The sequence below is a fragment of the Gadus chalcogrammus genome, chromosome 1 (genome assembly GCF_026213295.1).
Source record: "Gadus chalcogrammus isolate NIFS_2021 chromosome 1, NIFS_Gcha_1.0, whole genome shotgun sequence".
NCBI classification, from domain to species: Eukaryota; Metazoa; Chordata; class Actinopteri; order Gadiformes; family Gadidae; genus Gadus; species Gadus chalcogrammus.
Genome location: NC_079412.1, coordinates 12,434,463 through 12,578,641, shown reverse-complemented (window position 1 = coordinate 12,578,641; position 144,179 = coordinate 12,434,463). Strand labels below are relative to the sequence as shown.

The 144,179-nt window shown below is 43.4% G+C and overlaps 4 protein-coding genes across 5 annotated transcripts in view; 1 reads left to right on the top strand and 3 right to left on the bottom strand.

Moving 5' to 3' along the window:
• Positions 1–2,355: 2,355 nt before the first annotated feature.
• On the bottom strand, positions 2,356–36,589 carry opn7b (opsin 7, group member b). Its single transcript, XM_056590084.1, has 6 exons — positions 36,426–36,589; positions 18,578–18,665; positions 18,243–18,405; positions 16,719–16,846; positions 8,522–8,856; positions 2,356–8,209 (listed from the first exon to the last, which is right to left on the bottom strand). The coding sequence occupies exons 2-6, from the start codon at positions 18,663–18,665 to the stop codon at positions 7,727–7,729; spliced, it is 1,197 nt and encodes a 398-aa protein (XP_056446059.1). The 5' UTR covers positions 36,426–36,589; the 3' UTR covers positions 2,356–7,726.
• A 29,343-nt stretch (positions 36,590–65,932) lies between these two features.
• Positions 65,933–86,708, bottom strand: slc9a8 (solute carrier family 9 member 8). Of its 2 annotated transcripts, XR_008895561.1 has the most exons (17): positions 86,283–86,708; positions 85,861–86,045; positions 85,106–85,186; positions 83,197–83,255; positions 77,948–78,031; positions 76,795–76,896; positions 76,378–76,412; positions 75,657–75,800; positions 72,746–72,887; positions 72,173–72,278; positions 71,953–72,069; positions 71,507–71,589; positions 71,293–71,404; positions 70,636–70,856; positions 69,791–69,937; positions 68,362–69,139; positions 65,933–68,281 (listed from the first exon to the last, which is right to left on the bottom strand). XR_008895561.1 is itself a non-coding variant. In XM_056590067.1 (16 exons), the coding sequence occupies exons 1-16, from the start codon at positions 86,465–86,467 to the stop codon at positions 69,026–69,028; spliced, it is 1,917 nt and encodes a 638-aa protein (XP_056446042.1). In that variant the 5' UTR covers positions 86,468–86,708; the 3' UTR covers positions 65,934–69,025. The 2 variants fall into 2 exon arrangements, 1 of the variants encoding a protein (XP_056446042.1); XM_056590067.1 differs by having other exon boundaries at positions 65,934–69,139.
• Positions 86,709–87,606: 898 nt separating this feature from the next.
• On the top strand, positions 87,607–121,506 carry b4galt5 (UDP-Gal:betaGlcNAc beta 1,4- galactosyltransferase, polypeptide 5). Its single transcript, XM_056590055.1, has 9 exons — positions 87,607–88,130; positions 110,314–110,433; positions 111,179–111,292; positions 112,084–112,211; positions 114,065–114,181; positions 114,582–114,769; positions 115,192–115,314; positions 115,900–116,001; positions 117,155–121,506. Exons 1-9 carry the CDS (start codon positions 88,022–88,024, stop codon positions 117,300–117,302), a joined length of 1,149 nt encoding a protein of 382 aa, XP_056446030.1. The 5' UTR covers positions 87,607–88,021; the 3' UTR covers positions 117,303–121,506.
• Positions 121,507–131,700: 10,194 nt separating this feature from the next.
• LOC130382351 (EMILIN-3-like) overlaps positions 131,701–144,179 on the bottom strand; it is a 15,369-nt gene continuing 2,890 nt past the window's right edge. Inside the window, 7 exon segments of the mRNA XM_056590044.1 lie at positions 131,701–133,022; positions 133,025–133,991; positions 134,284–134,634; positions 135,146–135,258; positions 135,261–135,473; positions 136,141–136,427; positions 137,248–137,370. Coding sequence (XP_056446019.1) covers positions 132,847–133,022; positions 133,025–133,991; positions 134,284–134,634; positions 135,146–135,258; positions 135,261–135,473; positions 136,141–136,427; positions 137,248–137,370 — 2,230 coding nt within the window. The 3' untranslated portion in view covers positions 131,701–132,846.

The window sequence follows — 144,179 nt, the reverse complement described above, 5'->3', positions numbered from 1 at the left end:
AGAGAACCAGCCCTTTCATTGGTAAATTGGAGGATTTTCCCACAATTCATAAACCTTGGTTGAGGATAAGCAATACCTGTGTGTGTTATATACTATTTAAATGCAACACATTCTTTGTGTTAATTAGGTCAATTCATCCACTTTTAGAAATATCGTTCTTTAGACATTATGAAACAATTTCTCTCTTCATTCAAATCATCAGACACACACACGCACACATACACGTACACACCCACACACAGACAAACAAACAAACATACACCGTCACTTACAAACACAAACACACATACAGACACACACACACACACACACACACACACACACACACACACACACACACACACACACACACACACACACACACACACACACACACACACACACACACACACACACACACACACAGCCAGACACACACAGACAAACAAACATATACGCACACATACAAACACACAAGCACATTCTTGTCTTCATTAGATGAGACACATCAATCAGATTCTCTCCAACCAACTCATAAAAGTAGAGTCCCAAAGGATGGGACTGGAGTCAATCTGATCAGAAAAAAACTGACAAAAGCAAGAATGTGTATGGATGCAGGTAGGTCTCAGTAATGAAGCAATGTATGGGTGAGTGAGGCAAAAGGTGTATTTTGGTAGAAAAGTAACCAGTAAGTCAACTGGTAGATTCCCAAACCGAAAAGAACGAAAGAGAGCCCAAATTAAGGGTCAGAGAGCCAAAAAATGCAAATACTCAAATTAACCTCAGCACAGGTCATCTGACGATCCCGCCCCTCTCAGGCCATTGGCCAACCGATGAGGACAGGCAGAGAGGACGCAGAGAAGGAAAGATCTTCACGCGGCATGTGTATTAATTGGCATGTGTTTGCTCATGTCTGTACGATAATATGAGCGAGCAAGGAGGTTTTTATGTTCACCGTCACCTCTGATGGTTTTTAATTGTTGTTTCTATAGGCATTGTGTAATGGAGAATGGTATGATATAATCACTGAACTAATTGGTTCAGATATGCCTAATGTACGAGCAGTGGAGCGAAAGGTATAACACGTGTGTGTGTCTGTGTGTGTGTGTATGTGTGTGTGCGTGCGTGCGTGTGTGTGTGTGTTTGTGCATGCATACTGCTGACAATCTTTCAAACCAGTCCAGGTTGCTTGCCGCACTAGTTGGATATGTGACATCTTTTATAGAGAAAGGTTTACAACCGCATGAGTGAACAGGTACGCTCACACCGCATTTAATGGTAGCAAGTGGAAAACAGAGGCATGGGGCAGAAAGTGCTGTCACTTTCAGCCCCAGATACAAACCAAAAGCTACACACTTTAGCTTGCATTACAAGGCTGCCATCTCCATGTTCTTTGTACACTGGGCACGCATACATCTTCCCTATCACAGACCTCCGCCAAACCGTGGCAAGAGCTTGTGGATATGAGCACAAGACTTTTACCATGGACTTAATCCTCACCACACATAGGGAACGAAACACCTGCTGTCTGTACAAAGAGATCCATCATCCACTCACCCATCCATCCTCCACAAATCAATCTTCCATATCACATAATAACCATCGCTGCCGTCGCCTCTGGGACAATCCCCAAGGTGTCACCAAATCAGATTGGGTTATTGACTGTATCATGGGGTTTCCATGAAGCCTCCTCCATATTCCACTTGATGAAACATTTCAAAGTCTGCTGATTTTACATCGGATTGTACATAAATGTATTGCTCCCCCTTTATCTGTTTTTTTCACGTGATCATGTTTCTCCCATATCTCCTGTCAACTTTATCCGATCTCTTCCATATTTACAGCCAGCCTTGGCTAGCTGGTAAGGCATGGTGAATATATACAGAAGTATGGAGGAAAGGATATTGTTGGCTAAAAGTTAAAAACAAAACCCATGTTTCAGTATCCTTTTTTCTCTCACCATTATGTTCATATGTTTCCAATCAGCAGGAATCCCATCGAGGTATCCAGACTGCCTGAGCAGCCTGCTCCAGCGACACAGAGGTCTTTTATAACAAAAAGGGGCCCGATAATAACTGTGTTCTTTATTTGATCTAATCTGAGACCAGTATTTGATGGATAGTTATTACATGGTTGACCATGCTTGCGTTTGTTATTGAATTCATGTGTTTATGCTCCTTGCGATATTTAACCTTTGATGGCCAGATGGTTTCCTTTTTTATTCGACTTCCGAAGTAACTGACGGTGTTGTGTGATACATGCGCTGTGCGTTTTTGTGATTAATTCTTAAATGTTTGTTTTAAGGGTTTAGTGTAAAGAACCAAAATAATAGAAAAGGAGAGGAATCAAGTAAAATTCTCATATTCTGTTTGAGAAGGTTGTTTTTATTTATTTGCATTTAACTTATACCAGACTTATCTTTCAGATTTGTAAGATTAGTCTTCTTCCAGATAGGACCAGTCCCCCCTTGTGTCTTTCTTCTTTTTCAAGAAAATACATGACAGTATACATTTAGTTTATACTCTTTACTATGTCATCATGTGTTCACAGTGCATAAGAATCTTCACTGACAAAAAGGCTTAATAGAATTTAAATAATAATTAGAATTTGACAAGAATATTATAAAACCAATATGTATAGATATATTATTTCATAGAGAAACACGTATGTACAATACAACATCACATTCAACTTTATTTTGGAACATTACATACTAAAGACCACCAAAACATCCTTCTAATATTAGTGCACTTGTGTATGTATGAACGCACCTCTTGCAGTCTTATAATTCACTGCAGGGTATACATTTTGCCGTTTCAGAGAACAAACAATAATCAATGTATATTGATTTTGCCATACCGCAGCTTACCATAGTTTATTTAATCCTCTACTCTGCATTGCTGAGATTCCAGCGCGAAACTCATTCATAATGCATGCAGAGGATTAGCCTGGGTGTGTAGTACAGTCCATTTAGGATTTATTATACTGTACCAGAGAAAGCATAATGTTTACCAGACTATGTGCATCATAAGCCCATTTAACTAAATGCAATCTTAGGGGACCTTTTCAGGTGGTATTTAGGAAGGGTATTTTCTAGGCTTCTTCCAGATAGAACAGAATCCCAATGTCAGGATAATGTAGGCAAGTTTTAAATGAAGAAGGTTATTTGACGTTTCACTTGTAAACTGCTAACAAATAGGATTTTTTAACAAGAAAAGTAGCTTATAAACAGGTTGGGAATTGGTTGGTTCCCATATATACTCTTTAACAAACTATTTTTAGTTTACAGGGTCACGGTGATCTCGAATCTTATGCTAGGCCATGTTATGGTCAACCAGGCCTTAAATAAAATGAGTGACCATTAGTATGGCATTCAAGAGAGGACACACTTTTAGAAGGATGTTTTGCATTGGAAATGCATACTAAGTTACAGAAAAATAGATACAAAATTAAAGCATTTTCCGATTCCCAGCCCCCACCCTCCCTCAGCACGTCTTTGAGGCTCATCAGCATGGTGGACAATATATATTTGACATCTGTACGTAGACATATATACATACATACATGCTTTATATACATGCAAGTAAAATCCCTGACATTGGATAAAGTGGAGTCAGTTGAATCTGACCATGGTGAGAGAATGTCAAATTTAAGAACCGTGCAGACAGAGTTCCTTGAGTAAACAGAATAGAAAAAATCACAGTTTGAGCTTGTGGTTTGTACTTCCTTGCTCGCCCAAGAGTCACTTGCAGAAACCACATTGTCCAAAATTAGATTGGAAGGCAAGCCTTTGATATGTCAAGCTTTCACATTCTAGATTGTGTGTTGGCTAAAAAATATACAGATAACAAATGCTGGTTTTCAAGAAAACAAAAGTTCTGGTTTTGAACTATGACTTGAAGGGCTCCGTAGCCTTTGGTACAAACCATCTCGAAAATGATAATCTAGTCAGAAAGGCATTTTAAACCATAACCCCAATGGTCAACCTGAAAATATTCAGAAGTTAAAGTATTCCAATAACAGTAGGTACGTATCAAAGCCTGACAACTTATGTGTTAAATCATCTTGGCAGTTTGGATAAGAACACGCTAAAGTGAGTGCAGCTTAAACGGCTGAACCCTTGGAGACACAAAATCCGAAAAGTAGTGGTTGTGTGTGTGTGTGGATCCATTTAAATGTTCTGACTCAAACCAACATCCAGAAAGAGGAACAAGTGTCACATCCCCCTGATTACAACCAATGGGAGTTGAGGCCCCGTTGAGAAAGGTCCGTGATGAGGTCCATGCGATTTGATCACTCCAGTACAATGCATAATATAATTCACAGCTTCAGGTATCAAACAGAGTCACAAGAGATAAACCAACATTACAACTTTTTTTTTTTATGGCTCACATTTAATGGCATGGCGTTGCTCTGAGGTTAGGTTAGGATGAGAATAGGATGCTGAACCACAAGACAGAGTCAATGCTTCTATATGGTATGACAAAGGAAGGGTAATACAAAGTGTTCATTTTGACTAAGTCATGCAACGCATGATGTGTGATGCAAGTGTGAAGATGATTAGATGTGAGGCAGTCTATTATCATAGCCTATTCCATCATGTAGATGGTTAGATTTTATATACTTTTAAGCTATTTGGTTTTGTGTGTGTGTGTGTTTGTGTGTGTGCGTATGTGTGCATGTGCAAGTGTGTGAAGGGGATAGGAGTGCATATCCCTGCTGTTTGACGAAACACTACATAGAATGTTTGGTAGGTATTTTTAAATCACAAGGTTATACAGAGCTAAGGCAAATCGTTGGTGTTTCTGGTGGAACAAATCCACTTTACTAAGATCATGCCCTGATTTGATACGCAGAAGGTATGGAGAAGCTCTCCTGCATCCACAAACACAAACTCAATGTAATCCACGTTCGATGGCTTGAGGCACATTTTATATTCCTCATATTATTCGGGATACAAGACTACAATATAATTTCCGCACAGTTTAGCATGCACATAGATACCTTTGTAACCACATAGAATCGACAACTATACCATATATAAGCAATTTAAATAATATTGCTCATTATTATAACTATACACTATAGTATAATATTTGTAATAATTTACTAAGAAGAAAATATTTCCTTGATTGATTGAAAGTATTTTTTTCAATCAAGGCAATACCGTTTTTGTTAAGAGTTCAGCACCCTATTCTGTTTTTTGCAAGCACAAAGTATGATATTGGAGCCTGTAGTTCTGTACCATGTGATCACTCCAGGAGTTATACAATTACCATACCTTTCCACCCTTCTCCCTTCCTACTGCAACTCCTGAGTGTTATGACAATTCCAAAGTAATAAGTTCCTACAAAACATATATATTTGCTGGATTACTTGATTTCTCTACTTCAAGAAAAGTATTGATAGCTGTGCATTCTTCTCTGGTCTCCCTCAGGCTTATCTTCATTCCATGAACACACGACTCTGGCTGGATCTATTTGACAATACTCATCAGTGATACAAATAAGATGGGAAGGGAAGGCACCATAATGCACTCATTTCAATGTTTCATGCAGAAATGCATTATTTAGCAACCATTAAAGGGAAACCATGGTTTTTGTAAGGGTGGAATGACCATGCACGCCAATTTAGAAATCTCTCCATTCAGATAAATCAGTCACCACTTATTATCTATATGGCTTGCAGTGAAATGAGCCGGCAAGGTCTGAAGACGGCTATACTAAAGCCATACACTCATCATCCACATCGTCACTATCATTACTTATCATTATCCTCCATCTGGATCATTCTGTGGGTCTTCAGGGAGCTGAACAAGCTCACTATAGAGATAGGCCTACATACCTGCACTACCGGCCGGCGTGGGCAGAAAGGGGATCCGCAGTCACGAGCTGTAAAGGACCAGATGTTTGGACATCCAGATTGCATTGGAGGTATTATCTTGAAGAACCAATGACGAGATACACTCTTGACAGTCACGTAAACACACTTTGTATCTCCAATTAGTCCAAAATTACCCTGTGTAAGGTATGCTCCTTCAAATCCATGACCACTTCCACAGAAGTACGGCAAAAACCGGGCAAATGTTAAGTTAGTCCTGTGTCGTTTTTCATCAAATGTTATGATGATTATCAATTTCTGTTGCAATGAACCAGTACTAAGATTGTTTTGAATAATGTTTTGAGAACCAATGAATCAAGCCCAATATTTATCAATGAGTGAAACTGTAAACAGGTACAGAAATACTGACTCACTATGACTTGCGGCCTTGTAAGAGGAACTTAATTGGAACCCCAGTCTGGGTTATCAAATTGTGTAACTTTCTCTGCTATCTTTACTAAATCCCTGCGACCAATATCATTTATCAAAATGACTTTGATATTTCAGATTCAGCTTGAATGTGTCCACCACAGATGTAAACAACAGCAATACAGCACCCTGGTCTTTGTGATGAGACATTTACATTTGTTATTAGACAAGTTGCAGGAAAAACATTCATTATAAAGACGAAAGTGCAGTACTGCAGGCACGCTATTGTTAAAAACGCTCTTTTGCAGAATCACTACAATAAATTAATTTGGACTAATTATATTGGTAATGGGAGTTGTTGTGAAGTCAAGCCAGGAGAGAGAGTTACAGTGGTTTTATCATCCAGAACGGATGATCCTGAACACGTTTCTGTAATAATGAGGTAAATTTTCTGCCCACTAATCCACTGGATAAGACCTCTCTCTCACTCTCACTCTCTCTCTCCAGTGACGCATGACGAATGGTCTCCCTCTTGAGGAGGCGTACAGGTTTTGGCTTTGGCTTTTTGCCATCGCTCATCTCCCCTGATAGAATATTTATGTTCACAAATCCGATTGCACAATTTTTGAGCTTTACACTTATTTGGTTTCAAGTCATCTCTTTTTAGACTTTAACATATACTTGAGGCATTAAACATCCATTTGATCTCCGAAAAGATCAAACAGCTCTTCTTTCAACATCTCACGAATCAGAGTTTAGAGTAACCTCTGATGACTGATGGCAGACAAGCTTAAAGCTGAGTGAACGGGGCTTTTCATTTTCTTCGCTCCGAATATATTTTCCTCAATCATGTCGCTGAAGGCTGGGAATCTGCAGACGCACGTTACATGGAATGGCTCTCTTCGGGAAACCCCCTGCCCGGGGGTACCCAAACAAACATGATATGGCCGGCCATTCATCTCGGATCCTGTCAGTATACCTTCTTGGCCAACAGCAAACCCAAACTTGGGTTTAGCAGTGCTAATCCTGTTTAGCACTGCTAAACAGGATTATTCCAGGAATCGATGTGAAGACAAGTTGATGCGTCCTGTCCGGACACCAACCTCCATAGACAAAAAAGGTTTGTAAAGGTTTGAAATCAAACCGGTGTAGCAGCCTGACCACTGTATCAATACATTTGTTCATATCCTCTTCTGAACACCCCTTCTTGCCATGAGTGAATGAGTTGATCGACTGAGTTTGATCTGTTTATATATCCTGAACAAAACAAGGAACACTGCGTTACTCCATCCCTTGCACTTCTTGCTTTCAGGCCCCGGCACTGTGCAGTCTCCTACCATTATCTCTGCAACAGCACAGCCAAAACCGAGACAACCTCCAAACATTGACCTTTCTCTGTTTTGACTTCCAATTAGAGTTTTTGTTCCATTGCTTAACACCTTGTTTGTGAACTCAACACGTCGTGTGGTGACGTGTTGGCGTTTTACCCCTTTTGTTTTTAGAGGAAGTCGCTCTGCGCCTCGTTGGAGAGCTGACTTACGGTCAGCTCGCTGTTCAGCGACCCCGCCAGCATTCTCTTGGTCTTCTGGGGAGTGTCACTGCAGTGTTCCCCAGAGCCGCTCTCGGGACATTGTCTGCTGGACTGGCTGTCATGCAGCCCATTGGGCGGCCTCGCGGAGTCATGCTCTACATTGAGCTGCAATTGTTCACAGGCACCCTTCTGGATGGGGTCCGCTTGGAACAGACAGGCGCACAGCGTGCCCCTGAAGAGGGCCACGTCCCTGCACAGGGACTTGCGGAAGTTGGGCTTGAACACCAAATAGATGACGGGATTGTAAAGGGTGGAGGACTTGGCGAACATGGCTGCCAGGGCAAACGCCATCGGCGGCACATTCTGTGGGTCTCCGAACGCTGCCCACATGGAGACGATGGCATAGGGACTCCACGCAATGAGGAAACCAAGGCACACTGCCACAGAGAGCTGGAGGAGAAACAAAAGAGACAGAATAAGAGACTTAATATGTTGATTACAAATATATATATATATATTAACACAGTGGATGTCAAACTCTGGACCTGGCAGGTCGCAGGATGGCTTTTAAACATAAAATGAACGGATGCCTTGACTGAAACGGGGATATTGTATGGATGGGCAATACACTTTCTTATTACTTGCTATTTACTAACCCTAACCCTAACCTCCACCGGGGGGTCACAGCATGCACATGTAGCTTGGGCCACCAAGGCGTGATATCCCTATAGCGAACGTTGGGAGAGTTCTAGAGGCTGTCACCTTAACAATGAGGGTCTGTGTGTTGGCGACCTTGTTCTGCGGGGACATGTGCTGCTGGACGGCCTGGCGGGACCCTCGGACGGTCATCAGGATGAAGGCGTAGGAGAGGGCAATGACGGTGCAGGGGACAATGTAGCAGAAGAAGAAGAGGCAGATGATGTAGCTCATGGCCGCCCGGCTGTGGCTGGGGGCGTTCCAGTCGATGCAGCACGCCGTGCCATAGGGCTCGGCGCCGTACTGGCCCCAGCCGCTCAGGGGGCCCAGGGCAAACACCATGGCATAGCACCACACCGCCGCCACCAGCAGGCAGGCATGCCAGTAGGAGAACTTGTTACCTGGAGTGACAGAGGGACAGAAGGACGCAGAGAGACAGGGAGACACAGAGAGAGACAGAGAGACAGAGAGAGGCAGAGAGACAGGTCAAGGTCAAGGTCAAGGTTGCTTTATTCATACCCGTTGGTAAATTTGGTTTGCCGGTCAAGAAAAGGGCGTTCACGGAAGACAAGACGGACACACAGACAAAAATCACAGATGCGCTCAGTACATAAGAAAGTGCAACAAAGTTATGCTCCACTAGTGGCGCTGCAACAATTTATTAGTACAGATAATGGCTGCAGGAACAAAACTGTTCCTGTAGCGGTTGGTTCTGCTTTGGGGAACTTTGAGCCTCTGTCTGGAGGGAAGCAGCTGAAATGCACTGTTTAAAGGGTGGGTGTTATCACTTTGAATGGATTGTGATAACCTCTGTAACTGTTTGGTGTACAGGGCTTCCATGCTCACCAATCAACTTACCGGACCATTTGACAATCTTAGGAAAATGTTAAAATTGACTCGATAAAAGCACCATAAAACAAAGACATCATGGTTTTGTCTATGTTAAAAGAGGAAAACTTCCTCAAACAGTGCAGGCGCTGGTGACCCTTCTTGCACACAGCTTCACAACAGAAGGACAGAGAGAGACAGGGGGACAAAGGGACAGAGAGAGACAGAGGGATAGAGAGAGACAGAGACAGATAGAGGTAGACAGGAGACACAGAGAGATAGAAAGAGACGGGGAGACAGAGAGACAAGGAACAATAAAAGCAGACTCATTACCGACAAATGCAGAGTGATATATGGAGATAAGGGACCAGACACGATGTACTTTCATGCTGTATGCGTAGTTAAAATTTATTGAGCACAACACTTCTAATTGCATACCCCTCTTTGTAAGAATAAAGACGCATGATCATTTTATTGTAAATGAAATTTAGAATTATTCTATTCATGCTACTAGATTTGCCGGACATCTTACAAACAAAAACAGAGTCATTCAAATAACCTGGGGCAGTTCCATGCCATAGAAACCGGGTGCATGCTCTGATGTTAAACTAGAATGGCGTCGACTCCCTGTGAGCCTCCGGCTGGGTGAATGAAACGATAGCCGTGTTCCCTAATATATAGCCCCATGTTCAGATAAAAAAGAATTAGGGCGTTTACGTGAAGATCAGTTGCAATGAGTTGCATAATCTATTCAGAGAAAGATCTCCTCGCTAAACTGAATTTCCTCCAATAAAATCCGTTAAGCTGCTGCATATGGGCACATAGCACGTATCACTCTCAGGGGTTACCAAGGTGACAGTTCAACTTTGGCTACCGTTGGTTACGCTGAAGAAAAAGTAGCTCTGCTAGAGGCCTGAAACCAGAAGGCCTGAAAACAGCTGTACTTAATGAGCAGGGCCACATGAGGCCCTGAGCAGTCCGTTCCACCAGCATCGATGGGCCGGACTCCCTCTGTCTCTCTGTACATGTGCTTTGTTTTTTATACAGGGGAATTTAGAGTATTAATGGCTTCTGGCTTCCTAATTGATTTACAGCAGAGAGTTGTGCGTGTGTGTCTGTCTGGAGATATATAGAATAGATACTAAGGGACATCAAGGGGAAATTGAGAGATGAGGGGGGCGCAAGAGTGTCTGAGAATGAAAGACATCTCATGGTATGAATCGTGATTTTCATCGATTTAATACAAAGCATGTGAGGAGGTAGTCTGGCTCCGCCCGCCTTAGTACTTCCGCCCAATTTCAATTTCCCTTCAGTACTAGGTCTGGGTCTGCGGTATGTTAGTGGGTTTTCTCTGTCTAAAATTTCTGCGTCCAATCAGTCCAATCAGAACAGAGGGAGTGGCTGAGATCAATGACGTTAAAGTCAGCTCTCGTTGACAGACATCTTCACGCACAGTGTTTGGTTTGTTTACAGCCTGAAAGCAACGTGATTCCCGTCCAAACGTTAGCAATTGGTTATGGCAGATCCAGAGTGGCACTGGGCAGATCCAATAGTTTTAATCTTCAGCAGACACCCGCCTTCAAGTGAGTTAACCTTTGTCAATTGAGCAGGTCCAGACTCTGTGCAAATTAAATGAAGTACGAGAGTCTGGTAGGACCAGGCTAGTGAGGAGGGTGTTTCTGAATAGAACGCTTGTTTATGATATGGAGGCTGCTGTCTTGCTAATCCAGGTTGCTTTCATCCTTTACTGAAGCCAGCTCTACCGGTAGCCTAGAAGTGGAAGACAGAGCACTCCATAAACAAGCCAGTGATTAAAAGCTTTGTCGTGATTTCACACTAAAGAATATCCATGCTTTTCTCTAAGGTATATTGTCCTTTTCCGTGGTCCTTTAAATAATCCATTTGCAAGTCGGAAGTTATTCAGAATTCTGACAATTCAATTATATTCTGAAACATATATAATTAAATTGTCTTAGCCCACACTGCATTGAGGGCAAGCCTTTCTTTAGAATATCCACACGTACTTCTGACTCTTTTTGAAATATAGCTTTTTGATATCTCAGACCCTTTCACTTCATGTGTCCTTCATGCCGCATTGATGCAACCTTGTTGTACGTTGACAAATAATTGGAAAATTTAAGGTAGTGTCGACAAAATGCATAAAAAGTACCCAGTTTTACTTCGCACAAGCTTTTATTTTTTATTATTCTATTGCCTTGACTTTACTTTGCCTAATAGTGGCAGTCGTCCTCTTTGGAAAATACCATCAGGGAGCCAGTAGACAGACATACCCCTAAAGTCTTCTGCCATTGAAGCCATATATCATTCTTTGGTGCTTAGTTGTATTAGTTCTGCGCTTTCAATTGAGTTAATAAATAATCCCAAATGGAAATTATAGCTAGCAAACAAAGCCAGCTTTGAAGGGAGAAAAGAGTTCAATCAATCATCAATTAATCAGAATATAATGATATAGACAGTATATGTGTGTGCGTGTGTGTGTGTGTGTGTGTGTGTGTGTGTGTGTGTGTGTGTGTGTGTGTGTGTGTGTGTGTGTGTGTGTGTCTGTATGTGTGTTTGTGTTTGTAAGTGACGGTGTATGTTTGTTTGTCTGTGTGTGGGTGTGTACGTGTATGTGTGCGTGTGTGTGTCTGATGATTTGAATGAAGAGAGAAATTGTTTCCATTTGTCTCATGCATTCAATGCAGGATTACGTTGTCATCGAAAAACCTGACCTGACTTTTATTTCATAATGTCTAAAGAACGATATTTCTAAAAGTGGATGAATTGACCTAATTAACACAAAGAATGTGTTGTATTTAAATAATATATGTGTGTGTGTGTGTGTGTGTATACTCTGAATAAAATGTGTCAGAGCCGTTAACGCATAACAAAGAAAAGGGAGATCGGTATACTGAATAAGCATGCATGCACACACAACCTCCCCCCCTCCTCCCCCACAAACAATGTACAGCTATAGACACTTCTGCCTGTTCCTGCCAATCTCTGGGTTTAAGATGTGGAACACTCTCACTGATCCCTATACAAGGCAACAGTAAACAGACATTCACAGAGTAGCGTTCAAAGAGTAGCATGAAGCCCTTTTCCAGCCACCCACAGCACTGTTCAAGGTATTATATGCATTGATATATTTAACATAATCATGGTGATGTCAAAAATGCAAGGCATCCGTTCGGTAAGCTGTAAAACATGTGGTGTGCACTCAGCGGGTTCAAGGTCCACAAGTTAATTTCCCTAAGGACTCAACTCAAGAATGGAAGTCACACCGGGTGTCAACCTGCCATCGGCGTATTACATTCTTCCCTCTCTCTCTCGTGCGCTTCTCTTTCATTCTTTCTCTCTCTTTGTTTTCTCTCCCTCTCTCTCTCTCTCTGGCTTGTCTAGTCTAAGTGTGTGTGTATATGTGTGTGTGCGTGTGCATGTTTTTCATTGTGTGTGTGTATGTGCTCACTGTGTGCCATATCAGTGCCATTTCACTTATCAATTACCAAGCTAAAAACTAAAGCCAATCAATTTCACACAATTTGCTAGATTTGCTAAAGCTCCATTGTCAAATAGATATATTCAATTTGTTTGCATGAGGACACCAATTAATCCCATTTGCCAACACAGCACATCCGGCTATCTGTTCTTTATTGGAAATATGCTCTTGTGTCCTTGACTCCTTGTTCCCCAGTGGTCTCCTACTGCTTTAAAGCAGTACTATAAAACAACCTAAAAAAGGTAATCCAACAAACTCCTTTAGATGTTTTAAATGTCACTCCTGGATAGGCAGGTCTGCTTCTTTGACAGTAATGTGTCTCTCCTTAAGGGACAAATTACATGATAAATATTGTCTAGAAGTAAAAAATAAAATGACCTCAGGGCTGCGGCCGGATAATCTGCTCTGTTTAGGAAGGTTGCTTACTGACTGAAATGACCCAGAATAATCTTAGAGGCCGCCATGATAAGAGCTGTTTGAATTCTCTCAATGCTATGAAAAGTTGCTTCAATGCTTCCTTTCTTATCTCCTTTAGCACAGGGTACACTGGACCATACTTTACTAAAGGAAAGAAGATAATAGAGGAGTGTGGGAGTGAGAAACAATTATCAATGTGATGACAATTTGTTTTCCCTTTTGTAACTGCTTGCCTACATTCCATTCCTGTCAATTCCAACCGTAGTAATCAGGTATAATTTTTCAGCCTATTGTCCAAGAATCTGAAATGCGCTTTTAGTGGTCCATCTTCGAAACTTTGTTGTTTCCCAACGGCAACCAAGCGTTTATAACATCCGCGGTTGTAGCCTAGTGTGAGTGCGGTCGGCTACACTTAGCACTCCGGTTGTCTTTTCCTAAGTCCTTATGAATACTGCTTGACATCGTTCCTTGACCTCATGAAGATTTCAAGGATAAAAGATTAAGAAAGGATAAAGGTAATATTATTATTTTTACTATGGGAACGCAGCCCTGATATTCTCTCATTTGTGGTTTGAAAAGCATGCTTGAGAGCCCTGCACGCTTTTCAACCCTGGCTTTGGGGGGGGGGGAAGCCTATTCTAAAGCAAATCGTTAGTTTAGCAAACATATTGACCCTCAAAGGCATACAGTTATGATCCCAGCAAAGCCTCCAGAAACGTGCTTCCAGGGACTTATGCAAGCACACAAATTGATTTGATGTTCCGTTCTCAGCACATCCCCAGAAAAAAATTATAAACATCCCACAGAGCTCTGAAACCGTCCCTTCATTTACTTATTGATGGGAGGATCACAGGTGAAAGACTGGCAATGCTGCATTGGAAATGACACCATAAAGGCCAGTTTCCACCGGAAGCGGCACGGAAGCGGCACGGCAGTGAAACGGTCGCCGAAAATAATATAAACTATTATAGTCAATGTAGGCTATTCCATTGGATACGGTAGTGGCACGGCACAGAGCCGCCCCCAAACCGGCACTTCGCTTAAGATTCGTGCCTCTTCTATTTTTGAAAGTTGCCGGTTCGCAGCAGTGTCTCAGAACACTTCTAGGGCCAATCAGTTTGCATTTGCTCATGAATATTCATGAGCTCACATTGACTCCCTATGCAATTCATAGGGTATTGTAATATTATACAGTCTATCTATGGTATCAATAGCTAATCAGTGTCATAGAATAAATGTACATTTGATCTATGATTCGACATTCACGGTTCTGGGGTCTCATTTATAACCATTGCGTACGCACAAAATGGGGCTGAAAGTGGTCAAAATTCTCTATATTTAATCCCGTCACTACATACTGTCCACTGACGGCGTGACTGCATGGAATAAAGCATCTGTCCAACATGTGTCAATAGCATCATATTTTTATGTGACACTATGTGGAAGTGTGGAAAACCAAGCCACATACACAATATCACAATCGTTATATTATTGTGCGTTCCTCTTGATGCTTTTCATGACAAATCAGGCATTAAAAAGGGGTTATGTTCAAGAACATTTTACGTGGGTGATTACAAACTGATTATCCAAGGTGTTATCGGTCAGTCTTATTACCGTAACCCTATCAATACAGCGGTGAGCCCTGTGCGTAATGCTGCACCATGGCGCTGCTGGCACTGCTGGAGGACCATGCAAATGGCAGGATTCTGAGGGAGAGGGTATTCAGGGACCATAACGATTTATTGGTACATAAAAATATGTACCTTTATGTCAGACCACTTCTTTTTTAATTCTGGGACGGTGCGCTCCGTGCCACTGTCACTGCTGCAGCAACATTTGCCACCCACTCTGCTTTTTGTTGTTAGTGATCCAAATCCAGTGACTGTCGAACAAAACTACTTTTCGGGCCTCCACCTCACCCACAAGTGTCTCCACTTTTTTTTGCTTGCAAATTTTGCTTTTTTGCTTTTCTCAGTCCTTCTGCCATTGTTTCCGACAAGACATAATACTTGCATCTGAGTCTGTTTTATATGCAGATCGCATTCATGAGGTTGTTTGCATTGACCATTTATGGTTAAAAAGGGGCGTGTACAGGGCGGAACGTGAAGCTGGTTCAGCTGCGCACACTTGTAGGCATTCTGTGATTTATAAAGCAAAGATTGCTTAGAGGTGTGCGTACGCAGGGTTTTATAAGTCTGAATATTTTTTGGCGCACGCAAAACTTGGCTTTTGGGCGTACGTACACTTTTAGTAAAGATCCCACGCAGTTTTATAAATGAGACCCCTGGCTGGTTACATATCTCGTGAGCGTGCGTAATTCACGATAACGTAGGCCTGGCTTGAACTAACCTGAGGAAGGCGCGGCTGAACTGGGTTGATGGAACGGCCTTAGCCTCAAGTGGAAGTTAGTTTAACCGGGCTTAATCAACTAAGCGCCGCTTTCGTTAGCGACTTTGATGGAATACCCCCAAGGTCCTCTCTCTAGACTAAAACACAGAGCACGCTGTCATCACCACTCACTGTTGTCAAACGATGGATGATGTTGATACGAAGATACTGGCCTTGTCAGCTCTCGTGCTTTCTCTTTTGGAAGAAGAAAGTCGTAAGCGAAAAATAAGGAGAAAAGTTAGACGCACTAAGTGGGTGAAGAACTGCGAGCATGCATAATTGCCTCATGTAGCATCATCACTGCTAAGTCACCACACTAGCGTCATAGCTGTTGGAAACATGCAGCATAGTTTTTGGTCAGGGAATAATGGAATGTGAAAAGTTCAAATGTCAAGGTAATGTAATCATAAATCGGCATTTATCAGTAGTGACATTTCTTACATGGGAATGGAGGACGAAGGAAGTGTTCACTTCATGTGTAGGATGTCCATAGACAACACTGACTGGCCCACATTCAGACGCAATAGGAGCAGTCCATGGCCTATTATATAAGACAATAGTATGCAGGGAGATTTGCTTTTTCAAAGATGTGTTTTATTGTAAGAAGTAATCAAGTATAAGATGTAATAAAGTAGTAGGCCTAGTAAGTTTAAAATGTATAAAATAGTTTTTTTTCGCTTACACTTTTTATCTGGTATGTTTACCATCCTCTCTTCCGGGCTTCACTGATTCGCTAGTCAAGCTGCTAGCCCTCCACAAATCAGAATGGTAACGACTCTAATGGCCGATTACACATGTTGAACTGGCTGAAAAGAACGCCGACGCGGCCGATTTCACCGTACACACCAAGAGACTCTCAAGTCTCACAACGCTGATTTTCGGCCCGGTGTGTCTCCGCCTTAAGTAGGATGAATGGGTCTGCTAAATCAAATGAAACTGTATTTCCATTATGCCTCTTGGTTAGGCTCCATAAACAGAACCATTGTCATGTGTTCGACAAAATGCTATTTGTAAATTTCACGTCTGCATTTTTCCGTACCATAACCGTCTACCGTGTATGTGTTATAATGATAATGGGGCAACATGGTCTTTCAAGCTGAATGCAGATATTTTGTAGGTTTTTCTTCTTACCATAGTTGGGGCAGCAGACTTTGAGCCAGCAGACGGAGGAGAGCACAGTGAGGTTGGTCAGACTGGACAGGCCGAACAGCACCCCGCAGAAAGCATAGACAGTGCACAGCGACGGGTTAAACAGCCACCTGGGAGAGAGAGAGAGAGAGAGAGAGAGAGAGAGAGAGAGAGAGAGAGAGAGAGAGAGAGAGAGAGGGAGAGGAGAGAGAGAGGGGAGAGGAGAGAGAGAGAGAGAGAGAGGAGAGAGAGTGAGAGAGAGAGAGAGAGAGAGAGAGAGAGAGAGAGAGAGAGGGAGAGGGAGAGGGAGAGGGAGAGGGAGAGAGTGAGAGAGACTTAAAAAAATTAGCTGTAAAAACATGTACGCCTCCTCAAGAGTGAGACCATTCGTCATGCGTCACTGGCTGACATTTTAATACCAGGCCACTGATCTTGTGATCCACAGCAATACAAAAACAAAGCCTGATAAATGGCATGATTCAGTGCCTGCCTGCTGAAGAACCAGGATGGGGGTGCTTCCTGACCTTCCCATCATGCTCTGGTGCCCCCCCGATGGGAGCACCTCCAGCTGACATCTAGCCTAACAGGCATCACGGGAGGTGTGACAGTCGCATATCAATCTCACTTAAAGTGCTGCTGGGGCAATGAGGGAAGTGGTGAGGGATGCCATTCAGAGAGGAGGTAAGTGAGGGAGATAGTGGGAGTGCGAGGAAAGCGGGAAACAGAGATCCCCAGGCATTAACACTTTAATAGATATTCCCTAACGCAGAGAGTGAATTCCTGTTAATATTGGATTATTGATTAAAAGAAATTCTCCGAGCCCCAGAGGAAGAAATGTACTTTCTCTTGAAACTCCATCCAACTATGTTTTCAGTGTGGCCCTGTCCCATCTCATCCTACTCCACACTCTCTTCGGTGAATTCCACGGCGTATAACCTTAGACAATAATGGCCCATAACAGGCCGAACCCCACAGCTGTGCCGTCCTCCTCCATCAGCATACCGTACGCTGTTTCGTTCGGCTAGGCAAGGCCGGACGGTCTGATGTCTCCACCCAAACCGCATAATCAATCAATTCTCGATGGTGAAACGTGTGACCACGCCGCAATCATTCATTAACGATGACATCCTTCTTGGTACAGTGTTCTCAGCACACAACGTAACACTTTTTGACACTCCCGTAGGGAGCACATGTAACGGCAAGTTAATGTGACGGCCGACGGGGACGTCAGGCAGTATAGCCCAGGGGTGAGTGAGGATGAGAGCCAGACGGTGTAAAAATGTCCATAAAGGCTGAGGCAGATAGCTCCTCTGGCTCACTCAGTGTACATGCTACAGTCTATAGGTCTGTCCAATGTAAACTCCAACAATCAAACAATAACAACATTTAGTGACAGATCAAAAGATAAAAGAAAAGGGAGGGGAAAGAAGAGAGCAGTGGGGGAGACATGAGGTGAGGGAAGGGCGAAAAGGGGGAGCAGAAGAGGGCATGGGGTTGGGCGAAGGGCAGGGCCAATGGACCGCTCACCTGTGAGCGAGCGCTGACGGGATGGCCAGGGGGAAGAGGCTGATGGTCATGCTGAGGTCGCTGATGGCCAGGTTGACCACGAAGAACTCTGCAGGTTTCAGCGACGACTTCTTCCTGTAGGCCACGAAGAGCAGGATGCCATTCCCCATCAGAGACAGCACACCTGGTGGAGGAAGACGAGGAGGAGGAAGAGGAGCAGGAGAAGAGGAGGAGGAGGGGAATTAGAAGATCAGGTGCTATTAATGGGTTGAATTTTCTGTTAAATCGTTCCGTTCACTTTGTTATGTTCAAGAGCCAAGAGGTTTCTGGAGAAAAATATTCAAATAAAGACTTACCAAAAATAGTGTAAATGGTGGCCATGAGAAAGTCGTTCTCTTTGGATATGCTTGACACAAGCAAATTCATTTCGGAGGCATTTCCCATCTAAGACAATTGAAAATATAGACAGAGAAAGGGACAAAGACAGACTTGTTAAAGTCCTGTTTTTAGTCACTACTTCTAACGACTACAAGCAGTATAATGCAATTTGAGCAAAGTTAATTTGCTGAGGCTATTTTCCATTTTATTACATTTTCCTATATATGGTTTATGGAAGACTTTTGGCCAATTAAAACTACGATGTATCATAAAGACCCTCAGGATCATACAAGGCCCAACAGAACAAAATCAATTAGAGACATTTACATACATTCGCATTACATTTACATCACATTTACATTACATTTAATTTACATTTAGGGCATTTAGCAGACAATACCATGACATTTTCAGAAGAAAAAGAAACAACAATATAACACTGTCGTTACAGTAACGATGTTCATAGAACAAGTGCTAGGCACTTACAATTGCTATGTTAACGCATTCCCGGTATACACCAAAGATAGCAAGGATAAGATGCTATGGGATGCAAAGTACTATTTTTAAATGCCAGGATGTACAACATACAATAAGTGTGTACAGTAAGTGCCAGGAAGTACAAACATGGAGGTGAAGGGGCGGTGGGGGTTAAGAGGGGAGGTTAGAGTCCTGGCGAACTCCAAACAAGTGAGTCTTGAGTCTCCTGAACATTAAACTATGCATATCCACATATAAATGATACGGAACAAACCACAAGCCACATTCAAAAAGTTGACTCAATGAATACCCCTACTACTAAACTTATGTTTGTCCTTATAACACCTCAGGGGAACCTTTCAGTTACCTCCCAACAAGCTCTACGGTGCTGTTTCCAAAAGAGTGTTGATTGTTTAAGGCTTCTCCCACCAGGATCCACACAATCACAGGTTTGATACTACATTCTGAGATGACGAAGCAGAGTTAAATGATCTGCGATAAGTTCCTCAAGGGTTGCTGGCAATTACACAACATCTGAACTGGGAAGAGATGGCCAAGCACGAGTTGGCCGGACCCCAGGCTGGCTCTCGGACCTACACACAACTGTGTCAGGAAAGGTCAGGACCATATTCCTTTGACTGGGCCCTTAATGTAACCACACATGCAGGAAAGATCTGCTACTGGTGCTAGAACATGACGATTGTGTTTACAGATTTCTACCCCAATGCAGAAATGGGGATAAAAACAAGGTTTGTTTTTTTGGAAAATATATCCATGTTAACCAATAAGCTTTCCTAATTCAGTTTGCGCCAATCCATATTAACCAATAAGCTTATTCTTATTAGGTTTGCACGTGTCCGTATTAACCCATACGGTTCTTCTAATTCAATATGCATGTAACCATATTAACCAATAGGCTTTTTCTACGTCAGTATGCACATATCTATGTTAACCAATGAGATTCCTCTACTTCAGTCTGCACATTGTATTTGATCAATTTACAGTCAAAGAGATCTCTCTCCAGAAAGAACCAGGGCCTATATCCTGTTTTAAACTTCATTTCCCCCTTTACAGTGCAGTGCCCAGCTGCATACGCTGTCTATTCTCATTTGCATTTGATTACTAGTTTAATATTCTCAGAACGTATATGTTGTACAGGATTTTGCATGAACAAAGAGACTTGCTGGTAATCGTGTCAGCACTTGCTGGGACTGTGTGTGGTCTGGAAAAGTGATAAGAAAGCCCATTATACCCGAGCATTGAGCTTCCCCTGTCCGGATGCGGAACAGTGCAATAGCAAACATAAATGTCCATATGAGAGGAAACTAAACGCTCTCACTGATGCACCACCATTCCCTTCTTCTGTGACTTATTTTGAAAATATATACAGCACAAATCTTTCATTGTGACTATATATCATATTTCAGAATGCTTCATAAGAGGGACTTCATGTTAGCTTAATGTAACGAGGATATTATCGTAAACCCAAAGGAAACATTTCCATATCCACATGGTGTCGTGGCCGACACACATACACACTGTTTCCTATGATCGGCCTCGTCTCCTCCATTCAATCTCAGTAAGGCGACACAAAGCTTTATGACATTAAGATATATTGTACAAGTAGAGCAGAAGAGCAGATAAAGGAAACAATCTGAGACACACACAAAAGTGTCAAAATGAAAATGCCTTTCCTGCCTTCTTTTATTGCTTCCTGGTTACCTGTCAGCTCTCCTGCATCTCTGCCTGCTTGTCTACCTGCCTTGCTTTCTGCCCGTCTTCTGTAGCAAAGCATCCTCCCCGCATGCCCGTAGAGTGTTAACACGTTGCTGCCTCCGTCCCGCCCCCCTAGCAGCGGGCCTAGCCCTACCAGAGTCCCAGAGCCGTGGAGGGAGAAGAATGAGCGGGGAGGGTCTAAAAACATGTAGAAGAAGAAGTGCTGAGGAGGAGAACTCCAAATAAGGCGGCTGTTTTGCTTATTTTTATTGTAAATATTGTTGCCTTTTTTAATTGTAAATATTGTTGCCTATTTTTATTTTATATGCTGTTGCCTATTTTTATTGTAAATATTGTTGCCTATTTTCATTGCACATATTGTTACTGTTTTTGCAGAATCCTGTAGGCATTGTCACTATCATTTCCCTGTACATGTATAGAATAGAATCTTTATTTGTCATTGGGTTAAATACAAAGTATTTACACAACGAAATTAAGGTGCAGATCTTGTTCAGTGCTTTTTTTTTTTTTTAAATAAATAAATAGAATACAGTAAGAAATATTAATAAATATATAACAACAATAACAACAATAACCCCAATAACCCCTCCTGTATGTGACTAGAGCGAATCAAAGATAGAAGAATCAAAGAGATTTTCAGCAACAGACATTACCCAACCGACAGCCTGCTAATACCGCCATGCAAATAAACAGTCTGCACTCCCCCCCCCCCCCCCCCCCCCCCCCCCCCCCCCGCCATTTGTGCCTTTGTGAGAACTAAGAGAGAACAACACAGCACAAAGTGTCATCATGGAGATGCGTGTGACGGGGGGGTGGAGGGGGGTGATTGACCTTCCCCTCGAGCAAAGCCCTTGTTCCTCATGTCTCACTGTCACAAGCTCCATGAGAAAGGAGAGCACTTATCGAGAGGCCTGGGGACGTTGGGGGGAGATCCCCCTCACAGCATAATGATACCTTCAGAAGCCTACTTGTACTCCTCAAGAGCACATAGTGTGTATCTCATGGATATATGCACACACACACACACACACACACACAAACACACACACAGTTCACTCACACACACATACAAACACACACACACACACTCACACACCCACACACACTCTCTCACTCACACACACACACACACACACACACACACACACACACACACACACACACACACGCACGCACGCACGCACGCAGGAACATGAACATACACACACACCAATATACGCCACATACACCAAACACAACCACACACGGCAAGCGTGGGAATTATGCCGTTATGTTAGTCTAGTTTCATGCTCTGGGAACTAAACCCTGATTTGGCTTTGTATCATTTGCGCAATACAGTATTGAATAAACAATATTCTCCCAAACCACCAGCCCTTCGCTCTCTCTCTTGCTCTGTCTTATTTTGATTACATAAACAAGACACGGATGATTATGACAGAGGTAACTGATACTCATGAATATGCAAATGCCACAGTCGCAGTCTTTTATTTGCACCTTATTTCAATTGTGTCAGCTCTCCCTCTGGATCCTGTTGAATATGTAATTTGTATTTCCTCTCTGAGTCTTTGCACTCTTCCTCTGTTTGCCCCCTCTCACCACCGTCCAAAATGTTATTCCTCTAGTATATATATTCATGTCCCTATTCAGTGATTTACCACTGCTGACTATACTACTGTGTTTTTGTCATGCTTGGTCATTTGTTCTCAGAGCTACTTACATTACAACTTTTTTATTCTGCGTGATCACACCATTCAAAAAGAGTTCCAGCATTGACTGCATTACAGTTGATCTTCCATTTCGTTTGTCTGGTGTGACCATCAAAATGACTTCCAAGTGTCATTTCAGTTCAATCCCTATTCATCTCAGATCTAGCAGTCCCACTGCTAGATCTGAGATGAGTCCCACTCCTCCCAGAGCAGAGCCTCTGGGAGGAGAGGGCACAGTGACTGGGCCGGAAACACCAAACCGCATGCCTTCAAACTCAAATGTGCAATTTAAAAGAAATACAGACAAATCTAAACAATTACCACAAAAACAATTAAGGGTCATTTCTGTCATAAAACTTTATGGCAACACAAATGTTGGCTCAGGGTTTTGAATTATTTGATGATTGACGGGAGTCCTGGTCGTTAAACACTGAATGGTTTCTTTTGTTAATTGTTTGACATTGTGTCTGAGTCTATTTCTGCAGTAACTTACGGCTGTGTTTACTCATCATATGTTAACGTTAGTGATGCCGGAGACAGCATCACGTGTTCTTTGCTTAAAGATTTATTTTTTGCTTTTTTATGCTTATTATAGAGTGAGATAGAGAGGAAGGTATGGGAGATAGCGGGGAGGACATGCAGCAAATGACCACGGGCAGGATTTGAGCCTTGGTCGCTGCGGTCAGGACTGAGCCTACATGGTACGCGCTCTACCCAGTGAGCCACCGATGCGCCTCCTCCTCATCACTGTTTTGACCGCGGTGGCATCTGTCCCACATCTTTAACCATACCACGTAGTCCCTGATTGACCCGGCAACGTCCTCATCTCATTGGCCCTCATTACGTTTGTCATTTCTGGACATCAAAGTGGGCCGGTCGAGGTCCAGACTGATCCGCGTGGTGAAATTGAATGTGAGGGTCACGTGATCAGGGTGGTCTCCAGGCTAGGGTTATACCAATAACCAACAGAAAAATTGAGGCGGCCTCCTCTAAACATGGCGTGTTCACCATAGCGTTATAACACGGTCAGCCAACTCTTTGCGGCTGCTGCTGTCTTGATTTATAGTTATCGTGCTTTTATAGATTTTCCTATGTTAATTATGTGTGTCTTTTCCTCGCTTTGTGTGACTGTGAGGCCCTTTGCGATGCTTGCTTATGGAATTTGCAACATGGATAATGGTTTCGCATGACTTAACTTGAATGAATGCAAGAGCAATTGATATCAAAAGGGATACATGGGATAACACTGTTAAGTAAAGAACTTTCCATTCCGCCATCACAGTATGGTAGTCTTGCCCCATAAATCTTTGCTCAGTTGCACTTGGTTGCTCCCCGGGAAAGCTTTTCCAGATGGATAGATGATCTACTCATAGCACAACACACAAAAACAATTCCTGTGTTTACATTTATCCCCCCATCTGCTCATGTGACATGCATGCAGCTTCCCAGCCGGCAAACAGTTGAAATCTCCACGGCGGCTCTCAAGATTTCAGCGCTGTGTGAAACACAAGCTCCATTTAGCCCACTCATTAACATATCCTAAGAGGTGATTTATGTTGCTCACAGCCTGTTTTGATCCGGAGTGTGTTTCCTTATTAAGTGTTAGGGTTGATCCCAAAAAATAAGAATAAAAAAGAAACAAAGAAAGAAATAGGACTGAAAACAGTAATTTAGGTCTTTCACATACCGCCAACAAAATATGGAAATCTGTTTATTATGTCAAATAAGTTCTTTGTACCTCCTTTCAGAAACGTTCCTCCACCAGGGTAGCTGATTGTTTGACTTCGACCTTGGATTATATTACCTTGCTAAATTGATTACATTTTCATATTCATTCTATTTATTCCACAATATTAATATTAATATCGTGTTGGTATCCCACGATATCCAATTAAATATCCAAGCCAGGGGACACAAAATATGCGAACATCTCTGTGTGCTCCAACAGATGTTTGCATTTCATTCATGTTCAGTTGTTATGACTGAAGTGAAAAGCACCCAATCTCATCTAAATTAGCGTGCTATTTGTCAGGGTGGAAGGAAGAAATGCACATAGTGTCCATGGTGAATACACAATGATATTAACGCCAAGCCAAAGCATTGATTAAGTGGCGAACATTTAGTGCGAACCACTATTACTCACTACAGAGATTGCACCTATTATTTTAGAATATGTTGGTAGGTCATAGAGTAATGTGTTATTCATAGCATGCAGATGTGAGATAGTAGAAGAGGAACAATGCAAGAGGCAATGAATATAACATATCATCCAATCCGTTTTTTTTATTTTTTCTATCCATGAATAATAAATGTCAGGAAATGAAAGAAATAGCATGATGTACATTTTGATTGACAATTGTCCATCACGCCTCTACAATTTTGTTTTCCCCTGCTCAATTTGAATGCCTTGTATACACAGATACGTAAAATACAGAATTATATAAAATAAGGTTTTCCCTTTATTATAAAAGCTAAAGGAAAATACACACACACCGATGAGAAAAAAACACTCTTAATTTTTGAGAGAAATAACAGCTCGAGCCGCTTGTGTGTATCTGTGTGTGTGTGAGTGTGTGTGCCCTTTTGCAAACAATTGGCCGAAAAAACCCCAGCAGAAAACACAATCGAGATGCAGTCCGTAAGACATACATCTTTAGTCGTTCAACGCGTATGTAATCACGACAGCGCGTGCGTTCACGTCTGTTTGTGTATGTGTGGCTGTTTGTAGTGTGTCTGCCAAAGTCCTTAGTAGGTCCTCTCAAATACAAAAATATCATATAGAAGAATGGTGGGTGGCACCGAAAGGACACAAAAACAACTGCAGGGCATTTTTTCCTCCATTTGATCCTTCTTAGTGGACCATGTTAAGCGGTGAGCGGTCAGGGCCGTCTCTCCAATGCGCTAGAGACAGCTCTGCCACAGACTGCAGGGAAACCGGTCAATGGCAACGACCGTGGCTCTCTTCAGTGCTGAGCAAGGAATACAATCAATGTGTGTTTTACATGCGTGTCAATTAATAATAATAATAATAATAATAATAAATGAAATTTATATAGCGCTTAATATGGTACTCTAAGACGCTTAAATTGCATTTCAATTCAATTGCAATAAACTTGAAGCAAGCACTACCACACCTCTTTTACACTGCACATGCACGCACGCAACCGCGCGTAGGGATATCGACCTTGTGACACTTGTTTAACAGGCTCGGCTGACCTCGCTCCCTGAGATATCAACTACAGCTTCCACTCTACAGCCCTGACAGCGGCCAGAAAAGGCCTATAGGTTCCACTCTAACAGCCCTGACAGAGGCCAGACAAGGCCTATAGGTTTCACTTTGACAGCCCTGACAGCTCCCCACTGAGTAAGGGATAATCACCGAGAGGTAGTTCAATAAACAATTTGATATACCTGGCTCGTGGGCGGCTTACCTTCCACGAGCTGGGAATATCAAACTGTTTATTGCCCTGCCTTGAGGTGATTATCCCGTTTATTCCACTTCTTGCTTGCCAACATAATCAAACAATTCAAATACTTTAATAATTATTCTTTTTCTTATTCGTATTGCATGCTTATTAAATGTATAGTCTGTTTGAGTTCATCTCCCTCAAAAAGTAGTCCCCCTTAATTACGATCGATCAAACATGTTTTGGACACCTCAAAGGGCAATATCCCACTTATACCATGGTCACTTGCCAAAGATAAGAAATTAGGATCATTCATTTATATTTTCATGCGTTTTACAATCCAAATATAGTTTTTCATATGCCATAATATAGTTTCCCTGGTAACGCCTGAGGGTTTGACTAATACCTGGACCAATCATTACCCTCCTGTAAGGTTCTTATGCAATGGAAACGTTGTTCACTCCTCCAGTAAATAGGACGGACCATAGCTACGACTTGGCAACGGGAGGCATTCTAGTCCACTGAGCTATGAGCCAGAGAGCTAACGTTATTGATTGTACATATTTGTAATTCGAAATTCATCCAAGCCTTTATACCACAGATACTCTAGGGTCTATAGCAGTTAACCGCGTTGTCTGATCACAGTTTAATACATTTTTCACAATTTACCAGCTCTCGTTTTGAAGAATAATCACCCCGGCATTCGTTCCAATGGGAATAGCGACGGTCTATACTTTCAACATAAAGTTAAATATTCATAATTTGAAATTCGTCCAAGCCTTTATACCACAGATACTTTAGGGTCTATAGCATATAACCGCGTTGCCTGACTACAGTTTAATGCATTTTTCACTATTTACCAGCTCTCGTATTGAAGGCTGAACAGACAATTTGACTGGGACTGCTTGCAGGTGTCCATACATCAGGGATAAATGGACACCCTGCAGCCAATCCGAATAAAGTATTCCAAAAAATACAAGCGGCGTATTGATCTACTATTTAATGACACTGACTCAGAATCAAGCATTCTTAAATAAAGTAGAATAATGAACTCGCACATGATTGCACATGTGTGCAAGCACATGTCTTTTCTCCATGTTCATTAACGAGCTGTTTGAACTTTGAGATCATATCTTTCAGCTTCGGAAGTAGTGAGTTTATTATATTCAGTTCGAAGCTCTTTATAAAGATCCGCCATTGTTGAAGAACAGTATTTTCTGGTATATCTTTTGATAGTTTTACGCTGTTTGATAAATGCTGTATGATGAATGATTTGTCACAGGAGGTAAGCCTTTAATGTTTCCCAAGCAATACGTTCGGAACTATGTGGAGTGTTATTTATGTTCGGGAAACTACCTGGTAATTTATAGATTTTTTCAAATTTATTGCATTGCAGAAGAACAAATCTGTGCGTTTGAACTGTACACTGTCTGGGAATGTGATATAAATCAAGACTGGAAAATGATCCAAATTTGACACAGAGGATAGAAGAGAATTATCCCCCAAAAATAATAAATCCTGTGGGAAGTGTACTGAAAATAATTCAGTTGAGGGATTTTTTCTCTGAAAGGTTCCATGATTTTGCGATCTATCTAATGCACAATCTATCTAATGCAAAACGCAATTAAAATCCCAGATGAGGATTTACGTGGAGTGTTGAAATAATATTAACGAAAGGGTCATCATTTGGGTCCATAAACAGCCTAAAGACCATATATGGAGTACAGTAGAATATAGAAGACTATGATAAACCTTTTGGGACACAAAAAAAACTTTGCCTTGTCAAATGCGACTCTGTTTCTGATTAAAATTGCCACTCCTTTGGCCTTGCTGTTGAAGTCTGAATGAAATATTTGGCTAATCCAGCTCTGTCTGAGATTATATGGTTTATAAAGTGGCTCTTCTGGGAATTATTAATCGAGAAATTCACAGATGGGTGATTGCTTTTAACGTTTTAACAAATAGCTAAGATCTTGTTGCTAAGGTCATAGGATGGCAGGAGAGCATGTACGGACAGCATATGATTGTGTTGAGCCCTCACCAACACATTCACATGCAGGATAAAGGGAACACAACTCTGCAAAATAAGAAGAAAAACAGTAAGGCTGCGCCTTGGTGGTTTTGTTTCCATGGATACCGCTTGAAGGAAAAGGGAAGGGAAATTTTGTCAGACTTCATGTTCCTTATTATTATAGATAATGGCTACACCATGACATAAATTGCTTTTACTTAAACCAATACTTTAGGCTATCCATCCAAGAAGAGACAAGGGTTATTATTCAGGGGGATACACGAACTGCGCCAAAACACAGTACATTTCACTCTCAGTACATTTCACTCTTGTTTCCTGGAACGACCAGAGGTCCATCCTAGGGTGCAGATTCACCTCATACTCACAGCCAATAGAGCTTTTATCAATTGCATGGATATCTTATTTCAAGCTGTCCAATACCATTGATCTGGAAGACATGATATTTTGCAATGTACGATGCTTGAGCAATTTTATTGATATGCAATAAAATAGTTATAATAGCATGAAACCTCATGGATCAATTTCCATCCGTCTTGGGTGGACTAAGGATTAAAATATTTTTTATGGCCTATTAATTGTTGATGGAATTAACCTCAAGGCAACATAGTGCTGATCGGTAATTTATAATACAATGCTTGCACAAAAGTTCATCCTCATAAATTCAAACATGAAGAGGGTTTATCTTTTAACTACTCGACTCTAACCTTTTATTCTGTATTGGCACCTAAACCAAACCTATACCTAAACCAAAGAGAGGGCTAGTTCAATACAATATCCAAGCAAACACAACGTCTTCACAGCTGGTTGCAATTTGGTGGGAACAAATTGTTGTCATCAGTGTCCTGTCAATCAGGACAATGACAAATGGAACAAATCTGGTGCTGCTGCATAGAATACAAATCTGGCTAGCAGATCATGGGGTGGGGATAAAGAAAGGCTTCTGCTGGCAGTCAAATGATGTCTCCAATGGCAACCAAGCATATAGCCAATTAACTTCAAGGTTACCAGCCAACCTTCAGAAAGTGTGTGTGTGCGTGCGTGCGTGCGTGCGTGCGTGCGTGCGTGCGTGCGTGCGTGCGTGCGTGCGTGCGTGCGTGCGTGCGTGCGTGCGTGCGTGCGTGTGTGATTATTTGTGTTTTTGTGTTTGTGTGTGTGTGGGTGGGGTGGGGCGGGAGATATCATTTAAGGTGAATGAATGTTTTCCCAAGGTGCAAAAAAAACATTTAAGGTAAATGCCAGCATCCTTTTACCCATCATGTGTTATGTATGGGGCTTTCACTATGCAAATAGCCTGTTAGTATGTTTGACAGCAAAACAAACACACACACACACACACACACACACACACACACACACACACACACACACACACACACACACACACACACACACACACACACACACACACACACACAGAGTCCTGAAAGGTTTGAGACAATCACTACATCGCATTAGCTAACATTGAACCAGCAGGATTTCTCCTCCTCACAAACACAGAAGGTGGAGTAAACAGGATTCACAGGTAAGCCTTATGGAGGTTGACATGCTGGAGGAATCATACTTGAGGAGCAAAGTAATAGCGTAATGGGATGGTTTTACTGTCAATGTTTGGAAGACGGCATTTTAACATGATTCAAATTTGACACAAAACATGGCGTACGAGAAAAACACAGAAACAAGCAGGCGCGTGTGCATGCACAGACACACAGATATGCACACACACACACACACACACACACACACAACAAACACAATTAATCAAACACACACACACAAACACAGGCACAAACACACACACACACACACACACACACACACACACACACACACACACACACACACACACACACACACACACACACACACACACACACACACACACACACACACACACACACAAACAAATCTATTCACAGACACATTGGCGGGAAGCAGCTGTCCAGGAATGGCTTATGCTGGAATTACATTTGATATTTTTAAACTGGCCATATGTGTCATCTGGCTGACCGGGCGCAAATGGAGGGAATGATGCAGGTGTGTGCATTTAGATTACATTGTGCAACCTGCTGAACAGTGTTCAGAAATCCTTAGGATTCAGAAGGAACATAATGTGCATTTAGAATAGATTGTGACACATTAACCTGCTGAACAGTGGTTAGAAACCATAAGGAATCATAAGGAACATCATGTGCATTTAGAGTAATTGTGACACATTAACCTGCTGAACAGTGTTTAGAAATAATAGCACATCTAAGTGAGTCAGGGTTAACATTTTCTAAAGAACTTTCTTTTCAAACTCAAACTCGTGCCGAGTCATAGTAAGTGGAACGATAAAACAGCGCTGTGGCCACCCAGAAATCGTAAACAAGTGGCCTTCGTGGTTGGTAAAGCTGATTATTTGATGTTCCCTTGTTAGGTTTAACTGAGAATAGGTTGTACTTTCATCTGCCAAAGTCACACACACAGACACAGGCGCACACACCCACACACAGACACAAACACATGCGCTCACACACACCCACACACACACACACACACACATAGATGTGCACGCACACACACACACACACACACACACACACACACACACACACACACACACACACACACACACACACACACACACACACACACACACACACACACACACACACACGCTTGGATTGATGTCATAAGGGGTTAGATGGGAAAAACCTAAATGGCAGGATACAGATACAAACACCAGTGAGTTTCCGCTCACCAGAGAGCTATCAGCCGCCCTGGCTCACAAAGCACATCTCCGATCTGGAAGGCTGAGGGAAAGGTTGACCTGCAGTGGCCAACAGGAGAACCAGAGGCACACCAACGTGTGTCCAGACATCCTCCATGTTGGAGGTGCTGTCGTTGATCTTATCAAGGGGCCTTCCATTACTGTGTTTGTTCTCGGATCGCCCTCTGGCAAAGATATTCCGGCAGGTAATATGATAAAATGATAATATGATAAGGATCTCGAATATGTATCTCATAGACAAAATAATGCCCAAATGGACTGCAGCTAACCCCAATTTTGAAAAATTGATTTACTTTCAGAATATAGACTTGACGTTTTACTACTTAAAAAGTAGATCACAGGACAAGGGCAACTGTTCAAGAAAAAACAAAGATTTAAACAGATAGGATGCGTTGTCTTGTGGAGGTCAATGTCTTATCTCCAATCTCCAGCGTCATGCTGGGCAAACTGCTTAATGGCAGATCATATTCAAGGCAGATACATTGGCTTGTGATGGAGCTGTGATTTGAGTACAGATTCATGGCCTAGCAATCACAAAGCCCTACATTAATTCAAGCATGCTCAGACAAAAATGTAATGCCTGAGAGAATATAATTTCCATTCAGATTTAAAATTAAATTAAAACTGGATAAAGCTCCTTCCCATCAGGAGCGGAGAAAGAACACAGACATTTTTAAAATAAATAGCTATCGGACAATTATGGTCACATCGTTGACTCTGCATTTCATCCGAATCGGAGCATTTCTAAATAACATGAACCCGGATACGTGGATGCTCCTGAAGCCTAAATATAAAAAAAAAATGTTGTATCTAGTCCATGACAGTATCGACGTAGTATCAACGTCATTGTGGTACTTGAGGGAGAGACATATCGTTATAACTTAATCCACCATAGCATCAGATCTCTCCCCGGCTGGGCAGCAGCCATTCATAAGATGAAGGGATTCTGCAGCTTCTTCTGCTGCTGTTACTGGGGAGAACACTAGAATGTTAATGCTGCTGGTGGTTGGTTGCCCCCAGAGAGGGGAAGAGATTGAGAGGAAGAGAGAGAGAGTGAGAGAGAGAGTGAAAGAGAGAGAGAGAGAGAGAGAGAGAGAGAGAGAGAGAGAGAGAGAGAGAGAGAGAGAGAGAGAGAGAGAGAGAGAGAGAGAGAGAGAGAGAGAGAGAGAGAGAGACAGGGTTGTTGAGCGATGAAGGGCAGTAAGCAGAGTTGCTAATGCAGGTCACAGAGAGGCAGGCCTGCAAAGCTTTTTATTAAGTTGTTATTACATTTTATCGCTTTGGACTGAACAATTGAACCTCTGGGTTAGTTATACACTGCAGACTGAATAATCATTCTGTTCTCCTTCATGTCTGCTGGACCAACCCAGTCTCACGGAAATACGTGACACTGTCACGTCACGTCATTTAATCCATTCATTCGTGATCTGGGACACTTAATTCCAAAAATTTCGTGCCAAAAAGCACAAATTTCAAACTCATTCTAAAAAGAAGAGATGAAGCAGCTACCTATTTTTCAGTCGCGGTTTGCCTACAGAGCAGCGCACCTGCATTAAATATATCTGTCAATTGTCACAATTTCTCAGAATCAAAGGTGAAAGTAGAAACGAGTGGCCAAAAGCTGTCATATTGTTAGAAATTTGTTCTTTTTGGCACGAAAAAAATTAAATTACGTGTCCCAGATCACGAATGAATAGATTAAATGACGTGACAGTATCACGTATTTCCGTTAGACACTGTTGGCTTGGCTGATGCTCGACGATATATCAACCTTAATATATTCTGTAATTTATAAGCGCATTTGAAGGTTATTAGAATGTTATGAAGATATTTCATTAATTTAGGCAAATTATATTTATTTAGACAATCTTTCTCGATCGATTAGTTTAATGTCAACACTTCTCCTGGTGGAAACAGGCTGATGCTGTCTTATTCGGCAACTTTGTTTAAAACTCAATTTAGTTTGGTAGATTACGGCGGTCAGCGGTCTGTTATTTCCACCTAGCAGCGAATATCAGACGGATATTCCTTCTCGTCGTTCCCTTTCTCAATGATGGACTTTGCATGTTACTAATTTGGTGCACTTTAAATATGTTAAGTCGCATGACGCTACAAATGGCTTTAATTCATAAGAGCAGCCTCCGAGCAGTCGGGAAGCAGATCGTCTCAACAACAGATCTCCAGGTTGGAACAGCTGTAACCATCAGCCCTGGGCCCGGGAGCTGGTGCCGGAGCAGGGGTGAGGATGTGCCGGAACAGGGGTAAGGATGTGCCGGAACAGGGGTGAGGATGTGCCGGAACAGGGGTGAGGATGTGCCGGAGCAGGGGTGAGGATGTGCCGGAACAGGGGTGAGGATGTGCCGGAACAGGGGTGAGGATGTGCCGGAACAGGGGTGAGGATGTGCCGGAACAGGGGTGAGGATGTGCCGGAACAGGGGTGAGGATGTGCCAGTTCCTCTGGTGTACTGTGCTGAAACAAAAGTGGGGCTCTTACTATGTTGCAGTGCTGTGGTATGATGCGTCATATGCGTGACACAAAAAGGAATCAATTTCAAGCTGCAACAGCCCCTACCTGCAACGCTGTGAAGCCACGCAATTCGCTCTCCTTCAGAGAGTTGCACACGCACGTATTTGTGCAAGTACACTTACAAACACACACACACACACACACACACACACACACACACACACATGTACACACGCATACACAAGTACTCAGGCACATACACTAACACAAACGCACGCACGCACGCACGCACACACACACACACACACACACACACACACACACACACACACACACACACACACACACACACACACACACACACACACACACACACACACACACACACACACACACACACACAAGCAAACACAATCAATGCTCTGATACCGTTTATTTGCATTTCAACCATAACCAGCCCATATATTACAGCAACAGCAATAGCAGCACGTAGCATTAAGACAATTTGCTCGACCGGCTGTGCAATAGCTCATGTAAAAATAATTGAAATTGAGGCTTTCCCTGCTGGTGTTATTACTTTTCCATTTCAACACCTAGATCTTCGATGACAATTAAGTATGAGATAATTAATCAGCGTTTGTCATAATTAATCTGAAGGCATTTTCAAAGGGAAAATAAAAGTACATCAATTATAAAAATAAAAACTGTTTCTCCTCCAGCACATTAATAATGTACTCCATAAGGACTCAGCGATGATGAGGTCAATGCCCTCTTCATTCATCTCTGCGTAAACCGTCAGAAGCGCACATGTGTTAGTATGTGAGCAATTGGGAAAGAAATGCAAGATGTAGAGAAACAAATTTTCACAGGTCAGCGGAGCACAACAATTTTTTTTACACCGATTCAAAACAAAACAGCAGTGGCAGCAGCAGTGTCTTGAGACTAACTAATGTTAACTGCGATGCTAACCTTCCCGTCTCACCCTCCTAGTTCAGAGGGCTGGGGTGTACTTCAGCCCCTTGGTATCCCTGGCTAATTGGGAACTGAGTTGCCCACTTCCACAGACACATCATCAAATAGCAGGGTACGTCCCATAGTGTTGTGTGTGTGTGTGTGTGTGTGTGTGTGTGTGTGTGTGTGTGTGTGTGTGTGTGTGTGTGTGTGTGTGTGTGTGTGTGTGTGTGTGTGTGTGTGTGTGTGTGTGTGTGTGTGTGTCTGCCGCTGCCTCTGGCCAAACACCTCCAGAATGTCAAAGTACTACGGGCTGCTGGGCACACTAAGTAAGCAATGGCACCTTACTATTAAGAAAGGTTTAAAATCTTTATTCTCTCTCACACCCACAGACGCACGCACACGCACGCACATGAAATAGACGAGAAAACAAATGAATGTTATGCGAAGGGATTTATCTTGCCTACACACACACACTTGCAAGCACACGTACACATACACACACCCACACACTCAAGGCAGTCTACTTTTGAGATGCACATACATGTGCACGTGCACACACACACACACATACACACAATCGACTTCCCACATGGAACTTCTGATAGGCGCAGACAGTAAGCGAGTGCTCTGGCCTCTTTTGTTCTTTTTAAAGCCTCTCTCATTGCACTAGGTCCCTCAGGTCGAGAGAGGCTCCAATACTGTTGTTTCACCAACAGCTGCTGTGCAGAATATTAACAGCTCCTCTTTAGGACAGATGCGTTGACCAAAAGGGAATATCTAAGCAAAGCCAAATAACAGAGCATTAAATAAATGTTGAATACTCATTTATGCTTCCTAATTGTTTTTTTTTCATCCGATGATCAAAAGCAGATCGCTACACTATGAATGAAAATTGAGAAACTGCACAACTAAGATAGCAACACGTGTTTTACAAAGTCAGCCTAATACGATCAATTAAGAAAATAAATTATCCATCCCCTCGGCTCAGACAGGATTCCAGGATTAATAAATTGATCCTAAACTCAACATGTGACTCTTTATCAACTCAGCTCCATTATCAACTCCAGGGAATATGTCCATAATAAAGTGGAGGATCCTGTGGGTTAAATTGAACAAACACTGACAAGACCCGGTGCACGAGAGAGAGAGAGAGAGAGAGAGAGAGAGAGAGAGAGAGAGAGAGAGAGAGAGAGAGAGAGAGAGAGAGAGAGAGAGAGAGAGAGAGGGAGAGAGAGGGAGAGAGAGAGATCGTTTCGGAAAGCCACGGTTCAGATTTCATATGGGCTTCGGTGTCTATATTTGTAAATCATTTGATTATGACACACACACACACACACACACACACACACACACACACACACACACACACACACACACACACACACACACACACACACACACACACACACACACACACACACACACACACACACATATACACACACACACGACTTTTGTAATGGTGACCAAATGAAACGATATTAATAGAGCTTGCATTGCTCAGTCAAGTGCGAGTCAAAAATAGGAGGAGCCAGTTTACTACCTCGGGGTAACCACTGGAGTAGCAGTAGGCCTAGGTTGACAACAATAATTATTCATGTGCACGGCACCATTAACAAAAGGGTGTACTACAGCCGCTGTTAACAGTAAGAAAGATTTCTTTGCTTTAGTACAAGTCAAATGAAAAAAAAATGAATACGTCAATTAGTGTGTACTGTAAGTAACAGAATAAAATGCGGTCAAAGTCTCTGCGCCTTACGTGAATGTTTAATCTAATACTCAAATTGGATTGCAACTGATAGTACACAACTAAGCATAGAGTACGTTCTTGTAAAAGATATGTGACAGTGTTCAGTCCACTGAATAGCAACTTTCCAATACTGTTTAAAAAACGTAATAAATATGTTTCCATTCATCATTCCGGCGGACACATCAATGGCAAATAAATCATAAAGAAACTTAACATGACAGTGACTGGCTTTGAGATTGAGACAAGGGACAGTTTAAGGCAACGAAAATACAATAATAGTCATCAAAACAGAAAACTTGCCACAATCAGCATGCTCCGGATATTTACTACAGCTGTCAAACCCTCTTAAAATCCACAACGTGGAACATACCTAAAGACGATCCCGTTTGCTTTGTTAACCTTTGCTCTGTTCTTCATGGACACAATAATAGAAAACACAATATTCAGAAAAAAATACTTTTCAGATATTCAAGGAGATGAAGTGAATCAAACCAAGATAGGAGGGAGAGAGAGCCAGTCGTCTTACCTTGCTGGGAGGTTGCGCCAAAGTCGTCCTGAAAGTGTCTCTCTAGGTTCCGCTCCGGAGCACGACAGCTAGGCATCCTCTCCATAACCACGGCTGGCTGCGCGATCACCAGCGCGGCACCAAAGCATGGCACAGCGCATGCTGCAGAGCAGAGTGTGGTGGTGGTGGTGGATGTGGTGTTCGTGAAGCCGTCAGCAACTCAGGGTCTCTCTCCCAAACAGTCCCTCCCTCTCACTCTCTCTCACACATTCTCTACCTCTCTCCCTCTCAATCTCCAAAACAGTCCCTCCCGCTCTCTCTCACACATACATTCTCTCCCTCTCTCTCTCTCTCCCAAACAGTCCCTCCCTCTCTCTCTCTCTCTCACACATTCTCTACCTCTCTCCCTCTCAATCTCCAAAACAGTCCCTCCCTCTCTCTCTCACACACAGTCTCTCCCTCTCTCCCTCTCAATCTCCAAAACAGTCCCTCCTTCTCTCTCTCATGCACATACAGTCTCTTCCTCTCCCTCTCACACACACATACAGTCCCTCCCTCTCTCCCTCTCCCTCTCTGATATACAGTGCGGCTCCAGGAGAGGCAGTGGATGGTGGGCTTGAGGCGGGACAGAGACCCAGACACACAAGCCGCTACCTTGTGTTCATAAACCGCTCTATCTCTCTCTCTCTCCCTTCTCTCTGTTACCGTTATTCCCATCCCTCTCTGCCTCTCTCTCTCTCCACAGCCCCTCTCAATCATCATCCCTAGTGGTGCCTCTCCTCTCTTCCACACACACACACACACACACACACACACACACACACACACACACACACACACACACACACACACACACACACACACACACACACACACACACACACACACACACACACACTCACAAACATCTATAGTAGGATTCAGTGTGTCCCCTCCTTAAATGCAACATTTATATATTTGCGGGCATATCATCATCACCATGGAAGGCACATAATAAAAGCCTTTCATGACGTCTTAATATCCTCGATCACTGAATCATATTAAGTAACATTATAAGAGGATCACAAGATAGTTGGAACATCCCCTCAGTAATGTCAATGCTTCTTTGTCTCACTCACACCAGCCACCAATGGATGGCCAATTCAAAACTTGACCGCTGAGTGATTCATGAACAGTAAAGCCCCGATGCCTTGTAGGGACACGAGTCCCGATTCACTGGAAAAGCCCTCGAACCGTGCGGGAGATCAAGGCTTGAGCTAGCAATGGAGGAGCAGTATGGCGTTGGCGATAATGGATGTTTCGTGGGTGCCTAACTGGGGATCTGCAGGTGCTTGTGGGGTTGGTGGTGCTGGTGGTCCTCGGTAGTTGGGGGGGGGGGGGGGGGGGTTGCTGGGGAAGTGTTCTGTCCTTTTAGTGTGAGAGAAAGCTAAATGTCAATGCTAATCTTTGATCATGAAACACAGAGTAAATGGCCGGAATTCTATTTCTTGATATATTCACCCTCTGCCTTTGTCATTTTCTAAACCAACAGAGAGGGACCATTTTTGTTTTAAAATCGGTGCGTATACATAGACACAAGGTTGTGGGAACAAATTAACAATACTGTAATCTAAGAAGTCAGCACCTTAGTCATCTCATCCCCCACACCTTTCTATAATTTCGGCATTCCTTTCCCTTACTGACGCGATGTCTACTATGTGATACAATGTCTCTCTCTCTAACTCCGAGGACAGACAGACAGAGAGGCACGCACTACTGTAGTGGGCTTCTGTCAGAAGGAAGAACAGCAGAACAGGGGAACCATGATGTAGATCTGATTGAGATGAGAAGGTCAAATGCTAATTCTAGCAAAAACATTGTAATGCACACCGGGGGCATATGTTTATTGAGTCCTGAAGTACCTTCAGATGTTCATCTCTATCTATCATAGGGATTCTTCAACATGTCTGTCTGGGCAGATTATGTTGGATAAGGGCTTGCGTTCCAGGACCAAATGCCACAGAGTGGTAATTCATTGGAAAACGGACTGTGACTTCTGACTTACTTCCACACCATATTTCACAGGAGATGTTTTAAAACAAACTATCATTACGGCTGTAAACCCATAGCCAAAAGAGTGCATCGCTCAGAGCTGTGAGAACCAGGACCTTTGAACCACAGAGGTTCGAGACATTCAGTCGGGCAGTGGATGAGGCCTGTCTACGTTACCTAATGGTTTGAAGTCATCACCCAGTGGAGGCCTCTGTGGCTCTGCCGTGGATCAGTGTGGGAGGCGCAGTGTGTTCTATGCCACAGGAAGGTGAGGAAAATGCTCTGTTGTTGCGCGAATGGTGGGCGTGGATTACATTGAGGGGACTTCATTATCCAACACATGTATCGACGCGTGACCTTGAAGTCAGATCGAACAGTACATATTGTGTCTTGCATATGTATATAACTTCAAGATTTATGATTTATTTTCATCATTCTCTGCATTCTCAGGCTTCTCCTATGCATTTGTTGGCCCTGGTGGAAATAAAAGGGAGCTGGTGACTGTGCCTTACCACCATGCTGCAACACTAATCTGGCTAATTCTAAAGAGATGGACGAGGGTTTTAGCATTGGGTATAGTGTGTGTGTGTGTGTGTGTGTGTGTGTGTGTGTGTGTGTGTGTGTGTGTGTGTGTGTGTGTGTGTGTGTGTGTGTGTGTGTGTGTGTGTGTGTGTGTGCGACAACTCAACCATAGAATCACTGTCACATATTCTGAATGGCTGCCATGTATACAAGGGCATGTATATTTCCAGACATGATAGAATTGTTGATTTACTGGTTAAGAACATGCTTTTATATACCCCACCTTCCTCCGTTAAAGTATATACCCATTCAAGGGTTTCATCTGACATGTTCACTCTGTGCAATAACAAAGTTGACTATTTTTAAAATGTGACAGCCAATACACCAGATGTTATTGTTGTTGATGAGGTAAGCAGAGAAGTCACCATCTTAGAAGTAAGCTGTACGTTTGACTATAGTCTGGAGGAGGCATTCCTTGCCAAGGTTACAAAATACCAACTTCTCAGAAATGAGATTGCACAACTGGGGTACACCTGCAAACTACTTGTGTTTATATTTGGAAGCCTTGGCCATGTCCACAGACTCGTCATAAGGGGTTTGCAGATGGCTGGAATTCCGAAGCCAAAAGCTAAAGCACTTGCAAAATTCTGCTCCATATCTGTATTAATAGGCAGCCGCCACATATGGAGGAGACGCTGCTTCCTGTATCCATAGACTGAGATCAGACATGTCAAAGAGATTCTGGGCTTGATGAGTGCATCTACCAGTGTTTGTGTTCAAGATTTGTTATTGTAAAATGTGAACATAAATAAATGACAAAAATGTGTGTGTGTGTGTGTGTGTGTGTGTGTGTGTGTGTGTGTGTGTGTGTGTGTGTGTGTGTGTGTGTGTGTGTGTGTGTGTGCGCATTGGTGTGTGTGTGGGGGTTGTACACTGGGTTTAAAGGGATAAGCATGCCTGACCATAAATGTTCAAAACGATGACTAATAATCTCGAACATCATGATTTAAGAGTGTGGCACCTTAAATCGTTTAGGGGAGAGATTGACCTTTGGCATACAGAGTGGCAGTGATCAAGTCATGCAGAGATAAGGGCATTGGTAACGAGTACATTGTCTAGGTTGCTGTAGGAGCCACATGCTGAGATGTTTAGTTCGGGCTCCATGTGGAACGCACTGGACGCCATGATGTTCGAAGTTCTGAGTCAAAAGCAACGTGATAAGAAATTGCATAATATCAATAATAACTAGGATTGCAAACGGTTCCCTGAGGTTTCACAGTCTACGCATCGCCTTTCCCAGCGGCCTACCTTTTCAAGTGAATCACAGGTGTCGTCAAAATCCCAGACGCATCTATGCCTTCGTCGGGGGCGGGTGTTCGCTCTTCAACTCTGAGTTTTTTTTCACTCCCAAAAACACACACGAGCACATATGACATACCACATTTGTGCATTACACTTAAGATCAATTACTGAAATTGACACTGTGCCGTTAAGGAATGAGATATCAACAGAAGACCTTTAACAAACGATGAGCTTAGCATTTATTAAATTTTTCACTGTGACGTCATTTTCTAAGCTATCGACACACCATTTTTGCACAGGTGTAAAGAAGGGTTCCCTCTATCTGCCGCCCCAGTAGTCCAGTCCCTGATCACCTGACCACACAACTTTAATTGTGATTGATTGAATATTCTTTTCAATAAATTATGTATTATCACAGATTTTTTGACTATTTAAAGAATCCATTATAACTCTGAGTACGGCATGTCCATAGAGCATCCGTACGAAATGTAAGCTGATTTAGATTTTTTGTTGATTCTGTGAAAATGTTTTTCCCAAAATGTCACTGCACCAAAAAATACCCCTGACAGACATTATGGGTGCAAGAGGCAAAAATGTTAAGCTTGCAAAATAATGCATGCATGTTTCAGCATTTTAAATCCATCGAGGCGGACGTGCCGATCGTTTAACTTCGAATTATAGCGCCCATGGGGATTTCGGCACCAACTCATTGGAGACCTGCTCTTCCAGGATGCAGATGCCGGGATATTTTAAAACTTCTTAACATTTCAACCCTGAGATATATATATACCTAAACCATACAAAAATAATTTGGTATCAACAAATACACTGTGAATACTTAATTATAATTATAATAACAATTTAATACATTTTTTAAAGTGGCTTGAAGAGAACCAAAGTGCTTGGTTGTTTGTGTGTGTTTGTGTCTGTGTGGGCCTGATACGTCAGTAGACGCAAAACCTTGGACAATCTCTTATGAGATAATTGAAACTTGGGGGGAGCGGGGTGGACTCGTCATCTTAACAATCTGTGGCTTACAAGCCAGAATGGCTGGCTTACCTATTTGCCTGTAAGGAATATTGACCCATTTTCGGGCTACAATCACAGCAAACAATACAGAGTGTAAGGTTAATCTACATTGATTGGTCACTACCACCACAATATCTGCTTGACAGAACATTCTAAACACAGTTGTCTATTGATCTACACCAATTGTTAGTGTACGACGCTGGCTGAATTCAACTTTTGACAAACGTCACTTTTTTCTTTTGTCCCTTCCATTTTCCTTCCCACAATGGGACTAATGTAATGTGACGGTGCGATGTAATGGTTGGTTGAGGAATGCAAATCAATATTTTCATATTTCTTTAAGCAATTATCTGCCTTATTTCTGTGTAATAGTGATTCTGACAGACATTGGCTACAGCCAGCAGATACTAATGAAGATACTGAATTTATGCACCAGATAATTTATTACGTTACAGAGCACTTCATTAGAGAGAGCTGTAAAAATGACAAAGAGCAGATATTTATCACAATAGAAATATGTTAAAGCTACTTTTAATGGCTGTATTTTAACCTGCACTATATACGATTTAACATTAGCAATCTCTAGTGGTATGACTTGCAGAGTCTTCATTTAGAGGCGTCGATATTTTCAGACGACAGCAACTGTTGTCAAACTGCCAACCATGGACCAGAGTAAAATGATTTATTGGCAAATTCCCTGGATGGATTCACTCGTGAATAGCTTCGTTTTATCCCTGAGAAACTTTGTAGTTCAGATAGTTTTTATGGAATAATGGGCTGCAGTAGAAAAGTTACAAAGGGAAAGTTTAGAATCTGTAGATATAGAGTACAGTAGGCAATACAAATGTCCGTTAACCATGGCCGTATTCCGGAAAAAGATTTTCCTCCTGTGTATTCAAATACTGACTACATTCAGCCTTTTGGCTCCTGGAGCCTAAGCCTTATCTGTAGTTTGTAATAAAGATAACACAGTACAGAGGGCCCGGTCAGCGCCAGCCCCCAGGGGCTTCCGATCATGCAGGAGGCTTGGCCCTTCCAGCCTGTCATGTGTCATGCAATGAGGGCATGACACAAACTAAACATTTGTGGACCGCTGACAGCTGGATATGATATTATCCTGTCAGTGGTTGAATTGTTGTCACCATTTAAAACAATGATGTGACATTTCTTTGAAGTGGAGTTGAAATACAACTGATACACATCATTTTGTCCCTTGATGGCATATTTTGCTATGATTTAGCTGTGGTGAAAATAAGAAACTCGGTAATGCTCCTGCCAATTACCATTGACATTATGACTCATGTTAAGCAGCCATTTTGTGCATGGGCTAGGATGAGCTTTTGCCTCGACCCCGGGTCAAGACCAGACTGGTCCCATAGGCCGAGTTGCTATCAAGGAGGCTTGATAAGCTGTGTGTGTCGGTTTGAATCAAATCCCTCGGAAACTGGCCTTATCAATTCAGCACTACTGAAACAAATTATTCACGACTAATTAAGCTCAACAAGTTAGCACAACAAGGACACGTGATGACCTTCAGCTTGAGTAAACAGCTGCAGTACCATATGCAGAGGAGTGGCAAATCTGCTCACAGATTCTATTCCATGAATCTGACATTGTGTGTGAATGCAAACGCTTTCATCTATATCAGGCAAATATCTGCAGATTGACTCGTGTTACTCAGAAAATCTCCCTTGGGCCTAAGTTAACCACATACATCCTACACAGAAAGGAAACAGTTGAGATGAGACGATTAACGCAAACTCAAAACAACTGATGAAAGATTATTACATCAAGTGGCCAACCTGCTCATGTCATTCTTCAAGTACTTTATGCGATTCTTACTCAACAAATGAGAAGCAAATGCAGCACCGATGAGATGAAGCAATCGAATTGACCTTTAATTCAGTTAGAACCAAAGCAAAATGTTAGCTCAAATACACCATTGAATAATACTCATACTACAGAAGAGGAATGGACATATGTTTAGAGAAGAAAGGAAGGAATTTATTCATTCTGTGTGTGTGTGTGTGTGTGTGTGTGTGTGTGTGTGTGTGTGTGTGTGTGTGTGTGTGTGTGTGTGTGTGTGTGTGTGTGTGTGTGTGTGTGTGTGTGTGTGTGTGTGTGCGTGTGCATATGTGTGTTGATTTGTGCAATCAAAGTGGGAGAAACTAAATAGCCAGAAGGCCTCCATTATGATGACCATGAAACCTTATCTGCCGGATCCGTGATTATCTTTGAAAATGCATTTGAAGCTTTTTATGTTAATGGATTTTGGTGCAGGAGGCGTGTGAAAGGAGACCGTATCATTCAAATTAGGATGGTTAAACAAGGGACTCAAGATCACTGTTTGTGGCATCCGGCATATCTGGGAGACTGCTTTTTATTCCATTGTTTCTGTGGTTGTTACAAATGCAAAAAAATGCCCTGGAGATTCACATTGTGCATTTCCTTCTCGATTTCTCTCAAACTGATCTAAATGAGTGTCTGACATAAATGCTGACAGGGACACGTCTCTGTTAAGTGATTCTATCATAATGTCATGGTAGATTCCCATCCCGTCACTAAAACTATTGTTTTGGCCGTTTTGTGGTTCTGTAGAGAAACTGAGAGAACTGTATAAACTGTCCCATTGGCACAATGCATACATCTCTACTCGAGTTTCGATCAAAGGAATATAAAGGTTGAGGAAGGAACACAATCTAGAAGTAGCACATAATTTAAACTCTGAAACCAAATAGTGAACTAATGGAGAACAACATCATTGATACAAACATTTGGATACCAACTCATCCAAATGCAGTTTGTTCCATCACAATTTTTAATAGTTAGAATATCCATTTACATAACATTATTGGATTTATATACTGTATTCATTCATGAACAATGAGTTGCAATGAGTGAATAATATCCGCATGGTCTTGCTTAAGTTTGTCTGAGATATATTAAAGAGATATTTTTTTCAGCCAACAATATTCGCCACATGATCTGTGCTATGAAGTGTGTTATGTTACTGAATACAGAAAGTGAAAGTTCATCCATTTACTTGGTCCCATGTGATCATAAGGAACCCTAGGTTCTCCCCTGTGGTAATCCCCTGAGTTTTAGTATGAATAATCCCAACATTGTTTTAATAAATTAAATTAAATTAAATTCAATTCAATTTTATTTGTATAGCCCTTAATCACCATTACAGTTCAAGCATTATCTCATTATCTGGACTGGTGGGGTTCACACTACATACCTACATGGACGTTGGATGGACAGACTGTTGTGCTTCACGACAGAGTTTGAATCCTTCACAGCATAAGTCAATTTCAGTACGAAATTGTACTCAACACATCGGTTTCCCCCTCTTCTTTATGGAATCATGGACTTCCACGCTGGAGATTTGGAGGGAATAGACGGATTTACTACATCTGCGGTGGGGTTTCACCAACCACCGCCCCAGCCTCCACCTCCAATATTGATATAGTTTATTTTTATTGAACATGGTAAGTAAAATAGAAACCCACATGAATATAATTAAGTTTAGGTTAATAAAAGGTAGAAGTGGTCAGAGTTCACCTAGAATCTGCATAGCGATAAATTGTTTCTCTTTCTTCTGACAAATGTACTTATACCCTTACTACCCGAAATGTAAACATATACGCACGCACGCACGCACACACACACACACACACACACACACACACACACACACACACACACACACACACACACACACACACACACACACACACACACACACACACACACACACACACACACACACACACACACCAGAGAAATGTGATGATAGAGACATTAACAGAGCATTTCCTCACATTAATATAAAGTACTATTATCATGCATTCATTTTTTCTATTCTTTTAAAAAGGGATAATTCAACACTTAGAACAATTACAGACTGGGCTGAATACAGATCATACAATTACAACCATCCTGCACGTGTTTAAGTACAGTGGGCTTGAGCTGTTCAAAGAAATCTATCGTTAATATTATGCCTTTGGTTGAAACCACTTGTGTGTTATGCTTATAAACAAACCTGAAATTAAATATATTCTCAATCACTTGTTTCTAAAACCTAGCACTGTCTCAGTTTTCTTATTTGATAAAAGTTATGTACTCTGAGGATTCTTGCAATTTCTGGGTTGTATCTTCATGGTGGAATGCATTTCTTGTAATTCGCATAAGATAAAACTGTAGGCTTAATATGTGTAATGTACCACATAAACAAAATAAAGTGATAACTGTAAATAGACATCCGAGTGTTGATTGGAAGACCACTAGCCTACTTTATTTTATCAAGGCATAGGACCACCATTTGTTGGTAAGTCGACAGAAAATCAGCGCATATTCCTTACGATTGTGGCTGTCATTTGACAAATCCTACGTTTGTTCACTGTGCACTGAATGTTCAGTTCCAGTGAAACCCCCCAGGGCTTACGTGGAAGCAAGGCCCCTGCTCAACCCCCCCGTACAGTGTGTGACAATGACAACCACGGGCATTCATAACCCTCTCGTAAATTTATGAACTGGGATAATGTGCTTTCAGGCCCTGCACTATTTCCATCCCGATGAAAGCAGCCTGTCTGTTCTACTGTCGCTGTTTGTGGCCGCTGATGTGGAAAGAGGTGACAGGGAGCAAAACGGCGGTGTTGGGTAGCGATTTATGTTCTGTTAGCTCATGGCCTGTTTCCCCTCGTGGGATTGTGAGTGGTTATAGGGTTGGGGAAGCACATCCCAGCAGCCAGAGGATTTGGTTGTCAGCTGTGCAAAGTATTATTATTTTTTTTAATAAAATGTAAAAATTGTATTAAGATAAGATAAGATAGTCCTTTATTAATCCCCCTTGGGAGATATTCACAGGTGACCAGCAGTACAGTGGGAAAAGAGAAGTGCGAAAAACAGTATATATACAATAAATGTACTAATTTAAAATAAAATTATAGAACAAAACTATTTGAATAAGATAAAATAAAGATAAGATAAAACAAACATACTATATACATGTAACTGTCCGTTTGTAGGTGACCTGTGTGTTAAGTAAATAAATAAGTATGATGAAATATGAGGTATAATATAAATATAAGTATAAATATAAATGTACCAAATGTGCCGGGTCCCTGAAGTAATCGAAAAATTAATTAAATAAATAACAAATAACAAGGTTAACAATAGGTGCAGTCCTTAGGTGTGGGGTTTAGACCTTAATCAGGTCGGGAAAAAGGAGCTGTTGGGGCTTTGGGGACGTTGGGAGCGGTGGGTTGAGGTGTTATAAAGTCTGATAGCTGATGGGATGAAAGACCCCCTTTTTTTTACACACAGTAGGAATTCTCTGTCCCCATCGTAATGAAATTGTTGATAGTTATATTACATTCACAAGAATAGCTGCTGGGGAAAAATGTATGGTTCACATGTGGATCAGAAATGTGAGAATAAATTCAAGCAGAATAGGCCACTTTTGCTTTTCTGTTTAACACTGCTTGCTTGGTTTCTTTGTGCTAAAGGACCATTGATAAATATTTGACGAATACTTTAGACATCCACTTTTCATATCCTTATCCATTTCCCGTACAATCACTGTTTACCTGGAATTAAACAAATTTACTCTTTAATTCAAGTGTCTGAAACCTGAAACATGACTAGATGTTATTCTTATCCTACACCATAATGGCAGCATCCTGAATAGACTGTTCAAGTAGAATTACTCTAACGCGTCGCTAGCAAATCTTTGTCTTTCCTATACATTTCAAGCTAATAAACCATTTTCCTTATGTGCTTTAGCAAGTCTAAAACAACCTGAATGAAATAATGAAAGAGGTGTCCTAAACTTTTCTTTCCCTTCATGTTGTCTGTTATTGATTGTTTTTTTTCATTATCTGCACTGTATTATTTGTTTAAAAAAAAGTGTTTGTGATAAAAATAGAGGCCATGAGCTGATCCGATTATCTGCCATCTGTCTGAATATGTGACTCTCAAGGTGAGGGTAACCAAGATTATTTTGTTAGAATTGCATGCAAGCTTTACAGCAATGATCGGGTTTGGAGCAGGTTGGTTTTCGTTGCTAGTAGCAAAAAGGGAAGCATTGAAACCTTTTCCTTTTTTTTGTTGTCCGATATATTTATGATCTATGAAAATAGATAATGAAAATAGATGGTGTATCCATCAGTCATGTGTATCATAATATAGGCTAGTCTTAACCCAATTGATTATTCACGATGTTAGAGTTCATAAATAGCACAGACTGAGTAGCATTCATTAAATGTAAAGCTTAGCTCATTCCATTGGATGTCAGTAACCCGACAGCATACCGTGTCTCCACATTTACATCCATCACATTTTTGGCATTATTACCTAAACAACAATAAATGATTGCCTACCATAAAATGGAGTTATGAGGGAACAACCTACAACCATATCCTCTTTTGGGAGGAACTGAGAAATCAATCGTGCAGCTACGACCACCCCAGGTGCACCGACCCCTGCCCCACTCTGACTATGAAGGCTTAAAGTTCTTCACTACCTCTGAGAGCAGGGGAGAGAAGAGACAACAGAGGAAATTCCATTAGCGTTCATCCTTATACGTTGCACCTATGAATCTAACCTTGGGTTCTTTTGCAGTGTAAATGTCAAGCAACTGTGAATAAACCTTTGGGAGGCATGGCTTTTAAGCCGATACTTTAAGCGCCACTCGCACAGAGACAGCGGTGTGAACAAACTGCTCTTTATTTCCTTTCCCAACAATCAATCAGGCGAAACAGCCCAGCATGAAATTTGATTCTGAATCAATATGTCTCGCTCAAGCAAATACATCAAAACAAGACAAATGCCCTCGCTCGGCATAGAGGAGTTACAGGGACTTGCAAAGTGGAAGAGAGCATTTCCTTCTCATCAGAAGAACGTCAGTCAATGCCAACCATCCCCCAATACCATCAATCCCCCTCCCCCCACCTCGGCTGCTACATTATTTCCTTAAAGGGGAAATCTTTTAACAGTCTGACCTCTCCAGAATTCACTCAATGTGTGTGGTCCCTCATCTCCCTTTATTTGATCATTTAAAAGCGAGGTAGTGTCTATCAGTGTGTGTGTGTGTGTGTGTGTGTGTGTGTGTGTGTGTGTGTGTGTGTCTGTGTCTGTATCTTTGCCTGTTAACCATTTCTGGGAGTTGGTTATTGTTTCAACTTCTGACCAGGCAATGCCTTAAATAGACTTCAATCCAACCCAAATTGATTTGGCTAAAGGGAGGACTTCATAAACAGACAATTTTTTGCATCTTTGATCATATAATTATAACCGTCCCATGTGGTCGATAGACTGGTTTGAGATGCAATCTCAACTAACATTACCAAAAGGTTGTAACTTACAGATGGGGGATCACTAATGATCACATGTGCTTATATTAGCACATATAAAGCACACACATCAAAGCACAACATTACTTTCACTCTTTCTGCCAATATATTATGAGGATAAAGTTGCCAAGAGCAAAACCTTGCAGATGAAGTGAATAGTAGTTGAACATGCATCGCACCTGGACGACAGAAGAGGGCATTTTAAGGCTGCACTATCAAAGTGCTTCCTTCTCACTGTTGAGTCACAGCAGAAGCTGGTGATGAAATCAAAGGACTAGGATTCAACTGAATGTCCAGTTTGTGTGTGGCTGTGTGTGTGAGAGATAATGTGACAGAGGGAGAGGGAGAGAGACAGAGAGGGGGGGTTCTGTCTATGTTCTCTCAGTTTGGCTTGAGAAAAACATCTTGAGAGGGCACTCCAAAGCCTATCAATGGATTATATGTTCACAATAGAAAGATGATGGTGTATTACGTTCAAATGTGAAATGACATTCAAATAAAATCCTGGAGTAATCAACATCATTTGATGACACATTTTAAACACATATGAAACGAGTTAGAATATCACAGAAGACGTAAGGCAATTATTATGGTTAAATAATTGTTTTACCATGTAATTTTATCAAATCAATCTCGATTATGTTTTTATCCAAAGCAACTCACAATAAATGCATTCAACCATTAAGATACTACCAATAAATTAAAGGATCATGCAGGTAAAGTAAGTTGATAAAATGATTGTGATTATGTTTTAGAGTTACATGTTTTCAATTTGTTTCTTTATGCTTAACCAACCAAATCAATTCAGTAGCAATGCCTCCCAAGTTAAATTATTAGTTTCATTGCCAAATTGCATGCAAAAAATAAAATATTGGGAATATACGCCATCCAGCTCAGGTTGCGTAGCCGTGCGTATGCGTGTGTTGGCTCATTAGCATCTGTACCGTGGCCTGAGCACACCTCTCCGAAGTGTGCTCAGGCCACTGATTTGAACTGTACTTGAGTGCGGTTGGCGTGCTCAGCCAAACACTAGCCAAACTATCTAGACTTGAGCACGGTACAGGTGTGAAACGGACTTGGGCACAGTACAGATGGCCTAGTGTGATTTCGCCCTGTCACAGGCTGTTGTCCCATCGTGCTTCAAAGACACCACCATCATACCTGTTGCAGAGAAGCCCTCACCATCCACTTTCAATGACTAATGTCCCGTTGCACTGACCCCCATAATCATGAAGTGCTTTGGAAGGCTAGTCATGGCTCACATTCAATCCACCCTCCACGTCACCTTGGACCCCTACCAGTTTGCATACCGAGGTAACAGATCCACCAAGGATGCTATCTCTTCTGCTCTCATGCAGCCCTTGTCCATCTGGACACCAAAAAGGCTTTAGTTCAGCATTCAACACCATCATCCCTCAGCAGCTGATTGAAAAACTTGACAAGCCTGTGCAACTGGCCACCAGACTTCCCGAGCGAGAGGTCTCAGGCTGTGCGGGTCAGCAGCAACACATCCAGAACCACCGTTCTGAGCACGGGGGTCCCCCAATGCTGCTCAGCCCCCTGATCTTCACGCTGCTGACCCACGACTTCGCTCCTTCCTTCAGTGGCAACTATATTGTGATGTTGGTGGAAGACACAACCGTGGTTGGTCTCATCTACAACAACAAAGAGACCTACATCAGGTAGGAGGTCAGCCGACCGGTCACATAGTGTAGAGACAACAACATCTTCCTGAACATCGAGAAGTTTTTTCGGAGAGCCCCCTCTCCTCAAGAAATATTTGATGGCAGCAAAAAAACACATCTATCAGGAAAGACTGCTTAGTGGGCTAGCTTCATTCTTTGTTTTGTGGCATAGCCTTACCTTGACCTTTTGGACATGAAATAACCAGCATCACCAGCTGTGTTCATGGCAATGTCAGGTAATCTTCTTTCAGGGAATGCGTCATTGTGAAATCGTTGTGTGCCGCGATGCAATGTTGTGAGGGCAGTTATTATCAACCAATAGGTCAGTTGAATGCCATGGCCCATAATGACCTCGAAGAGTAAAGGTCAAGAGATTTCACAGTATCTATGCTGTCGGTTCCCATAGGACGATGTCCAAGGTGGCTTTTATGGCTGCCACTACATTCTGGTGGCAGCCAAGTCACTGGCTGGTCGTGTGACATATAGAGCGGAAGAGCCAGCCGCGGAGGTTGATGTGGAGCAGTGTCTTTTACATTGACCTAGGGGGGTAGACAGAAGATGTCACCTGGGTGGACGCACCATATCCACACACCTCAATCATGTACATCAGGTGACTTGTTGATGGTTGACTGACGATTGCCATTATTATAAAAATGTCTGGTAGCACGATGATGCAATGACAACTTATACTGGAGTTAATTCTCTTTATGTAATACATTCAAAATCCACATACAAATTCCAACGATTAACACCAAGACTTTGTATATGACATAATCACACTTTACTGTCATAAATCATATATGCCTTTTTGGTGCCTTCATGAATACATTTTTGACCACCAAATGTATGATAATACTATAAGTAAAATAAGGGTATTAGTTAATGCATTAATAAGCCTTTACTAACAGTTAACTAAGGGCCAATGTCCACATAGCAGGGGGTTTTAGTGCCCGTCTCTTTCCAAGGAAAAGAGAGCATAAATCTAAAGCATGCGACCACCTTGAGAAAAAAAACATGAGTGCCCTGCTTATTCTAAAAAGCGATTCCTGGGGCTTTTGCCATGGAAATATGTATGTTTTTCATGTTTATTTTTAAGCAGAGGTGAAGAAACTGCATCACCTTCCTCCCATGAGGCCATGACATCGTTATGGGAAGGGGAGAACCTGAGTTCACAGGCTCTTGGAGACAGTGAATGGGGGCGCCCGGTGGTTCACCGGGTAGAGTACCGTTAAGGCTCAGTCCTTTCCGCAGTGACCCAGGTTTTATTCCTGCCCATGGACCTTTATATTGTATGTCCTCCCCTCTCTCTCTCATACCTTCCTGTCTAACTCTCCATGAATAAGCATAAAATAAATGCAAAAGTAAATCTTAAAAAAATAAATAAACAGTTATTGGTCACACTCTGCTAGAGAGGAGACTGGTGCGTGCTTATAATAAATCATTATTTTCTTCAACTATTGTGTGCTTGATTTGCATTTAGACGTCTCATCCCTCTAAGACGCAATATCTCATAGAGGAATTGCCAGGAGAGCTTCTGGTGGAAAATATCGGAACCTTCCAGAGAGGCGCTGATGATGTCAATGCCGCTCCTTTCCAGGCATCCATACATAAATCTGATGTGGAGGGACTTGACCCCCTTATGAAAAAGAAAATGGACGAGAAACTGTTTCTTGCCGTGTCAGCCTATTGCCATCTACAGACTTCAGCATAGCATGTAACAATACCACATACTTCTGGCTCTGTGGCTGTCATAGTTATGGTGGACAGCACCATTATTAAGCTCATCCATACAAAGGACTGCTAGAATCCTCTGTTTGCTGCTCACAGTTTAAAAAAACAGCAAATAAAAGTGAACTATGTGACGCACGTTTATCATACAAAGGTGGTCGGAGCGATGCTATGTTGTCGTAGAAACCAAACCCAGTGGCAGCTTTTTTTTCCCTCACCGCACAAGATCTTCCTCCCAGCACTCCCAGCGCCCTGTCAGTGCTGTTCTACCAGAGAAAAACACTATGTGGACATTGGCCCTTATGGCCTGGTAGTCATTTACTAGGGGTAAATAAGGTTATGGTAATGTTAACTAAGGTTTTCATCCATACATTATTGAGAAAAACCTCTCCCTCCATAGTAACAGTTTTATTTACCAGTCAATAATTCATCTGTCCATTCTGCCATCTTTTATTTCGCCTGGCAGATTGAGTGTCGTAAAGGAAGGAAGATGGGCAGACCCCCTATCGACTGGTGCTTAAGCTTCTCCCAGATCAATGAACTGTGTCACAGAGTAAATCTGTGACACAGGACCGTTTTGCCTCTGCCTAATTGGATGATATTTGGATGTCCACACCACAGCACGGCCTCGAGGGGAGTCTTTGAGCATGTGGGAGTGTGATCCTTGACCGTCTCCAGTCAGCAGGCGTGGTGATCAACCCTTCAAAGTGGGCCTTTTCCAAACAGAGATAGGAACAAGGATCCACAAACAGCATCAGTGGACGGAGGAGGGGGAACCGGCTGTTCATGAAATCAAACAAGAGCTCAGCAGGAACCCTGTCATGGAAAACCCCAGATTTGAGCAGGGCTTTACAGTGTGTTTTGGTTGATGTTCTCCTCCGGGGGGGGTTGTACAGATGACTTTTGTCCAGTCAGCCTGAGGCTTTTCCCTGGGCGTTTCCCTCTATATCTCACTGTGGAGAAGCAGTGCCTGGCTAGACTGTGGGTAAATACCACTTCCATTGGAAGGCAGCTCACACTCGAAACAGAACACAAGGCCCTGATGTGGAGGGAACAGATGACGGAAACCAACAGCAGGATTACTCACTGGTACCTTGCATGCGGCCCTACTAGTTTGCTATTCACCAAATTCCAGGTTAGCACGATATTACAGCTGACATTATGTTTCACTCTCCAGGAGTGACTCAAGATTAGGGGGTGGGTTTGACAGCCGCAATTATTCCAGGTGACTTTACGTTAATGGTTTACAGCATTTTTCTATTTCTATACTAGTATCGTCCATTATTGCATGCATAACTGCATGAATCTCTTCCCATGTTTGTCAAGTGGGGAAAGGACTTTATGATAGAAGTTCACCCTACCAATGTTCCCCGCTCTGTAGGGCTTGGTCCCTCTCAATGCCTTATGCTACAGTCTAAGTTCACTTATTTATGAGTCCTTGACTATTAAATGCATAGATGTATGACATCCAGAAGTTATACCAGACACACAACAAAAAAGTATCTGCAAAAGTTAATTGCATTGTAATACATTGCATAGTCTATTGATGTATAGCGTATTGCTTTGCATTGTATCGTGTACATTGAACTGCATTGCATATTATTCCATTGCATGGTCCTACGTCAGAAGTATGGGTATTGGAATAGACATACTGGCTGCCATAATGATTTAAACGGAGCAACTGTTAGCTAATATTGGCTTAGTATATTGCATACAATTATAGGAAAAAAATATACATACAAAAATGTAAACAATCAAGCACAGTAACAGCCTTACTAATGAAGTTCTCAGTGCAATCCATGAGTTACTCACAACACAATTCCAATTAATTTTGACCTTAGAGCGTTCTGTTAACATAACGAGGAACTAGGCAACAGCGATGAGGCGCAAGGTGCTGTGATTGTCGATTTGTTATGTATCCCAACCTATTGAAGCAGGCTCAGACACGTAAGACCACTCAGCTCTTGGGCTTCAAACCTTTGTCAGTGTGGACATGCATGTCCTTGTTCATATTCAGTATATATTGTGGATGAGTGGACAATGCGAGTGTATCGAGAGAATAGGGCACAACAATAGATTGATTCAGTTTCCTTCTATTCGTCCAAATGTACTGTAATGCTGTCCTTCGTTCTGTTTACAATGCTTGGTCATGTGGTTAATTAATTACTTATATATATATATATATATATATATAATACACACAAATCTGGGACTGTTTCTTTCTGCAAGAAGCTGAATAATGCATGAATGGAAATACGGGGTTACCCCCCTCCCCCCCTATTTATTCATTATTTAGGTAATCCCGAAGCGATGACCTGTTTCTATGCTATGCGGTGCTAAGTGAGGAAGAGACAGATAACAGGCACACATCCCCCGAGTGATATACTCAGGCTTCCAGAAAAGAAGGCAACATGGAGAAGAGGAGCAGGCAACAGAGAGGAGAGAGAGACAAAGATAAAAATACATTCAAACACGTTCTGCTGGTGCGCGTGTGTGTGTGTGTGTGTGTGTGTGTGTGTGTGTGTGTGTGTGTGTGTGTGTGTGTGTGTGTGTGTGTGTGTGTGTGTGTGTGTGTGTGTGTGTGTGTGTGTGTGTGATGCGTCAGGGGGGGGGGGGGGTGGCTGTGTGGAGGCAATGAGATGAGACAATGTGAACACATATTGACGGGCTGCAGGGTCAAGAACTGTGTAACCTCTCTTTGTGACACCCTGACACCAACGGTGGCTTGTCATGTGCAATGTTCTGGCCGTGCGCTGAATCGCCTCAGCACCTCAGCGCCTTTCTCCGTCTCAACACCTTGAAGATCACGACCAGGCATGGGGTCTGTCCCTTTATTGTAACTCTGTGATTCCAGATACTATTAACTATGGTTGGTGTTGTTGATGGATGAATCAAAATAACCCCTCCGAACACAGACACTAGCGTGTCTACTCTTAAAGAGACATCCGGAAATTAACTTAGCGTTTGAACCCGTGTCGGGGCTTTTGTCTGAACTAGAATGTGCGTCACTTTGCCAGTGGATCAAATTTGCAGGCGGCAGCAACAGTTCCAGTCAATCAATCAATTATTCTGCCTCCGTTATCCCAGATAATCCCGCTTCTGCAAATTAACTGGGAGATCAAGCACCCTGCATCAGTACTGGACGTTTGAAGTTCAGACCAAGGAGTGCGCTGCCCATCCCCCCACCCCTGTTTTCCACTGCAGGGGTAAAGCTGAAAGACTAATTAAGAAAAGACGAAAAAAATATTTATAATTCATTCTATCTGGTCCCTGCCTAAGAAATGTGTTGCAGTGAAACGGGCCTGTGATATGGGATCTGCTTAGAAAGTTTGCCTCATTGACTGTGGTGTGGTGAGGTTAAAAGTAGTAATAAGCTTAATAGAAGGAGTAGTAGTAGTCAGAATAATATTTGATTAGTCACTAATAGCCTAGAAAGATTTAGCTGCAGTGAGACTGTAACGGTGATTAATGGCTATACCAATATGAAGTTCACTTGATGTTCGGAGAAAAAAAAGAAAAACACACTAAATAATTAAAATGTTTTACATGTGTCACTTACTGATAATGAATACAAATAAAGCATGAAGCAATTGAGCTAGCTGAGCTCAGGGTTGATGGACGATGCGTGTGCGTGTCATTTTGTGGAAGATGTGTCAGTGTGTGAACAAGACATCCAAAGACCTCATTAGCTCATTTTCACTTTGAATATATGTTTTCTTACAAAAGACACAAATATATACAAGGTTTGTGTTGTCTTCATCTTATCTGATATATGTATAGTGTACATATAGATGTATGTGCATTCATGTACATACAGGCATACAGTCCCTGTATGCATAAATACATATAAGATAAGGCTGTGATTGGGGGAGAAGAAGATGGAAAACGGGCTCCCTAGGGCGGTCAGGGGACCACGCAACATCTTCCCGGCCCTGTCCTACTGCTGTCTGATGCAGGCTGCCCTGGGGTGAGGAGGAGCAGAGAGGCTGGCTGCTGCCGGGGCCAAAGGACCCGGATGGCCTCCCTGACACTGATTAACACTGAGAGAGACACAGCCATGCGTCAACACCGCCACAGAGGGAGAATAAGCTGCCGCCCCAGAAGCTGGTTATGTCATTCTAAGGGATGAGAGCTCTTCTTGTGCCGCCTCCACTGAAACAGGCAGCAAGCTATTCTTTTTCACACGCAGGCAGGTGCATGTCAACGCACACACTCACACAAACACCCACACATGTGCGCGCACACACACACACACACACACACACACACACACACACACACACACACACACACACACACACACACACACACACACACACACACACACACACACACACACACACACACACACACACACACACCCCCCCTTTCGGCTTTTATTACCCTTCACTCCATGTCTCACGGGGGTTTACTTCCACATAATCACCTGCCATCAAATAGATTTATAGGCAATTTATCATCAATATGCATGTTTCTTGACAGACACTTTATAGCATCAATATAATATCTACATCATGTGATTATATATGTGTACAGTATTTATTGATGGATGTTTTTCCTAATCCTACATTGTCCATTTCCTTGCCATCGTCAGCTGTAAGGCACTCTCGTATCACTGTTAACTCAACCAGAACACGTCTGCAGGCATTGGTAAGCTCAGGTTTCTTTGCTTGACAATTACTTCACTTGACATGTTCCCCTGACTCTCTCCTTCCCATCAGAAGAAGATGTGAACAAAAAAGAAAATACAAAGAAAAATGGGAAATTAGGGAGGAGACCAGAATATGGAGGACGGAGGATTTCCTCTCTCGCACCCTCCAAAAACAGTGGAAGCAACAGCAATAGCTGAAACCGCTAAAGCTATTCACTTTCAACACACTCTCATCCAACCTTCCCGATTTGACCGGGAGTCTCCCGGGTATCCAAGCACATGTATCTTTATTTCTAGGTATTACTGAGCAAGAGTATTTCCAAAAACGCACGTGTTGGCATTGGTTGAGAATGTAATTAGGTGATTTCCACCCTGGACACCGCTACAAAGGCCCAGACAACTCAGGGGGAGCAAACCTTCGGCGAACGTCAGTGTTTTGATGAAGAAGAGAACACAAATCTGGAGCTCAATCAAAGCATGAAAGGCTCATAATCCTGAACATAATCAAGTCAGGGAATCATAAATTATGATTAAATTACTTCAGACTATGTTGCATCTGTAAAATAATTTATTGGGCAAACTACATGACTGCTAATGCTTGCTTTGCAAGAAACACCCGCCAGCCCCCCGGCGCCCCAAAAAAATAAAAACGCTTGGAATGGAATGATGTCGAGTTAGCAGCCCTCTACACCCGGAGCAGGGCACTTGCCCTCCTCATCAATGTCACTCGTTTCCCTGAACTGTCGTACAGTTGAGGCATTTTTTGTTGATATTGTTGTTGATGCTCTCATGCAATGCACACAAGCTAGGCTATAGGTGACCTTGTGTGCAGGCTAGTTGCCACATGTGTGCATGTGCATGTCAGATCTGGTTCCCATGTCAGCAACAGGACCGGGAAGCATTGAGGCAGAAGATAGGATCTGAGCCAGCGTGACACTGAATTCTCATGCCCTTCACATCATTCAGCACTCCCTGTATTGTTCGTCACAATATTCTGTAAGAGTAATAGAAAATACGCTATGGCCAGATATACTATATTTCTCCATTCCTAAATTCCGATAATGCATGTTTTGACGTTCATCAGTTTACTGGAACAAAGTAAACTGAATAGGAATAGAAAAAATGACTAACAAGGAAACGACATCCAAGAAATCTCTCAGCAGATGGGCTTCAGTGTCGTCAAGCAGACCCAGCACCTCTGTGGGGGCATTCGTTCCACACCGCTCATCCATCATAGAAGCTTGGACACACAAACAGGGTTATCTCTGCAACTGCTTGCTCCAGACTGGGGACAGTGTGGAGATGGGTCCTCCCATCTCGGTCAGAGAAATAGGGAGCACTGAAAGAGCAGTGGTGGGAGTTGATGAGGATGGAAGAGCGAATCGGCAACAATGACAGATGTGTTGAGTCCTGTTGCATTGGATTTGTTCCAAGTCGCTCATCAGCATCTCTGAGCAGATGCTGACACCATCCTGCCAGCGGTTCCCTGCTTGTGCCAAATATTAGTGGCTTGTAAATTAATACAAAATAAACAATAACCCAGAAGAAAAGAAAAAAAGAAAAAAAAAAAATCCAGTGGCAGAATGAGCCGAAAATGCTGCACATCTCCACCGTAAACAAAACAATCTGAACGTCTGTGGCTGGCAGTGCAATAACGATTTTGTTATGCCATTTGGGCTTGTGGTTGAGGACAAGGCCACATTTATACATCCCATTTAAATACACACCAACATGAAAAGATAAAGAATATGAAAATACTGGTCCAAGTGTTGACAGTCTGTTGAACAAACCCTGGCTTCAAACCTTAACATCAGGGAGTGAGTCACACGCGCATCGCTCCGGACCCATTGTGAGCCTGACAGCGGCGGAGGCTTGGAGGTCCTTGGGCTCAGCTAGACAACAGGCTTTGTCACCAAGCGGAAACGCTCCTGGAGGTCAAGCCGTGCCTTCTCTTCACCATGATGACTTTTCTCCAGGCAAGAGGCTTTAATGTATATAATGAGGGCTCTTGTTTGACCTTGATGCATGCTTTGGACCGCTAAAACCGACCCACTGAAAGAAGACTAGGACAAGGAACCCCCAGCTCGGGCCCAGTCAGCCCTTAAGATGGGGTGGTAGCATCGTTCATTAGGCATATGCTGTGGGTGTTACAGATCTGAAGCCTTGCTGAAGAGGACAACCGCCGACTGTTTATTGTATTCGTAAGATTAATCTGCCTGCCACCGTGGCCAATGAATGAAAACCAAACCGTGGATAACTCATTAATTAGAATGATAGGGGTGTAACGATTCATGCGATGCATCGATGAATCGATTATCAGTCCTACCGATTCAACTATAATCGATATAAATGCTTTAAATCGTATGAATCGATTATGATTAATGTTTTAAGTTTACACATTCTTTTTTGTGAAGTGCAGCTCGGTAATCCTTCACTCTGTCGTCAGCTTGCAAGGAAGTCCCACAAGAGTTTTTTTTCTCCCTCACCCTCTACTGGTGCATTTCAAACATGGCAGAGAGCGGCAGCGAGATTGTTAATGCACCAGCAGACTTGAAATCCAAAGTGTGGAAGCATTTTGGCTTCGCAAAGAATAATGGTAAAATTGACAAGGGGTGTCACATTATTGCATGTTTATTTCATGGATATAGAATTTTGGTTCAAAGTTACTGAATCAAATAGTGGTTTACAGAATCGAATCAAATCTTTCCAAAAAAAAAAATTGTCCTTGAATCGAATCGCCAACTGCTGAATCTTTAATCGAATCGAATTGTCTGAAGCCAAAGATTCACACCCCTATAGAACACCTTCGACCTAACAATCTGCCCTTCTCCTCCCCCCGACAGAGCCGTGAACTGACTGATGTTCACGAGGGCCTGTGGGCCTGCTCCCAGTGTCTGACCATCACTTTGATGCTTTCTCTCTCCCCTTGAAGTCCTCCCCCTCCCTCCTCCGTACTCCTCACACTCAGAATCCGTGCAGGCTTGTAGAGCGGTGTTCAGGCAGCTGACAGAAAAACGGAAGACATCAGAATTTCCTCATGATCTCTCACTGCCTTCACCTCCTCTCAGACTTCACCTGACTGTGTGAGCAGCCTTCTGCCAGAGCAAACTCACCTCTACTGCCTCCTACCCCAGGAAACTGTCTTCCACGTTCTCTTCCCTCCCCCCCCTGCGCCCCCCCCCCTTCCCAGCTCACTCACAGCTGACGACTTTGTTGCCTACTTTACCAAGAAGGTGAAGGACATCAGCTCCTCTTTTATCCACACCTCTTTTTATACCCACTTTATCCTCTGAATATGAACAGAAAAGTCATGTCCAACCACTCCACCACCTGCCCCCCCCCCTTGAACCGGTCCCCTCCTCCCTTCTCCAGGCCGTCTCAAACGACATTCTGCCATCCCTCACCACTCTCAGTAACTCCTCTCTCAATTCAGGCCATATTCAAACGTCCTTCAAGAGAGTGCTAGATTCCAGCCGCTCTTTAAGAAACCGGTCCTTGACAACACTGCAATCAAGAACTAATGACCGGTATCCATTCTTTCATCCCTTTCTAAAACTCTGGCAGTTGTTTTGCACCGAGAACATCACAAAGGTGGTACGATCCTTCAGATTTGCCCTTTTCAACGTCCGCAGGATCCGGCCCTTCCTCCCTAGGGACGCAGCTCAACTCCTGGTCCAAGCCCTCGTCATCTCCCGCCTCGACTAGAGCAACTCGCTCCTGGCTGGATGTCCGCCCTCCGTGATCAAACCTTTGCAACTCATCCAGAACGCTGCAGCAAAACTTGTGTTCAACCTACCAATTTTTTTCCATGATAGTCCCCTCTTCTGTGACCTCAACTGGATCCTGAAGTAGCTCGCATCGGATACGGGTAATGGGTTAACCTAGTTAACCTAGTAAGTGATTGGCACATGTTTCAGAAGAATATAAGGTGAGACCAACACGGTTGGCACGGGGTCAGCTGATGACCAGCATTGCGATGGACGCCGTAAGGCTCCTCCTCACCCCAGGGCAGCCTGCATCAGACAGCAGTAGGACAGGGTTGACTCATTTTAATAAATAATGATGAATAACGTTAAATGCAAGAGCACAGCACAGAGGCGCATAGGAATAATGACAGTTATTTCTCTTCACTGGATTTATGAAAAGAAGTGTCCCTGCCTGCAGTGTTAACCTCTCTAGTTTCTCCGTAGAGGTGACAATGGGGGAAGGCTACGATGGAACTAACACCCTGAGTAGCAGGTGTGTTAGTTCTTTCAGAGTTGAAAAACTATCGATTTCATCTCCTGGAGACAGTCTCGCTCATGCACACACACACACGCACGCACGCACGCACGCACGCACGCACGCACGCACGCACACGCACAAACAAAGGGTACAGTGAGAGCAGGAAACAACCGCAGCTGTTGACATTCATCTCTCTGTCCATTCCTACTGTCATGGCCATTCTTTCTGTGCTTCCTGCCCAACCATCCCCACCCAGGCCACTGGGATCGCCCCCCCACCAGATGCTCGAACCCAGCTGGTCACAGCAGAGTGAGGGGCTGGGCCACACACACGTTCAGCAGACCTGGTGGTACCTCCTATCCCCTCCCAACTCAGAACTCAAGACGGAATAACAAATCCAGGGGAGGGGGGCAACCCATCCACCACTGATACACTATGTTGCCCATCACACACACACACACACACACACACACACACACACACACACACACACACACACACACACACACACACACACACACACACACACACACACACACACACACACACACACACACACACTGTAACTCCTCACCCCCAGGTCAAATTGACTAAAGCTTACACATATCAATTTAAATGGTTATGCAAAATGTGTACGGATGCGCATTGCTGTTATGTTTAGCCATCCAACTGTATGGTAATGTATGCATTACCATACAGTTAGTGGAAGGGCAAATGTATGGTAATGAAGGTTAAAAGCTCACACTATGCATGTAAATCTTTTGTTTACATTATAATTAGACCATACTAGTCTACCAGCACTATCGTGCGAATCGAGACGTATTTGAGGTGACGTGTCTTCCAATGGCTTCCGAAATTGATGTCAAGGAAAAAAAATGCATTCAAAACATAACACTGTTGTCTGAAGAGCAAACAGACGATGTTAAATAAAAAAGAAACACGTGTATTTGACATTTGACGGCTCAAAAATGATAAAAGACACAGGGTCACGGCACCAATTCAGTTTTGTGAACCTTTCTTGCACATAAAGAAATGCTAAGTGTGATCTGATCTATTGTTCAGATCACAGATCATCAAGTCCTCTTCGTTATTCACGTCTCCATTCGTCTCTGCTAATCTCCTTTGGCATCCTGACCAAAGCTCCACACCGCTGCCTGGGATGCTGCAGCCGCGGTGCAGGGCTGTATCAAAGCGTTGCATAATGCTAATCTTTTGATTTGCCCAGTCGAAGGTTAGCCATGCCGCTCTCACTGGTTCTCAGCGTGTTTCCGTATCCCCACTGGGAACAGAGTGTTCAGAAATAATCATAATAACGGAGACTGAAAAATCACACACAACTGCCAATTTATTTTTTCGCAGTAATTTAATCATATGCCGCCCCGGGCCAGGAGTTTAAAGCAAACACTCTGAGTGCTGAAACTATTCTATTTGACGGCGTTTGATTGTTTGCAAAGCTGTGTGCAGTGTGTTTGCAGTGTGTGTTTGTGTGCTCGCAGTCTGTGTGTGTGTGTGTATGTGTGTGTGTGTGTGTGTTTCCTTTTGGTAGTGGAAAGTTTGTATGCATCTCGTGCTTGGCAACAAACATTTAATTTAAGAGGGACGTGAAGACAATCATGGATTAAATGAGGCCAGAAATCAACCGGTGTCCTTGTCTCATTAAACGCACAGGTGGGACCCCACCGCCACCTCATGAATACGGCCGCCACCCAGCCGTGTCCTGCGTCAGCCGTTACCACACGGACGACAAAACAGCTCTTTCAAGTCTCTGCACGTGGTTTTATATAGATAAGTGTTTATACGTGAAAACTATTCCCATGAGCGCCAATGTTTGCCTCTGGGGTCAGATGGTACCATCATTTCATCCTTGTCATTCATGTTGAGCGAACAATAGGGTTATTATTCGCTCAGTTTTCCAAGGCAATAGCACATGAAAATGTCACCCTTGACATCACACACACTCTACACAGCCAGTATTCCCTCTTACCCTCAGGCCGCAGATACAGAGCCCCTACAGTAAGGACAAACAGAGCCCTGCCAAGTTTTGTCCCGGCATCCATAAGACTCTTGAATTGTTTAACACCTCCTTGAACTGCATCCTCTTGTTTTAATACCTGGAATCTTTTTAAATTATTTAATTATTCATCCTCCACTATGGAGGTAATAATACTATTTATTTATTAGGCTTAGGCAAGGATTTTTATTTTTATTTTCTGCATGGTGTATGTTTGCGAGTGTGTGCGTGTTTTTCTTTTGTTTATTGTATGTACTGTTGGGTATGGACACACCCTGCTGCTCCTCCACATCTGAAGTTCCTAACGGAAAAATAAAGTAATTTGAATTTGAATGAGCTTTGAGCGTTGAGCCCAGGAAGACTAGCGAACTGCTATTGCATAAGCTAATGGAGATCCTTTAATAAAACTAAATTAAACAAAACAATCTACATCTACATCAGGACAGCTTTTTACATATTGAAACCCTGTGATTTTTTTGGCTCGAATTTGAACCATTAACTTCCCCAGTTTTGTCAGCTGGAAAAAAACATTTTAAGAAATATAAGTTGATATTTTGGGTGTATGATGTAAAACCCCTCTAAGAGCAATATTTCAATGATATGGAGACTTTTTTATAAAAAGGTTGACATTTAAAATAAAATAATTAGTGTTGTCAAGCGATTCAAATATTTAATCGCGATTAATCACATTAATGTCATAGCTAACTCACGATTAATCAAATTTTTTTCTATGCGAAATATCCCCTGATTTCTTTGTCCCATTAATTGTTCTCATTTTAATGCTCTTATCAACATGGAGAAGTGCATCGGCTTGCCTTGTGCAAATGTTTTTTTATTGATTGGCAGATACTGATCAAAACAGGACGATACAAAAAAAAAGCCTATAGTGCAATTAAACGATGAACATACAAACATACTGCCTTGAACATAGCAGTCAGGCTACTGCTTCTTTGTTTTGAGCCAAAGAAAAAAAACGAAAAAAAAAAAAAATACATTTGCGTCAATCGCGCTAAAAAAATTAACGCCGTTAAAATTGGTTTGCGTTAACGCCGCTAATAACGCGTTTAACTGACAGCACTAAAAATAATACAAGAAAAAACCACGCAACGGGTGTTCATCGTAACAGAGGCTGTTACTCACATAAGCCCTAGCCTTGCAAGCTTAGAGCGCTCAAAGCGGAATTCTGCTGAGCAACAGGCCGTGGCAGTTTGATTTAGTAAGCAATTCATCTGTTACAATTAATCTCAAATTAGCCTGAAGTTGCTGCCTGACAGCTCCGTCAACACCACCTCCGACTGCATTAAATCAAGGTGTAAATCCTTCTGCTGATCACTTTGAAGCCTGACAGTCTCCCTAACTCTGGCCACGCACATGACATTATCTGATCTGCCGAGCATGACAGGCAGCAGAATGTCTACAGTGTCTAAGTGAAAAGGCTTCTCGCATGCACTCAAGGCTACGATGCGAAAACATCCTCAAAAGGACATTAAAAATAACCTTTCCTATGCCCTCTCGACAACAGCTAATGTTGCCGAGATAAGGCCACTTGTGTTCTTTAAATCCATGCAGAGTTCAAGGCTGAAGTTCCCGTGGCCCGTAGCATGTTTGGCTAACTTCATTACTGCTGGTCTGCCAAATAATAGCCTGTCTCTCCCCTCCAGTCAGAGCAAATGCTATTGCGTTTCGATTGCCTTTGAATGCACTTGCATTGGTAAGCATGGCGGTGGGGTTAGGGTGTTAGACTGCCAGGCTAAGTAGTGGGATTGATCCGATCTCCCCGCATTTTGCCCTGCAGGTAGACTGCAGGGCAAAATGCATAACTCCGTCCTGATTGACATGTATCTGAATTCAGTGGAAGTCGCTTTGGATTAAACCAGCTGCTAAATTATTCCGTCCCTCAATGTAGGCTGTAGTGGCTGGACGGCAGCGTGAATGTATAAGGGGTTTTTATACAATAGCACCAAATAAATCTCATTTGAATAAACGGTCGGTTGGTATGAATAATTTTGTAGCACCACAAACACTTCAACCATAACAATAAGGGCCAATTATTCATGGTGTTCATCTATCAACCTGAACATCATGGTTCCAACAACCCTTCCCTTCACAAACACACACACACACTCTAATGGTACACATTGCGAGCAGCACACACTCACTTACGCACAATCTCATGCTGTCAAGTGTCATTTGTGCTTTACAAAAGTTAGTACTCCACTCACTGCTCCCTGCCTGTTTCCACTGGCAGCTCCACCAGCATCGCTCTACCCACTGAACAGACCCGGCCAGCCGCTTAGACCGAGGGAGGGAATTCTTGGAAACTGAGGAACTATTATAAGAAATATAATGGGTAGAAATGTGTGCCTTGTTGTATTGATAGGCCACTTTTGCATTCCTATCTTCAACTATTGACTATAATAATCCAACCAAACCATGCAATCTATGCCAATGGCATTCACTGTATTCAGAGATTTATGAAGAAAAAGTGATTTCAATGGAGATTCTGCTCCATCAAAACTTAATGAGCAGTCCACCGTATAAAGGATTAAATATATAACAGTGTCCTGAAGTCAATTCCTAACATGTATTTGACTTCAATCTTTATTTCGGAGCGCAGACCAGAGCTTGCCAGCGACCCTGCTGGAATCTCCTCAGAATTCACTCAGGCAATCAGAGAGAAATCCTTTGATATATCCAAGTATTGTCTCCTCACCTAAGCAGTACATAGATCATTAGAGTCATGTCCGGAAAGTCTGCCATAACAGGATTAAGAATATCTGGATTTAAGGAATACTTTTATTCCCCGGTTGAGTGATTACGAGACAGAGAGCAAATTAGGGAGAGTCAAAGCTCGGAACATGTGATCCCTTTCCCCAGAACGCAAATCAAAGGCCAACATGCTGTAGGAGACGCATGATAATTGCAATTGCAAAACAAAGTTATCTTCTCACTCACACACACACACACACACACACACACACACACACACACACACACACACACACACACACACACACACACACACACACACACACACACACACACACACACACACACACAGAGAGAGAGAAATGTTTTGTGTGTCTCCAATCCTTAATCTATCCAACCGCAATGATTTCTTATCTCCGGGGCCAGGCCCTGGTGTCTTCAGACCACACGCTACGGCTGCACCCCCTGACCGAGACCCCCGCTGACGGTAACCGATCTCCACCTCCACAAGCCTCTCTCACGCTGTGGCAAGGAAATTAAAGCCAATAGAACGCTGTTTCGCTCTGCCTGGAGTGTTTTATTTATGTTATACGTTTCGAAAAATGTGGTTATTCCAAGGCTCGGGAGCTGGGTAGCAGAGTTCTAACAAGAGAGACGTGATGGAGCGCCCACTTCACCACAAGTGGGTGGCCTGTTCCATCACTGGTCAGGCTTACTTGCATATCAAATATGTGAATTAAGAGAAAAAGAAAGGATGGATTCATTACAACTGATGAGAGTAACAATAACTGTGTTGTAAAGATAATAATAAATATCCCTGTTGTAGATATGGCTGTATGTGAAGTAACAATTCTGTTACCCCCGATATTCTGGTTGTCAAATCTTGACAACTGCATGCGACGAACGAAACTTGACCAACCCAAATCAATCCTAGGGATTTTGTGCCCTCTGCTGGTTAAATATTCTTACTGTAATAAGACGGTAATAACGCAAACAGAAAAAAGGTGGCCATGTAAAAACGATATAGATATCCATTACACATCTATACGTAATGGATAATACAAAAATACTTGGATTTCACAGTGACTTGGTGACTTTAGAGATCCTTTTAGTTTCCTAGTTTCCTTTAGTAATTCAGTTAGATTTTTCATTTTATGTTTTGGGTTCTCTTCTATACTTTCAATATTTTCAAAATGAAGAAGACCATTGGTTGATTATCTGTTGGTATTGACTGGGGAAGGGGCACTCATTAATGAAAAACTCCAGAGTTTATTAAAATCCCAAATGAATCCTCGCTGACCACTTCAGCAACTATAAAAACCCACAACATCATTAAGTGTGCAGACAGACACACTTAAGGGAGGAGATACGTTTAAAGATTCTCCGGGGAAGCTGAAAGTCAAAACAACGCCAGCTCCCATCCAGCTGCTGGACTGAAGCCGAGACTCAGTCGGCAGCACGGCCACGGTTTAGGGACAGAGGCGAGATCTCCCGTGGACTGCCGGCCCCTCGATTGGGGGAACATAAAAGGCATTCAGGGGCTAAAGAGAGAGGCTGGTGCATATCAGTTCAAGGCCTCTCCTCTGGTTGTCAGCGGACGATGACATATGCTCTGACAGCACGTCCGAGTACAAACAAGCTCCCCTTTCATCGGGTAAAAGACCTGACAGTCCCCCAACGACTTGGCAAGCACCAGAAGGATAGATCACACTCTGCCAAGCCCAGGATGAACCCCCCAAGGTCTACTGGAGCTGGATGCCAGACCTTTGGTAGATGCTTGCAGACAAGAGTGTTTATAATTAAGCTAGTATACCATATACAAACACTTTACACTTAACAATAAGAGTATACTAATTAATGATTTCTCATGATTAACAAAGGCAGTAATAAGCATGAATGAACAGTTTATTAACAGTTAACCAATGGTCTAGTTTTCATTTAATAATGGTATTCATGTATAAGGTATTCATTCATACGTAATTAAATATGGTTAACCCTAACACTACACCTAACCCTATCCCAAGCTAATGCTATAAATAATGCTTGATTCTGAATGAACTCATGTTAGTTAATGGATAATTGCTTTACCCTTTTAGAACAGAGTAACCAAATATTATTAATTACCAGATATAATAATTAGTCTTACTATTTGTATCTCCTTGTCAGCACACATGGGGTTTGGCAGTTGAGGTTGAAAAAAGATTGCAGTAGGTAAATTAGTCAACACCGTTCATTTATTATACAAATCTCTATTATAACTCTGTACTGCTCACGGAGCTCATAAGAAACGATACAAGATCACATAGATAAGAGTGACCAATAAATAGAAAAGATAAATACAGTCAGAAATAAACAATTACTCCCTCACCGTCACCAATCATTCATTCATTTTGGAATTTCACATTGTTCATTAAAATAAGACGATAATTTCCTGCCACAGACACTTGGGCAGGAAACACAACCTTTCCAGGACACAAGAAGCACACAAATGAATCTGTCCAAAAAAAAAGTATAACATTTTGGCGTACCATAATAGGGTACATGGCGGAAGTGCAACAGGATGTAAGGGTAACCGGGGCGCACCTGGACCCTGGTTACCAGAGCAACCACCTGGTTACCAGAGCAACCACCTGGTTACCAGAGCAACCACCTGGTTACCAGAGCAACCACCTGGTTACCAGAGCAACCACCTGGTTACCAGAGCAACCACCTGCTCCCCCTCGATCGGTTACAATGGCCTACTCACTTGAATTTCCCGCTCCAAACATGGAAATTAAAGCAAAGCGTTTTATTCCTTTGCCACAATCTTATGAACATGGTTTCAAAGAAAAGACGTTATGAAACGGGAGAATATTAGCAGCATTCCCGTATCCTACTTTGATGAACTTCTGAAGATGAACTTCAAAGTGGAATGTAAAAAAAGGACATGCATAGAGTGGAATAGCATAAAAAAGTGTGCAGCAGCGCAAAACATGAGAGGACAGGAGATGCACTAGTATTGCTTATGTGGAGAACATCCCTCTCTGAGGTTCCCCTCCGATTCCATTAAGAACTCTCCTTCGATTTAGTTAAAAAGCAACAAAATAAACTCAACAATCACAGCGGGTCCATTCTAGTGCCATCAACTACAATGTCTAACTGTTTAGGAAAACCAAAAAAATAAAACACGTAAACGCCCTTTTTCTAATGAAGTAACTCTCCGTCGAGAGTTCAAACTGACCGTTTATCGAGACACACCGATCACACAACCACCATTTTCTCCCCCCCTTTAGTTCAGATAGACACCCCGTAAATTCCCATTGAACCAAATAAGGCTCACACAGTCGCATATAACCCATTAAATCCCCTGAAATGTGTGATTTGTGTGTTTTGTGTTACAGTAACTCGGCTTCGTCGTTGTCGTCTTCGGATCCAGAGGGCCCTTGTCTGACCTCCTCGTACCACTTGTTGGTGAGAGTCTTCATCTGGATACGGCCGTGCAACAGATCCTAGGGGACACACACACACACACACACACACACACACACACACACGGTGATGCAGATGCATGTGGAACACACTCGTACGCGCAGCACCGCGGATTCTGGGATTATGCAGCTCTAAGAGCCGTAGGGGTTTGAAACTAAAGACCAGGACGTTCATAAAAAGCAGAGTCATTAAAAGCAGAGTCATGCTTCTAACAATAGCTATGGATATTTGAATCAGATCCTATAGGTATAACAGTTGTGATTATTTGAACAATAGGTTGACAAACAAACAATTATTAATTGAAATGTTTTAAAAAGTAAACCAAAATTCCCCTCGCATCTAAGCTTCCCCTCACAGCCTGCTGTGGCAGACAACAAACCAATTTACACTCTTATCTCGCCCCCAATAGCTCCAAGGCCACGCCTCCAGCCCAACCAATGAGCTTCCTTCACCAGAACAGCAAGCAGGGTCCCAGAGGGGGGTCGACCCCAATCTCCACCAATGGCTTAGCAGGGGGCTCAACCCCTGGGGGGCGGCTCATTGGAAAGGCCCATTAACAGTATTGTAGGGCATTCTCCCCACGTAGACACAGACGCCCCAACCCACCACCTACTGTATGGCATTCTCTGCACGTAGACACAGATACCCCCACCCACACCACCACTACCTACCTCCTGGGTGAGTCTGCGCGTGAAGAAGGGGTTGAGGTACTTTGCGTCCAGCCACATGAAGCCCTTCAGATCCTGTCTCTGGTAGATGTGCGTCTCGTACTCCTCCTCCGTCAGCTCCGAGATGTGCTCCGACTCCAACGCGTTGCCCTGATTGGACGGGGAGGGAGAGGAGGGAAAACAAAGGAGAGGGGCAATCAGAGAACACAGGGAAAAGAGGAAAAGGCGAGGGATACAGAGGCGGGGCGGGAGAAGAGAGAGGGATATATGTATGTTTAATGGTGCAATGGTGGGCTTTGAAGACGAAGGAGTTCACACAAAGCGCACTGATAGTAAAGACTACGTGATTAAAGACTGGGCACAGTGTCACTGGCGTTTCATGCGGTTCAATCTGGATCCTTAAGAACCCAAGTAGCTGTGAAGCTCGTAGATGACCAGAGCCTTTCAGTTTTCCTCTAGCGGTTCTGCCTACAGTACCAGTGACATACTTGAGTTTGAGAAGTTTTTGCACTTTGTGCACTGCAGATCTAATAGAACGAGAGTGACCGTCACCCCCCCAGACCCACAAACACCTAATTCAGAACCCTTCACTTCCACTCAGTGTTGTGGATGAGTTGATCGAAGCCGACACGTTCTGGTGGCTTAAGGGCCAACCCCACAGCACTAGTGTGTGTGTGTGAGTCAGTGAGCATGTGTGTGAGAGTGTGTGTGAGAGTGTGCGTGCGTGCGTGCGTGCGTGCCTGCGGCTGTGTATGGCTGTGTGCGTGCGTGCGTGCGCGCACGCGTGCCTGCGGATGTGTGAGACCCCCACATCGCCCACTGAACCCCCGAGCGGCTCCGTTCCTCACCATCTTCTCCGTCTTGCTGAGGGTCACGTCCTTCTTGCTCTTCCTGCGTGTCTGGCTCTCCTCGATGTCCATCAAGCGGATAAGAGGCATGGTGCCGCCCCCAAGGATCAGGATGGTGAAGAGGACGATGATGATGGTGGTGGTCCCGATCAACTGGCGCTTCTCCAAAGGCTCCAGGCCCAGGTGGAGGCTCAGGGCGTAAGGGATGGCCCCGCGAAGACCTGCGGTATGAGACGACAATAAGACGAGCGGCCATGGTGGTGCAATGCGCCATTGAAAAGGTTGGAGGCTGACGTCATGTGTCAAAGCACGTACAGGGTCCTTCGTCGTGGACCTGTTTAAAGACATGCACAACTCGGGCTGCCCCTTAAATCGCATATTAATTTAAACATTTAGATTTCGGGGTGATGCAATTAAGAATCGTGAAGGTCACATTTGCATTTAAAAAAAAAAAGAAAAAGGCCAGCAATTATAAAAGCAGAATACATTTTGCATGCCGTTATTTCAAAATGGAAAGCAGTTGCTTTGTTCAAATAGTTTTTTTCATAAACCTTCGGCACATAAGAATATTAACTGAATATTACCCCAATGAATAATAAACAGTCACAATAGCGGGGCGAAATAGTCGCCATGATGGTTTTTGTCCTACTGGCTCACCGCTGAACCACATGATGAACATCATCTTAGGACTGATCTTGGTTTCCCTGAAGAAGTTGAGCAGGAAGGACAGAGGGAAGATGTTCACGGCTCGCCCAAGAAGCACCAGGAACTTGGGGAGAGAAGGTTTGGTCTCAGTCCCACTCAGGGTCACACAGAGTTAAGGGAACAACGTTTAAGGTGCGGGAATGTAGCATGTGGCGGGGGTCCTCACTATGCACCAGATGACGAAGGAGAATTCAAAGTTGTGCGGGAAGCTGAAGATGGAGAGCCCGAGGAACGCGAACACGCACGTCTCTGTAGGCGGGGAGAAAACAAAGACAATTTGGAAGAAAATAAGCATTATTCAGCCATTTTTCTCAAGAAGAGGTACTTGCAAAAGGAAGGATTGCAGAAAACAATCAAACGAATTAGGTAAATCTTCCCAACGAATGAATAAAATCCCACTGTTTAGAATACAATAGAACAGAATCCTCTTTATTGTCATAGCATAGTAAAGTGAAATTTAAATGTCACCCAGCCGGTGCGATTCACAACAACACATTTTTCATATATAAGAAAGCTAAAAAAATATAAGTTTCTCACTCAACTAAGTATTTGCATGATCCCTTTAATGTTCAGGTTCCCCCCCAGACAGCAGGGGGCACCACGGTGACTCACCACACATGAAGGCCACGGAGCGCAGGGTCTGCTGCATCAGGATCTGGGTGACCGGGGACAGGTTGTGATGCGTGTAGTGAGACATGACGATCCCAGAGAACAGGATGGACATGATGCCTGCGGCCAGGGCAAAAAAAAAGACATTAACAGAGAACCCCAAAAATGCTGTCCTCTCAGGAACGGCATCGGTTTAGTCGTTGATCACATGGGTGTTACCCACCCGATAGTTTGATGCCTTCTGCCAGGCCGTAGGGAAGGTAAGCGAAAATGATCATCACGGCAAACTCCAGGGAAGGAGTCTTCCTGAGGTCAAAGTGTTTGAGACACTGGTCCACAAGTTAAGGTGTCAAATCATGGGTGCAGATCACAGCAATTAGACACACAATGATTATCTATCCGTTTCAGGTGCAGTGAAAAGGTTTGAAAATGGTGGGCCGTAATTAATTTTCTAAGCACATAACAATCTCTTTTATAGTATGACTAGATGTCATGGCAAACACTTTCAGTTGCCTGACTAGTTCAGTTGAGACTTTAATATACAACATTTCTCCTGTAATATTGGAGTTTCTTAATATCTTAAAGACTTGGATGCCAAACCCTCACTCGATATAAAACATCAAGATGACCTGATTTACCATTTGGCAAGGGAAAAGCCACCACACACACACACACACACACACACACACACACACACACACACACACACACACACACACACACACACACACACACACACACACACACACACACACACACACACACACACACACACACACACACACAGTATGGATACAAAGGCAGAGATGAGTCCTGTCAGAGTGCCCAGGGCAGCGGAACCAAAGAACATCTTGAGGAAGTAGCCCAGCGCCTGCACAAAAATCTGCCAGCCCGAAACCGTGGCGTTGTTGGACTGGGAGAAGAAACCTTCGGCTGTACTGCGAAAAGATAAACACAGGCACACGCAAGGAGAAAAGTGAAACCTGAGACGTACAGAGAAAGTGCCTTCATTCACGACGAGGGCACCTTTATGCACTTGTTGCTGCAATACAGTGGTCTGCCTCTAGATGGAGTGGTTGCCGAGGCCTTTGTCCTCGTCCGCTGTGTCAACCCTGTTTCGAGGACAACCGAGCTGACCACATAATCACACAACGGTTAACCTTTTGTCGGCTAGCCCTGCGCGGATCGCGTGACTGATGTGGCCAGGTAAGGAGAGACGTCTTACGGTGAGGCCAGGTTTACTGGAAGGCCAGTGGAAATTAGGCGATAACAGCTGACAAAGTGCCAGGGTGCGTGTGAATGAGCCGGCCTTTTAATAATTCATCCCCAGGTGTGAAGAAGACAGGGCGGGAGAAAAAACGGACAGGATGACAGGTGAAAACATCAGACCCGCCCGGTTTCTGTCAAAACGTGTTTCTCGGGAGTGTGTTGCAATCATGTAGCGAAAATATTTTCTTGATTAAAACCTGTCAAGAGTGCCATGAATGAATGTGCCTAACCCTGTGAAACAGATAGTGGACGGTATGCCGTGTCGCAACACATCGGAACACGGCCTAGGATCGGACTCGACTAGAGTTCCGGAAAGCGACATCCGAGATAACGACGAGATGCAATCAGTTTTGGTGGTGAACATTTAGTGCGGGTGAGGAACGCCTGCTGGCGTCGTCAGCGTCACGCGTGATTCGTCGCCCGCTCCTCTCCCTTGTAAGATGCTGTCACTCACGGGAATGTGCTAGCGGGGAATGATGGAAAGAGAGAAGATGACGAATAAAGACAGAGATACAGGAGACAATAAGCTACATAGAAGAGCGGGAGACAGAAAGAAAGAGGAGAGAAAGAAGGAGAGATAGTTAAATGGCACATTTCCACCGGAGGGTGCGGGTCGGTTCAGTCTGCAAAGGTGCGGCACGGATCGCGTTTCCACCACCAAAAGTGGGCGTGAACCGAACTGAGCCGTATTGGGCCGTACTCGTCTCACAGTACACCTCCGTTGGGGTACTGAGACGGCTGAAAGGGTGCCGGCAAGTTTGAGCTACACACGCCGTCCGTTGATTGGTCGACAGAATCGCATTTCCGTGTGACAGGGGGATAATAAGAGACAAACGCATCACCCGCAAGATATTTCTGGACAACGGCGAAAGCTTTGTTTATTGAAGAAAATGTTGCGCAAAAGTATACCATCCTTCTTGGACGTCCTACATTGTTGCTCTTTGTTCATTGTGCGCGTTCTTCTTTTTATTTGGATTTATTAGCACATTACAGAGTGTCGGGCTGCTATGCGATCACGATGCTTATGTAATTGCCGCGGCTATCGCCATACGGCATAAACCCTGCCCTACCATAAGGGTACTGTCGGCGGTGGAAATGCGAGCCTTAACTGAGCTGGGCTTTACCACACCCTCACTACTGGGCTTAGGCGTCCTGGGTCCGAAGCGTACCCGCCACTTTAGAGATATCGAATAAGTGACTTTGCACTATGAATGGTTATTGGATCAGTTGAATTAGTTGTGTCTGTGCAGCCCTCAGCAATCATCATTAATAGAGATTGATTAGTTGTTTCAGAGTAGTCTGATGTTATACAAATGAATTGCATCAATATGATCTAAAATCTATGACAATAACGAGATATACTAGAAGTCCTACAAATAACCTAACTGTGTGTTTGAGGGTTTGTGCATTCTTGTGCGCGTGTGTGGAACCCAAGTTGATTGATGACATTGTCTATGTTTAGATGTTCAGAGATAAGAGATGAGATTATCAGCGATGACGTTTGTTTATTGCACCTCTCGCGATGTCGACGCGTAACCAAATTGGTTGGTTGGACATTCACTGACATCCATTATATTCTTAACAGGTGTATGGCAGAAACCATAGCAGTATTTTTTGTCCAACGCAGGTAAGCGCATACAAACAGCCCAGGCCAGGTAGCTTCCTCCAATAGCGCCCACAAAGGAAGAAATCCACAGGCTTAGATTCTGTGTTTACAAGCCACTGCGCTGGCTCACAGACTTGGAGACTGAATCGAGTCATTAAAATTATGTGCGTTTTAGGCAGTGGGATAATTCTGAATTCTGATTGCAGGGATACATTTCAATGAGTCTTGAGGGGAATGGTCAGAGGGTGTATTTTCGTTTACTGATTTGAAACACAGCAGAAGCATTGACTTGAATTCTTGATTCAGAACAATCTTCCATGGATCACTTTGGAATAAAAATTAAAAAAATTAAAAATCATCATTTTTTTGATGTCAGAATGTACGTAGACGGGATGGTCAACTGAACACAAATTTATCTAAAATAACATTTAACATACAACAGTACTAACTGCTTGCCTCTTAGTCTCTGTCTGGGAATGACAGCATGGGCAGTGGACGGTAAACACTGAATGCAGATATGGGCGCAGCTCTAAAACTTGTTTTGGATATTATGGGTGTCAATTCAGGGCCAACTGCCCAATTTCAGAATGCGTAATCAACTCATGTGAGAGTTGAGTTGAACAAATATCAAAGCTCATTTACATCTCGACGTAGACAATGTCGACAAATAACCTGGGGCTTCACAAGTAGAGTAGGTAAAGAAGGGGTAGGAAGAGGAGAAGAAGGTGAAGAAGGAGTCAGAAGAGGATGAGGAGGCGTAGGTGAAGAAGGAGGAAAGAGGAGGAGGAGGAAGGTGGTGGAGGAGGAGGAAGGAGGCTGAGGCGAGGCCTACTTGGTGAGGACGATGGACACAGCGTCGTTGAGGATGCTCTCGCCGAACACCAGCATGTTGAGCACTGGGTCCACATTCAGGGCGTTGAAGATGGCGATGGTGGCAACAGGATCCACGGCGGAGATCAGCGACCCGAAGGCAAAGCTACGGCGGACACAGACAGAAGACAGAAGGACTTTGCTATGGTGTAGGCTTTTAGTGAAACATCAAAGAGACTTGGCAAAAGGATGTACACTATACTCATATGTATATGGATATTTTCTGGATTCAGCAGTCCTACTATGTTATAGCAGAACTACTGGGTGGTGACGAAACTGAAAGGGGCGGAGTGGCCAGTCAACATTGAATTAACTTTTTTACATTTAATATGTGCTCGTCCTGTATGCCAATTTAAAGCACTAACAGATTCTAGCCTTCAGCAACATGATAGGTGATTAATAAAAAAAAGGGAAATAACCCGATTTGAGCTTGTCAGCTACATATATTATTAAATACTAATTAGAAAACTTTCCAGGAACCATATACCAGCACAATACATGCCAATAAAGGCCACCGCAGCATCTCCTACGCTGTCTGTTGCAATCCGGAGGACTGGTTATAATTAAACAATTACGTCAGTTGTCGTGATTGGCAGTTTACTTGCTTATGATTCATGAAACATGGGTGCGTCTTCAACATTCAGAAGCCAGTATGGTCATCATGTTGCCCCATAAAAACTCACCTGTCCGTCATGCTCATCTTGTAGATCACATCGGCCTTGGAGAGAAATTAATGGGAGGGGGTTGGTTGAGTTCCACATAGACACCATCACAGAGAAGCACAGACACAGCTATGGTGCAAAGACATCTCATATCAAGAATTATTCTCAAAGGAAAACCAAAACTGCATATCTAAAAAGGGCCGATTGACACTGAAACAGACACTGGAAATTCCTGTTAAATCATTGCTTTGTATTGGGGAAGTGCGTTTCCGCTGCACTGGAGGAGGGCCAGCTGGCCTACGGCGAAATGATCGGACAAAATCAACTTTGGAGGAACGCACCCCGACCTAGTGACACTCCCAGGGGTTAATGCGTGAATCACAACCACGCCTGATGATATCCCACTTCTAAACGATAAAATACATGCTGCCCACACACCTGTCCAAGGAAGTAGATGCCTCCTCCAACAATGAAGGCAGAAATCGCTGTGCCGATCACAGCAAAGAGGCAGATGGAGCCAATGTTCTGAAAGAAGTTGCCCTGGACAAACATGAACGTGTTATCATACATCAAACATTACTAATAACTACTAACTCATTACTATTCATATCTTATTATACTAAAAGTTGATCTCTTGGAGCTCTTTTGAAATTAACCAGACAAATGGGGGAATGGATGTTGGAAGTTAGCATGGCACATTTAGATGATCGTTTTTTTAATGGCTCTATCAGTATTATTACCACATGTCTTATAAAAACTTGGAAAAACAATGAAATCCAATAAAAGTACTCTACTCCAATCAAAGTGCTCTGTATTTCTATATGAATAGCAAGGCCATGGGTTATCATCTGAACTCATCTGAACATCCGGCCGGCCAGTGAGTGCAGGCCGGAAAAGCACTGCTGGCCTGGCTCTTTCCTGTTAGATAACAAAACTAGGTCTAGCTGCAGAGCAAAGGGTTGTACTATTACATTATACACTTTATCTGATTTTTTAACCCAGGATTGGACTGAAAGTGTTGTTTCATTAAACTCTGGCTCTATATTCTGGCTGAGTCAGTATTTACAAGGAAGGAACTGGACTGTCCATTTTTAAATGGGTGAACCATTCGGGTGAAGCGCTCACGTCATGTACTCAGAGACACAGAGGAACACTAGTCCGGCTTACAGATACTTGATAAACGCAAGGCAAAATGATAACCCTAGCAACAACAGGAATAAGGGTTCACCGAGGGGGTTCTATGAAAGGAATTCAAATCATGAACAGATAACAGCGATACACAATGAGATGAGCCGTATCTGTGTGCTCCCTTCAGCGGCTCGCTGTGCTCTCAGGTTAAGAACAGGTGGAGTCACTCGGTCGGATGCAAAACCGGTCAATCGAGCTCCATAGGAAATGAAAAAAATGGTTTCTGCAGTCGGGGAGACCAGGAAGTAGGTCACGTCAACAAGAGATCAAAGAAAATTGTTCATAAACGAGTCGTTTTTGAAAAATACAGGGAAAACCCGACTTGCAGCACAGTGCACAAAAGGCTCCAGCGGCTCAGTCAGCGCACCGCCGCACACTGCTAGGAAACAAGATTTAAACACACCTTATGCAAGGAGTATCCCGACTCAAAGATGATTGGCGGCAGGAGCAGGAGGAAGAACATGTTGGGTCTGAACATTTCCTCTTCCTTTTAAAAGACAAAGAGACAAAAGGAGCATGGGGTTAGGCCTGGCACACCTGTACAACAGAACCAGGTGCATCGCACGGTCTGAAAGGACCAAGCTAATGCTTGGGGATGAATGGTCGGACACAAACGCCATATATATATGTGCTTTAAATATATTTGATTTAAAGCACAATTAATTCCATAACTTTAGGTTGCTCAGGGTTAATTGCATTAAGAAGTCAGCGAACACACCATTATGTTTTAAATTGCCCTTAAAATGAGGAGCACATGTTTCTATTTAAGTGGTTGAACTTATTTTCAATAGCTTGTAGTGGAAGAATAACAACTATAACCACACCATGTTCAGTAGATTAGAAGAAACCTCAAATGACACGCGTGCATGCAGACGGGCGCATGCACACGCAGCAAATAATGTAATCATTGTTGGTTCTCAGCTAAAGGGACTGGCGTAGGCATCATGTGTCACTGCATTACACTCATGCTGCGAGTGTATCTGTCCATGCAGATGGATCCTGTGGTACGTTACGCCGCAAGTGAAATGTCTTGTGCTTTTTGGACCATTAATGGCGGATGCTAAAATAAATGTGGGTAAAATGGGTGCGGGTGTTGATGTGTGACCTCCCCTGTGATGTACTGTGTATGCAAACAGGAGACTCTGTGAGAGCTTCCTCCCATACGGTTTTAGTTCCTTGTTTAGCTGTATGCGTCAGGGCTGGTTGTTCATGTGAATGGGGAAGCATGGGGGTGTGGCTCCTGCTCTGTCAGCATAGGGGCATATGGGGATTCAGGGCAAGGCGAAGAACGTCAAAACAGCTTTGTTTCAAATATTTATGTCTTATAATTAATTTTTAACAAAATATGACAGAGAAATATAACATTTTACAATCAAAATCCACATAAAATGTGTTCACAAGGATAGATCATGAATTATGTCAATTTCTGGCATCAATGTTTTCCTTGTAAGACATTACGTTACATTGATCGGAGGTATAGCCAGAGGCGCCGATGCCATGAGTAAAGGTAAAGTACACAAAGTTGGAAATGCTCAAACTCAAATTAATAATCTGTATCTGCCGGTATCTGCCGGATTTAAACAAAATGTTCTTCCTAAATGCCCTGTTTAGTGTAAGGAAGGAAAGCCTCAGGTTGCATGACCATTTAATCGGCTGTGACATTTGATTCACTATTTATGACATGCCAAATAGGTGAGTGCGAGTAAGCAGAATATTGTAGTGATGGGGTTACACAGTTTAACCTTACAACTACTGTATAATGTTTCAGTGTCTTGTAGGAGTTAGGTGCGATTGTTCAGTGTTGTTCACTTGTTGGTTATTATTCCTATTTAGGTTGTTGTGAAGTTAAGCACTGAACCAGAATTGACAGCAATGTTTTGGTTGTCAAGGCCGGTTCATCTTCAGTAAGTCTAAACCTCGCAGTCTTGCTGACGACTCAAAAGACCCTGCACGTACCATTGTGTCTTACCAGGTCGCCATAGCATAATCAGTGGGCATCAAACTAGATTCAAAGCCCATTGTTCTGATAGTTGCACAGATAACGTCAAAGACCACTCGTACTTTCACAGGGTTGTATCTAAACGGTGTCAGGGCAAGGAGTTTTTTTTAAATGCCTAAATGAGGTGGACAGACACAAGGTGAAGGATGGAGAACGTTAGGAACGGTAGGAGGAGTGGGGTCTGGTGGGGATGGCGTTCATTTGAGTTATTTTGCTTTTAAAAGGATGGTCTAAGGAAAGAGCTTCATGAACCTGTGATCTTTAAACACCGAACCAATGAGGAGCTATCAGAAATGAACATTGGCTTTTAACAATTGAAATTTAAAAATGGTCAAATAAGACTAAACAGACTCATAGCCTTAACTGTACGCGGACCACTCATGCTTACTGTCATGCGAAAAGCCCCGTTCTGAGCCAGGAAAACCACTGCATGAGGGGAAAGTACCCGAGACACTTTTGGGTTATCACTTTCCAACCTGACATTTAGCTCTGAAGCCCTAGGTGAAGTGAAAGGGCAGCGTTGTATATGCACGATGCGCGGAGAGACTGGAGAACAGACGTGGTCGTTAGAGAGCCGGCCATGCATGCAGCACAGCTCTCGACAGACACAGATGCACTCCTGCACGCATCCCTGCACATGTTTAACAGGCACATGCTTAGCAATGTGTATTTGCACCGACACATGAATAAACGCACAGCGTTCGGCCAACAGAAGGGTCGTTTTGAGTGCCTTAAAAGGAGGTCGGAGAAGTGACACAATGTAAAGCAGTGTCGAGTCGATTCATGTTTGAACCCCCGCCTGACTATTCCCTGGCGACGATTATGAAATATTTCATGAGCATGAACATCAGGTATCGCTCCGGGTAACCAGTGAAGACCAACGTAGCACATGAACGAGCAAGGATGCACACAAGGAAAACAATGTGTATAGCTGATGCTGCTCAATACCAGCCAGAATACATAAATAAAACACATTGAAAAAAATGTAATAAAAACCAAAACTACATTGTGTTCACTCAGTTGGTGTTTTATTGTGTGTTTGTTGTTAGGGGGGGGGACCAAAATGAGGAGAATGCATGTCAGAGAGAAACGTTGATGGAGACAGCCCAGGAGTACAGGCTCCCTGCAGCCCCTGTGCAGCTGCTGACACACAGCAGTGACATAACTGCTTGGGAGAAAGCCCCCTGAAACCACAATTAAAATCACTCTCCCCATGTGTGTGTGTGTGTGTGTGTGTGTGTGTGTGTGTGTGTGTGTGTGTGTGTGTGTGTGTGTGTGTGTGTGTGTGTGTGTGTGTGTGTGTGTGTGTGTGTGTGTGTGTCTAACTGTTTATTGGGCACAGGGGGATTTTTTAAAAACCTTTCGCTTCTCCGTTGCGCCTGAACAGATACAGGAATACCAGAGGGGAATGGTGGGCTCCGCAGAGGCAGTACACAGGCACAAACACACATTTTTAATCAGTCATGAGCACAAAGATGTGTGTGGGGGGGGGGGGGGGGGGGGGGGCTGTATAGCCTATGTTTATGTTTCAGAGAGGTGGGAGTGGAGCCGAGAGTGATTTGGCAGCAAATTAGAGTGAAACGGGGCGTTTGGCAGAGAGAGCTCCCTCATGACAGGATGTGGTCGCTGAGGAATTTTGTGTGGACTGTGTGGCTAGCCCTGGAACGTCCTCCACATCTGTAGAGTTGGCCGACCAAAGGCTAGCAGCACCAGATGAAGACCCAAGGATATATACGGGTGGGCGAGAGGCTGAGTGAGAGGGTGAGTGGGTGAGAGGGTAGGGTGAGTGAGAGGGTAGGGTGAGTGGGTGAGAGGGATGCCATCTACAAACTTGCTCCATGCTAAACTAGCAGGTGAGTGTGTGACTGTGTTTGAATGCGTACGGTAAACGCCTCAGGCAAACGTGACACACAAACAGTGGTAAAAGGGTTTGTGGTGGGAAAAGATAAGATTGACAGAATCTCTCTGAACAGTTTACACTGCTCTTTGCTCCCAGGAGCCTTCCGATAACACATCAGTTTTTGTAGGGGTCGCAATCATGCATAACACTTTGACATGGTTTACACACTGCCAACCCTCACGATTGATATGCATACCGCGATGGGACTGACCCATTTACGGTAAATAAGAGGTGAAATTAATTATAGATAAGTGTTCGGTTGCGGTGCCAGTTCCCAAGTCAGAGCCAACCATCACTAGAGACACCTGGGCGTAAGTACGCCCCGATAAACCAGCACGTACCCTGGTGGTGGACGGGTAAATCAAGGGGGGGGGGGGGGAACCCGACTCTGGTTACTGGGAGAGCTTCCTCCCATGACTCAGCAACAGCCAGGGGCCCCCAGAGCCGTCGGGACAATGGGGCCCCTGTGTGGCGGAAACAACTACATAACCTCCCAATCTCTCTATTGCTCACTTGCCGTCTCGCTGACTGGCAGAGAACAAGGAATGTTAATCAAAGACTGTGAGAATCAGGAGGGAAAGAAAATAAATAGAGGAGGCCTCACATGCGGAACAAGAAGCGCGCTGGAAGGGTAGACGTTGTTTCACTATGGATAGGTAAACTATGGACAAAAGCTTGGGGCCCGGGACCAACTATATAAAGTCATGGCTGGATAAACAATGATATTTTGGTTGATTATGATGCTATCCAAACAAGGTTTACAAGGATTTGCAAGCTAAATCTCAATCAAGATATCTAAAAGAGGCCCGACCACACCTTATTCTGACCAGGAACTGTGGATTAGGCAAACCACACAGATCCCCAGAATGTAAAGCCTGTTCTAATATCACAGGAGGGATGTCTCCCTTAACAGATAAGCAAAGCAAAACTAAGTCAGCAAAACTACTAGGGGTGTTGCGATTCACCGATACAAATCGGTAGCCGGTTGGATTAACACAGATGCGACAACATCGATACGTTGGCCCCTGAATCGATTTCAAATGACCAAGAATCGGTTGATGCACCGATTTAAACGTTGCAAATCGGTTGAGTGAAGCTTTAGCCTGATATCAACACAGCACTGTAAACTCAAACATTCCGATTCCATACGGATCCAAAAATTGGAATTCAAGGAAGTGGGCGGATCCGTGTGTGTATTTGTGGATGTTTGCGCGTGCGCCTACGTCTGCGTCTCACAAGCAGGTAACAACCATCCAGAGTTGTGAGAATGGGAATATTGAAAAAAGCTTCGCTACTTGTAATTGTGTAGGACAGCAAGTAGTTCTAAAATGATAAATCTGTATTCCATTTTTTTCCCATGCCATAAAGAAACCTAAGATTCCATGATCCCTATATCATATATATATTTGAAACTAGGCAATGGCTCTTTTATTCCGAGCGATCTGATTGGTCAAAAAAGTTGATTCACTGGTCGGAAAAGTACTTTTTTTTTGAGAGATCGCTCTAAAAAAATAAAATAATCTACCAATCAAAGCGCTCGCAATAATTTGCTATTTTGGACCAATCACATCACTTGCAAAAATTACTTATTTTTCTACCGATCAGATCGATCGACAAAGAAAAGATATTCAGACCAATCAAATAGTTCCATATTAAATTGTATCGTCCCTGAATCGTATTGTAGCGCATGTTTCTAGATATGTATCGGACCGTCCTATAATGGAGAGATGCACACTCTTAAAAACGACCATACCTTCCAATTGGCCAGTTCCTTAAACTCTATTATTTTGATGAAGCCTCCCATTAGGATTCCTAGAAAACAGGAAAGGACAAGAAAAAGGACATTTATTAACATTTATTCAGCTGTAACAAAGCACTCACAATGAACTTCGAATTAATGTATGAGGTGTTATTTACAAGCTACTTTTTATATGCAATAAATTACAATTAAGAACCAAGGTTGTTACAGTTGACTTGACTACATTCAACAACAATGTATTAACTGCTGTGGGCCAGGTATTAAGCAATCCTTTTACCTAGAACACCATTCTCGATTTACCTAGAAACACTTCCTCAATTTACGTCAAACAAATGGGGTTTAAGACGGGTCACAGAAAACACTCAACAATCTCCCCTGACATTCCAGCGTTATTCAGAAAGAATTTTAACAAAAGAATGAGACAATATCAACATAGGGGCAGAGCTGAAAGCCCATTGGTGCGTTCGAAACTTCTGGTCGTATTGTCCCTCTAGATTAGGGACCAAATACAGAAGAGCTTTTGTCGCCCCTGGGTTGAATGCAAGGTATTTAGCTTTATCTCGTTACACAACTCATTAGAAATTAAAATGCTTCGAAACGGAGGCTGTTACACACAAGGGGCATGTCATGGGCCTGAAATAAAACACCAGAGAGAACCAATCTGTGTCTTAGAAGGTTCGAAGCTTCACAAGCCCCGCCGACATGGAGGTGGGCTTAGAGAGAATGAGCAGGATGTCAGAGAGAGATAGAGGGAGGAAGACAAGAGGAATGGCGGTCGCTGCTGGATTGTAATAAGCTGTGTGGTTATCTCTCTTTAGCAGTGGTCCTCTCTTCTATGCTGGAAGCGAGGAGCCCTGGCTGGGATACATCATGCCGGACAGGCTGAAGGAAGGGGAAAGGGGGACTGGTGGGGTCAGGGCCAAGGCCTGGCTGTGGGTTCGAGTGATCGTCACTTTTCATGCAGAAGTTGCTCGAAGTTGCTCGTAAACAAAGAGGAAACTAAATAAATTACCCCAGAAGACATGGCATAAGATGACCAAAAGCAAAAGAGGGAGAAACAATGAAAAAGTCAATTTGAATCATGTTAAACACAAGACCCGCATTCTTTTTTGGCCAGCCTATATATTGCGGCGATGGAAGTGCTGGTGGTTTACAGCGGCACGGGCCCAGTTCACAGTCGGCTTCAACACGCGTCTAAAGACTATCGATCTCTCGTGCTCAGCCTTAAGTGTGTCAGTTCACACCTGCCATTAGAATGCGTCTCAACATGCATATCGAGGAAGAAGAAGAGGCAGAAGAAGAATAAAAATAAAATCATAACAATACAGACCAAGTCGATTCATTGGCATATCGAAATTCCCAAGATGGTTGACCCAGCCCTAATCTATCTCCATGGGCTTTTGAAATGTTTAGACGTGGGGGACAAAGTCGGCTTAAGGATCTGATTATTTGGATTTACTAAATATGACGGCGTTGGCATGCAAATGACCACATACTTCTGTTTAAGCAGCGGCTGTCAGTTGAGCAGGCTGTCTGTCAATGTGTCAAGGGTACATTTGCTTAAACACTGCTAAAATAATGAAATTTGGAAAAAAAAAAGCATTTTGTACTTAGAGCTCTCTACTCGTGAGCGGATCACCCAAGATGTGAATAGGGCCATAGGTCGGACCCAAAATGGACAAAATGCTTTTCAACGACAAACAGGGAGGAGGGAAATTAATGTTAAATAAGGGAACTGCTCATACCAGTTCTGTAAGAAAGCACAATGGTCGCAATGTCAACTATGTTTACTATATTAAATATGACCCTGTCTCATTGAGAGTTCATCCAAAGTGTATTAATAAGGTCAGTCGGTCAGTGTGTTGTGTGCGTGTGCGTGCGTGATGTCAAGATTAATACTTACCAATTGAAACAACGGCCACACTCTCTGGCAGGAAATTTAGCTTGAATTTAATAAGCAGATGCACCAATATGATGCAGATACCTACAAAACAAGAATGCAAACCATAGCATTACGATACTATTAAATGTTAGAAAGCTCTTTTCTGCTTTAGTATCTACTAAGAGCTTCACAATGAATGACAATTGTGTTTTGTTTGTTCTCCATCATTACCAGATATCCATGCCATGGGTGTCAAGTTGTGAAGACAGCTTGAAATGCAGATGAATAACCTGCATTTAGCTGCATAAGGGTTCACTCCTCCAAATAAGTACTAGGTTACTATTTAGTAAAACTTAGTATAGTATCATAATAAAGCAAAAGAGTTCAGGCAGTACATTAAAGAGATAGATTAGATTAGGTATAAAGTTAGAAAGGCTGATGGGTTGGCCATTATTCTAGGCTGGGCTCGGGATACAAGATTGGTAATAGGTTGGTAGATAGTTGAACCCCAATACTAAATTGTAGGCTGAAACCAGAATTATGCCTGGTCTATTGCCCTCTCAAAGAACGGATATAGAGTTAGGCCTGTTGATAGCAAACTATGGGTTTTCAGGGGGGGCGGGGGGGTGACAATGTATTGGTTACTTTACTGCACCAAATATTTGGTGGGTCAAGGTGATAAAGTGCACCATGACTTTCAGCTATTGAGTTGACTCTCGCAGAAAGTTTAACAATAGTCAACAACAGCCTGTTCAAGAGGCTTGTATACTACTCACCAATTACCAGCAGACTAAAGAATATAGTCATTCCACTGGACTGTTCCTCCTCTTGGGCCTTCACCCCGGTCTGCACGGGCAACATGTTCTTAGGGGTTGGGGGTCGAGCAGGCGTCGGGGGGCGGGTGGGCAGTGCTTCCAAATGCTGGGTTCCATCGCTGTTATTATATGTGTAATTGGACTTGCTGTAAAGGGGACATGTGTTAGGATTTGTATTGAAGTCACCACCTCCGATGTAAACAGTAGCTGCTAGTTGCTACATGATAACTATTTCTTAAAGATCTGAAAGCAGATCAGACTATCGGCCAATGTTATAAGATACTCGGTTATACATTAGCTATCAATGGTCATGCTGGCTGTTAACGACTATGACAATGGTCGAAGTATTCTATCAGATACGTAAATAGTTAAACTTTCCGTACTGAGGATCGCTTAAATCCTGTATTGTTTCCTCATGGAGAATGTCATTTTCCAGTTCTTCTCTCGTTCCAAGTGTTTCCTGCAGGTCCGAAGGGTCGTCTCTCTGAACTCCATCCAGGAGACATACGCGTGGATTTAGAGACAGTAGCAAAAGCAACACTAAACTATTAAAGTGGGAATCATGCATCCTTAAATTAACGTGTTAAAACAAAATATGGGCTAGTTATATTTTGCTTGAGACTTCAAATTCCATTTCGTCAGTGTAGTCGTGTTTCTTTAGTCAAAACAAATACTTCCTGGTTACGATTTGTGGGGGTTGTAGTCCTACATTATATGAGCCGTATATACAGAATCAATAAATCATATATAAGTGCCCATCCAATGATGGTTACAATTATTAATTTCTTTCAGTTAGTAATTATGAATTTAATTCTCGCAACATAGTTACACGTATATTTCGGGGACCCGTAATACCTATTTTAGTGGTTCATTACCCAGAGCTCCCTATAATACCTTCAAATAGACCCATTGCTTTGTGGGTAACGTAGTTTCTAGTATTCCGTTTAATTGCCCGCAGCAGAGATGTATAGAAAAATGGTTTTCACTGCAAGGGTATTTATTTTGTGGACTACTTTCCACATTTCCACACCTCCATACATAATGATACATGCATCACGTGCATTGCGAAGACATCCCATTCATAAAGCTATGAGACAATACGCCAAGTATACAGTAATTTGTGATTTGGATAGAATCTCACAGCTATCTATCTGCTGACCTCAAACACACACACCGACACACACACACACACACACCGACACACACACACACACACACACACACACACACACACACACACACACACACACACACACACACACACACACACACACACACACACACACGCACGCACGCACGCATGCACACACACACACACACACACACACACACACACACACACACACACACACACACACACACACACACACACACACACACACACACACACACAACCCCCTCATAAACACACAATACCTAACCTATACTAGTAATAACCCTAGAATATGAAATATTAGTCGAACAACATATTTTTGGCGACGATGGGTTGATGGCAATCACGGTCCTAAACTGGATTCCACGAATTTTAAGATTTGGAAAGCTAATTTAGCCTAATTACCATCACCGATGGGCTGTGTCGTTAGTTAATGAGTTATTATCAAGGTGCTTGCTATGGAGAGCCTCTGTAAACACACGCTTTTTTTTATTTTTCAACGCCCACTTGCTATTATCCGAGAGGGGGGGGGGGGCGCTCCATTCAAGGGCTGGACGCGCAGGAGCGGTCGTGTTCCGTCTGCATCGTACTTTAAAAGGCAACGAACGATGAGCTCCCACTGAAGATATCGCGTCAGTTTTAACTGCATTATCGCAGTTAGCTGTTTCAAATGAGAGATATCTTCGACTTTCATTCATACCATATTTCGGAGTGGAATATGAATGTCTCGACGATCGACTGATTGAAGATCCTTCCCAGTGCTCATTCTGCGCTGTACCAGACGGACTTCCTACTCGCTTCGCCACTCATCGTTGCCGCATACCGACCAACTATATTCATCAGATTTCCCTCCTTGATCGGCCGACCACTTTTTATAATTTAGACCAAACAGGGGCTGCTTTGGCTGCTTCGGAACTGCTACAACGTTATTGTAAATACTCAAACGTGGCTGTGGGTTTTTTGCTGTATATGATGCCGAAACGTCTGCGATTCCGGAGAAGGTCATTCCTTGGGCTTTTATTCCTCTTCTCACTGTCGACATCCGCATTGTATTTCATCTATTCAGCCCCCGGTATCGGTAAGTTTTGATTTGGTTTCATAATGCTAAATTAATACAATGAGATGGGATTGCCTGCGTTGGGGTGTGTGTGTGTGTGTGTGTGTGTGTGTGTGTGTGTGTGTGTGTGTGTGTGTGTGTGTGTGTGTGTGTGTGTGTGTGTGTGTGTGTGTGTGTGTGTGTGTGTGTGTGTGTGTGTGTGTGTGTGTGTGTGTGTGTGTGTGTGTGTGCGTGCGTGCGTGTGCGTGTGCGTGCGTTAGTCCATGACAGCTTGACTGTACAGTAACTAAGTCTTTTTTTGACAGCAGAGAGGCAATGCGCCTATTGAGCTATTATTATTTCCCATTCGACGATGTGGACGCTATAGCCCATAACCTGCAATAGCACAGCACCTGCCTGCCATTACACCTTGTCACGGATAAGAATCCTGCTTATTACCTTCGGGTTGTTATAATCGTTACAGCGGGCTTAAAGAGGGGAACAACAGCAGGCTCATTTGGCTGGGCTGGATAAGGGTACACCATGGGCGTTTTGTGCCCATGGTAACCGAAGTTTGCCAAGTGGATTTGGGTCGAGTAGCAGTTCACGGCTCGTCCATCACCAGCCTGTTATAAATCATGTGACTCTCATGAAACGCACAGTCCTCAAGTCGGTGGAGCCGTACATTTGTCTGTTTCAATGGATCACGGCCTTCACATCCAACGGTTGGGAAGAATAAGCGCTATTCAATAAGAGGGGATCTATCATTTGATGCCTGTCGAAGTCACATGCATTTCAGTAGTATCCCATGACGTGAATCATTCCTAAATCATTTATGCCTCACCCCCGTTCCCGCCTCATTTTATGACTCCTCCTCTAGATCAGTCTGTTTGCCCACCTTAATCTCCCTATCTGTTTGCTCACCTGAGCTTCCATATCGTTACTGTCTTGCCTTTCCATCTGCCCATCCCGTTTCTTACATGTACATCTACGGATGCAGTTATGGTTTGATTGGTGCTGAATCCATTGATGTCATACAGTTTTGTTGAGAGCCTGATACACCACTCATCCTCTCATCTTACTTTTGTTCCGCATCAAGATGGCGATGACCTGATGGTCTCTCTATCACTGGCTTTGGTTTTGCGGTTATCTTGTTGTCAGGGTTTCACAACCCAGATGGGACTTTTACCTGCCATTACTTTGTTATTGGTCTTTGGGCCAAGCAAACACAACATACCTTTGAATTTGAGCGGTTGGCTAATGCTCAACCTTTCGCCTTCAGTGAGTGTGCTCTCTGTCTCTATTGCACAACATCCCGGTGCATTTTAATTGTTGCCCATGGAGTTGCCCAAGCCCTGACAACATTTCCAGGAATTAAACATCCCGGTAAAACAGGAAGTGTGATGACAGTGTCATGAGAAACAGTTTCAAAGCCAGATATTATCTTCTTGTCTGGATATCTGTTGTTTTGGCATGAAGAACTTTACTACTCTTGAAATGGATATTTGTATAATGAGTATTTTTTTTACTTTAAAAATGTATAGGGAATGTGCATGGATTACTGACTACAACATGACCAGGGAGGTTATTCTTAAAGCTAGGGAAGGCTGTTTGGAAAAACCGGTCAGAGTAAGCTTGATTTTGAAAGTAATTGATTTGCATTTATAAAGAGCTTTTTCTATGTAACCTAAGCGCTTTACATGGTGACACAGTGAGTATGTGTGCCTATGTGCATGTGTGCGTGTGTGTGTGTAACAACCACTTGGGTGACATTACTAGCTCGCTAGCTTTAGCAATAGGTCGGCCTTTTGGAAGATTCTGGTCATACGCAATGATTGCGCGGGAAGAATGCTCGCAGGTCGCCTGCTCCATAGGTATACAGGGAGGTAAGCTTATCATTTTATTTGGCCCAATTAAATTATAGAATGAGTTATAATATGCCTGCGACAGCCACAGATACCCTTTTTTGTCAGTGGATTTATTGATTGCTGTCCAGAGGTAAAGACATTTTCCACAATTATGACTATATTTGCATCTAAAATAAATGGCCTACCCTAACTTGCTTAGCTTCATGTAAGTTAAACACGTGTGTGTGTGTGTGTGTGTGTGTGTGTGTGTGTGTGTGTGTGTGTGTGTGTGTGTGTGTGTGTGTGTGTGTGTGTGTGTGTGTGTGTGTGTGTGTGTGTGTGTGTGTGTGTGTGTGTGTGTGTGTGTGTGAATCTTAAAACATCCAACTGAAAACGGATCTCTCTCCCATCATCAAAATGGGTATTGATCCTCATGCTTTCTACCGCCTCTGACCGACTTAATCAATAATTGAATCAACTCTTATATGGCAGACACATAAACTGACTGGAATAGTTCATGGAGACTGCAATAGAACCAAGCATTGATTCCTCCTAATGGGAATCAGAAAAGCACCACAAAAAAAAGCCCAAGAACACACATATAATTTGCTTTGACATGCATGATACATCCCCCCCCCCCCCCCGCCCCAACCACTCACTCACTAACTCCCTCCCCCCCAACTCAAGCAGTTATTGATGGTATCTGCTTTGGGCTTTGGTGTAAGCTGACTCTGCCATGCCCATCCTCCTGGGTGTTAATTGGGAAGGCTTAGAAGCCCCCATGGTTTGAGGTGGGGTCCTTTCAGAAACGTGACAGTGAGCAGCAGCGTCAGCCCATTAATTATAGATGGGAGGTAGTGCCAGGGTTCTCCTGCTGCCGTTGTGGAAAGCCACAACGCTTGCTCTTTGCAGACAGCTTGGGCTTGGCTGCAGATGGAGGGTCCATTTAGAAATAGCAAGAGAGGTGAAGAGAGAATGAGACAGAGCTCCCTCAAGGCAACTCAGCAGAAAGAGATGGGGAAGAGAAATTATAGGAAAAGGAGACGAGGGGACGATGTGGCATTTAAAAAATGTATTTAATAAAGTCTGTTTGTTGCTAACGCCATTTGAAGGCCCTTTGGAAACCCAACCAACATCATTTAAGATTGTGACGCTTCACCCAGTTGATCCCTCTCCCTCTACACCACGCTTTCTCAACACGCCTGGCGCTATGTAACCACCTCCCGTATTTATATGAGCTTATGTATTTGATGACGCGGTAACACCTTACAGTTAGGCTAACATAAGCTAATACAGTAGTAAGCATTCTCACCTAGTAGTATAGGTTTGATTTAGGGTATGGGTTAAGGTTACCTGTTCATCCTTACCCTAATCCTATAAAATAAACTATAAATGAATACCTTAGTCAACTTGAATACAATTATTCAATGATTGCTAGACCATTAGTTAGCTGTAAATTAAATAACTTGTTAATGCTTACTACTGCATTGACTAATGGGAAATCATGGTCAAATTAATGTACCCTTTTTTGAAGTGTTACCAATAATGATGATGATGATGATGATGATGATGATGATGATGATGATGATGATGATGATGATGATGATGAGTTGGAGAAGGAGCCAAGCCCCCCAAAGCCAAGACACTGAATGCAGGCTGAGACGGCAGGCCACAGCTGGGCCTGATTGCAGCAGTTTATTTAATTAAAACATGAGAGGATCCCAGTGGAGCGAGCGCTAGGGACGGCACAGGGCCTATTTATAGGAACACAGAGATACTGCTGCACTCACACATACACATTTGTACATACAAATGCTCACACACACAAACACACACACACACACACACACACACACACACACACACACACACACACACACACACACACACACACACACACACACACACACACACACACACACACACACACACACGCATTCAATCCAACTATCAAGGAGAAGGTTGAAGAATAGAAGGGCAGGTGCTTCCTTTATTCCTTTTAGAGCCAGTTTTTGTGTGTATGTGACGTGTGTGTGTGTGTGTTTATTGCATGTAATATGTGAGTAAGTGTATCTAATGTCAACTGACACAACACTGGGAATTATTTTTTTCTGATTAGCGCCATGTTGTACCCCTGCCTGTCTCAGGAAAAAGAATAACATTGTAGACCATGTGTGTTTCAAACCAATGAATTCCCATGATTTTTGGTTGAAAATAGGTGAATACCAGAATGTATCCCTTTTATCTACTGTGAATCATGTAATGCACTTACTTTTATTCAAAATGATTGAGCGTAAACATAATTCCCCGCATAGCATAAATGTGTTACATGGATACTGAATGGAATAGTAGCATTGCATTTAGGGTTGCACTTATACTAATGTGCTCATAGTTTAAGGGCAGTGAGATGTGACATACATTTTGCTTAAGTGCTTTTGAACCACAACCAAATTCTCGCTCTCACCCACAGTCTTTTACACCACCTGCCAGTATTCGTCTGAACTAGGTTGCAGTAGCTATGCGTATATTCATTATTATGTCTGTGCGTATTGTCCTTACTAATTCCTCGGTAACCACCAATTAGTAATGAACTAACATGTTCTTAGCCAGCATCCCCCATAATTGTGTGATGAATTTATTTTGCAGATTATATTTTGCAGACTTTGTCAACGAACGCCACCATTTACACATGCTTAGGGTTTTGTTTAAAATCGTAATGCAACGTAAAATCTAGTTTGTCTGGTGCAAACTGTTCTGATTTTTTAATGTGTGGATTTCTACTAGACTACCTATAATTGACACAAAGCCAGGGCAAAGGCTTATCACTATTTACGGTATTCTATGATGTGCACTTTTGCTAGGCTATAGGCAATTTTATTAACAAACATCCCATGACAATGTATGATGTTTAGCACTCAACTACAGCCGTTCTAGAGAAATGCACTATTGTGTAGAAACAGCTTTGCATTTGACTTGTGATGATTGCCTTAGGGCATGACCTGTGACCTAAAGGATCTTAGGATAACTTCTGAGAGCACACCCTGCATTCTTTGACTGTGTGTTTGCAAGGGTATATACACTTCCTTCAGAGTCACCTCCTTGGTTTCCTGAGGCTATATGCCTCAGTAAGCCATTTGAATTCTCATTTGGATAAAAACTGGCAAGCACTGTGAACACACACACACAAGCAAAGGGAAAGGCTTGAGTCACCTCCTTTGTACACGCGTTGGCCTTGTATTGTTTGTTGTTCGGATTGTTTGGGCATTAGGCCTATACACCAGGTTTACAAGTTTGTTAAAAAAGCGAGGTAAATGGTTTAGTCGCCAACCATGTGTTGTTTGCAGGTTTATCTAGTTATTCGTTCCAGGTTAGCCATAATATCTCACTGGCTTTTATGGCGAGTTATTTATGCATTCACTAATTTAGATTAGCGTAGGCCTGGCATCCTTGACAAATCAGTTTATTGGTGGCATTGTCCTTATTTGATCTATATATATATCCAATACTTCAATATTGATTAAGTGGTATCACTTCCCCTTCTTGTAGACTCCTCCTCCACTCAAAGTGCTCTGTCTCTTTAGATATGTATGGGTCTTAAACCTTGGAGTCTGATGTTTACCCGTGGTTGCCATATAACTGACGATGCGTGAAACAAGCACATATATGTGTCTCCCCATGTTTAGGAAAGAGCTGACAAAAGGTTAAGCATACTGGCTTCTAATTCTTTGCGTCATGGGCAGCGTTGCAGGCCTGCATAGAAGACAGTGTCAGTAAGTATTCAATGTAGAAGGAAGAAGATCCAAGGTTTTTTTCAGAGAGGGAGGGTGCACAATGTGTATTTCATCCATATAAAGTCATATCAGTAGGAGAAGAGATATTCTACTACACAGTGCTTCGATCAGACTGGGTATTTCTAGTGTATTTAGACATGTAGCAAGCAAGCTCAGAACGTAGATCAGAACGTGGATTGGATGTATTACTACAAACATTCAAGATTATCTTTCATTTCTTGTCCCTCTCTTTCCTCTGAATGAGTCCGAGCTACAATGGTGTATTACTAGTTTCTATATTCCTACCATGCATTCACATGAACTCTGTCAGACTCATTATATTTCCGGTCGCCTAGTTCCGCCAATTAAATATGAACTAATTGCCTGGCCACTGTAGTTTTGCAGCATTAGGAGCAGACAGGAAGGCACATCAATAATAAAGTATTTATTGGTCAGATGTATTTATTCTTGGGTCCACAACCTATTTAATAATTTAACACCTGTGCTGATATAATTAATTAAACAGAAACTGAACAGACACAGAATTCCCAGCAACTGACATTTTAGCTTTGGTTACTATGGTCACTGCAGCGCTCGGCCCCTCCCAGGACATACTCCTCTTTATTGTCACAGCAACCACAGAAAACATACCGGCCTTATACCCCTTGATTACTGTTGCTAGACCAAGATAAATAAACAGGAATTGTGTTTTAAATCCAATGATCCAGGGCCACAATATTTTTTTATTGATTTTGTAAAACCAAAGGAAATGTTAAGTAGTTTGTAATTTGTTGTCCAGAGCAGTCTTTATAGAAAAAAACATGCATTTGTTTGTTAGTTCTATCGGAGCTCTGATCATTTACATTTTTTACGTGTGTGCAAGCGTGTGTCAGTTCATGTCTGTGTGAGTGCATGCGTGTAGGTGTGTGCGTGTCTTGGATGATACTAGAACCTTAGGATGGGAAATGCTGAATTAACAATTGAATCCAGTAAATCATTAACGGAGTGAGTTCATTGCCCCGCACTTTGTTAGAGCCATTGGCAATCCTCTTAAAGCGTTCGACTATGTACCAACCTTCCGTTCTTTAAACACTTGCTCACACACACACACACACACACACACACACACACACACACACACACACACACACACACACACACACACACACACACACACACACACACACACATACACATACACATACACACACACACACACACACACACACACACACACACACACACACACACATTCAGACGTATTCTTTACTCTCACACATCTTCAATCCAAATATAGTGTACTGGAATTTACACCAACAGCAAGCCTTGCCTTGAAAATGCTACGGAATTACGTAACTTTTACCGCCAGTGTAGCATTCAGACTGCCCTTTCCTAGGGCCGCTTTTAAAATACCCCCGTCCTTTCTTTTCAGAGAGAGATTTAACACACAATCAACATGGCCCTCTAAGTCTTTTGTCTGGGTGTAATGGCAATACCTTGCTTTTGTCACATTCCTATGTGGTAGGGGTCAACCACAGGTATGCATGAGTTCATGCTATCACTGACACAGAGAGAACTTGAACTTTGTTCATAGTGTTGTAGTGTTGTAGCTTCAAATTTTTTGTATGCATCTGTTTGCAAACTAATGCACGGCACTTTTCTTCTGTAAATTGCTCTTAAAAAAAAAAGAAGGACTCTGTTGCGAGGTTAAAGCCGATAGTGATTTTAATAATGTTAGCAATTCTAAAACTGATATATTCTACAAATAAAAATGACTGGCCAGCCCGTACCTTTCTCCGTCCCCCCTCTCTCCCCCTCACACCCCTCAGTTCATTTTGGATTTCCAAGGGGCGTTATCAAACGCTGCAGACCAAAAATGCCACTGGACACAATTGGGTAGACCTACAACCAATCAGAAATGTGGGAAATATTATTGACAGCAATCTTGGTTGATTAGGAAAATATCCTCTATGGCTCTCCAATATGGTGCTCCTCTGTGTTATCGTAATAAACCCGCCCCATATCAGATAAATGCCCGAACCGGGCCAGGTCGGCTGATCCGTCTAAACGGGAGGGGGACCAGACACATATGTTTGTCATGGCAAATCGAACATGAGCTGGCAGATTCATCTGGTTTGCAGGTTACAAAAAAACCTGATTTATACTGGATTTAACCGTACCAATACCAAACCATAAGCATATCAAATGTTATGCCATCTTGTAACACACATACATGCACATATTTGCTTCACAAAACAGAGTCTCAATCTTGAGCACATGCTACGAAAAATAATGTTATTCTCAAATGTCTGTAATCCCGGATTTTTATTACATTACAAACATTGATCAAACACCTGTCTCAGATCAAGCTCTAAACAAAATGGCCACGCTCGACAGCATTGCACCACACACCTCAGTTAGACTTTATTAAGCAGCCCAGGACCTTCCATTATCAAAGCCGGGGGTTATTAATAACTTAAACATAACTTTTCTCTAGGACATCTGTGTTATCAGAAAAAAAAAACTTCCTGTATAAATCCAACCCTGTACACATAGTCTCGCGCTAGAGGGGTGTCGTCTGTGGGCTTAGCAGTGGCCAACTATATCTGTAACACACTGATTACATTTTTATTTTTATGTGAGGACTGCACCAGGGGTTGTTGTCATCGATAATGTCAACCGTGTTTTGTGTTTTCATAGCATCCAAAAAGTGGTTACCGTCGGATTAACCAAGGTGGTGGTAACTGGTCAAGTGACACTGTGATCAACATTTGCATAAATAACCATCCAACACCCATGTCAGCCGGAACAGCATTTGCGTTGGTTATGAATAGACTCAGTCAAATCCATTACAGGGGCATAAAAATGTCTCAAAGTACACAAGGGGAAGTACGGGACATTGATAGAAATTAAAAAGGTCAACAGAATGAGTGAGTTAGAAAAGTAACAGAACAGAACTGAATGAATACAAACAAATATCTAGCACAGAATCCATGAAAACAAACGAACACTGGAAAGCAAAAAGCTAGAAAGTAGAAACTATATATCTATATATTTTTTGTCATTTCTGCCTATACTGTCCGAACTGAATGAACTTATTGAGCTATATGTAATATATATATTGCTGGAGGCTGTTTTACTATTCATACCAATGTTGTGCTCACACCAAATATATGAACCTGTGACACTGTACAGCCAGGAATGTGCTGTGTCTGTCTATATGTCACTCGTATGGCAGCAGTACCGTGGAGTAGACACTGCCCCAGCCTAAGAGTTCAACGAACAGGGGTAACCCCCAGCTGTGGACAGTCATCGCAGTTCTGAAGGGGGAGTAACAGGCAAATAGGTGTGGGGGTCTGTGTGTGCACGTATCTGTGTCTGTGTGTGTGTGTCTGTGTGTGTGTGTCTGTGTGTGTGTCTCGTTGCATGTTATCTGATTTTATAACTAGACATGAAATGAATGACCCTGTGTAGACAAGGCAGGCGGATAAACAGGCGTGCAGACAGGTAACCAGTTAAGCCAGAAACCCGCATGAGGAACTTGAGAACAAAGAACACGAAGTCAGAATACATTATTACAGTTAACTTCAGAAAATTACTGTAATCCTAAGTGGCGGAGAGTTTCAATTCACACACAACCAAACACATACAGTCAAAGAGGATGAGCGAGACCGGCCAAGGCTACGTTGAAGTGTAGATTGTGAAGTCTGTCACCCGTTGGGCGTGTACGGTTGGGGTCCCGGTTCAGATCGGGGTCCAGGTTCTGGGAACAAGGTATCTACGAATGCTCCTTTGGTCTGTAACCCTCTCATTCCACTAAATACTGAAAACTGTGACCTGTGACCCCGGCAGCGCACATCCAACAGCCGCAGGATCCACAATGTAGTTAAGGTGGCCGTCATACACGGTCAACCATGAGATCGGCGGTCTTCCTAGCTCAAGGTAGTGAAGGCATAAGCGAGTAAAGGTTAAACTTTGGAAAAACAATTAATGATGGGGATAATGATCATCTTACCAAAATAGGGACGAGTGACAAAATGCAGAGCGATATGGGACCATGGACGATTAGGGACGGGCAGAGGACAGACAAAACCAGAGTGAGGTTTGGAGGGTGTCTTGTTCCGGGCACAGATAGAGCAGGCAGCCATAAACGACTTAGCCTCATCATCCATGGACGTCGGCCAAAAGTGATTTCGGAGGAATTCAATGGTCCGTTCGACCCCAGAATGACAGCTGAGGTGTGTGAAACAAGCCCACTGGATAACCTGGGAGCGGAAGCACCAGGAACAAACAGGCAATTTGGGGGGGACCGTTACTAGGTCAGGCAAGTGTCCCTTGGCTTGTCTGACCTGACCTCAGACTCCAACTCGAATGAGGGTGGTGACGCAGCAGGTTGACGCTCTGTGGGGCCAAGGCAGGGGAGAGGCTGTCATCAAAATGTCATAAATGTAAACAAAGATAGACCGGTTGAGTTTATCTCAGAGCACATCGATGACCGAGGCTGTAAGCACAGCGGGGGCGTTGGTTAATCCGAAAGGCCTTGCTGGCTAACCAAAGTGTCCAAGGGGAATGTTGAATGCCGCGCCCAAACGGACGAAAAACAGACAAAAAGCAAAGACTAACAGGAAACAGATATTGGCTCAGCCTAATTTTGGATACCTTAAATAAGCTCATCTTAGAGGAATCAGACCTGCGCAAATCAGTCGTGAGGCTGATCCAATGGTCCGAGTGGCAGTAGATAGCTGATTGTTTTCAAGTGCTTTCTATATCATGATGCCTGATTAAAATTCAATTAACAAAATGATTAGTGCTTTTTTTTGACACACCCATCAAACCTACACGCTTTTCCTAAACCATTTTTGTTAAACGTTACATTAAAGTCCATTTAGATGTTTACAAAAAGTCTGTATTTTTCATAAATTCCTTGTAGATAATATATGGAGAAAGGGACTCCCTCCATATACGTACTACAATGATTATGTTGCAGTTCCCATTTGTTAGGAACGTGGACACTTTATTATCAATGTAGTGTTCAAACTTGATCATGTGTCTGCTTACACATTGTTTCCTCAGAAGAAGCATGCATACATTTATTGATACATATGTGTATATATATGCACACTGTATATATTGTTTAACATTGAAAGAAAGCTGCTCTTTTTGCCAGTTATTTCTGTATTGGTTGGTATCTGTTTAATCCAAAAATGGCTTGAAGGAGCAATTCAGAAACATTCTCAGAGAAATCCAAGGCTGCCTTTCACTAGCATGCCATTGTAAGTGGAAGCCTAAAATAACCTCATCTTAGAAGAATCAGACCTGCCAAAAAAATAACTTTTTGTCTGATGCTTATGATTGAATGACTAGAATGGATAAATAAGACAGTCGATTGGAATGATTGGCACCCACCCAACTCAAATATGATCCAGATTGCCACACTGACGCACTGAGTGACTGGAAAGCTGCTACTATGCTGCACTTTGCGGAACCTGTCACTTCCTCTGACCCTGGTTCTTCTCACGCTGTGGCTTACAGCATTTTGTTACCTCTCTTCCCTTCCACCTGTAGCAGGATCTGTGTATGTGCTTCGTTTGTATATTCTCAGCGTATACACTGAATATGTGTGCATGTGCATGTGTCTCTGCATGTGTGTGCATATGTGTGTGTGTGTGTGCATATGTGTGTGCATATGTGTGTGTGTGTGTGTGTGTGTGTGTGTGTGTGTGTGTGTGTGTGTGTGTGTGTGTGTGTGTGTGTGTGTGTGTGTGTGTGTGTGTGTGTGTGTGTGTGTGTGTGTGTGTGTTAGGATTTAACCAGTGATAAAGGGATTATGATCTCAGACAGTGCCATTTAGAAATGAAGGAGGCTTTTCTGAGATGATGAGGGGGATGAGACGGGGGGGGGGCCCAGGACAGGAGTCAGCAGGGCGGCCTGCCCGTTGGTGCGAGGGCGGAGCAGGAAAGGTGTTACTTAACATTACTGGAAGACTCATGACTTAACCAACTCCAGTTATGTCTACATTTCTGTCGTTTTAGGTGGGATGGCTCAGAATTGAGTGAATTATTTATGAGCATTCTAGATTTTATTTTTTACCTGTATGAATAAAAAAGATATACTCTCCATGTTATGACCTGTTAACCTGTTAACCACGCGGAGAGGAATACAGCGGCGGAGCTAGGGACTGAGAAACCAGAATCAGGCAGATCAAACCAGACATATGATTGGGGCTGCTGGGAGAAAACATGTGCGGTCGGCGTCAACTGTTTCCCATAGAAAAAGGGAACATTCAACCACACACACACACACACACGCACACACGCACACACGCACACACGCACACACGCACACACACACACGCACACACACACGCACAGACACTGCTCGTAGGAAAAAATCTGCAGATATTAATTTCTCTCTATGTGTGTGTGTGTGTGTATGTGTGTCTCTTTCTCTCTTTCGCTCTCTCTCTCTCTCTCTTTTAGTCAGTCTCCTTATTCGTCTAGTGACGCTCTCCCTTTCTCTGATCTGTCGTGGTCTGTCTTTTCTCTGCAGAGCGGAAGCGCCAGGCATTGGGCACCACCGAGTTGTTTATGTAACTCCTGTCTCCCCCGTCTGGTCTTGCATTTCTCGCTCATGTTGTGGCTTGGCTTGGCACACACAAACATTGGCAATGGCCGGGAACAGTCACACACACACACGCATACATATTCAAAATTAAAGTTGGAAAAACAGATGGAGAGGCAGAATGAATTGTATGAGACAATTCTCTTTTTACAATCACAGTTGCAGCCTGTGTGTGTGCGTGAGTGCGTGTTTGTGTGTGTGTGTGTGTACCTGTGTGCATGAGTGCATGCATGTGTGCACGCACGGTGTGCAAACACAGTGTGTGTCTGACAGAGGCTGTTGCTCTATTTTAATCTATCAGTCAAAAGAATTCTGTTATGACGCATTGTACCAATTGCACTTTCAGAATAATAGTCAGAAATGTAGTCAATACTGCATTATCTTACAGCATGCCCTCATATACTTATATCCTTTTGAATGCATGGCGAGTTACTGCTGGTATTGCAGCTAGTATGTCTACGGACACACCTCTGTGGGTACGGAGTACATGGCGAGATCAATGCCCGCTTGTACAGAGAAACATACATTGTCCATTGATCAGTGTTATTGATTAACCAGAGACATTCATTAGTGTTACGCCTTTTGTTCAGATGAATCTTCCAACCGACAGCAAGAGAACGACCTCGCCATCAACGGAAAGTCCTTGTGGTTTTAACATCGGTAGAATATAGATATGATGGGTCGTAAATGGGTTCAGTTAAAGCCATGATTAGTATCTGTTGAAAAGGAAATGGTGGTCAAAAGTCCCTAGGATAGTGAACATATTGTGAAACGGTATATGAGCCCTACCCCTCTTTACTGGGACCCCTCTTTACAGTCATGGCCCCATGCGCATGTCCATGGTATAGAGCACATATTTCCTGTGCCAAGTTGACCCATCGGAAGATCCCAGAGTGATACTGACAAGTTACACAACTAAGAACCCACATGGCTTTGAATGGCCGCATTCACACCAATCACCCCTGATTAAAGTTAACCGACTTAGGGTAATTGTATTTGTGGTCTTGAGTATACCACACATGGTGGGCATGGAGCCGTAGTCTACATTACTTGGCAGAGTGCCGGGGACATTTAATTGTGATTTCAAATAGTCTCTTAAATAGATGTCCTCTAATAGAGAGATAAAGATCTTTCTTGTATTGTACAAATGTTAAGTGGTCTAACACTCCTTTGACAAGTTCAAACGCGCACACAGAAGAAATTCCCCATTTGATTTTTCCTAACTGAGGAGCTCATTTATGTCCCAATTCTGACTCATCGCCTCATTGTGCAATAAGTTCCACCGAGCAAGTAGTCAAGGAACACCCAACAGCGATAGTGTTTCCCAATCCTCGCGTGTGACGTAAAGCGTCTCCTTCCCTCCTTAGGTCATGGCGTATGAGACAGAGAGAGATAAAATATGAAGCGTATGGTGTTATACGACTGGAAGGCTCCGGGGACGTGGGGGCTGATGTGACACGTCACACAAGGGGAGTGCAACAGAGAACCACTTATTTCAATAACTTATCTATCTTGTGTGCTGAGCCTCGAGGGGCCGAGAGCTTGTAAAGGGACCCTAGTGGCCCTGATGATGTAAAAGGTGGTGAAACCCTCCTAAATCCTCGCTTGCATTCATTTTTTTACAACTTTGATGCATATAGTCCATGTATGGCATTATAGCCACAGTCCTAGTTTCAATTAGGTTTTCATGCAAGTGTGTGCGTTTGTGTGTATGTACATTTGTGTGTGGGTACACTTGCACCTACATGAATCAAAAGCAGCCAAATCCAAAGCCTCATGATCCAGTCATGACCTGGCCTCATCATGTGACCAAAGGAAGGCAGACCACTAGCGTCGATGCGATGCGCATGTGACTCCTCTCCCAGTGCACACTCCAAATCTACGTGGGCAACTCCCATCGCTGGGGGCAGGTTCTCATGCCCATCACAGTGTCCGTGGTCAGGTGACTAGGATGAGGGGGAAGAGAGAGGGGGATGGTAGAAATGAGGGAGAAGAGTGGGGTAGCTAGGGGGGGGGTTGGAAGGGAAGAGAGATAGCAAAATGCTGTGAGCCACAGCGTGAGAGGAACCAGGGTCAGAGGAAGTGACAGATTCCGGAAAGTGCAGCATAGTAACAGCTTTCAAGTCACTCAATGCGTCAGTTTGGGAATCTGGTTCATATTTGACTTGAGTGGGTGCAAATCATTCCAATCTACTTACTTATTTATTCATTCTAGTCATTCAGTCATAAGCTGTAGACAAAAAGTTTCCTCTAAGATTCCTCTAAGATGAGGTTATTTTAGGTATCCACTTACAATGGCGTGCTAGTGAAAGGCAGCCCTGGATTTCTCTGAGAAGGATTCTGAATTGCTCCTTCAAGCCATTTTTAGATTAAACAGATAGCAACCAATACATAAATAACTGGCCAAAAGAGCAATTTTCTTTCAATGTTAAACAATATACAGTGTGCATATATATACACATAAATATATTTATGCATGCTTCTTTTGAGGAAACAATGTGTAAGCAGACACAAGTTCAAGTGTGGACACTACATTTATAATAGTGTGTAAGGGACATAGTCAGACAGGGTTGAATGGTTTCCTCAGAAGACCAGTCATGTAGATCAGCAAAACGTCTGCCGCCTTGAAATGATTCAGAGGTTTGGGGGGTGAGCAATCAGATTTGTTTATTCAAATAATTTCTGTTTTTGATATTTTCTTCAATCTCTCTCTTTCCTCCCCTATGGTTGTGTATGTGAGTCTGTGCTTACGTATGAGTTTCCTGAGTGTGTTTGTGTATGTCTGTGTGTGTGCCTGTGCGTGTGTTTCATGTGTATGTGTGTGTGTGTGTGTGTGTGTGTGTGTGTGTTTGTTTGTGTGTGTCTATATCAGGGACACATAAATGCTAACTGCAAGAAAATTGTCAGTTTAGACTGCACCATAAGCCCCTTGCAGCAAGCAGGTTCTGTTTGGTGTGTGTGTGTGTGTGTGTGTGTGTGTGTGTGTGTGTGTGTGTGTGTGTGTGTGTGTGTGTGTGTGTGTGTGTGTGTGTGTGTGTGTGTGTGTGTGTGTGTGTGTGTGTGTGTGTGTGTGTGTGTGTGTGTGTGTGTGTGTGTGTGTGTGTGTATGTCTGTGTGTGTCTGTGTGTGTGTGTGTGTTTACCTGTAACATTGAATCCATATTCTTTTTCTGTTTGGCCATGGACTGTGTGGAAGGCACCAAGGTCCATGGGCCCATCCCATGCCTTTGAGTGGGGGCGTTCGATAAACCCGATATATCCGCAAGATCCCTCCGAAAGAGGGGGAGTAGAAATTGGAACCGAGTGAAAAGTGAATACATACGAGGCAGTGGTGGGGAGAGAGAGAGAGAGAGAGGGGGGGAGAGAGAGAGATAGAGGGGGAGAGAGAGGGAGAGAGAGAGAGAGGGGGAGAGAGAGAGAGAGAGATGCTCTGCGAAAGAGGACGCAGGGGAGTGGACTTGGCAGGAGGACTGTGCGTACGGGAAGAGCTGTAGAGGACAAGGTCAGTCAAGGTTCCCTGTCACGGATGACGGGTTACCGGGGTGTAATAGAGTCCTCATGTATGTGTGTGTGTGTGTCTGTATTTATAGTGGGTAAGAGTCTTGATTCATCATGGTATTGGCGTCTAGGCCCGCTTGCAGAACTGGGTGGTATGTCTGAGTGCATATTTTGCAAGTCGTTTCATTGGTAGAACAAAAGGTTACACTTACTTTTACCGTCCCCTAGTTACTGTGACCCGGTTAATGTATGCTAAAATATAATATATTATCGGGTGATTACCACTGGTAAATATTAAGTAATTACTGAGAAACTAAAGCTGAAATACTAAGAAAAACCTCCACTATTACCCAGCAACTCAACAAAGTAACATGTAATTGTTACCATTTTTGGTTGATAATAATTCTGATATTAATGCATACTTCCTAGGAATCAATTCATAGAAACATCTCCTATAGTACCCACCATTTCAAGTCGCTATTTAATTTACACAGGGATTTTGTTGGTAACAGCCCAAGTTTATCTATAAATGACTTAACAATAAATCTGTTTATGAAGGGTTATTTATTTCAACTTATAAACTATGGAATTGTTTATCTTATTTCTAAAGGACATCCATACTTATCTTGTTCCAAACCCCCATAGGAAAAAAAGTCCTCTAGGGTTCCTTCTTAAATACTGTGTACGTTCTTGCAGATCATTAACTCCTGCATTTTTTTTATTCACTTTAGATCATAACTAAAGATAACATTCCTCAGTAAACGTGACAATTCACTCAGTAAGTAAGCTGAAACTGAAATTGAAAAGGAAGCAGTGTTTATTTCTGGGGTATAACTAGGCTCTTACCATATGCCTTGAAACTATTCATTTCCTTTTCCATGCATTGAATGCGACCTTCGACCACATGTGTTCTGCAACGAATCGAAGTTATACTGCTCTGATCTGAACAAGGAAGCCTTTTACAGTACAGTTGGTCTGTCTAACTATACCTTTAAAAAAGCTGTGTTATGCGTTAAAGTGCATAGGTCACAGAACTTCTAATGGCCCATAAGCCTTGATAAGCCCTGGGTAATGCGCAAGGAAATGGTTTTCAGGACAAAGTTTTGTCTCTGGGAAGGCCTGTGAGTAGATCTTTGCCTGTGGTCTGATATCTTTGAGTCAAGGTAATGAATATTGTCCTCTGTGTGGAGAAACTGGAGAACTGCTAGTTTGACACAGTCTTCCAGGACCATTAGAACAAGCCACAATGGTTCACTTTCTGGCACTTTGGAACCGACCATGAAAGGTAGCAGATGCAACAAAGACCAGTTCTCCTGAGTTGGATGGGACAGCATTTGGGCGGTCAGTTCTGTCCGTCCACTTGTAAGGGACCTCTGTGATCAGCTTGTTCAGTTCAAAAAGAGTAACATAACCCTTTCTTATCATAACATTAAGGCATTAAGCCTTAAGGCATGTCTGGTGTGTCTGTGATAACATGGCAATACCTTCATTTATTTGTCAATGCACACTTCCTTTTCCCACGTAGCAGTGTTTAAGAGTTGAACTTCCCAAAACATTTGTAACATGCTGAACATGTTTTGTTCTTGTTGCATAACCTCACCTTCTCAGTTCTCACCTTTTTTTCATTGAACTCAGAGAGCTGTCCTAAAGTAAATCTGCAGACATGAGTTCAAGAAAGAATGTCTATGAAGCCAACAATTGAAGGGGCTCTCAAGTTGTCACCTCCTCAACTGATACTGTACCATTGATGTTTGTTCCAAATAAATGGATGAAAGGCCCTTCCTCTTGTAGTTGAATAGAGTTGAAAAGCAGTCCAAAATAATGTATGAGCTTGTATGTATTACTGCCACCCTGTCCAATTGAAATGCAGAGCTTGCTTTAGGTAGGACAAGTAACGTGATGGACCGACAACTTGATCCGTGATTTACAATATAAAAACGTATTTGAATTTCGGCTACAATAAAACTCTAAACTCGTAATAATATTTTCCCTTATCCAAATAATGAAGGATATTTTCCACAACATTACAAGGTAAAACTGGACAATTCACTCATTAAATGTTGCAGAAAATATATATGGTTAAGTTTGTGTTTAGTGCATTGAAAAATAACAACCAGTTACTAGGGACATGGTCAGAGCCTGGCAATATAATGGAAGTATTGATGTAATGTTTCAACTTAAATAAAAACATTTGTATAGTTAGGAAAATGTAATAAAACCTTTAGAAATGGATGGAGCCATGACCAATTACTATGGAGGTACTTTAATAGAAAGTACTCTCTTCATTCATATTACTTAATTACAGTAAACTTGGGCTGCAGCTAACATAAACTTGGGATAACTACAATTGTCACTTGAATTGATTGCCTACATTCCTTGGAAGTATGCAATTATACATGATTTATTAGTAACCTAAAACGTTCACAATATGTGTGTAGCAGTGGAGCATTTTGTTAGTATTTCAGCAGTAGTTTCTCTGTATTTACCTCTTATTTGGCAGTGGTATATTATAAATAACCATATATTTCCCAGGTTTATACTTAGTAATTAGGGGATTTTAAAAGGAGTGGCTACTGAAAGACGTGCGTCTGTGTCTGTGTGCAAAGCCAATTGCCCAAGCCCATGTGACCGTTACCTCAACTGCACATCCTGTCTACTCTGCATCTCTAGATGTCTGCAAGCGTTTTAACTATCGTAACCTGAGTTCCACAGGCACACACACACACACACACACACACACACACACACACACACACACACACACACACACACACACACACACACACACACACACACACACACACACACACACACACACACACACAGATATACATATAGATACTACGCATTTATTTTCAGATTCCTTATTTATATCGACCAGTATTAGGCACTGTTCAAAGGCTAGCCTGCTTCAGTCAGAATGCTGCTAAATGTTATCACAGGAGTCTTGTGGTTTGAGTGAGTCTCTACGACCTGCTGAACACGTTGTTCAATGAGTGAAGTAGTGAATCATACACAAAAATCCCAGACAGACTACCGGCACATCGCCATATTGCCTCACAACAAGTCCCTGGGTAGTCGATGAAAATAGATACCTCGCGTCTGCCACCTCCCTTATTTATGCACCGAAAAAGCACTCTCCCCTCTTCTTCTCCTTTTGCTTGTGAAATATCCAGTGTCTGGTGTGTATGTGTATGAGAAATAGAACACAATCTGGCTTTATTGCCAGTGTAACCCAGGCCCTAGCAATCAGTACCTAGTGTGGATGTCGACGGTCGCAAGTGTACAGCAAGAGAGACGATGAACAAGGTTCAGGCCAACCACTTTCCCTGCTCAATTTCTGCTGCTGGTAGAGCTGGCTAACTAGCTTCTTAGTGGTGTCCGTGCCTAGCCTGCCAGACTCTCGTACTTCATTTCATTTGCACAGGGAGTCCGGAGCAACTCAATTGACAAACGTCAACTCACTTGAATGCAGGTGTCTGTTGAAGTTTACAACTATTGGATCTGCCCAGTGCCACTCTGGATCTGCCATAACCAATCGCTAACGTTTGGCCGGGAATCACGTTGCGCGCAGGCTGTTAACAAAACCAAACACACAGTGTGCGTGAAGATGTCCGTCCATGAGAGCTGACTTTAACGTCATTGTTCTCAGCCACTACCTCTGTTTGCTGATTTGACGCAGAAAATTTGAACGTAGAAAACCCACTAACATACCGCAGACCCAGACGTAGTACCAAAGGGAAATTCTAATTGAGAAGAAGTAGGCGGGTGGAGCCAGGCTAGTCCGTGCCCTGATCTCCACTTAATTCACTTTGACTTCGTTTGGACACGAGGCCTAGATTGTAGTGGTGTATTTTGGACGCGTCAGCGTTCAGCGCTGTGGACGGTGGTTGTAATGAAAGTGTTTCGAAGGGGTGGTTTTCTCAGAAATTATAGACAATACAAAAAGTCTCAGCCTCAGCTCAAATGGAGTCTAAGGTTAGGGTTACTGTAGAGTAGGGTATAATAGTAATGCTCTGAAGGGTTATACCTTCATTTGTGGCCAATGAGGCTTTCTTTGTATATTGGTGTGGATTAGATGACTCACGTCCATGTAGTTAATGTAGTGGAGCTGGGACGGTGCTGCTGGCCGCCCTTGTTTTCAGTCCAAAAGCTTCTTGGCTCTTTTCCTATCAGATGGCGCAGGCGCTACACATGGGCCACAACCCGGCGGGGATTTTGCATGTCAATTGTAACACATAGATGTAAATTATGCGTATTTTAGTAAATGAAACCAATCCTGGTCGAATAAAACTCTGGAATGCTTCATGAACCATATGAAGAATGCAGAAGAAAAAGAGAGGAAAAAAGACTTTCTTTCCTCCAATTCTCGGAATTTTAAATTCCGAGAATTGAATCAACGAGAGTCTTTAGACCACATGGGATCTGTTTACTCCATATGATTGCTTCCGCATGGTCCTCATGCTGTGGGTTGTAAACCAACAACTTATTTTACTTCATTGCTGGCTCCAGGCCTTTCAGAAACCGAGAGCCTACATTCTAAATAGACATTGTTGGTCTTTGACCCATTTTTCTTTTGACAGCAATACCTTTGTGAACCAGGTGATAGAGGCAGACAGATAATAATAATAATAATAATAATAATAATACATAGGTTTTATATAGCGCTTTTCTCGGTACCCAAAGACGCTTTACAAAAACACAAAACAAAAAAGCTACAAATGGACAGTACAGTACATGCATACTTACAAATACTCCAAAACAACAATACAGAGAAAGATAGGACAATGAGAACGAGAGAGGGTGAAAAACGATTCAGGTGGTTATGAAGCAGGCAGGCATACAAGCAATATAGCAGGGAATAAGCATCACATTTTAAGAATTGTTATGTTTACGATTGGGTGCCCCTACTGTTTCCATGTGCAATTCACTTTTACACCAATGTTGTAAAACTGTCATGGACAGCTAATCACATGCATCTCTTGATAAGCTCAAGGATTTGCGACTGCCCATTTCTTCCTAAGCCCCTTCATCTACCCCATGATGTCCGTACTGGTGTTCTTTTTGAGATCATTTTTGCCAGTATACACATATCGAAAATCTTTTTCATCTTTTTAATAGATGTATTCACACCGGAGCTCCACTGGCAACACACCTTTTATTGTTGTAGAGCAAGTGGGATATACTTCTAGGCAGCGTATCCGTTTGAAGGGCATATAAATTAGGCTATCGTTTTGGCCAGGGTTCTTAATTTGCCGATGGCTATACAGAGTAGACGGCTTCTCTTGGAAGCCAAGTGTCTTCGAAAGGTATGCAACCCTACACAGACTTTCACCTGAGATCAAGCCTTTAGTTCCTCCTTCCTTTCTTTTGATGTTAGGATGTTCCTGGCGGCCGGTGGGGGGTCATTATTGTAAATTTGTCGAACAAGGACAACAATATTCAGCCGAAATTTTAAAGATAAAGATACTTAATATCAACATATTATATTTTGTATTTATAAGATGCTGGACCAGTACTCATCTACTCAAATACACTTTCACAGCCCAAGTCCATACTGAGAATAATGAGCCAGCCTATAATGAGCTGCCCCAATATTTTATATCTGGCTGATTTCACATTTCATGAACAAAGCTCTTTTATTTCAGTATAAATGCTTTACGTGTGAATTAACCATATCAATAACTTTGTTATAATAAGTTATCACTACTTCTCTCCAGGTTTTAGTTTCACACTGATGAAGGGGCTTGCCAAAATGTATATCACGAAAGCAAAATATACAGCTAAACAAACTCCAGTTTCTCTCTCTTTATGCTTTCGTATCCATATATCTCTGTCCCTTCCTCACTTTCTTTCTCTCTCGCTTGTTCGATAGATTACAATCCTCTGGGTAAGCAGCTTTTGTAGAGAAGCCTTTTTTATCTTAAATGTAGCGATGAAACCCCTTGCTCATGAAGTAGCAAAGACAGGAAATCAATGGAGACCGCAACCAGCTGGAAAGCAGAACCCAACCACGGAATAGACCTCATGCCTTCTTTTCTTCAATGCTTATCTTGCTTTAACATATGGATGACCCTCCTTTGTTCTCTACGAGAGAGAGAGAGAGAGAGAGAGAGCGAGGGAGAGAGGGAGAGAGAGTGAGGAGGAATCAGCCATCATACCATCATCGCTATGATGGCACGCACTTTGGCTTGTAGCTCTAACTGCACACATGCACGAACACAGTTTGAATGAGATAAGAGGCTTTTTTGCTGTGTTATATGAAAATATGAAAGGTAAATAACACTTTTTAGACAATTTGGAAATCATCTCGTGACCCCTCAAAATCGTAACCCCAAAAACATCTTTCAGCCCCCGATTTGAGGGTGACAGAATAGGATGAACACACTTTTTACATGCTATTATAAGGAATGCAAGAAGCACGTTAGTGGGCATGAGCAAAAAATAAAGGATTAACGTTCCCTCCTCTGTGTGTGCTTGTTTTCCACAGTCAACGAGTATGTTTTCATGGTCCAGGCACGGGGAATACAGATCAGGGAAAACGTAAAGAACATCGGAGCCCAGGTTCTGGAGCAGGTCGTGAGAGGAGCGCACAGCAACAACGGCACTGGTGAGGACACACAAACACACACACACACACACACACACACACACACACACACACACACACACACACACACACACACACACACACACACACACACACACATACACACACACATGTTCAAACACATTCAACTACAAACATACACAGAATTATCCATGCCAACACAAGCGCACATCCGCACTCACACACACACCTACGCATACTCTCACACACACACACACACACACACACACACACACACACACACACACACACAACAACTAACATACACACAGGCACACACGCTTCAAGTCCATTGACTATTTATAGCCCTTAATCTAAGTTTAAATATCAAAGTGTCAAAGGCCAATGACACCCCCGCAAACCTAAAGCCCTCACAAGTAGGAGTCTAAAGGGGTCGAGGGGTGTTTAGGAGTGCAGTGGGTGATACATGAGCAGAATAGTATTGCAGCAAACTCTTCGAAGCCTTCTAAAGTATGCACCACGCACATCCAGTCACAATGAGCAAAAGATAGCCAGCCGAAAGAGAGAGCTGTAGGATGGGTTGAGATACAAAGTTTTCAGGCACACATGAATCTTCTATTTAATGCATGTGGAGATGGCATGGCTGAGTTGTTGAGCTTTGCTCTGGGAACAGATGGCCGGTATGTAAGCTAAACTACATTGCAGTTGCGCTGCCGTAAAACACGGTGCTTTTAAATATTGATGTGAGCGTGTGTGTGTGTGTGTCTGTGTGTGGGATCCTCAGACTATGCCTATGACTTCAACTCGAGCGAGAGTGAGGCCCCGCCCACCACATATCTGCCAGAAGACTTCAACTACCTGCCGTCCCAGGTGTGCCCGGAGAGGCTGCCCACCATGAGTAAGACTACACTCTTCTAACTTCACGAATCAGGGGTTCAATCGAGGTGAACAGGGCGGTTTGTTTATTTTTGCTTCATGTCAGGAAAACGAGACGTAACTCCGCCCCCTTCAGTGTTTTGCTTTCTGTTCCTGGCTCTGTGCCGTCTCCCCACCAGAAGATCTACTGACACATAGTAGGACTGCTGGAGCCCATTATTACTTCCGAAATGACTTTACCGACTTCAGCAGATGCTTTCCTCCAAATCAACCATGGAGTGGGGCTGACAACAAACAAAGTACACTCTCCAGAAATTGCCGTAATGACCAAAAATAAGAGAGCACAAAAAAAAAAAATGACCTCACACACAGTGCAGATGTACTTTGGGAGTAGAAAAGTCGGCCATGCTGCAATGGTTTTAGCTGAATCTTTGAAGGGTATTTCACAGATTCAACAGAATCCATCTTGTCCTTCTGATCTCAAATTATCAATTATCTTTTTTTAATGGCTTTTAATGCAAGCAAAGGATTTAAAGACCCATTCAAAAACAGTGAACCCTTGTTATTCCCACTAGTCCTCCTCTGTGCTGCTCACTTTGCCCAGGCCTTTCCTTATCGTTTGCTTTTCCTTATCACTATTTGTTTATTACCTTCTCCCATGTCTCTGTTCAAATATCTATTCTAAACAATTAAAAACTTGTTTTATCTTTTCCCAACTTTCTCACCCCTTCCTACCTTCCCCTCTCTATGTCTCTCCCACTCTCTCTCTCTCTCTCTCTCCCCCCCCCCCCCCCCCCCCCCTCTCTCTCTCAGAGGGCAGGTTGGAGGTGAACATGACTGAGATACTTCTGGATGAGGTGGAACACTCCTTGTTGAGAGCAGATCCTAGTCTAGCCCCAGGCGGCTACTGGACGCCCACAGACTGTCAACCTCGCTGGAAGGTACTAAAAGTGTCTGTGTCTGTGTGCGTGTGTGTGTGTGTGTGTGTGTGTGTGTGCCTACGTACGTGGGCAGGATGTGTTAACTGCAAAACAAGTGCAGAACTTGAAATCTCTACACAAACATTATAAAGAAATCCCCTCTCAACTTGTTTAGAGATTTTGGCGGCTGTGTTAACTGGATGAACCACATCTATAAAAAAAGAAACCTGCACAGATCTGCAGATCACTTTGCATAGACCTTAGAAGTCCATTGCGGTCTATGTACATGCTGAGGAATGCTTAGTTGCCCATGCATGTTGTATGATGTATTTCAACGTATCCCAAATCATCCCAAATTCCGAAGAACTCAATTCTTGCCTGTGGTTGTTCTGGGGGAGGGGTTGCAAGATGGGTGCAATATGATTGGGTAATCACGTCATTCACATTGCAAGGTTTCATGTTCCATGTTTGACAGAAGCCCCTTATGAAAAACGTTCTTTTAAAAAAGCTTTGATTGCTAGGAAAACTAAAGGCGCTGATGTAGGCTGAACCGGAGCAAATAGAGGAACAAACCTATGTTTTGAATCCTGCCCACCATTTCCTCTAGACAGGAAACGAAAAGACAGAAAGGGACATAATGAGATGCACCCAACGCAAAAGCACCACCAGGCATGTTGTGCCTCACCACTGTGCTGTTAGTCAGCACAGTGTTAATAGTATTCATAGTAGCCAGGAGCCGGGGGCTAGGTAGGCCTACGAGGGCCATTAGGCTCTACACTGGAAGCAGGACGTCAGCACACATCCAGCCAGGAAGTCAACACCCGTTTAGTCCTTGTTGTGGTTGGACAGTAGCAGCGGTGTGTGTGTGTGTGTGTGTGTGTGTGTGTGTGTGTGTGTGTGTGTGTGTGTGTGTGTGTGTGTGTGTGTGTGTGTGTGTGTGTGTTTGTGTGTGTGTGTTTGTGTGCACACGCGCGTGTGCGCGCGCGCGTGTGCGTGTGCGTGTGCGTGTGTGTGTGTGTGTGTGTGTGTGTGTGGGGGGGGGGGGGTTGTGTGTGTGTCTGTGTGTGCGTGTGTTGTTTGTGTGGGTTTGGGAGTAAGAGTATGAGTACAAAGAGAATGTGGCACAGGGGAATGTGGGGTCTGAAAGAAAATGGGGAAGAGCGGGGCGAAGAGACCAAAAGAGAGAGAGGGGGCGAAAGACAGAAATAGCGAGAGAGGGTGGGTCATACAAAGCAGTTATCTATAATTGAATGACACATGCAAGGTTGTTGGCAGGTGATCAAAGAAACCAGCCGAAGGCACTATCTTTGTGTTTATGTTCATTGCCTAAACAGCATTGCCTGCCAGTCCACAGTCCACTGCACGAACCGTTTCCAACCTCGCTCTCGTCTGGCCCTCATTCCCAATCCTTTATGATGTTTATCAGCGTTGCCCTGCCTGCTATCTCTCTCTCTCGCACTTGTTTACTCAGTTGGACAGCATGGGATCTGACAATGCACCTTTATCTCCCATGGTTTGAATTCCAAATGTCCCTTTGTGTATGTCCATTTCTCCCTCTCCCTTTCTTTTTTTCCCACTTTGTGTTTAGCTTGAATACATACTTAAATACAAACCAAAATAACTAATAATAATAATTCTGTTTTCCAAGGTGACATTAAACCGCTCTAATCGGTCAATACTTTGTACCTCCGATAATGAAAGGGAGATAGAGCCATTAGTGTGTTTCTGTGTGTGCTTGCCTCTGTGAGCGTGCTGGTGTGTGGTGTGCCATACAGTGGCAGCATAGCCTTTTAACACATGGCACTAATCCGATTGCTCTCTACCGCCTGGGATCCACCAATTAAACGATGTGCTGCGGTGTGTTCTCCTGCTAGGTGGCCATCCTCATCCCCTTCCGGAACCGACACGAACACTTGCCCATCCTCCTCAGGCACCTGGTGCCGGTGCTGCAGAGACAGAGGCTTCAGTTCGCCTTCTATGTCATAGAGCAGGTACGTTCACACACACATACAGAAACAGATACACACACACAGACAGACACATCCACACACACACACACACACACGCACGCACGCACGCAAGCATGCACGCACACACACACACACGCACACGCACACGCACAAACACACAAGCTTTAATCCCAAGCAAACACACCTCCCTAAGCACATCACGTCATCTCGCAAGTACACTAGGAGGGAACAATAGATGGTGCATGTGCACCGATCAGAGGTTAAAGGTGTAGCTATACAACCCTGTAATGTTGAAGCTCCTATATTTTCTGTCGACAAATTGGCATTTATTTTCCAATGTTTCACCAAATTCATACACAACCAGTATCCAAATCCTCAACCACTGCTGTTTTCCCTCCCTTTTTTCTTGTCCTGCCCCCAGACGGGAACGGAGCCGTTCAACCGAGCCATGTTGTTCAACGTGGGCTTCAAAGAGGCCATGAAGGACCTGGACTGGAACTGTCTGGTGTTCCACGACGTGGACCACCTCATGGAGAACGACAGGAACTACTATGGCTGCAACGACATGCCACGCCACTTTGCCGTCAAACTCAACAAATACTCCTACATGTGGGTCCCACGGCCGAGACCGTAGTGGAGAACTGTTAGGCGGGTCAGCACATGATGAGACTCAGAATAAGGATGGGCAACAGATGGCAGTTTAACACTTTGTTGCACAGAAAACATATCTTTAGCTTAAGAGATAAGAAAAAAAGCCTTCTGCATTTAGTTTCCGCTGGTTTCAGAATGAAAAAGAAAGCTGTTATCTGATTGGATGTTTAACCAGGGATCAGTGTCGACTGGGTCAAGGTTTAAATTGTTTTAACTTTCAGCTCAGAGACAAGGTTGAAAATCCAAAAGGGTCTTCAACGCTCAACTTGGTGTCGCTGACGATGAATTCTCATCTTGTGTTGACCAGTTTACAATCTCACACCCAGAGAATATAGAGTTAATTAAATGCTCATTATGGTTTCTGATGTGTTTTCCTCCAGGCTTCCCTATAATGAGTTCTTCGGGGGCGTCAGCGGCCTCACTGTGGAGCAGTACAAGAAGATCAATGGATTTCCCAATGCATTCTGGGGCTGGGGAGGAGAGGATGATGACCTCTGGAACAGGTGAGGGCAAATAAACACACACACACACACACACACACACACACTCACACACACACGTTCCACACACTCATCCTCGGACACACACACACACACAAACACGTTGCACACACTCATTCATGCACACACTCACTCACACATTTATGCTAGCACACACACACATGCAAACACACGCACGCAAACACACAAACACAAAACACACATGGCCTCTGTGATATAGCTGTCATTGTCCTTTGCTGGGTTTGCTCAGAACGATGAGTCATCTCTTCTGTGTTTGCCTTACACTACCATGTCCTACAGTACAGTCGCCCCCAGGTAGCTTTAGAAGCGCTGCCCCTCCTCTCCATTATCTCTGATCTAAGTGAGTGGGTTCCATGCCTCTTTCCAGAGATAAAAGCCTCATTGTGTATTCCCTCGCAAGAATTTGCCCAACGCCTATTGATTCGGTCTGTCTATTGAATTTGTCTCTTTACCACGCATGTACAGTATGTCCCGAACATTGGGCAACAACACCGTTTTTGTCGCAGAGGTTGGCTATTGGGAAGGCCAGCGTTTTGGTCTCTTTTCTAATGGTACTTTGATTTGCAGGGTGCAGCTTGCCAACTACACAGTGAGTCGCCCATCAGGAGAGCTTGGCCGCTACATGTCCATTCCTCATCACCATCATGGGGAAGCTCAGTTTCTGGGCAGGTCAGTGTTTACACACCATACAATACCCATGCATTTCAAGAACAACGCACACTCACAAACACCCACACACCCACACACATACACACACAAACACAGACGTGAACGCACGCACACACACAGACACACGTGAACACACACACACAAACACACACACACAGACAAACACACACACACACACACACATACAAACACCCACATACACACACAGACGTGAACGCACACAGACGTGAACGCACGCACACACACAGACACACGTGAACACACACACAAACACACATACACACAGACAAACACACACACACACATACAAACACCCACATACACACACAGACGTGAACGCACACACACGTGAAAGCACACACACAGACGTGAACGCATACACACACACACGTGTGAACACACACACAAACACACACACACACACAGACGTGAACGCATACACACACGCGTGTGAACACACACACACAAACTCACACACACACACACACACACACACACACATACAAACACCCACACACATACACAGACGTGAACACAAACACACGTGAAAGCACACACACAGACGTGAACGCACACACATAAAAACACACACACACACACACACACACACACACACACACACACACACACACACACACACACACACACACACACACACACACACACACACACACACACACACACACACACACACACACACACACAGACGTGGACGAACACACGCGTGTCAGGATTTGGTTGAATCGTGAGAGTTGATCATTGGAATGTGGCTTAAGCAAATGTGATGTAAGCCAGTCACATGGGAAGGGAGAGTAGTGACTTAGAGGGAATTTCATTCCTGATAAAGACTTTTCATGTGACTTATATGGGGGCTGTAATTCAATAGCGTTCTTGTTGCTTGTGATTGTCACTCCTTCTGTATACAAACACGCCATTCTCTTCCAAAGTACTAACTAAAAAAGATTCTGAATTATCGCATCACATAAACTGTATATGGATAATGTCAAGTTCACACCATTGGAAACACATCCTGTTCCTCTTGTTAAATCGTGTTCTCCTAAAGACCACTCCTATCCACTAACGTGATGCTACTAGCATAGCCACTGGCTCAAGTTCATCGTGTCTCATATCCTTTTTACGTTCTGCCCGGAAGGTACACTCTGTTACGCCACTCCAAGGAACGCCAGGGGTTGGACGGCCTCAGCAACCTCAACTACTCCCCCCAAGTGTCCAGGAGGCACCTCTACACCAACATATCAGTCAGCCTCACCAGGAACCTGGCCCCCATCGCCGACTACTGAGGCACCAGCCGCCAGATCTCAGAACCCATGCGATAGCCACCGTCCGCTGGGATTTCAAACCTATGTTCCCAGACGCAGCCCTGCCTAAGAACCTTCTTTTTTTTTTTTTTTTTTTCTTAATTCATTATTTTTCTGTTCGTTTTTTTGTTTTCGGCCTTTGTGTGTTTTCGTCCGGGGGGGTTAAGCAGTGTCACACGGGGAGAGTAAAGAAGGGTCAATGCGGCACTTTGTGCCACATTCCATCACTCCTCTCATCCGTGGACCTGGTCTCCACCATGCCTTTCGCACCATTTTGGCCTTCAACCTTCCCCTTCATACCCTGATTGGTTAAATTAGCGCTTAATCCGGGAATCAGGAGCTGGCTGCTTCACTTATCTGGTCCGCACACTAAGACTCAACTGTGTGGATGTGGTTTCTGAGGCTTTCAATTGAGTTTATCTTAGCATGTATATATATATATATATATATATATATATGTATAATTGTGTGGCATTTACACCCGTAAGTCATTCACATGCAAACCAACAGTGGATTCTTGCAGCTGGTTCTGCAAAATGTATGCCAAAACTTTTAACTGAAGTGGGACATATATAAAGACAGAGATATATAAAAGTGATTTAATGAAAGTGAGAGTTTTTACAGTTCCTAAAAGTTCCTTAGTTAGGAAGTTCACTGTATAATAATAGTGTACAGACACATAACGAATATCAACCGCTTTTTTGGAGGAACTCCAGATCACATCACCATTTTCAGAAAAGGCCTCAACGTTTGTCAAAAAATGGCGCATCTGTTGTTTTTTTGGCTGCTTGGGGAATGGCTTTTTATATGTGTGGGTGCAAAAGATTCATTGATTAGCAATAAGCTGCCAGAGCTCACGGCAGAACTTAGAAACTGACTCAATATAAAGATGCTTTAACGCGGCTGCTGACACACGGAGAACGCGAGTAGTGCAGAGAGCCTGCTCTGTATGCAAACCTCCCCGACGGAAACACCTCCGCCTAAACAAACAATCCACCCGGTCAACACCGGGTGGCACGGTGGGGCCCTGGGCCTCTGTGTGTTTAAGTTATTGAAAGTTATGCAAATAGCCACGTAGAGAGATCCTGTTCGCCGGATCTGTAGATGGACGTCGGCCGCGAAGGTCAGCCTTTGAAGGACGAAAATAAGTTGTTTTTTTAATGTCGTTGTTAACGCCACACGCACACACACACACACACACACACACACACACACACACACACACACACACACACACACACACACACACACACACACACACACACACACACACACACACACACACACACACACACACACACAGAGTTGAAGAGAATCAGACGTAGAAGCGCGCACGCTGGCTTCCACTCTCATTTATGTTTACAGTGTGATTTCATTTTCTTGTCCTGATTGGTGGAACACCCCCCCCCCCCCCCTGGTATCGTATGCTGTATGAGTGTCTCACGTTTTGATCAGAGGCTGCCTTTATGTTTATATGACACTGTATGTACACGTCCCCATTAAGGTCCCAAAGCGAGGCACTGTTGATGTCGTTGGAGACGAGTCTGCCGTAATCGATGACTAGTGAAGACTGTAGGAGGTCATTCAGAGGTAAAGGCAGTGTGCTTTGGCCCTACAACAAGTATGACGATTTAGAGAGCACCACAAAGAGACAAAAGCACCCCGTTGTTCTCCCCAGTGTGTGTTTGAATATGAGTGTGTGCGTACGTTTGTGTGTGTTCTGGACAGTGTTGATGGATACTTAAGGTTCTTCCCTTCTCTTGACCTTGTCTATTTTATAATTACACAGCTACTTCATTTCACATAAATCGCCTTTTTTGGAATACTGTGGGTTGTAGATTAACTGATGTGTTACCCTGGTAATATATAAAAAAAATGAATTTGAGGCTGGACCTCAAAGTATTTATTTGATCTTGTACGGATTGTGTTCTGTGATTGTTATGATTTTTTTTGAGTTGAGTCGGTAGACGATACAGATGCACTGAAGCGGATTGTGTTTATTTGATTGGGATTTGTGAGGTTCCTGTTTGAGTGATACATGTGCTGTTCCATGTTGTTCAATTCAACATATGAATGAAATGGGATTGACAATGGTCTTGAGATGATTGGAGTTGGAAGTTGTGGTTAAAGGGTCTCATTTAAATTGGAATGGGATCCCCAATGCTGATGTATTGCGTATTATTCTGCTGAACAGTCAATCGCCGGAAGAAACCATTAAGTTTGAAAGCCACAGGAAGAAAGTTATCAGGAAGTGCCGGTTGTCAACTGCCTCCATTAAGCACCTTCAATATTGTAACCACCGGATGGAAAATAAACCACTAGCCGACATAAAGAATGTGTGTGTGTGTGTGTGTGTGTGTGTGTGTGTGTGTGTGTGTGTGTGTGTGTGTGTGTGTGTGTGTGTGTGTGTGTGTGTGTGTGTGCGTGTGTGCGTGCGTGCGTGCGTGTGCGTGCGTGCGTGCGTGCGTGTGCGTGCATGTGTGGTTCTGGATGTATGGTTGCCTGCAGTGGGTGCTCAGTCCTGCCTGGAGCACATCAGTCTCAATGATTTTCATCAGTCAGGAGCACTTGTTTGCCTCCCAGAGAAGCATGCTGAGGGTGCTTAGTGAGAGACATGAACCACGGCAGCCGGGTGGTTTTCCTATCCACGTGTGTTTGAGTGAGATGGTGGATCCCGTTGACCTACAGTCCTAACCAGACAAATTCCAGCATTTTTTTTTCCGCACTGATTTTCATTTTTGATTTTTGATGTTAGATCGCTGACCTGTCAGAAAAAGAAACCCTAAAAACACACAGGTCCTGATTTAGAATTTTTTTTTTTTTTGAAGTGGACGTATATTATGCATTATTTCATATTTTTTACCATTCAATGAACATGTGAGGATAATTTAATATGAGAGACGGACTATCGGATGTGTGATGACACCCCCCTGACTGGCCTATTTATATTTTACAGCGTATGGACTATAATTGTTTCCGGTGTTCAAACACTGCAAGTGAAACACAGAGCCTGTGTCAACTGCATCTACAGACAGGGAAAAGCAGTCAACCATTGCCATTTCTGTGATCCAACCTGTCAAATGGCCTTTAGTTTGTGTTTTTGTTGTTTTGTTTTTTGGAGTCATGAAAAAGAGTTTAAAAGGTGCACGGTTGTGTGAAGCGCCACATTCCAGGCTCAGGCAATGCCTGCTCTTACAGAGACGTGCTCAATAGCCACATACTCTCACGCCCTGTCCTGCTCCATCCTGCGCCTGTCTGAATGACGGTTACCCGCGAGTAACCTGACGAGACGGGCAGCCTTAATGCTTTGTTAATTTATTTCAGTGTTTTTAACTCTAGTTTTTTATTTTTTTATAAGCAAAAAATCTATTTAAACTGAAAAAAATGTTATTCATATTGAGACAATGACCATTGTAAATAGTGTTGTGTGTGTAGCGAATTACAAGTTCTAGAGGAATTAAAAATCACCACAGATGCTAGCTTAACAAACAAGGCTTTGGAGTGGTTTGGCCGGCTGTATATCTGGTGCCATTCAAGTGCTAGTGAAGCTTGCATCGCTACATCAACGCTTTTATATCATGGCTTAGCCAGCATAGCCTTTTTAATGAGCGTACTACTTCACAAGTCTGAACATTCTGGAAGCCTTCCTCCTACTCCAACCCTTACTTAAAAAATGCTGTAACCGTGGAGGGCTTATGAGTGGGATGTAAGTTATCGATCGACAGATGAGATAGCCTAGTTCATGCTTATTAAGATAAGGACAGCTGTCCTTTGATAAGGACAGCTGTTGGGTCAAAGGTAAGGCACTGTAGGATGTTAACAATTCTATGTCAGCCAAAATCACCATATGCTTACGAAGCTTAGAATGCAACACTGGCACACTAACTAGCAACACAACCCACTCCAAAATCTACACCAACAAATAGATTTCAATTTTTTGGTTTTTCATTAAAGCTTACAAAAGAAAAATGTAGAAGCTGAAGTTGAAATATATCTTCTCTGATTGTAAGGAGCCACCTTCTCCTTGAATTGAAGCCATTCGAAGCCACTTGTTAAAAAAAAACTTGATGTCAGCCTTATGTGTATCTGTGTATTGACATATTATCTTTTGATTATTGAAATTTGTATGATGGAGATTTTCTTTTATAACATCATTGTTATTGTCAAAGTACACCAATAAAACAAAACTTGAAATTATATTTTCTATCTGCTTCTGTTGTGCTTATGTCATTCCATTGGCTACATGCCATTCATATATTTAAATAAAACAAAATATGAAACATTTAAATGAAATATTAGCTTTAGAATTTATATTACCGGCAAACCCATTTGATTATCTTAAAATTATGGTAATGATAAGATATGATCATATTTATTTGTAGTGTTCCTGTATTGAACTCAAATCATGGCAAAAGTGATAGATAGATAGATAGATAGATAGATATATACTTTATTAATCCGGGGGAAATTCAAGTATCCAGTAGCAGCCGAAAACACACATAAAAACAGTGCAGATGGATGTGCAAAAATACAGATATAAATAAATATAAATAAATAAATAAATAAATAAAATGTCCATTGTTGTTATCTATTGTCCTCCCTGCCTTTACTGGAACTTAAACTGGAGTTCCAGTTCCAGTTCCAGTTTGATAGTGAAGTTTGGAATACAGTCCAAACATATGGAGCAAACATAGGCTACCCAAGGGTCTGGGTCAAAATAGTTGACTCAGTTTAAACTGAAAACTTAAAGGCATTGTTGCAGGGTTTATTTTCCAACGAATTCGTGCAAGTTGCTTGTTGATATTTAAGATTTAAACTGTTATTTATTATATTTAATGTTGTTAGGTGTCGCAAAACGGAGTGTTATAAGAAAAAATAGGTACTATTTTACCAGTTTGCTATTGATCCTAATTTCCCCCAGAAGGCATTGCATGACGTCACGTTGGGGAGACACGGACCAAAGCCGCATTGAGACCCTTGAGAGTAGAGACTAGTAAGAGAGTGTGCAGCAGATTATACAGATACATAGATAAATACATAGATATTATGCAAGGGATTATGTATAGAACGCCGGTCATTATCGAGAGAATAAGCCCCTACAGGGCGAACAGGACACCAACGCGCAGCGGAGGTGTCTTGCTTCGCCATGAAGGGGCTTATTTTACGATAATGACCGGCATTCTATAAGTTCTATACATTATTATCCCGCTTATTACAAGGCTACTTGCCAAAACAAAACATTTTATTTACAATTTATTTGTTACCAGCATTCATAGTGTTGATCAGCAGAGAAATAGTCCGCCCAAGACGTTGACGTCGTCGCTTAGCAACCGACATCGCTTGGGTTGATACATATCCCGCTTATTACATTGACAAGTTACCGGACTACGTGCAGAGTGTTACCAAAGGCAAAAAGTCATTTTGTTTACCTTGAAAGCGGTCATTATTCATCCATTGCCAATGAATTATCCAAAAATAATTGACCGCCGGAAGTTGTAAAGTGCCCATGCAAGTGAACGGAACGTTGAAAAGACCTATGTAATAAGTAAGGGATAATGTATAGAACGCCGGTCATTATCGAGAAAATAAGCCCCGACAGGGCGAACAGGACATCCGTTGCCAATGAATTATGTAAGGAATAATCACCGAGAGGCCGGGCAATAAAGAGTTTGATATGCCCAGCTCGTGGACGGCTTACCAGTTTGATATACCGGGCATATCAAACTGTTTATTGCCCTGCCTTGAGGTGATTATTCCGTTTATTCTACTTCGCGCCGGCCAACATAATAAAACAATTCAAATAGGCCTACTTTAATAATTAGCCTTTTTCTTATTCGTATTGCATGCTTATTAAATGTATACTCTGTTTAAGTTCATCTCCCTCGAAAAGTAGTTCCCTTTAGAACTACGGTGAATAACGTTAGCTCAGCTGTAGGTAACTCGTTTCTATAGCAACCACACAAGGCTGGATCTGATAGTTTAATAACGTAGTTGCTACATTCGTATCAAGTCAGCTTTAATGACGATCGATCAAACATGCACTCCTTGGTTTATTTTTACAATGGACCTCATGTTGGAAATGTATGTGATAGAAAACGATACAAGCGGCGTATTGATCTACTGTGCTCAGTCAGCAGCAAGTAGAACCGACAAGTCAGCGGGCAATATGCCGGATTAATGCACCCCTCCCAGCCAATCAGAATCGAGCATTCTTAAATGAAGTAGAATAAATAAAAGTGTTGTTGTATGCACCGCTTTTCATTGAATAGCTCCAGCGCTTGTCTCCACTCATTCTCCTTTGACTGGGATCTATGATATACTGTGCAGGTTTTATAGACGGAGACACTCGTGTTGCCGGTGTAGCCTTGGTTACTTTATTACATGCTTGTTTACGTTACAGTTGTTCACCCCTAAACCTTCCCCAACCTCCTTACAGGTTCCTACGCATATAACTACATCTCCCCCTTTAGTGAAGGTACCAGTATTTCTTTTGTTTTTTTTGAGTATTAATAATTAACAATAACATACTCTTGATTAACAATAAACATACTCTTAATTAACAATAAACATACTCTCCAGTATAATATTTATCTTCAACACTATAAACCTGAGACAAACCCACTTGTGTGACGCGTTATATCCTTTAACAAAAACCAAGAATACTGAACATATAATTATTATGATTATCATTCTGTCTAGGGGTCAGGGTGGACTACCTGATACCCCAGAGCTGTGCAGGGATTATTCTGCCCTGTGCCCCACGCTCCCTAACTGTATAAGACTGGTGATTACAAGTCCATCCTAGTTGGGTTTCTTATGACCCGCCCTGATCTGTCAAGGTAGGAGTCTCTGGAATGACCCTGATGTGGAGTTTGTTTCTTCGTAGACTTCCAGAGGGTAGGTCAACGTTGTAAGATCTTGGTGTTGGAGCTGGGCCACTGACAGTTCCAGACTGGCTTGTGTTTTTTCACCCAGACTCTTCGTCTGCGTGAAAGAGTCTGGGTGACACACACACACACACACCTCTCACTGTCTGAGGTCTTGTCTATCTTTTGTACAGTGTCTTTTATTGAACCAGAAGGTTTGTTTCTCCTCCATGCCTTGATCCTTCTTTTTGAAAGCCTGGAGGTCAGGCCACTTAGGCTGTAGTTTGTCCTGGCTAAGGGGCAAAGGTGGTCTGATATGCCGACCCATCACAGCTGTGCTGGGGATGATCCATGTGACAACGGGGTAGCCCTGTAAGCCATGAGGGCCTTGTGTGGATCCTCATCGATTCCCAATGAGAGATTTCACCGTCCGCACAGCTCTTTCGCTTCCCCGTTGCATCTGCGGATAACGGGGGGCTGCTGGTCACATGGCTGAAGTCATATTCTTTAGCGAAGTCGGTGAACTCAGTTGCTGAGAATTGGGGGCCGTTTTTCTGTGACGACAGTCCTCCGGACTCCATGGTGTGCGAATATGCATTCACTTCTCCTTTACATGGCCTGTGGTGGTGGAGGTGAGGTTGGCTACTTCAATGTAGCGTGAGAAGTCAATTACCACAAGATACATTGCGCTCTTCCACTGAAAAATATCTGCTGCAACGCGCTGCCATGGTCTAGCAGGTACTGGCGTCGTCAGCAGTGGTTCTGGTGCATTGTGAACTTCTTTTGCACAGATTACACAGTTTTCCACTTTCTGCTTTATGTGTTTGGTCAGACCTGCCACCATACAGACTGCTTGCTCTGGCGATGCATTTTGTCATGCCCTGGTGACCTTCATAGAATTTTGTCGAGCATCTCCTCTTGCATAGTACCTGGGATGACGAGTCTTTGCCCTTTATTTGCAGTCCGTCTGCTACTAGCAGATCCTGGCGATACTGCCAGTACTGTTGAAGTTCTGGTGGGAGATCCTTTCTGTTTCGCAATCCTGTCTGCACCATGTTTTTGAGTCTTTTGCGAACATTTATCTGTGTCCTTGTGGCTCTGATCTGAAACAGTTACCCCTCTGATGCAGATAATTGTTCCACTATGTTGTTGTTGTACAACCTGACATCCGTTTCTGGTTTTCCTCCTCTGTAGGCGCGGTTTTGGATTGGAGCCCTGGAAAGTGCGTCTGCTGTTACTAGATTTTCCCCGGCACGTGTTCAATTCTGTATGTGAAGCGTAGTCGCAGTCTGAAGCTCAGAACACGTGGGGGCAATCATCAAGGCCTCTGCTGCTCAGTAGGGTGATGAGGGGTTTGTGGTCTGTCTGTATGAGAAAGTACATCCCCACTAGATAAGACTGAAAACGCTCACAAGCCCATGTCAACGCCCAGCGCCTCTTTCTTCAATCTGGGCGTATCTACCGCTTCGCCATCTGTTATGCTGCGTGAGATGAAGGCAACTGGACGCCAGTCCTCTGACGGTAGCTTCTGAGACAGAATCCCTCCGAGCCCAAATGAGGAAGCATCTGCTGCAACTTTTGTGTCTCTGTTCGGGCAGTACTGTGCAAGGACTGCGGGTGAGCTCAGTTCTCGACGCAACTCCTTGAATGCCCGCTCCTGCACGCCCCCCCAGGCCCAGTCATTGGGCCTGGGGGAATGATACTGCTGTGGGCCATGTTATTTGTGGTTCTTGCCACCTTTTAGACGCCATAGTTCTAGTACTAGGCTGAGGCTACTTCCACCACGTCTCCCCAACGTGACGTCATCGCCGAATGGCGTTAGAAAACACCCGTTACTGCCAAAAACGCCAAAAACTGGACTTTAACACTATTTGAGACATTTTATAAATGATATAGTGCTTTATGTACTCATTAATCAAACGGTTAACCTGCACGTAGGCCTTTAAGTCTTATAAAAGTACAAAAGTAAAAATAACAATGTAATCATATTTGCAGCTATATTTTATTTGTAGTAATTATAATTGTAAAAAAAGCACATAACATGTATTAGACTATATTCTGATACGTCTAACTGTGTGACTGTTGTCTTGAACCTCTCTGCAGAATTGGCAGGGTTATGTGCAGGCATATTCTAGCAGCGCTGTTGGAAATATGTAGCGTGAAAACATGAAGACAGAACAGTGACCAAGGTGGAGGCTCATCCAGACTGTGTGTGTGATAAAAAACAGACGCACATATCTGATCCTTTCACTTTCAGTAAGAGATCCAATGAAAAAAAGAAAGAAATTCAATAAAAGAAAAGACAGGAATAAACACCACTGGGATTATTTAAAAATAAAATCATTTCAAATATAAACAAAGCAAATGTAACTGAATAAAGACTTTTGAGGAAATGTTTTTACATTTGCTTGAAAACTGATATAAAAAACGTAGAAAATATCTCGTTAATAGGGGAAGAAAAGAGAGAATCTGAAGAGTGTGCAAAGGAACAAAGCATAGGGACTTCTGGGTTAATGGTAAAATACCTTTTGAGCAGAGACAGTGAAAAAGCATTAAAGGCATTCTATGGGGATAACATCATTCGCACTAGTGCACAGGGAGTTCAGAGGGCCAAATATAGATTAGCACTTGACCTTCCAGTGCATTAAAAGTCATTAGCACAATGCAGAAATCCATTTAACAATTGGTGACCATTAACAGAACGCCACGATATAAGTGTTTTTCGCTGATGTGTTTTTTCTTTTCACTTCTTAAATAAAGATAAATAGTTTGATTTGAATATGCAATTATACTGCAATTATATTGTAGACAGTGTCGATTGCCTCACTGGAGATAAACAAACCAAAAAGTCATGCATACAAATAAATGCATTCAAGTCATTAGTTCATTATGTGTTTTGCCGTCTATTTCTAGCTCATGTTTTAGGAGATAATTGAACTGCACCCGCATGTGTTTTAGCTTGGACTGCTTCCACATTGTACCTCGGTATTAGCTCCATCTGCCCAGATAAGAGGTAGACAGATAGCTCTGTGTCCCCTTTTAAACACTTAACCCCAACAGAGCCCTCATTGTCCGGCCCCCTCAGGCGAGCTGAATGATAGCCGGCAGGGGAACATCCACTCAGCTATTCACAGTCGCCAAGTCACAACTTCTGCACAATGTTCTTTCTCTCTAAAGATCTTCAGGAAATCAAAAGTGTGTGTGTGTGTGTGTGTGTGTGTGTGTGTGTGTGTGTGTGGTGTGTGTGTGTGTGTGTGTGTGTGTGTGTGTGTGTGTGTGTGTGTGTGTGTGTGTGGTGTGTGTGTGACTGGGACAAAGATGCAGCTTGTTTGGATGTTCCTCCATTCTTCCATGGAAATTGCTGCTTGAGTGCGTACACAGGAAGAGGTACTGAACCCGGTCTCCTCCCATGCCCTTTGGCACGATTACTCATCACAGCTGGTTAACAGTACCGTCTGCAGACACATTTAATTCAAAGCTAATATCAGACGAAAGTTTAGCTCGCTAAATCGTCCCTGCAGATACTTCCACTTCTCTTGCCTATGGAGCACTGGCTAGGCCATATGTGCGTAATATGTTTTTTTGTGCGTGTGTGTAAGTGTGCTCAAGTGTTCAGGAAAGGGGGAAGGAAGTGCAGAAAGGCAGAGGGAGAAAGCGGCGGAAAGAGAGAGATTCTTGGCAGAGGCACAGAGCAGAATCCCAGTTGGAGTTGCCGCTCCTTAATGGAGCCAGTGAAACACAAGGCTTTGGTATGCTAACACTACTGTCGCTTAGCCGCCAGACGCGCGCACACACACACAGACACACGCACTCTCTCACACACACACACACACACACACACACACACAACACACACACCACACACACACACAACACACACACAGACACACGCACACACTCACACACACACACACACACACACACACAGTTCTCGTGTCCGCCCTTTTATTAATTCATCGACATCCCCAACCCTGAGTGCTCTGAGGCTTTGATGCTCACACCAGCGGCACCAGTGCTGTGTGTGCACACGTGTATCAGCATGCACCCTCTCCCACGCATGGGCCTGGAGCCCTCATATAAAAACTCCATCCCACACTAAGTTGTTTGTCCATTTTTGTCCTTATCCATCAAGTTTACTCACATTACTCACACTCACTCACTGTGTGATGTTTGAAGCATTTGTTCAGTGGTCCCCGACGTTGGGGTCTCGACCCCACTTGGGACTACTCTGATATGTAAATGACGTTGCAGGAGAATGCTGACATAAGTTATAGATATTTAATGATCCATTTTATTCCTGTACACACAAAAGGACTGCCTCATCATTCATAGCCATGAGCAAATGCGTGAGTACAGCAATTTGATTATGTTCACAAGGATATTGCTATATGGCATAAGTTGATTGGGTAAAAGCTATTTGTGTGCAAGCATAAAAGTCGGGGGATGGGGTCGCAAGCATTTTCAGAGCTAGAAATTAGGTCTAGGGCAAAAAAGGATCCATTTCATTGGACAGTCTGTATGTGAATATTAAGTGTTCTAATTTGAGACCCGAACACATTTTTCATTACAAAAACAAAAAACATTACGATTCTGAATAGCTAACAAAAAACGCTAATTTTAAACTGGGCTTTGACAACAAACTACAAATTGTGGTTTACAATTGATTTAGCCCACAATTTCAAGAAGGCCTCATCTTTTTTCTGCTGCCTGATTTGCCAGATCTCCCTGCGCCCAAGATATGCATCACTACCAACTAATGCTTAAAAAATATAACGACATCGGTTTTGCCTTTCAGTGAGTTTGCATCCATGACTATATGAAAATGAGTGCTGAGCATTCCGCACCATACTGTGGGTTGAAGGAAGGAAGGAAACCATTACACAAGCTTTCATACATGTCTCTTCAGCCTCCTGTATATTTGTGAAAATATCTCTATGTTGTAATACAATTATCTTATAAAAAATGATTGGCTTACCCAACTGTGCCTACCAATTAATACAAAAAAAAAGAGTGCATAACTGTTTCCTTTACCCATGCCTATAGCATATTGGACTATTACTGAGCCTTTCAATGTGCTGAAGGTAGGATATAAGATCTATAATCTGTGGGTTGTTTGTTATCTGCACCTGCTGCTGTATGAGCCAATTTCCAAGCTCCTCTCTGAATGCTCAATGACATGTTTTAACCATGGCATTATCATCACCACCGGTGCAGGAATGCAACACTCCTCAATGGTGGACTAATTTCAGGGGGGGAGCAAAGAGGAAGGGAGCAGGGAGGAAGGGAGAAGGGAGGGAGGAAGGGGCTGTTTCTTTGGGACCGTTTATCTTCAAAATATTCCTCTCTTTGCGACTCTCAAATCTTACCTGCAGCAGCTTTGAAATCCCTGGTCTGCTAAATCCAAACAGGGAAATGTATTGATCAATTTAAAGTTGATTATTTGTATCAAAGCTTTATCAAAGATTGATTAAAAGGAACTCAGTTTACTTTGAAAAATGTTGTTTAACCATGGCTCTATTTGGTCATCAGATATTTTCCCGTCTTGACTGGGCGTGGCAGTAGGACTATATGGTATGTGCGGTTTAATAGACATCAACTGTTTCTAACTGCTGGGCAAGCCTGTGTCATCCCTGATAATATTAAAAATGTATGATTGAATTGCGCGCTCAAAGCAGGCCACCTTATGACACCTAATAAACAAAGCTGTCTGAATGAGTTGGAACATTCCAGAAGGAGACGCAACAATTTGTGCTGCCAGGTGTTGCTCATAACACTAATTATGACACATAGAAGCAGAGGATAGCTATTAATTATGGTTTCTCCTACTACAAACACAGGTGTCACTCAATGGTTATATCTATCTATAACAAAATCTATATCGATATATATTATATCTTATATCTTAACATGGTATGGGGTTGACACATCTAAAACGGTGCTGTGGCAAACACATGTAGACTTTTTGGGGCTCGGTGCACAGGCGTACCTCGTTTTCCTGATGACGCCCACAACAGCAAAGACATGCTGGCGGGCGGAGCGTGACAGCGTTGCGTTTCATATGTTTCTACCGTGGCCAAGAACTTCAATAACTTGGCTGCATGCCCTGCAAGCCATCAAGCACATACAACCCCACCACCGCACACACACACACACACCACACACACACACACACACACACACACACACACACACACACACACACACACACACACACACACACACACACACACACCACACACACACACACACACACACACACACACACCACACACACACACCACACACACACACACACACACCCCTCACCGCAGCCGAACCACATCTCCGCCTCAGCCCACTTTCAGCTCCGCCCCCACCGTCCTTTGTCTCTGCTCATCTTTTTTTCTCTTTGATGACTTCTCTTCCTGATCCACTTCTTGTTTGTCGTTTCAGCAGTTTTCCTGTTATCTTCCCCTCAGCCCGCATACTGACGGATAGTTTGTCCCATTCTGCCCCTCACTCTCCAACACCCCCACCCCCACACCCCCTGCCTTGCTGTATTAACATCCTTCTCCCCATTGTCCCCAAGCTTACCATTCAGCAATAATGGGCTGCACTACAGTCTGTTGTTGTTTTGAGTTGAAAAGAATAGGGTAATATATATTCTATTAATTTTCCTAAATTGTAATTTAGGTTGCTTATATTACAGCGTATGTCGGTATAATATTGTAGAGTTGTAATGAGATAGATGAGAAATGTTTCATTTGCATATCTGCGACTGATAGGCATGATGGATTCTCCGAACCAATCGGGGTAGAGATGCCCTGATTGGTCAGAAATCGATATGAACTCAGGTAGACACAGAGAACTTGAAACAGTCACAGCACATTTCACTTAATAATAGCCTGTGTGGTTGAATATGTACTATTTGTAGTTAGACAAAACTGTTGAAATATTGTAAAGGCAAAAAGTGTAAAACTATTAGCATCAAAATATAATAATGTACCAACAGTAAAATCATTAAGCAGAATGGCCCATTTCAGAACAATATATATTATATTATTGAATTATATACTATTACTATTTATGCATTAATGGGTTCATCACTTTAATGCTGTAAGTGTCACAGGTGGAGCTAATTAATCGTTGCGACGTGGGCCCATTGAGCCAGACTTTATTTGTATATAGTCATATAAACTTGATTATTTTACCTGAAGGTAAAGAATCACCTGAAGGAGTATGCTTCCCCTAGCTGCCACTAAACTAAACCTAACACTAACCCTAACCCTAACACACCTATAACTATAGCATCTTAAACAGGGCTCTTATATATACACCCTTAATGATTCACCCCCTTATCAAAGATTTCCCTTATTCTTCACAAAGGAAAAATTCCCTTCACGTAATCATTAGCTTATAGATAACTCAAAGTCAGAATTCTGAGTCAGAATGGCTTTCAGATCTGATCCTTCCGCATTCTCAGCACTAACTCCATGTGATCACTCTCCAAACCAGTCTACTGTACTCTCTGTAGGGTTTCGACAATCCCGGGCTCTATGATTAACTGTCAGACACTTCTAATCAAAGAGGGATGCTCCCACTGCAAACTATATGCTGATGCTCTGGGAATTCTGCAGCGTCTGCTTCCCGATTATGACAGCATTGGCGATCAGTCGTAAATCACGTTTACGCCTTTTCAGATCGACCATGGATGAGTCTAAACCAAGATACTTATGTGCAGTGAATACAAACAAGCATTAGTTAGCATCTTTTAAGTAGTACGTGCATCATTATTCAACCACAGTCCTTATGAAATGTTGGATTTATTCATCATGCCGACAATGGATATCAGAACTCAAAGTCTTTGTTTTGACCATTTAGTGACGTTAAAGTGTCTACTTCCATGTCTATTGTCATGTCTGCACGGGTGCAACATCATACATTCAAGTCAAAAATAATGCACAGCACTCCAGCTTGTTGGATTACAATACAATTGCCTCCTACCATGCAAATGTGTTTCCACTGTCCCCTGTTGGTGAGTTTGGAAACTAACAAATAAAAAATATGCCTTTGCATGAATGACACAATATGTCAACAGAGAAATAATTTTTCAATTTTATACAAGTGGTAAACAAAGATTTATAAAAATGCATAGCACCAAGTTGACATACAGTATGTTTAAAGGATTGAGTGTGCTTGCCAGTACAAACCCATAGCAGCTTATTAGTTCCATAGCATTCGTGCTGTTGTGTTATTTCAAACGTCTTTAATAGAAACAGTTTAACATTTTAACATAGCATTTGCTTCACATAAGTTAAAATAAAAGTTGAAAACAAATAACGAATGAAAACAAAACATAGACGATCAAAGGAAAACATGACAAATGCCCTATTGAATAAAAACTCCAGTAAAAGCTATACACCCAGCTATACAACCATAGGGTGTCTCTCCCAAATCTGTTTGTGTCTGCCTTCCATTGTCTTCCCCCTCCTATCAATTCACTGAACTGAAACCCAAGACAGCTGGGCAGTCTAGGCCAGGGGGCTTATAGGCATTGGCTTTCACTGGCCCGGCTGATTTGTATCTATGCAGACAGGGTGGAAGAGAGTTGAAGAAAGGCTGTTGAATTCTCTCGAGCCGAAAGAGAAGAAACATGTTTTTTTTGTCCCGCAACAAAGATGCTACTTGTCTCCGTTCTGATTGGACGCCACGTTAGCCGCACAGTCTTTGATCTCGCCCTTTAGCTCGGCGAGCTGTTCCGAGTGGTCGGACAGAGTGCCGCTCACCTGGGCCAGGTAGGAGTCCGAGTGTCTCTCCAGCTCCGCCCGGATCTTCTCCAGGTGCTCCGCCAGCTTCCCAGGCTGGAACACTGGCCCTCCACCTGGCTCACCCGGCTGTCTACGTCCTTCACCTCTTTCTGAACACCCAGCGTTGAGCTCCTGCACCCCTGAAGCTCCCCGGACAGCCTCCTCCTCAGGGCCACGAGCTCCCCCTTCAGCTGGGCGAGTCGCCTCTCCCCCGCCCCGAAGGCGGTGGCCTGGTGGCCGACCAGCCGGGCGATGCCGAGCATTTGGTTGGACAGCTGGTTCTCCCTCTGCTCCCAGGTCGTGTTGGCGTGACCCACTTCCTTAGCGATGTAGCTCACCGAGTCTCTCAGGCCCTTGAGCGTGCGGTTCACAGAGTTGATGTTGACCTTGAGCAGGGTGATCTCCCCCTGGACCGAGCCCTCCGTCTCCTCCTGGGCGATGCGGAGCAGCAGGTTCCGCAGGGTGCCGTTCAGGCGGTCCAGCTGGTCAGAGTGCGTGTCCAGGCGGCCGCTCACCTTCTTCTCCACCTCCCCGCACTCCTCCTCCGCCTGGGCCCCGCTCACGCCCGCCGCCACCGGGCTGGAGGGCGAGCAGGAGGAGGTGCAGAGGAGCTCCAGGTCTATCAGCTGCTTCTGGAGGCCGTCCAGGTCCCCCTCCACCCTGCGTCGCACCGACTCGATCTCCGTCTCCAGCGCCGGCACCACGTGGCCCTCCAGCAGGGCGGGCGCGGTGGCGTTGCTGAGCTCCTCCACGGCCACAAACACCCTCTCCTCCAGGGTCTTCAGCTTCTCCTCCAGCATGGTCTTGAAGCCGTCCAGACCCCCGGGGACCGCGGCCAGGCCGTCCAGCCCGCCGTCGGTGGCGTTCAGGCGGCCCTCCATGTCCACCAGGCGCGCCTCGATGAGGGTCTCCACGTGGACGCTGTGGTCGCTGAGGGCCGTCTGCAGCTGCCTCTGGGACTCGGTCAGACCCTTGACCGACTCCTCCAGGAGGAGCACGCGACGGGACAGGCTGTTCACCTGCAGGGATAGTTCAGGTCCATATCAATCGGCTTCATCACGGCAGCATTCTTCGATGGCTCATTTAAACATAGCCATTATCGATGCTCGATTACTGCATTTATAATCACTAGTTAGGTTCAACGGTTGAATCTAATGACCTTTATCTCCCTAAAATTAAAAAACATGGGTGTCCTGTCATTTCATACAAATGTTTCCATTGCAGCTTTCCCAAATAATAACAAACAAATGGCAATTTCAAGAATCGTGTCTACACATGTATGCCCCCGGTGGACCTGAGCGGCGTAGCTACCTGTCCGCAGCAGCTCTCGGTGAGAGTGAGACCCTGGATCTGAGCCTGCAGGGTGCCCAGCTCCTCCCTGATGCCCGTCTCCCTGCCGTCCAGGGACTGCTGCATCTGCTCCTGGCCATCCACGTGCTCCCTCTGGCACTGCCTCTGCACCGCCACGATCCTCTCGTCGCAGTGGCTCTCCAGTCCCGTGAGTCGCCTCTCGAAGCCGTCCAGGATGTCGGCGCGCACACCCGCCAACTTGGCGTCCAGGATTTCCTCCAGGAGGACGGAGGCCCTGGACCCCGGGACGGGCCTCCCGCTCGCCGCTTCCATCAGACTCTTGAGCTGGCCGTCGTGTCCGAGAACCATTCCCTGTGGAGGCACGGGAGGAGATCAAACACGGCTCAATCAGCCATCTCCTAGCTTTAACAATGGGAGTTCATTGGTTCCGGTCCGTGTTCCCAACTTTTACAAAATTCATCAGCTTTTTCCAACTTAAATTTAAAGACTTATCAAGGTGCATTTTTTAACTTGTAGATCCCAGTAATGAAATAAATAAATTGACTGAATTATAAAGGTTAAATAAATGTTCAACGTTCATGGTAAATGTATTGAAAAGGATTCTAACATTTCAAAAAGGCTATTAGTTTTATTGTTCACGCTGTTCACAACCAATCAACTGTCTCTATCAGAGTTTATTCATAGCCTAATAAATCATCACACTATCCATTCATGATCTACAAGCCCACAGACCTTTTGAACTAGGTTGAATGAAAAGGATTGATTGATAGAGCCAAAACATAGACATCATTAAACGATCATTACACGATAGCATTACCCCAGTACACAGGCAGCATGTCGCCATACCTGGATCTCCCAGGACGTGCGCCTTGGCCCGCAGCTCATTCTTCACCTCTGTGACCCGGCCCTCCAGGTCTCCCAGGCCGGCGAAGCCCTCCACCCCGTCCAGCCGGCCCCCCGTCCCCTCGGGGAACACCCTAAGCCCACGGAGGAGTCCACCAGCCGGGGGGAGTTGGCGAGGAGGGTGCTGAGGATCTTGGTGGTGTCCTCCCTGAGGGAGGTCCGCATGCGGTCCTCCAGGCTCACCACCATCCCGTTCAGGGTGTCCAGACCCTGGGTCAGGCGCCGCAGGTTGTCCTCCATGCGGTCCAGCCTCTCGCCGCTCACCCCGGACCCCCCAAACCTGCTGCCTGCACAGGGGACACATACAGAAACAGAGGTCAAAGACAGAGACAGAGGTCAGAGACCGAGACAGAGGTCAGAGACCGAGAGAGTTCAAAGATAGAGACAGAGGTCAAAGACTGAGGTCAAAGACAGAGACAGAGGTCAACAGAGACAGAGACAGAGATCAAAGACAGAGACAGAGGTCAAAGATAGTGACAGAGTTCAAACACAGAGACCGAGGTCAAAGACAGAGACAGAGGTCAAAGACAGAGACAGAGGTCAAATACTGAGACAGGGGTCAAATACAGAAACAGAGGCCAGAGACAGAGACAATGGTCAAAGAAAGAGGCCGAGGTCATGACGGAAACAGAGAACAAAAGGTGAGATGGTGGGCGTTTATTTGGAACGTAGTGACAAGGGTAAAATCCAAGCCAAAAGTTGTTGGGTTCAATCACCATTGTCCGCAGCCGACTTGTAGGCATCCCTGGGCAGGATGCATCTTTAAAAAAGGCTTTGCTAAATTGTAAAACTGTAGGAATTTATTACACTGCTATTTCACCAAAATACATTAATGCCCTCTCCCAGCCAATCAGAATCAGGCATTCTTAAACTAAATATAATAACATTATTATATTGCTACAAAGTAGTTTGTAAGTAATAGGACTGTTTTTGAAAGCATCCCTATGTCCTCACCTTGGTTTGGTTTCCCATTGCCATGTATGCTGGGGATGGGCCTGCCTGGCTCTATCTGGCCCTCTCCAGGTTTGTGGTCCTCGGTTGGTCTTGGACCATGGGGGTAGCCCCTCAGACCTGGTCGGTGAGGGGGAACAGCTCCCTTGGATGGGGGCAATGTGCCGTCAGGCAGGGGTGTGGAGCCATCGTGACAGTTTTCACCAGAGAATCCCGGACAACACCTCCACTCTAGCTCAGTAATGGTCTTGTGGCCGACCTTGTATGTGGGCTTGTAAAAGGTCCGGTACCTGCAGAGCACATGGAGAAGGCAACCAGTTAGCCTAAACACACTTTAAGTTTGTATTCATAGTCGTAGCTTTTGTGCATTTATATGGATTCAATAAGAGCTCTGATCCAGGGAGAATAAGTAAAGATGCAATGGGTAGATCCCATTTTGGTTAATCCATTGGATTAACTGTAGATTAGAGGGAGATAAAGACACCAAATTCAAACTAGATTTTATATTAAATTAGATAGAAAATCTTCAATTATATAGAAAGTATTTTGGCTTGTGGCTGCGTATCTATCTTGCTTTAGTTATTTTAAACAACAATCAGGTCACAATTCAAACATGCCTATTTCAATACTTATCCATTTATTCCTAGAAAAAAAATAACAGGGATGAAAATGATATAAGTTGTTTGTGTAGGCCCTTTACAGGGATAGCAATAATAATAATAATAATAAATAAAATTTATATAGCGCTTAATATGGTACTCTAAGACGCTTACAATAATTAGTTAATGCAATGCAGCAATGCATTAACGCTGACTCTCCCAGGTTTCACTCTGTTGATAATCACCACCGATAATCACAGATGTTTCCGCAGGGCAAAATCTTTTCCAAAGTAAACACCGTGGACACTAGAGGGCAGCAAATATGCATTGCTTCTTTTTAAAACGCGTAATGAGCTTGGGTTGAAAGGCGCGTACAACATGGTAAGGTAAATCATTGACTCAGAAATGTGTTTCTTAAAAAATGATATCTTAAATGAATTCTGCACAATGAAGTCTTTCTCAATTTAATATACATTTGTATTCAGACATTAGGGTTTTTCTTCACTCTTACATGACCACCGGACACTTCTGACCCCAGATGCACTTGGTGGTGTATTCTGCCTTCACGTAGGTGGCGACTCCGTCCTGCATGGTGCACGTGATGTTCCTCTGGACCACGTAGGCACAGTGGTTTCTGGAAGGAACACGATGAGCAAAGGCACTGTTAGGTATTTTTTTCTGTGGGACATATTAGCTAAAAAAAACAATGAAAGGTAATTAAATATATCCACCAAACCCTATACGGCGTAAAACTGCCTGGACAAATGATCTCAAACTCAATTGGAAACTCAATGGGCAAACACTTGTGTTCACCCTTCCGCCTGCGTTTAAGATAAAGTACTTGCCCCCCACCACAAAAAGTAAATATATTTATGAAGGCAGTATAATAAAGATCAAGAAGTTCCAAATTGACATGGTTGGATGGAAAGGCCGAAAACAACAATACCGGGCATTTGTCCAGTGAATAATCAGTGTGAAGCTAATCAGGCTTGATTAGCTGCAGGTGGAGCATCATGACCTCTGGCACCACTGTGTTGTCTGTGGTTAAAACGTGACTTATTTTGCGGCCTTGGTGTTTGTGCCTTTGATTCTCTTGCTTGTCTCTCTCCTCCCTTCATTATTTTCAACGTTTGCACTACTAATGTTGTGTTTGTCGACTTAGTACAAGTACCATCCTTGTGGTTGAATCATTCTGGTTACAGGCCGCTGTAATCGCGCCGTAAGTAACCCAATAAAGGATCTGAGGCCGATCCAACAGCGGTTTGCAATCTGGAAGCGTGAGCTTGTGTGAGCTTGTGCAAAGCCACATAAAGCGTCCCCATTATAACTATTACAGCTCTGTTGTTGCGTCAGACTGGATGGGTGTGTGATGGTGTGTGATGGTGTGTGAGTGCGTGTGTGTTTTTGTGCATGTACGTATTTTTGTGTGTGTTTCTGTATCTAAGTGTGTACTTGTGTGTGTGCAAGCGTGCATGCATGTGTGTGTGTGTGTGTGTGTGTGTGGTGTGTGTGTTGTGTGTGTGTGTGTGTGTGTGTGTGTGTGTGTGTGTGTGGTGTGTGTGTGGTGTGTGTGTGTGTGCATGCATGTGTGTGTGTGTGTGCGTTTGTTCTTTGTGGATTTGGGTGTGCGGTGTATGCGCATGCCCCTGTGTCTCTTTCACACATGTTCTCCCTTCTTTTGCCAGTGCAGTCATAGCAACTGGTAAATGTTCCGTGGCCCTGTGTGCAGCCCAGGGAACGCACTGCGCTGTGCTCTTTAGACTTACATGTGAAGCATTTTTCCCATTCGGAGGGGAGGGTCCCCTAACACATTCAGCACTTAGCAGTACTCCACAGCTGTTACAGCACAAACAGGAGTGTTTCAATAGAGGAGTGTGGGGTGGGGGGCGGCCAATATGCCAACTCAACAGGTTCTAAGGGCTAGCAGATAGGGCAGTCCGTCTGTGTGTGTGTGTATGTGTGTGTGTGTGTGTGTGTGTGTGTGTGTGTGTGTGTGTGTGTGGGCAGGCATGTGATCTTATTTGTGTGTGTGTTTGTGTGTGTGTGTGTGTGGTGTGTGTTGTGTGTGTGTGTGTGTGTGTGGTGTGTGTGTGTGTGTGTGTGGTGTGTGTGTGTGTGTGTGTGTAGGAAGGCATATGATCTTATTTGTGTGTGTTTGTGGGGGTGTTTGTGTGTCTGAGTGCAAGTCTGTGCCCGTGTGTGTGTGTGTGTGTGTGTGTGTGTGTGTGTGTGTGTGTGTGTGTGTGCATCAGTGTGCGTGCATCTGTGTGCATGCATGTGTGTGTCTGCGCGTGCATGTTTGTGTGCATGTGTGTACGCAGGTTGTTGACACATGTTAATACGGGCTGGAAGCAGCGGCAGCGGTCGGTCTGACTGAACTCTTTCATACCAGACTGACAACCTGTTGCCAAATCATGTGCTCGTAAGTGGTAAGCCAGAATGTGGTGACTTGATGTGGTATTATTGGATGTTTTTAAAGTACTCAAGCATGACACATGTCACGTTTTGGTGAAGTGAACTTCACTTGAAAAATAAACACCACACAGAAGGGGCGGGGGGTGGGGTGGGTCGGGGGTGGGGGGGGGGGGTGGGGGGTGGGGTGGGGGGGGGTGGGGGGGGGGGGCTTGGGGTAGGCAAAGGGCGAAGGTTAACTCAATGTTATTCAGTGAATATCTTCATTCCTGTGAAGCGTTGGTCGACGAGCGTCTAGTGAATCTAGATTTAATAGCTTCTTTCCAAAGCATAAAACACAGGTAGTGGCTCAATGTGTTTGCACCGTGCGACTACCAGACCAGACACATTCAGGCACCTGTCTGAGAGCTGATGGAGAGCAAGCTGTGTGTGTGTCTGACACTGACATGACCAGCAGAGTCAAAACTGATCCCTTTTGTTTGACAGGTGCACATCTGGGAAGAGCTTTTGACCTTCAGACCAACAGAATGCAACGCATGCATGCATGCACGCACAAACACACACACGCACTTGCACGCACACACACACACACATAGACACACACATACCAGAAGCAGACAGCATGGTGTGCAGGAATCCAGATGTACCAAAAAAAATGCTCCTCTCCCACTCTTAATATTTCTACATTTCTTCTTTTCACTCCCTTTTGCACCTAGACACTTAATGCTCCACTCCATCATGCTATCTTAGCACACTTTTATCACTCAAACCTGGGGGAACAGGTTTGTTTCACTTTTCTTTTGCTTCATATTTGCTTGCACCAATCGTGTTGCTGGAGGAGGGGATCTATAAGGGACTAATTGACAATCAGAAACTCTGTCAGCAATAGTTATCTGTCTGTAAAGGTATTAAATCAACACTGACAGTATCGACCGGTCACTGTAACTAATAAAATGCCGTGGCATTATTAAAGTCCACTTGAGAAAGCTTCATCCACTTGCGCAAATGAGTTTTCATCAGTAGAAAGGAAACAAATAACAAAGCGTAATTCCGCCCCTTGCAGTTTCTGGGTTCGGGTCCAGGCTCTGTGCCGTCTCTGACCACAAGTTCTGCTATACATATTAGGAGTGCTGGAGCTGAGATTAAGCACACAGAGCCCTTGCTGCTTTAGCAGTGAGAGTGTTTTGATGAACCCTCTCTCTCTGTATGCTACAGACTGGGGTCTGGGGCTGCCAGGGGTCAGGTGCTGTGCACTGGCAGAATAGGATCTAAGAGAACTGAATGAGACACAGACATACTTGGATGGTTGTGATGAGCTGTAGGCAAGGCGCAACCTATGGTTGAATTGTGTGGCCTAGTAGATGCATTCACAAGTGTATTCAGTATGCATGCACACAAGCATGCACAACTGAGTACACGTACACACAGACTCACACAGACAAACACACACAAATAAGCATGTTTACATGCACAAACACACATTCACAAACAAACACAAATGCATTCTGACACACACTGCTTTCACATTTGAAACAGATTGTTTTGAATGCTTTGAAATATGATTTTTATAGTGACAAGCATTTCCACATGCGAGTTTGATCACTCCAGCAGCACAGCTGCACACTATGAGGGTTGTGGAAACCAACACCAAAGTACAGCTTCTAGCTTGAATTAGCTCAATGATGGAGGACACACACAGAAAATATTTCCAGGAGCACGTGGGCCTCACTGACAGAGATCCCACCGCATCAGAGGTCAGCTTCACAGCATGGCAGGGCAGACATCTGAAACTATCTGTAAGGGCATTAAGTGGTCACATGCAACCAAGAGAAAGGAACAGGACAGAATAACAGTTGCTTAGGTGTTCTTTCTCTCCCTGTCTCTCTCTGCCTCACTTGTGCTGTGTGTGTGTGTGTGTGTGTGTGTGTGTGTGTGTGTGGTGTGTGTGTGTGTGTGTGTGTGTGTGTGTGTGTGTGTGTGTGTGTGTGTGTGTGTTTGTGTATGTGCAAATGTGTGCGTATCTGAACATTTGCGTTATTGTAAACAATAATGTATGCATGTGAGGGCTCAAGGTCTTGGCGTGCACGTAACCAGATTACTCATCGTTCTGTCTGTTATTGGGTTGTGCTGTATATCCACAGTGGGGGCTTATGGTGAGGTCACCTGTGGCTAGCCTGGCACTCCCTAGCTAGCCTGCGATGGAAGGTGCTCATGGTAACCCCTAAAGGAATATAGATGATCGATGGTCACGTTCCTGCACTGACACCCGTCTTCACCGGTGATATTTCATTCCATTCCGGTGATATTCAACACGCCGGCGGGAAAGGAAAAAATAAAAGGCAGGGAAATGTAGTTTTTATGCGTTAGTCACACCTCATCTGTCAAGATGCAACTGGTTTAGGTTAGGTCTGTTGGGGTAGGGTGTTGCTCATCTCTCAGATCGGGTCTGTAGCTCGGGCTGTGACGAAACCACAGAGAACAGTGCAGTTCCAGTAAACAAGATAGATAAAGGTACATGCAATCAATGAATACATCAACATATATACATTTTTGTATACGTTCCTAGCCTGTGTCATCAGTCATTTATAATCTGCTTTTCATAATCTGGTGCTCTGAGATTGGAATTAAACTTGTTTTTGGGTATCAGAAAGCCACTAAACAAATTTTAGTAGTCTTTCAACAACCGTTAATATTATTTTTACAATGCACTTGAAAAAAAAAAAACGGCTGAGCAAAACATGAGCCCACCCTAGCCTCCCGGCAACGCCCACCTTTGTCACCCATCAAGGTAAATAAACTCAGTCCTTGTTCAGAGTGAGTAATGCCACCCCCCCCTTCATAACACTAGGGCTCTCCATGCCAGAAGCCTGTCTCCAGACCGTGTCATTTTTTAACTCCAGGTCTGGTCCCTCTGTAAATATTTCCAGTATAAAGTTTCACTTCAGAAATCCCAGCACAGGGTTCCCTCCTGGGAACAGCAGCATTCCCATCTCAAGATGCTCACATGGAGCGCTTTAGCACATAATATTGTTGCTTCTGGACCCGCCCTTTGCTGCTATTGTCCAAACCAAATGCCCCACTCTCTCGTAGCGTTGGACCATCCTGTTGTATTTGTCTTATGTTAGTTGTTTGGATCCTTATATCATTTCATGGCCTTTCTTACACGTGTTCATGATGTTTCTGTCGTCACAATTTGCTCCCTTATAGTACTGCTTTGTCCTGCGTTGCGATTGGTGCTTTTGACGCTCTGGACCATGAAGCCCCGCCCCCCTTCACTCCTGCCCAGCTGGTCACCTGCGAGTTCAAGACTGTTTGATCCCAGACCCGATACCGCCGGCCCGGACAGATTTATGACCGGGGGGGCGTCCCTTAAGGTGGACCGTGGAATCCATAACAGGTCATTTGACATAGCAACGTCATTTCTGTGGGCTAATAATCTCCCAGGAGGCTCGCCGTTTCCTTCTATGGGTTTTTAATGAAACTCTATTTCTCTCCAACTGGCAGGTCTCACGAGTCCCGGGGTGCGAGGTTGATTGACACTGTTGTTACTGCTAATTAACCGGGCAGTGATACTCCCAGCCCTAGGACCCAGGACCCAGAGGGATCATTCTGACAGGTGGAGGCACGAGGTCAACTTAGAGCCAGCCACGGCTATAGCTATAGGCTTTAAGGTTGAACACCATATTTTGGGATTGAAACACCTGATGATGAACTTAGATCACTTGGATAGGAAACCCTGCCCTGTTGTGAGAGGAATAGAGTAGATCAGACGTTGTATCTGTCGTTCAGCCGATATAGTCATGTCCATTCTCTGTCGTCATGTTTTCTTCAGGAGTATGCTAAGAAGCAAAACTGCCAGTAGTAAAACCATTCCAATAACTTTGTTATAATCCTCTGGCATTTCCTGAGGTAAGAAATCTGCTCCGGGTAAGAAGTTCTGAAGGATTTTTTAAGAAACTGTAATACCAGTATTAAGTCAAGGAAATGCCAGGCTACTTATAATCGGGATCTAGTCCTACTTAATTACTCTAAAGTCTGATTTGGAGGCTAATAACTGACTTTCAAAAAATTTGACTGTCAGTTCCATTTAGCTGTTTTCACCAACTAAATGAGTGAGGTTTGAAACTCGTGAAACCAAACTCAGAGTCAAAGGCCGGATACTTTGAAGTAGGATCCAAAAGAGAAGTAAGGGCTAAGGAGGGGAGCAAGAGCCTTAGATCTGGAACAGAAGAGCAGCCGTCGTCGACGTCAGCCTGTCGTGACCCTGAGCAGAGATCGGCTGCTTGCTCTCCTTCCATCATGACCCACTTGATCTCCGCCAACCCCGTCACCTTTACCCCCCTTGACCTGTGTCCAATTCATCAAGCCGTGGAAGCCGTTCAGAAAATGTTTTGTTTTGGCTAGGAGCATCAATATATTGGGTCGCAGGAAAACAAACCGAATATACTAAGAATGCAAACAAAAACAGCACAAGTAACTTAAACATGGCATGTGGATTTTTAGATGGGTTTTAACTGCAGATCGGGTAGAAGTTGTAAGTTCATTGGCATTTTGTACATGATGAGATGTCACGGTGGCTGAATGCAACATTGAACTTGACTTGACTGTGACTACAATATGCCATATGCCATCGCTGAATATCAGACAAAACAATAATAGACAAATGTTGAGAGTAACACAACACAACAGCTGTGGAATTGTAAATAGAATAGGGTGGATAAAGAGTGGGTGGCTTGTTATTTCCACTGACACTGTGTGATCGGTATGTCATCGTTAGGTTTCACACGCTTGTAAATGAGTACAAACACACACACATAAACACACACACATACACAAACACACACACACACACACACACACACACAGACACACAGATCATCAAGAAACACAACTGGGAGTGCACAAAGTAAAAGTAGCGAGTCATGCACACCCTCAACACACATGCACACCCAGAAAGAGAACTGAAAAACCCAGAGCAAGCGAGTGCACATGCAAGCAAAGCACAAAAACAAACACACTCTCCTCCACACA

Excerpts from the sequence above, each read along its gene's own strand:
- opn7b (XM_056590084.1), bottom strand. The coding sequence starts at position 18,665 with ATGGGAAATGCCTCCGAAATGAATTTGCTTGTGTCAAGCATATCCAAA. Across the intron at positions 18,406-18,577 it reads CACCATTTACACTATTTTTG|GTGTGCTGTCTCTGATGGGG; the intron begins GTAAGTCTTTAT and ends TTCCTCCACCAG. Across the intron at positions 8,857-16,718 it reads AGTCTGCTGCCCCAACTATG|GTAACAAGTTCTCCTACTGG; the intron begins GTAAGAAGAAAA and ends CTGTCACTCCAG.
- slc9a8 (XM_056590067.1), bottom strand. The coding sequence starts at position 86,467 with ATGCATGATTCCCACTTTAATAGTTTAGTGTTGCTTTTGCTACTGTCT. Across the intron at positions 78,032-83,196 it reads AGGAACTGGCCAATTGGAAG|GAAGAGGAAATGTTCAGACC; the intron begins GTATGGTCGTTT and ends GTCTTTTAAAAG. Across the intron at positions 71,590-71,952 it reads CTCCGTGGCCTTCATGTGTG|AGACGTGCGTGTTCGCGTTC; the intron begins GTGAGTCACCGT and ends CCCCGCCTACAG.
- b4galt5 (XM_056590055.1), top strand. The coding sequence starts at position 88,022 with ATGATGCCGAAACGTCTGCGATTCCGGAGAAGGTCATTCCTTGGGCTT. Across the intron at positions 110,434-111,178 it reads GCACAGCAACAACGGCACTG|ACTATGCCTATGACTTCAAC; the intron begins GTGAGGACACAC and ends TGGGATCCTCAG. Across the intron at positions 116,002-117,154 it reads GAAGCTCAGTTTCTGGGCAG|GTACACTCTGTTACGCCACT; the intron begins GTCAGTGTTTAC and ends TCTGCCCGGAAG.